The sequence below is a fragment of the Phocoena phocoena genome, chromosome 16, assembly GCF_963924675.1.
Source record: "Phocoena phocoena chromosome 16, mPhoPho1.1, whole genome shotgun sequence".
NCBI lineage: Eukaryota > Metazoa > Chordata > Mammalia > Artiodactyla > Phocoenidae > Phocoena > Phocoena phocoena.
Window position 1 is genome coordinate 51,213,229 of NC_089234.1, and position 144,179 is coordinate 51,357,407.

Consider the following 144,179-nt stretch of genomic DNA (forward strand, 5'->3'; position numbering starts at 1 on the left):
TCCACATATAAGTGATATAATACAGTATTTGTCTTTCTCTGTTTGACTCATTTCACTTAGCATAATGCCTTCAGTTTCCACCCATGTGGTCACAAATGACAGAATTTCTTTCCTTCTCATGGCTGAATTATATTCCATTGTATATATACAGTCAGCTCTCCATATCCATGGATGTGGAACCCGTGGATATGGAAGGCCGACTATATTATACCATTTTATATAAGGGACTTGACCATCTGTGGATTTTGGTATCCATGGGTGTCCTGGAACCAATCCCGTGTGAATACCTAAGGACGACTGTATACTACATCTTCTTTTTCCATTCATCTGTTGATGAACACTTAGGTTGTTTCCATATCTTGGCTATTATGAACAATGCTGCAATAAACATGGGAATACAGCTATATTTTTGATATCCTGTTTTCATTTCCTTTGGATATATACCAGAATTGGAATTACTGGATAGTATGGTAGTTCTATTTTTAATTTTTTGAGGAACTTCCATAAGGTTTCCTGTAGTGGCTATTCCAATTTACATCCCCACCAACAGTGCACAAGTGTTCCCTTTTCTCTACCTCCTTGCTGACACTTGATAATGTTTGTCTTTTTGATGATAGCCATTCTAACAGGTGTGAGGTGATAGCTCACTGTGGTTTTGATTTGCATTTCCCTGATGATTAGTGATGTTGAGCATTTTTCATGTCCTGAAGGCCAGTTGAATCTCTTCTTCAGAGAAATGTCTACTCATTTCATTTGCCCATTTTAAAATTAGATAGTTTTTTTTTTGTTATTGAATTGTATGGGTTCTTTGTATATATTTTTTTTAATAAATTTATTTATTTATTTACTTATTTTTGGCTGTGTTGGGTCTTCATTGCTGCACACAGGCTTTCTCTTGTTGCAGCAAGTGGGGCTACTCTTCAATGCAGTGTGCATGCTTCTCATTGCAGTGGTTTCTCTTTTTGAGGAGCATGGGCTCTAGGCATGTGGGCTTCAGTAGTTGTGGCACATGGGCTCAGTAATTGTGGCTCATGGGTTCTAGAGCGCAGGCTCAGTAGTTGTGGCACATGGGCTTAGTTGCTCAGTGGCATGTGGGATCTTCCCAGACCAGGGATCGAACCCATGTCCCCTGCATTGGCAGGCGGATTCTTAACCACTGCGCCACCAAGGAAGTCCCTCTTTGTATATTTTGGATATTAACCCCTTGTCTAATACATGGTTTGGAAATATTTCTCCCATTCTGTCAGTTGCCGTTTCATTTTGTTGAGTGTTTATTTTGCTGTGCAGAATTTTCAAATTATTTTTGCTATTCTATGCCTTTGCCTTTCCATATAAATTTTATAATAATCTTTTTGATGTCCACAAAAAATCTTCCTTAGATTTTAAGAATTACGAAAAACCTTTATATCAGTGTGGGAAAGCTGAATTTTTACTGGGTTGTCTTCCAGCCCATGAATACAGTACATGATTTCTTAAATCAGTGTTTTTAGCTTTTCAGTATTCAAGTCCTGTTCATGCTTTGTTATACTTATGCCTAAGTATTTTTTGAGTGGTTATAAAATGGTATTGTAGTTTTAATTTCAGTATCCACATCTTCAATGCTAGTATATAGATATATAATTGATTTTTGTATGTTTATATTGTATCCTGAGACCTTGCTAAACTCACTTATTAGTTCTAGGAGATTTTTGGAGATTCCTTGGAATTTTCTACATAGGCAGTCATGCCTTCTGCAAGTAGTGACACTTTTATTCCTTTCTAATCTGCATTTCTGTTATTTCCTTTTCTTGTCTTATTTCAGTAGCTAGAATTTCTACCACTGTATTGCATATAAACAATGAAAGCTGACATCCCTTCCCTTTTCCCAACTTTAGAGGAAAAGTATTTTGTCTTTCACCATTTAGTATAATGTTAGCTTTAGGTCTTTTGTGTATGCTTAATCAACTTTAGGAATTTCCTCTCTAGTTTTCTGAGTGGCTTTTCTTTTTAAAGTTATGAATGGGTGTTTCATTATGGCAAATGACTTTCTGCACAGTTTAATATGATCATGTGATTTTTCTTCGTTAACATATTAATATGATTGATCATACTGGTTGATTTTTAAATATTAAACAAGCTTGCATCCCTGGGGAGAAAACTCAACTTGATCATAGAATTTGTGTATATATATATATATATATATATATATATATATATATATATATATATATTTTTTTTTTTTTTTTTTTTTTTTTTTTCCTGTAGTTTTCTTTGTTTTGAACAGCCTTTTTCTAGTTTTGTTATCAGGGTAATATTAGCTTTAAAAAATGAATTAGGATATGTTCATCCTCTTTTGTTTTATGAAAGATACTGTAGAAAAATTGGTGTTAATTCTTCTTTAGACATTTGGTAGAATTTGTAGATGAAACCATCTGGGCCTGGAGATTTCTTTTCCAGGTAACCATAAGTTTGTTTTCTATGTCTGTGAGTCTGGTTCTGTTTTATAAATAAGCTCATTTGTACTATGTTTTTAGATTCCACATATAAGTGATATCATGTACTATTTGTCTTTCTCTGTCTCACTTCATTTAGTATGATAATCTCTCGGTCCGCATTTTCATTTTCATTCAGTTCAATGTACTTTTTGTTTTCCCTTGAAATTTCTTTTTTGATTATTGAGATGTATGTTGTTTAGTTTCCAAATGTTTGCAGATTTTCCTGTTATTTTTTTGTTTTTAATTTCTAGTTTGGTTCCATTGTAATCAGAGAACATACTTTCTATGATTTCAGTTCTTTTAAATGTGTTAAGGTTTATTTTATGACCCAGGATGTGGTCTACCTTGGTATATGTCTAATGAGAAATTGAGAATAATGTGTATTTGAGTTTTCTGCTGTTGTTGGGTGGAGTGCTCTACAATGGATATTAGATTGTCATGGTTCCTGGGATGTTGAGTTCTTCTATATCTATGCTGATTTTTATCTAGTTGTTCTATTGACTGTTGAGAAAGGGGAGTTTTCCAACTCTACTTATGGATTCGTTATTTATCCTTTTAGTTTTATCTATATTTCTAAAATTTCCATTTGCTTCTTCTTTATACTATTTTTTTGCTAAGTTTTTTGTTTCTTTTCTGAGACTTTCTATTTTTAACTTTTTAAAAAAGTATGTGTTCATAATTTCTCACTGAAGCATTTTTATAATGGTTGCTGTAAAATATTTGTCAGGTAATTCTAAAATAGGTCATCTCATGGATAAAGAAGATGTGGCACATATATACAGTGGAATATTACTCAGCCATAAAAAGAAATGAAATTGAGTTATTTGTAGTGAGGTGGATGGACTTAGAGTCTGTCATACAGAGTGAAGTAAGTCAGAAAGAGAAAAACAAATACTGTATGCTAACACATATATATGGAATCTAAAAAAAAATAATAAAAGGTCATGAAGAACCTAGGGGCAAGATGGGAGTAAAGACACAGACCTACTAGAGAATGGACTTGAGGATACGGGGAGGGGGAGGGGTAAGCTGGGACAAAGTGAGAGTGGCATGGACATATATACACTACCAAATGTAAAATAGATAGCTAGTGGGAAGCAGCTGCATAGCACAGGGAGATCAGCTTGGTGCTTTGTGATCACCTAGAGGGGTGGGATGGGGGAGTGGGAGGGAGGGGGATGCAAGAGGTAAGAGATATAGGGATATATGTATATGAATAACTGATACAGTTTGTTATAAAGCAGAAACTAATACACCATTGTAAAGCAATTATACTCCAATAAAGATGTTAAAAAAATGAAATAAAATAGGTCATCTCACTGTTAGCATCTATTATGTTTTTTCATTCAATTTGTGATCTTCCTTGTTATTAGTTTGATGATGATCTTTTACTGGAAGTTAGAAATTTGGTGTGTTGCATTATAGGGCTCTGGATCTTATTTAAACTTTGTCTTTTAGCTGGCTGCTTATAAATGGCTTTATTGAAAAAGGAGGGGCCCCATTTTGTTACTGTTAGGTGGGGATAGAGGTCCAGGTTCCCCATTTGTCCTTTGTCAATACCTGAGCAGGGGGTCCTTAATAAAGCTGGGTGGGGCATAGAATACAGGGTCCCCACTAGTCTTCCAGTGATACCTCCTTGACTGCAGGTGCCTTGTTACTGGTCCCATTGTGGCCTCCTTCTGAGATCGAGTCTGAGGGCCATGTGGTTAGTCACGTAGTCTTATAGCTGGAAGGTGGTGAAAGTCCTTGCTCTCCATTTGGCCTCCTATGACACCATGCCAGCAGAGAAATTAAGGGGTGCCTCATGACTGATCATGGTGGTGGAAGTCCAGATTCCCCTCATGGTCTTCACTGACATCTCATTACAGATAGGGATCATGTTACCACTCATCAGGGTTGAAGGTATTCTCTTCTCATGTTTGTTTGACCTTACTCTGCTGGAGAAAAAGAGGTAGTGGACCTCATAACAGTCTCCAGAGGGCAGAAGTCTAGGCTCCTCACTTGACCTTTGCTGGCATGTATGGGGTGGGACCTCAGTTGTTTCTGTGGTGTTTGGCTGGAGTAAAACAGTTACTGCCTCAAAGTTTTCTATCTTGTCTTGGTCCTTTGGTAGAGAGAAGAGGCTGTTTATTTTTGGCCTGAGCCTGTGGGCATTTTCTGGTTTCTGGCTTCTTCAGACTCTAAGTATGGGATCTAAAGGACAAAAAGAAAACTCATCAACATATTGCTCCTAAGGTTCTGAAACGCCTAGTCAGTCTGCCTTCTGCTGTCCATTTTTCAGGATTGATGAGTTTGTTTCAGTCATATTTAGTGGAGGGAATAGGGAAAAATATGTTTATTCCATCTTCCCAGAAGTGCAACTTCCCTGTTTGTTTTTAATTAATAGGTTAATGCAAAGGATTCTGATTTAATCTTTTATCCTACCCTTCTTATTTTTTTAAGAGCCACATTGACCCAGAGGTTACAGAGTTTCCAGCTAATACATTAAACTGTATTTAGTAACAGATGTTGGCCCCTGCCTTTTCCTCAGAGACCCTGTTAATTTCAGGGAAGAACAGGTGATTTTGGAGATCTTTCTGCACAAGTTCTGAAAGTTAAACACAGCTCAGAATGGTGTGCTCGTGAAGCTAAACTGAGCTGAGTTGGATTTCATTTTGGGAAAGTGATATAGGATACCTGATCTTTCATTTGGTATTTTCAAAAGAAACCCATCATGGACTACAAGGGATGCAAATGCAGAAGTGTGTTCTCAAGGAAGAGCCTGTATCTTTTCCCTCTCTGAATGTGCATGAGCCATGTACAACTTCTGTCACAGTGGCTGCTAATTAACCGGTACTTTAAAAATCTTTTATATTGGATGAGATTTCCCTGTTAGACAGGTTGTTAGGTATTATTCTGTAACCAAAAACCGTGTTTTATGGTATAATATTCCAATCTGAGTGAATGGGATTCTTATTTTTGTTTCACCATAGATTATTTCTTTCAGTTTTTGCTGATGTTTAATTTAACCTCAGAATTCTTAGTGAATATTTGTTTTTAACATCTTTATTGGAGTATAACTGCATTACAATGGTGTGTTAGTTTCTGCTTTATAACAAAGTGAATCAGCTATACATATATCCCCATATTTCCTCCCTGTTGTGTCTCCCTCCCATCTTCCCTATCCCACCCCTCTAGGTGGTCACAGAGCACAAAGCTGATCTCCCTGTGCCATGCAGCTTCTTCCCACTAGCTATCTATTTTACATTTGGTAGTGTATATATGTCCATGCCACTCTCTCACTTCGTCCCAGCTTACCCTTCCGGCTCCCCATGTCCTCAGATCCATTCTCAACGTCTGTGTCTTTATTCCTGTCCTGCTCCTAGGTTCTTCAGAACCTTTCTTTTTTTTTATTTTAGATCCCATATATAGGTGTTAGCATGCGGTATTTCTTTTTCCCTTTCTGACTTATTTCACTCTGTATGACAGACTCTAAGTCCATCCACCTCACTACAAATAACTCAATTTCGTTTCCTTTTATGGCTGAGTAATATTGCATTGTACATATGTGCCACATCTTCTTTACCCATTCACCTGTTAGTGGACACTTAGGTTGCTTCGATGTCCTGGCTATTGAAAATAGTGCTGCAATGAACATTGTGGTACATGACTCTTTTTGAATTATGGTTTTCTCAGGGTATATGTCCAGTAGTGGGATTGCTGGGTCAAATGATAGTTCTTTTTGGAGTTTTTTAATGAACCTCCATACTGTTCTGCGTAGTGACTTTATCAATTTACATTCCCACCAGCAGAACAAGAGGGTTCCCTTTTCTCCACCCCCTCTCCAGCATTTATTGTTTCTAGATTTTTTTGATGAGGGCCATTCTCACTGGTGTGAGGTGATACCTCATTGTAGATTTGATTTGTATTTCTCTAATGATTAGTGATGTTGAACATTCTTTCATGTGTTTGTTGGCAATCTGTATATCTTCTTTGGAGAAATGTCTATTTAGGTCTTCTGCCCATTTTTGGATTGGGTTGTTTATTTTTTGATATTGAGCTGCATGAGCTGCTTGTAAATTTTGGAGATTAATCCTCTGTCAGTTGCTGCATTTGCAAATATTTTCTCCCATTCTGAGGGTTGTCTTTTCGTCTTGTTTATGGTTTCCTTTGCTGTGCAAAAGCTTTGAAGTTTCATTGAGTCCCATTTTTTAATTTTTGTTTTTATTTCCATTTCTCTAGGAGGTGGGTCAAAAAGGATTTTGCTGTGATTTATGTCGCAGAGTGCTCTGCCTATGTTTTCCTCTAAGAGTTTTATAGTGTCTGGCCTTACATTTAGGTCTTTAATCCATTCTGAGTTTATTTTTGTGTAGGGTGTTAGGGAGTGTTCTAATTTTATTCTTTTACATGTAGCTGTCCAGTTTTTCCAGCACCACTTATTGAAGAGGCTGTCTTTTCTCCTTTGTATATTCTTGCCTCCTTTATCAAAAATAAGGTGACCATAGGTGTGAGGGTTTATCTCTGGACTTTCTATCCTGTTCCATTGATCTGTATTTCTGTTTTTGTGCCAGTACCATACTGTCTTGATTACTGTAGCTTTGTAGTGTAGTCTGAAGTCCAGGAGCCTTATTCCTCCAGCTGTTTTTCTTTCTAAAGATTGCTTTGGGTATTTGGGATCTTTTGTGTGTCCATAGAAACTGTGAAATTTTTGGTTCTATTTCTGTGAAAAATGCCCTTGGAAGTTTGATAGGGATTGCATTGAATCTGTAGATTGCTTTGAGTAGTATAGTCATTTTCAGAATGTCGACTCTTCCAATCCAAGAACATGGTATATCTCTCCATCTGTTTGTATTGTCTTTAATTTCTTTCATCAGTGTCTTATAATTTTTTGCATATAGGTTTTTTGTCTTCTTAGGTAGGTTTATTCCTAGGTATTTTATTCTTTTTGTTGCAATGGTAAATGGGAGTGTTTCCTTAATTTCTCTGTCAGATTTTTCACCATTAGTGTATAGGAATGGAAGAGATTTCTGTGCATTAATTTTGTATCCTGCTACTTTACCAAATTCATTGGTTAGCTTTAGTAGTTTTCTGGTAGCATCTTTAGGATTCTCTATGCATAGTATCGTGTTGTCTTCAAACAGTGACAGCTTTACCTCTTTTCTGATTTGAATTCCTTTTATTTATTTCTCTTTGATTGCTGTGGCTAAAACTTCCAAAAATATGTTGAATACTAGTGGTGAGAGTGGACAACCTTGTTTTGTTCCTGATCTTAGAGGAAATGGTTTCAGTTTTTCACCATTGAGAACAATGTTGATTGTGAGTTTGTCATATATGGCCTTTATTATGTTGAGGTAAGTTCTCTCTATGCCTACTTTCTGGAGGGTTTTTTTCATAAATTGGTGTTGCGTTTTGTCAAAATCTTTTTTTGCATCTATTGAGATGATTTTATGTTTTTTCTCCTTCGGTGTATCACATAGAATCCTTGCATTCCTGGGAAAAACCCCACTTGATCATGGTGTATGATCCTCTTAATGTGCTGTTGGATTCTGCTTGCTAGTATTTTGTTGAGGAATTTTGCATCTATGATCATCAGTGATATTGGCCTGTAGTTTTCTATTTTTGTGACATCTTTGGTTTTGGTGTCAGGGTGATGGTGGCCTCATAGAATGAGTTTGGCAGTGTCCTCCCTCTGCTATGTTTTGGAAGAATTTGAGAAGGCTAGATGTTAGCTCTTTTCTAAATGTTTAATAGAATTCACCTGTGAAGCCATCTAGTCCTGGGCTTTTGTTTGCTGGAAGTTTTTAAATCACAGTCTCAATTTTTGTTTGCTGGAAGTTTTTTAATCACAGTCTCAATTTCACTGCTTGTTATTGGTCTGTTTATATTTTCTGTTTCTTCATAGTTCAGTCTCAGTAGGTTGTGCTTTTCTAAGAGTTTGTTCATTTCTTCCAGGTTGTCCATTTTATTGGCATATAGTTTCTTATAGTAATCTCTCATGTTCCTTTGTATTTCTGCAGTGTCAATTGTTGCTTTTCCTTTTTCATTTCTAATTCTGTTGATTTGAGTCTTCTCCCTTTTTTTTTGATGAATCTGGCTAATGGTTTATCAATTTTGTTTATCTTCTCAAAGAACCAGCTTTTAGTTTTATTGATATTAGCTCTTGTTTCCTTCATTTCTTTTTCATTTATTTCTGATCTGATTTTTATGATTTCTTTCCTTCTGCTAACTTTGGGGTTTTCTTGTTCTTCTTTCTCTAAGTGCTTTAGGTGTAAGGTTAAGTTGTTTATTTGAGATTTTTCTTGTTTCTTGAGGTAGGAATGTATTGCTATAAACTTCCCTCTTAGAACTGCTTTTGCTATATCCAGTAGGATTTGGGTCGTCATGTTTTCATTGTCATTTTTTTCTAGTTATTTTTTGATTTCCTGTTTGATTTCTTCAGTCATTCTTGGTTATTTTTTAGTTTATTGTTTAGCCTCCATGTATTTGTTGTGTTTATAAGTTATTTTCCTGTATTTCCTGTATTTGATATCTAGTCTCATACCGTTGTGTTCAGAAAAGTTACTTGATATGATTTCAGTTTTTTTAAATTTACCAAGCCTTGACTTGTGACCCAGGATATGATCTATACTGGAGAATATTCCATGAGCACTTGAGAAGAAAGTGTATTGTGTTTTTTTTGGATGGAATGTCCTATAAGTATCAATTAAGTTCATCTTGTTTAATGTATCATTTAAATTCCTTATTGGGATTCCCTTGTATGTTATTTGTTGTTTTTCCCTTGCTGCTTAATATTTTTTCTTTGTATTTAATTTTGGATAGTTTGATTAATTTGTGTCATGGCGTGTTTCTCCTTGGATTTATCCTGTATGCGACTCTCTGCACTTCCTGGACTTGACTATTTTCTTTCCCATATATAGGGAAGTTTTCAGCTATAATATCTTCAAATATTTTCTCAGTCCCTTTCTTTTTCTCTTCTTCTTCTGCGGCCCCTATAATTCGATTGTTTGTGCATTTAATGTTGTCCCAGAGGTCTGTGAGACTGTCCTCAATTCTTTTCATTCTTTTTTCTTTATTCTGCTTTGTGGTAGTTATTCCCACTATTTTATCTTCCAGGTCACTTATCCCTTCTTCTGCCTCAGTTATTATGCTATTGATTCCTTCTGGAGAATTTTTAACTTCGTTTATTTTGTTATTCATCATTGTTTGTTTGCTCTTTAGTTCTTCTAGGTCCTTGTTAACGTTTATTGTATTTCTCCATTCTGTTTCCAAGATTATGGATTGTCTTTACTGTCATTACTCTGAATTCTTTTTCAGGTAGACTGCCTATTTCCTCTTCATTTGTTTAGTCTGGTGGATTTTATCTTGCTCCTTCATCTGCTATGTGTTTCTCTGTGTTTTCATTTTCCTTAACTTACTGTGTTTGGGGTCTCCTTTTGCTGGCTGCTGGCTCATAGTTCCTGTTGTTTTTGGCATCTGCCTCCAGTGGCTAAGGTTGGTTCAGTGGGTTGTGTAGGCTTCCTGGTGGAGGCGACTGGTGTCTGTGTTCTGATGGATGAGGTTGGATCCTGTCTTTCTGGTGGGCAGGACCGCATACAGTGGTGCATTTTAGGGTGTCTGTGACCTTATTATGATTTTAGGCATCCTGTCTGCTAATGGGTGACGTTGTGTTGTTAGTTGCTAGTTGTTTGGCATAGGGTGTCCAGCACTGTATCTTGCTGGTCGTTGAGTCAAGCTGGGTCTTAGTGTTGAGATAGAGATCTCTGGGAGAGCTTTCACTGTTTGATATTACATAGAGCTGGGAGATCTCTGGTGAACCAGTGTCCTGAACTCGCCTCTCCCACCTCAAAGGCACAGGCCTGACATGTGGCCAGAGCACCAAGACCGTTTCAGCCACATAGCTGCTGAGCCCTGAGTTTGCTGCCTCTCCCATCTCTGGAGGTGCTGGGTCCATTCCTCTCAGAGCCTCTGCAGTTTATGCCTGAGGAGATTTCAGGCTTTACTTGAGCATCCTTAGTGAATATTTTAATGAAACTTTTAGGTAGATTTTATTCATCTATACATTTTATGAATTTATACTTTAATAAAGAAGAATGTAAGAATAGTATTAAAATCAAATGGCAACCTGCCACTCAAAAATAAATATGAGTCTCACTAGCTGTTGATTTAAAGCCATCTGTATGAAGCATTAAAAATAGTTAATGACACCCACATGTGCCACCAATGAACACTGAATTAATTGACTGTTAGTAACATGCAACTCTGCTGCTGCCTGATTCTTCCTTTGCTACTGTTACTGAGTCCAAGCGCCTACTGCTGGCTGCAGGTGAGGCTAATAAATTGAGAGACGAGTTGTTTGGGAAGGAATCATGACTTTATTTGGAAAGCCAGCAGTCTGAGAAGATGGTCCACTAGTGTCCCAAAGAACCATCTTATGTGAGTTAGAATTCAGGCTTCTTTTATACTGAAAGGGGTGGGGGTATGGCTGGTTTTTGCAAACTTCTTGCTATTGGAATCCTTTAATTCTTGCAGCTGTCAGTGGAAGTCTGTTTACAGTGCTTTTATAAACCTCCAAAAAGATAGATGTTTTTCTGTGTTCTGCAACTTTTTGTCTCTATATGAACGGAAAAGTGTTGTACCTTTAAAGGTCAGAGCCTTGAGAATGGGCTATTCTTTATATTTCAGGCTATAGGCAACGTTCTTTGACAAAGGTGCAGAACCAGCTAGACTAAGCACAGGCAACAGAACACAAGGGTTAGAGCTAAAGGAATAGATCCAGTATGGAGTCAGGTTTGTTATTCTCTGTTACACTACCAGGAGTCTCTTGTTTGTCTGTCTAGATCCCAAAGAAAGGTCATTCCTTTAGAACCCTAAGATGACCCTCTCTAAAATGCACAGGGTTTGTTTTCTTAACGATCTGGAGTTGACCTCAAATATCATAATTATGATGCTCATTAGCTATTTTTGAATATATATGTCAAATGAAGTACATACTAGTTACATGAACTGTAGTAAAAACAAAAATTAACAGGACTTAAAAAAATACCCAGTTTCCTACCATCACAGAAAAATAACTGATGGCATTATTTTTTTAGATCTTTTTAATATATTTCTTTTGTTTTTATGCAGATGGTAATAATAGTACAGAAATCATTTTAAGTATTATTTTTCTTAATACCTCATTGAATCCACTATGTTACTACATGATCTTCATATATATTTTGATTATGAAAAATTTTAAGATTGTTGGAAAAATTAGTGATAATGTAACCGCAAACATGACAAGATGTAGAATTAATGTAAGATTTTAAAATAATATTTGCTCTAGATAATTGTTAACCATTGAAGATAAAATAAAAATAGTCCTTATTAAAGAATAGTTTTTGGAAGTATAGCTTTGGAAGTATAATGAGGAAACACACAGAAAAGTGCATAAAACGTAAGTGTAAAATTTAGCAAATAAACTGTAAACTGGGTATTTTCTTAATAGAGTCTTTGGAAGATCAGATGTTTTAAGTTTGATGAAGTATGATTTATCAATATATTTCTTTTATGTCACGCTTTTTTTTGTGACCTACAAAATCTTTTGTCTACTTTCAAGTAGCAAAAATTTTCCTCCTATGTCTTATTTTGGAAGTTTCAGAGATGTAGCTTTTACATTTTGACCTTGAAACTGTTTAGGATTAAATTTTGTTATACCATGAGATAAAGTTCATTTTTTTCTCCATGTGTATATCCAATTGTTGCTGCACTATTTGTTGAAAAGTTTGTTTTTTACCCATTGAATTACCTTGGTGCCCTTTTAAAAAGTCAAGCAACTGTATATATGAGTTTATTCCCAGACCCTCTCTTCTGTAACATGAATCTTATCATTATGCCAATACCACATTGTCTCAACTATTTATTGTAACTTATACACATTTTGATATATTACTCTTTGATGTTCAAAGCATAATTTAACTTAAATGTGTTATTTCTTATTTGAACCATGATTATATAGGTGAGTTTTACTTAATTACAATTATTTGAGGTTTCTCCAGATATCTCTTTGTAACTTATTTCCAATTTAATTCTGTTGTCAGAATTAACATCCTCTGTTGTCAAAAAACATCCTCTGTGTAATTTCAATTTTGGGAAATTAATTAAGACTCAGTTTAGAGGTTAGCATATGGTCTAACTTGGTGAATGTTCCTCATACAATTGAAAAGAAAGTGTATTCCTCTCTTGTTGGGCAGGCGTACTAAATATCAATTAGATATCTGAGAGTCCTCTATGTATCTATTGGTTTTATGATTACTTCTATCAATTACTGAGAGAGGAGTGTTGAAATCTTCAGCTATAATTGTGAGTTTGTCTATTTTTCCTATCACTTCTATCAGGTTTTCACCTCATGTGTTTTAAAAGTCTATTTTGGGGCTTTAAAATTGGCATTTAAGAATTTTATGTCTCTGGACACCTTTGTCATTATGAAATAACACTCTTTATTCCTGATGATAATTCTCATTCTGTAGGCTACTTTGCCTGATATTAATACAGTAAGTCCCACTTTCTTATAATTAGTGTTTGCATGTTATTTACTTTTCATCCATTTGCTTTTAGCCTATTTGAGCTTTATATTTAAAGCCAATTTTATATCCACAGTATATGGTGGACATTTTGCTTTTTAGCCAAGTTGGCGATATCTGCCATTTAACTGGAGGGTTTTTAACTATTCATATTAAATGTAAAACCAGTATATTTGAGTTTAAATCTATGTTCTTACCATTTCTTTTGTATTTTTTATTTTTTAACGTCATTTTTATTCTCTCTATGCTTTCTTTTAATCAATTATTTTTGAATTCCACTTTATTCCCACTGGTTAGCAGACACAGATGGCCTTAGCACAGAGAAAAACATCAGACACTCAGGAATAATGCAAGGAGCTCAATATAGTCCATTGATCAACCATCACCCTAAAGTCCACCTGTACTTTTTTACTAGCTCACCCCATTACTTAAAAGCCCTCTCATCTTTTGTTTCAGTGTGGTTTAGTTGAATCTATTTCCCCAACTGCAGTAATTTGAATAATGTCTTCTTTGCCTGTTTAACCTTGTCCAGTGCAATATTTACCTTGAGCCTAATCACAGTTTTCACAGCTAACAGCGAGAATCACCTGTCTTCAATTCATACTATTATCATCATTAGCCAAAGGCCCTTTCAGAGCTAGAAACCTGATATTTTCATTTTTTATTACAAAATCCTTTAATGAATAGTTAGTGCCTTCAAGATAAAATGGAAACTCCCTGGTATGGTAAATAAGATATTTCAACAAACACACACACACACACACACACACACACACACACACACACACATTTTAAAACTGAAGACTACTTTTTAGTATAATGTTGCATTTTTTTCCCCACATGCAACCTAACTTTTACAAGTTACTTGTAGATGCAAGAATATACTGTTGGGCTTCTGTTTGTGTCCGTGAATTTGTGATGGAAATGATAATAAGTAACATTGGCTTATATGGAATGAATTAGATGAGAAAGAACAAGAGATGGGACTAAAACAAAGAAAGATCCAGGATAGAAATAAAAGTCATTAGGTTACAAATTTAGTAAAAGAGATTTCTTTCATCACCTAGCCCAAGACTGGCATCTGCAGCCCTGCAGCCAGAATTTCTCCCTCATTGCAGTTAAAAGGAATTCTTATAGTTTGCAGTGTCAGTGTGCTCTCTCAAATTTCAACTGAGATAATTTTTTGGGAAATGACCTATAACTTTTAAAATGATTGCAGTGTTAGACATCGCTTTGAGTTAAAAAGGACAAGATTATCCTTTTATGTTTGGGATACGTAAGCAAACTGAACACTGATTCAAAACTAAATTTAGAAGGAAAAAAATAATTAGTAAAAACCTTACAGGTGAAACCATGAATCTTTCTCTTACTTTTGGGATGTTTGGTGATTATTATTTTCTTTTTCCATGGAAAACATAGAAATGAAAAGATATTATCTCTGAATATTTATTATTGTGAAAATATATAAAGATTAAAAGTGTTATGCATACATATTTTAAGAATATATAAATGTAATAAATCTTTTGGTTGCATCAGGGATGTGTCTGTGTTAAACTGCTGTGTGAGGATAAGCATGTCCATACTGCAGAAATTTGTGTGCTCTGGTCAGTGTAGCTTCTTATTGTCCTGAATACTGAAATTGTTGCCCAAATAATGCATAATTTTCAGTGAGGTCTGTGTTCTTATGGTGTAGAACTTGCTTCCTGTCCATGGTTAAGACTATCTGCAGGAGAAAAGATTAGAAGAAAAGACACTGGAGTCCTTGAAAGATTACTGTGAAAAAGAAACTTGGAAATAGTGTAGACTCGTTACTAGGGACTTCCGGTAGGAGAAAGCCATCGTTCTAGGTATAGATCATGTATCAGTTTCCTAGGGCTTTTATAACAAAGTACCACAAACTGGATGGCTTATAAAAACAGAAAATTATTTTCTCATAGTTCTATAAGCCAGAAGTCTGAAATCAAGGTGTCAGCAAAATTGGTTCCTTCTGAGAGTTCTGAGGAGACTCTGTTCCATGCCTCTCTCCTAGTTCTGGTGATGGTTGGCAATCCTTGGTGTGTAGATACATCACTCCAGTCTCTGCATCCATCTTCACATGGCATTCTCCTTGTGTTTCAAACAACCATCTTCCCTCTGTGTCTTGCTCCTCTTCTCACAAAGGTACCAATTATATTCGATTAAGGGCCCATCCTACTCCAGTATGAACTCAGTTATGATGAGTTCCATAAGATCGTACAGAAAAACCCGAACGAACTTTTTGGCCAACTGAATAATTACATCTGTAACAATCCTGTTTCCAAATAAAGTCACTTTCTTAAGTACTAGGGGTTAGGATTCTAACATATCTTTTGGGGGAGGATACAATTCAACCCATAACAAATTCCCTTCCCAAAGAACTTATGTACTCTAAAGAAACTGTAGTATAAGAGAAATCTTCCCTTTGTTGCTAAGATCCCCAAAACTCTGCTGAAGGAATCCCTCTTCAAAAGCTGATTACAGGAGCAGAGTCTTTTCCCTGTTGATTTTCGATGGAGATAAGCACCAGTTGATGGTCTTGAGAGACTGTTGATGAGGTAAACACTTCCGTTAGAAATGAGAGAGGGGACAATTTTCCATGGGAACAACTTGCTAGAATAATGATAGCAATAAGTGGAGCAAAAGAGCACCGGAAGGAATAATTGAGAAGAGAGCCATACTATACCTTTTATTTGTTGTCTTTAATGAAGATCTTACTTCTTTAATGAAGATCCTATTCTTCTCTATGTTTTTAAAGTTTTATTTTAAGTCACCTTTTCTTAATTGTCTATCTTTGATGGCTGTTTTTTAATCTTCTTATCTTTTTGTTTTTTGCCTCCCTCTTGCTAAAGACATCCCCAGGGCCAAGAAAAAATATTGGCACAATATTGGCTCAGTAAATGGATACATTATGTATTTGTCAAAGGTTTTTGTTAATCATTGTTGAAAGATAACTAATAAACCTGGATATTTTCCCTTTGATACGTGATGAGTGAATTGCCTCTGTTTATACGGTTCGTTTGGGCGATGGTCAACTCCCCTTTACATATCTAGAGAAGGTCAATTAACCCATTAATGAAATTCTTTCTTCTGCATCTAAGCAAATTTTAATTTTCATAATATGCAGTTCTGTTGAATCGAGGAGAGATTTCTGCTACCTCTTGTGCTTAGTTCTCTGGCTTTCTGAATCCACTTTAAACACATAAAAAGTAAAACTTTTTGCAGGATCTGAGGTTCGTTCTGTCTATACTATTTTGCCACACAGTAATGATAGAGACTGTGTATCGAAGTATTCATTTTGCCGCTCCCAGCCCCCACTGCTCCGGTTAATTTGTTTTCGGATTTCATGGTCTCCACATGGATGTGTATAAAGAGATACTCAGAGATGCTTGGGGAGAAGAGCACATTGTCCACCTCACAGAGGAACAGCCTTACAGCAGAGTTACAGCCGCTATGTTTTCTGTTCAGCGGGATCTTGCATTTGTGAGCATGTGGAATTGTGGAGAAAGGATGAAACCTCTCACCTTCTTGCAGACAAGGCCAATTCTTTCCTATGGCACTGCACAGATAGGCTACAGATGGAATTCCTCAGTGGTAATCCATTGTCGTTCAGTTAATGAAAATGCCTTAATTTCTAGAAACACATGGATAACTTCGTATTTTTCTGTTTTCATCACCATTATATGTGAAGTAGGGAAAGGCTGCATCAGGAATTTCCAGCCAGTTGCATTTTTTTCCTTAATTATTTTTTGCCATGAGTAAAAAGTGCTTTAATCCTTTGGGAATATAAAGCAGTAAGTATATGTAATACAGAGAAAAAATAATTTAAGCACTTGGAGGAAGATAAAATTTCTCAAGGGAAATAATCAATTCCATTAAATTGAATTCAAAACAGTTGTCCCAAGAAGATATTTAAATCCAGTGTGTTGTGAATTACTTTTAGAAGCATAGAGTTAAAAAGAAACTTAAATCCTTAAATCTAGAGAAAGATAAGATTTCCAGGGAGCAGAAGGAGAAGGAGACCAAGCAGTCATGAGGAAAAACCGTTTCGCCAGAATAAGCTGCTTTATTAAAGGAGGCAGATTTTGGCAACACTTTCAAAGTATTTTGACAAAACGTAAGGTGAACGAATTCACATAGGTGTCGTTACAGTGACAGAAAAAAAAAGTAGCTTCTGAATCAGAAAAATAAAACGATTTACCCTTGCTAAAGACTCCAGAAATAATTCAGTATTTTCTAATAAAAATTATTATAAAGTCACCGGACTGAGAGAAAATATCATTTTTATTTATTTACATTGTCAACACCACACTCCTCATGGCCTCGTTGGACAATTTTATTTGAATAAATTTGTTCCCAGTGAAACTGTCAAGAACCCAGCTCAAAGCTCAGGGTTTTGACATCTGAGTTTCTCCTCTTATTGTAACTTGACATTCTAAAACAATAGACAAGTGATCTTAGTGTGAAGGAGACTTTTAAATATTTGCATATTGCTCCATATTTTTAAATGTGTAGAAATTTACATGAAGCATAAAAAAGAGATTAGTAGGAAATGGGTAGACTTATATGAAGCCTAATTATTATATTAACAAAAAGAGAGAAATTATGTCTTGGAAATTTTGACATCTATCCCTGAGTCAAATCTCTCCAGACATACTTGTAAGATTCCTTTGTTACCAGAAAAGACAAAATAAAGAACCCAATATATTTCCTATTCTGATTACCTACCAGAAGACTAAAGGCAAAATTTTGCAATAATGTATTTATTCTATCTTTAACTACTTCTCAGATCCTTTTAATATATTTCACTTCTCTGTATTTAGTATGTATTGTTCATTTCCATGTGCATTCATTTTTACAAGAAAATGATTATTAAAAAAGTAGTGTCAAGAACCTCACAGTAACTGATGTTTAACTACACACCTTTCTAATTTTTTCAGGTCCTAATAATTATTTTTTAAAACCTTATAATCATTTAGGCCTTTAGAGATTAGACAGTGCATTCAAGCATATCATCTAAAAAAAAAACTCACAGTAACCATGTGAGGCAAATATTATCTGTCTCCATTTACAAATAAGGTAAGTCATTTGAACAAGGAGGCACAGCTTATAATTGACAGAAACTAGATGTTAAATCTAATTATCTAAATTCATACTTTCTAAACTAGATTATTACCCTTCCAGTTGCCTTACTTTTCTTCTTTCTTTCTTCTCATTTATTACCATCTAAGGCTTTGACCAATGTCATAACTGTTTGGGAAGATGATGAAAAAGTGAGAAAAAGCTACTAGAAAAGTGAGATATAGATTGCCAACCTAAGCTGAGACAGGTCTAGGCTAGATCTTGCGGCAGGAACAGCTAGACCAGTTGCGACAACCTGTGGTTTGGTTCAGAATGAAAACACAACACCAAAAGAAAACCATGATGCTGGATTCCAACAAACAGCAAAGATGATGGAAAAATAGGAGATTACTCTGCCGGTCATGAGAATGAAGGCAAACTCCATCACCCATTTGCTGTAGTTCACAGGGTGTTAATTTGAATTGAGTGGACAATGCTTTGGCCACATCTGTTGCCTTTATGATGCCCACCTCTCCTCCATCCCTCACACATGAAATATTTTCTATTTCATGTTAACAGGGTAATTCAGGAATCACCACTTGAAAATAGGAAAGCTGGGATCTTTATCAGCATGTAACTTCTCTGTTTCCTCTAAAACATGAATTTAGCATGTCAGTGGTTGTGGGCAGATGAAAAAATGTAAACATGGAGAAGTGGTCAAGCTTCGAGAAATCTCAAAAATAGTTTTTACTGTAGTAAAACCAAAGTGACATCGCAAGGTGCCTATTGTGCTGCCAGTGACCATGGAGAAGGAATCAGGAATGAAATGTCTCTGATCCCCTGTCTACCCAACCAAGGGTAAAACTGCATCAGCAAAGCTTCTCAGAGCCTCAGGTCCCCCATCCATCAGATGGAGAGCATACTGGTCCTTCTCAGGCACCTCACAGGACAGCTATGGATATTCAGTCAGATAATGCATTCTTTTGCTTATTCAAATAATAATAAAAACAAAACGACAAACAAAAAGCACTATTTCTACTCTCTCAGGCTTTGTGCTGAAAACTAACAGTAAAACAACAAAAAAGACAGGGGCCTTTTCAGTCTGATCCCCTTTAAATCATCAATGATAGATATTTATAGTGAAACTACAATGAAAAACAAGGAAATATTAAACACACAATTAGGACTAGAGATTAAATTTGGGGATAAGGGAGATATATTCTCGCAGTGAGAGGTTTTCAGGAGCTTTAAAATGTTCCTAATGTTTTGTCCTCTAGCTTAGAGGACAACTGAGTAGTTGAATGTTCACTTTATCATTCTGTATACCATCTAGATTTATATGCAATTTATTTATAGGTAAGAAATCTGAATTTCTTAATTTAGATAATCTCCTTTAAAAAGACATGAGACTTTCATCAAAGAGTGCCTAAGATGCTTGGAAATAAAGGCATAGAAACCAACAATGATAAATATGAAACATATACTTGCGAGTTTGTGTTGATAAAGGAGGTTGGGGCTGGGGTTTTCAGAAGAAATAGAAGAGGAAGTATGCAACAGAAAACACAGAGAGAAAAGGAGGTTATGAACGAGAATTTCACCATTTGATATGTTTGGGGCAGCTACAATTTGGGAGCATAAAAGCAAGCTGTTGAAGACAAAATGCCTAGGAGAAACATTTGAGGAAACTAAAGAATAGAGAGGGAAATGAATGAGTTCATGAAACTGCTTGATATACTGCTGAATACAAGGTTTTGGACAAGTCACTATGCCTCTGGGATTCAGTTTTCTCACCTGTAGAATCAAAGAGCCCACAGAAGGGTGGGAAGATCAGATGATTCTCCCAGCCGTCAAGCTGAGCTTGCTCAGATGCTGTCCTCAGGACTTAGAAGAAGAAAGAAATCCTTAAAGTTCCTGCCACATCTTTTTCAACCAGCTAGACCTGGGTGCTAAGGGCATTGTTTGACAAATAATTAAAAGGGAGGGATGAGAAGAATGTACACCCTGGTACAGCCACTTCCTTGAGCTCTCACACCGTTTAACAGTTTATTTGGGCAACAACGCTTTACTGTCAAGAGTTATTGCTGCATAATTCTAAGGAAGATCACACACAGTATGTAATTTTTTAGTAGCTTTAGCATTAATATTTTATTAAATTTATCTGAAGGGTAGCTTAGCATGGCAAAACCCTTATCCAGTAATTAATGACCTGCTGGGTATGGCAGGGATGAGCCATATGGTGAGGTAAAAGGGGTATGGAGGAGGGGAGAGGTTGGGAATTTACATTCACAGAGGGCCTATTTTCCTACGAAAACACAGACATATAGAGCTTGCAAGCTTTGAAGGAGTGGAGGAACAGGAGAAAACAAAATCATGAATGTGCCATGCAGAAGAGTAGTCGGGGTGATTTGGATGTAAGGAAAGCAAGACAAGACATGAGCAGAAGAGGAGTAAAATGTATGACTGTATGCTGTGCTTTAAGCACTTATGCTATGTTAAAGATAAGAATGGCGACGGCAGCTGATTCAATTGAAACTTACTATGTAACAGACACGAGGATTAATACTTTTCATATATTATTCATTATACGCTTATAATGATACTTTGACGTAAGTGCTGATATATATCATTATCTTAAAGATGATAAAATATAATTTACCAAGATTAAGTGATTTACAGTCACACAGCTGGTGAATAGGAATGAAAAGCTTTGAACCCAAGTAGCTTTCAAAAGCTCATCCTTATATGTTACCCTGTGTTGTTAGTTTCTTCTCTCTTAACTCACTGGTTTCACTATTGAAGTCTATGATTGGTCAGAGCGGTAGCTGACCACTGAAGCAGTGAGGCTGCTTTCCCTCTGTAAAGTGTGTCACTTACTCATTTTAAATTTTCTTCAACTAGGGAGATGGGAAAATGTGAACTATGCCAGAGAGGCAACATTTAAATTAATTCCAAGCCTAAGCTGTAAGCCAGGTCAAATAATCACCTAGCACGCTATTGTTCACTTCAAATTTGTGCCGAGGAGAGCTATACGGTGAGCTCCACGTGACAACATAACACAAATATTTTACCTGTAATACAGAAACAGCCCAAAATCCCAGCAAAATTAAAGTGTAAAACGGAAGTCCATCCCCTATCCAGAAAATTAAAATCCAAAAAAATTTACAGTTCAAAAATCTCCTCCCCAACTTTTTACTCAGCTCTGTCTCAGTATGTAAGTATAATATCTTGGTGGAACCTAGTGTCCTTCAGTAACTTCAGCCTGAATGTGTTTTTCCCTGCATCTATTATGGCCAGTATAGTACTTCCAAAGATAGAGTAATTTAACCCTAAATTACACATGTATCCCACTTCCAAATTTCCATATATCTGAAGACCACATCAGAACATCAGGGTCACAGGCATACAATTTAGAAATCCAAGTAATTTCTTAGTCTCTAAGTAGTTTACTCCTAGCAAAATAATGTTACTAGCACCTAGTACATGTAATCTAAACATTCCCTGCCATTTTCAGGATGAGTTGGAAAGTGTTCCTTCCTGTTTCATACTTTGGAAGGGTGTGAGGAAGACTGGTGTTAATTCTTCTCGAAATAATTCTTCTCTAATAGTAGAATTCTACAGTGAAGCCATCTGGCTTGTCTTTGTCAGAAGGTTTTGATTACTGCTTAAATCTCTTCACTAGTTATAGATCTGTTGGGAATTTTTATTTCTTCATGATCCAGTCTTGGTCAATTGTATGTTTCTAAGAATGTATCCATTTCTTTCACATTAACCAATTTGTTGGGGGTATAATTGTTCATAGTAGTCTCATAATCTTTTTTTTTTTTCTGTGACATCAGTTGTAATGTCTCTTTCATTTCTAATTTTGACTATTTGAATATCCTCTCTCTTTTTTTTTTAGTCTAGGTAAAATTTTGTTAATTTTATCTTTTCAAAAAACAAACTACTGATTTTGCTGATTTTTTCTCTCAGTTTTCTATTATCTATTTCATTAGCTGTGTTTTAATTATTTTCTTCCTTCTGCTAACTTTGGTTTTACTTTGTTTTTCTTGTTTACTTCTTTGAAGTGTAAAGTTAGGTAATTGATTTGAGATCTTTGTGGTTTTTTAATGTAAGCATTTACTGCTATAAACTACTTTTACTGCTTTTGCTGTAGCTCGTAAGTTTTTTTATGCTGTGTTTTTGTTTTCATTTGTCTTGAGATAATTTTCTAAATTCCCTTGTAAATTCTTCTATGACTCATTGGTTATTTAAGAATGAATTGTTTAATTGCCACACATTTGTGGGGTTTCCTTCTGCTATTAATTTCTAGTTTCATTCCATTATAGCCAGAAAATATACTTTGCTTGATTTCAATCTTCTGAAATTTGTAAAGACTTAATTTGTGGCTCAACATGTGATCTATCTTGGAGAATATTCCATGTGCATTTGAGAAGAATGTATGCTCTGCTATTGTTGGGTGGAGTGTTCTTTATATGTCTGTTAGTTCAAACTGGTCTATAGTGTTTTGCAAGTACTATGTTTGCTTATTGATCTTCAGTCTAGTTGTACTATCCATACCTGAAAGTAGGGCACTAAAGTTCCCTACTATTATTGTGTTGCTGTTTCTCACTTTAGTTATTTTTAATGTTTGCTTTATATATTTGAGTTCTCTAATATTAGTTATATATATTTCATAGATACACCTTCCTGGTGAACTGACCTTTATGGAATTATATGTCCTTCTTTGTCTCCTGTGACAGTTTTTGTCATATTCTATCTTGTCTGATATAAATATAGCCAATCTTGCTCTCTTAATTTCCTGTTTGCCTGAAATGTATTTTTCCATCTTTTTACCTTTAGCCAGTGTGCCCTTAGATCTAAGGCAAGTCTCTTAGACAGCATATAGCTGGATCTTGTTTTTTTTTAATCTATTTAGCCAATCTATGTCTTTTAATTGGTACATTTAATCCATTTACATTTAAGAAAATTAGTGATAGGAAAGGATTTACTATTGCCATTTTATTAATTGTTTTCTTTATATCTTGTTGCTTTTTTGTTCATTCTTTTTCCCTTTCCTGTCTTCTTTTGTCTTTTGTTGATCTTTTATAGTGACATGTTTTGATTCCCATCTCTTTCCCTTTGTGTAAATTCTATAGATATTTTCTCTGTGGTTCCCAAAGCAATTACATAAAATATCTTAAAGTTATAACAATCTATTTTAAGCTGATAGCAACTTAAATTTTGTTCATGTATTGTTTTCTGATTTTATTTACTTGTCTATTTTTGCTCTGTTTTAGTTCATTGAGCATCCTTATGACAGTAATTTTGAACTCTTTTTCTGACAATTCATGTAGTCTCTGTTCTTTTATAGTCAGTTTCTAAAGATGTAATTTGTTTCTTTAAAAGGGCCATGTTTCCCTGTTCCTGTGTGTGTCTTATTATTTTTTGGGTTGGGATTTCAGCATTTGAAGAATCATCTAACTCTTCCAGAATTTGTGGTCTAGTTTCACATAGGGAGGACTTTTTCATTTAGAACAGCGAGAGATTTTGGAGACCTCTCAAGCCTTTCTCAGATATGCATCCTTTGTCAGCACTTGGATTCAGGCAAGACAGAGACTGTTTCATCAGGCAGCACCCCTAAAAGTCAGGATGTTGGTTATATGTTGTACTCCTTTTCTTCCCCAGGGGGAGACTGAGAGTTGGAATTTCCTCCAAATCACCCTCTACCATGCTGGGCTCTGGCAAGAGAAAGTATCAGAAATTATCCTACCTAGTTTCAGTGTGATTGGCTTTGGGCTCACTTGGAGTGCAGGAAACTTATAATTATTCTGCCATCTTGCTGACCTCCCTTCTATTTGAATTAAGATCTTTTTTTTTTTTTTTAACATGCATTAGGCCTCACTCTTTATGCTGTAAAGATCTATGAATTTTGAAAAACGGATTTTGTCATGTATTCACCACTGCAGTACCACAGAGAAGAGTTTCATGGTTAGTTTCATGGTTAGTTTCTGCTTCTAAAAAGTGTCTTGTGTTAACCTATTCTACCCTCCCCACTCCCTAAACTTGTGGCAATCACTGATCTATTTTACATCTCTGTAGTTTTACCTTCCCCAAAATGTCATATAATCGAATCATATGGTATACAATCTTCTCATTCTGGCTTCTTACATTTAGTGATATGTATTTGAGTCATCTATGTATTTGAGTAGTTTGATGGCTTTTTCTTCTACTTCACTGAATAGTTTTCACAGTATGGATGGATGGATTACACTTTGGTTATCCATTTACCTCTTGAAGGACGCCTTGGCAGCTCCTTTTCTTCCCTGTCCTCTAGTTCTTTCTCTGGATGCAGCATTCTCAGTCTGCTTTTTTGAATCCTCTTCCCTGTTGACCGTGGCTTTTATTTATTTATTTTTCCTTAGGTGAGACAGAAAGGGTGGAGGTGGCTGAAGTGGAACAGAGTTCCCTTACTCAAACTGAAAAAAGATTTCAGAATTGCCCTCTGGTTCAAATTAATTAAACTTCTGTCTAGCGCCCTTCTGGAAACTAAGCCTTTGATAGAAGGAATGGTCTGGGTGGGAATTTATAATGGCTACTCTTCCCATACCATTTCAGGTTCATGTGGGGAGTTTTCTTGGATCCTACCTGTGAGAACCTGGTGATAATCCTGAAGGAAAGCACTTGACAGTGTGAGGAGCCCCGTATGACTCTGGTGCCCAGCAGCTTCTTACTCTCATTCTAGTCCTCACTCAGTCTCCACCACTTCAAAAGTACTAATAGAAGTTGTTCCTATTTGTTTATGGCATCAGGTAGGTGAATCTCAGGTACTGTAACTCTCTGGATGTGCTTGACTCTTTAGATTTTGGGGTAATGGTTTGCCCTGTGATGTCTTTTCTCTGACATTTCTTAAAAAATAATTGAGTTTTCTCTTTTCTCTGACAGTTCTTTAAAAAAATAATTGATTTTCACTTTGTCTTGCTATTTCTTATTGTAAGGTTAGGGGTAACAACTTCTACACTTTTTATGGGAGCTGAAATCAGAAATAACTTCTTCATCTTTTAAATTCCTTGTGCTTTTAAATTTTGCCACCACAGTAGCAATGCAAAAAAATAATAATGTTTATTACTTATTTTTCTGCTACAGTGATCTGACTTACTCTGGAAATATATAGTAGCTCTCTAAGGCCCAGACAAGGATAGATAAAAGGGGTTGGGTGGGTGTTGCTCGGGAAATATAGGAAGACATTGGCATAGACCTTTTCTGGCCTAACAAAGAGTTTGTGCTCTCCACGTGGTACATAATCCAAAGTATGGCTACTTCTATGAGTATAGAATTACTCCTAAATTCTTGGAAGAATCTTCTTTCTCTCACGTACACATACATACACACACACTCAAGGAAGGAAATTTCTAAACTTGATCTCTTCTTGCCTCCTTTTGACAGGTTGCCCTGATCCTAGCCGTGGCCCGTGTCTACTGACATAAATTTTATTCTAAAATCACTTTTTAACTTTTTTTCAGTCATGACATTTAACTCATTTTGGAATTATAAATAAGATTAAATCAAGACATGGTATTTTTCTAGGACAAAGATATAAGGAAATAAATGTTAGCTCATTGTCCTTAGACCAATCTCAGTATCATTACCTTTCAGATTGGAGAACATCAAGGAAATGGGTTGATTGAATGCACTCTTGGGAACAGCTGGAGCCTAGATATTATTTAATAGCCAAGTCCAGGCATGCCCAAGATGACGCCTCCATCGCCAGCCTTCACAGTAAACCCCTCAGAAATGGCCTGGGCTCATTGCCAGAGTCTCCAGTAACAATTAAGTTTTAGGACTGTCTAACAGCTTCAAGAGGATAATATAGAGGATGTTTCTCAGGCTTAGTTAAACCCTCATTTCTTAAAGGTGGTTCTATGAAGGATAATAATAAATTGCCATAGTGATTTGGGGGAGAAATGGGAAGCATGCTGCATGTTCAAAGTCAAAGTGTCTTTGCCATCAAGCTCCATATTCTATGCTTCTCTTGGCATCTTTCTGTCAATCATCATCCCACAAAGACATTTCTGCAGTGGGTTAAATTAATTAAGAAATAATGATCCTGGCAGTGCAGTGGATGGGGAAGGGAGGTGGAAAATGTGGCCTGGGATCTAGAAGACTTATTCTGTTCTAACCAGTCTACCACTGGTTCTTATGAGCTCTCTCCTTAATAATCCTCAACATTTATCAATTTTCACCCTAAAAAAATTATATATCGTTATTTATCTCCTTCTGAGCTCTGCTACCATTTTGTCTCTCTCCTAATCTTCTCCAGATAGTTTATTGCTCAAAGTAGAAGGCTATAAGCATCTATTCCTTTGCTTTATCCTTTCTCGTTGTATAAAAATAAACACAGTTTCTTTGTAAGTGCTCAAGGCATTATGACTTGACCAGTTTTCTCCCAATGACTTTCTGTATGATAACGTACACCTGTGTTGGTCTCTGAGCCTCAGGGTTATGTGTTTTTTATGAAGGAAATTGCTTGACATTTTCCTAAACTTCGGGGTCATCTCCTCACTAAAGCATTTTCCCTGTTTCATACCAGGAGGAACATGCCAGTGGGTAGTGTGAGTGCCATGATTGATATGCTTAACCATGAGGAGCTGCCCCTGTGGTTGGTGTGGGTGAGTATGAGTCTGGAAGACTTGTTACTCTCTAGAAGGGGGCTGAGGGTAGGTGATTTTACTGATAAGAGGATTGAACTAGAGCCTGTGGGCAAACCTGTGATAGGGCGTTATCTTAGTCTGTTCAGGCTGCTATAACAAAAATACCATAGACTGGGTGAGATGTATTTCCAATAGGTCTGGAAGCTTGGGAAGTCCAAGATCAAGGCAGATTCAGTGTCTGGTGAGGTCTCACTACCTGGTTCATAGATTGCCATCTTCTCTTTGTATCCTTATGTGGAGGAAGGGGCAGGGCATCTCTCTGGGGTCTCTTTTAAAAGGGTACATTTCCCATTTATGAGGGTGGAGCCTGCAGGACCAACTCAACTTCGGAAGGACCTATCGTCAGATATTATCACAGTGGGAGTTAGGGTTCAACATGTAAATTTTGGGGAGATACAAACATTCAGTCCATAATAGGCATTAAGTGTGAGAGTAGACAGAATTGGACTGAGAGGTGTGGACAGAGCCAAAATGTCAGGAATCCACTAAAACATTGACCCAGGCTTTCTAGATACCTGCCTTACCACCATAAAGCTGATGATTTTTTCAGCAGTTTAAATGGTGGTAAGAATAGATGATTACTATATTGGAATATTAATGTGGTATCCCAATAGGCTACACTTAAAAAAAATTCTAAGTGTCAGCAGAGAGGGCACTACTGCAGATTACTGGAGTATAATGGTATTTGGGCACTCTGCAGACATTTTATTCGTTGAGTGGATTGTAAAATTCTGAAAGTTATTCAGGAAGCAGTATTCTTTCCCCACAAAATGGAATGATTCATTTCTTATCAACCACAGGATCTAGGAAAAATATGTACAAGGCAATTCACTTAGCTCTAAGCAATGAACATATGTGTGCAGGTGCATACATATAGAAGTGGTAAAAAATGTAGGTTTACTTTTCTGAATCATTTTCCCAGTTCCTGTAGATAAATGAACTTGGCACATACAATTAGTCAAAATATCTTTGGCAACATGTTTTATTAAACGCTCACAAAAATCACAAGATGTGTCAGAATTAAAGCTCAAAATGATAATGTCACAAAGTCAGTAACTCACAGAGTGGGTATTTCATTATTGATCAAAGTGTGGTTTAATCAGAATTACTCATTTTATAGACTGAGAGTAACACAGAAACCAAATCTTGCCACAGCAACAGGGGCTGAATAGACAGTAAGGAGACTACATCCAAGTCATGATGCTGAAAAAATACACTAAGGCTGGGGATATCAAGCCTGTTGCACAAGGAGGGGTGGTATTATCAGAGCACAGTTCATGAAGGCAATCATCATTAAGGTACCCACGATGAATAAATGGGTTTTGCAACAGATGGGAGGATTATATTGATGGGAAACCCAGGGCAAGTGTGATATACAAATCCAAGAAATTATAATCAAGGACAGAGCTACAGGTTCTTAATGTGGGATAGGAATGTATAAAACTGATCCAGTCGAATGAAATTACTGTAGTATTAGAAAGGTTTATAAAAATTATATTACAGAACAGAAAACAAAGCTGAAGTCTAAATACTTAAATAAAGGACCTAGTTCTAGTTTGGGCTGGAGTAGTATGCTAGTCCTGAGAAGGTAGGTTAAGCTCTAGTAATAAAGAATATCCCAAATCTCATTGGCTTAGAAATACTTATTTCTTGTTCATAACATACTTCATTGAAAGTTGGCTGGGACCCCTGATCTGTGTTATCATCATTGCCTTCTTTTGGGGACCTAGGCTAACAGAGCAGTCATTTTCTAAAACATTTTTAATAATAAGGAAGATGGAAAAAACTACATGGTATAAGCATTAAAATCTCTTCCAAGAAGTGAAATATATCATTTCTTTTTAAATTTCATTAGTCAAAGCACCCTGAGTTAAACAGAGTGGGAGAAGTATAATTATCATACAGGAAGTAGAATAGGAGAAATGTGAAAAATGATAGAGTCTGTTACAACTGGTTATTATGTAAGTTGATTACAAGCCATACACTGTGGGAACTAGTCAAAACTGGACTCTCCATGTATTTTTTTGACGAAGATAAGCTTCAACCTAGAAAATGGGAAAGATGAACTTCTGTTGTAAGTCAGGTATCCTCTCCAGATTTGTGTGTTGGTACAAGTTGATGTGTACCTGTTTGGGGGGATGATGTTTGTGTGTGTGTGTGTGTGTGTGTGTGTGTGTGTGTGTGTGTGTGTGAATGGAGGATAAAAATGGGATAAAAAGGAATATAAAAGGTTATATAGATCAAGTGGATAAGACAAAAGCATAAAATGGGGCTAAATGATAAAACCAAGGAAGAAGAATTCCAACTTGACTATCTGGGGCTTAGAATCTGTTCTCCTAAGAAAAAGAAAGGGAGAAGGAAATTGGAACAATAGGGAGGGTCTTCTATCTGAGAAAGATGTTACACCAAATCTTTAATTTCTGCAACAGCCCTCCAAGATGAATGTATATATTTAATATGGACACAGCCCATTCTGTAGATGGAGAAACTTGAATCTCACTGAAGACTACAAAGTTGTAGGTCAAGGATTTTAAGCTCACCACAAGTTATTTTTTTCCAGCCCATTAATATGATGACTCCTTATTTCAACCACCTATGCAGCTCACAAACATTTCCCACACAGTGTGGGATGAATATAAAGTTATAGCAACAAAGAATACTGATCCAATAGGAATCTCTGCCTTGAAAGAACTAAAAACTAAAATTCCTAAACCACTCTGTTAACCAGACATTAAATTTTAGATGAGGTCTTAAGGCTCAGATTGTAACATGCTGCTTTTGTCAAGCTTTTACTTTTGCCGTGGGAAGACTCCCAGGCTTAGGAAAGGGGCTTGTTGAAAGAACACTTTTACATAGAGGCTATTTCTCCTTGACTGGTCAGCATCGTGTGGGATTTTTCTTCCTTTGGAAGAGATATTTAAAGGTGCCTATTACTTGACCTCTACCAGGTAGGCTGCCTTGCAGCTGGCCGTCCTGTGTAAATTTATCCAGACACCTGAGCTCAGCTTTCATCTAAGCACACAGATGAGAGTTGCAGCAGGCTCCCCATCCTTGCTCATTTGGTATTCCAGAGGAGAAGCTCAAGTCCTGTACCTTGTTAAAGGAAGAAACCAACTGCTAAAAGACCTTGGATGTGAATCATGGCATTCTCCCTCAGCTTATTAAAGCCATGTCTATTCCTCTTTGGCCTCTGATACTGTTTTGGTGCTGTCAGGGAGATTTTTGAGTGGTGAATGAACAGTCAAATATTTTGCAGTTTATTAGCTCCGTGTGGACATGGCCATTTGTCAAGAGAGCCAGCCAACAGCCATCTCAGACAATGCTCTCTCTTAAAAGATTAAGCAGAATTAGTGATATGGACAATTCTGGCAATGGAAGAAAAAAATATTTTGTTTTCCGGTAGACTTTACCTGAAACACCACAACACCAATAATTCTACAGGCACAATGCACTAAGTATATACAAAGTTTAAATTTTTTAATTAACAAATGCTGAATAGAGATGCATTATCTGTTGTTTAAAGCGTTCATGAAGCTGAGCAAATAAAGGCCATTACATTGGATAGTGAACAAACTATCAGAAACAAAAAAAGTTTTAAAGAGCTCCTTAAGTGTTCAGAACTACTGACACATATTCTTGTCAAGTAAAATATACATTCCAACACTTAAGTTAATTCATACTTCACTAACATTAACATGCCATCCATTAGAGTCAATAATTTATTTGGATACTTTCCATGCAATAATTTTAGTTAACTTAGTACTATAGTTGGAAATATATTACACATACTGTCTTATTTTTATATTCATAGTTAAACCATACTGTATCACAGGTTCTTAAAAAAAAGATTCTAAAAAGAAGTCTGGGGCTTCACTGGTGGCGCAGTGGTTGAGAGTCCACCTGCCAATACAGGGCACACGGGTTCGTGCCCCGGTCCGGGAAGATCCCACATGCCGCGGAGTGGCTGGACCCGTGAGCCATGGCCGCTGAGCCAGTGCGTCCGGAGCCTGTGGTCCGCAACGGGAGAGGCCACAACAGTGAGAGGCCCACGTACTGCAAAAAAAAAAAGAAAAAAAGAACTCTGCTGACAGATGATAAATTTACCAATATGAAAATAAGATTAACACAGGTCATTCCATTTGAAGATTCAGAAAACTACTTTTCAAATTTCGTTTGAATGACAGTGTTCATTATGTTGCTCTGCACAGTTACTTCTGCTTGGAAAAAAATCTTTCTTTAGAATTAATGATTCTACAGGCACAATGCACTAAGTATATACAAAGTTTAAATATTTTTATTAACAAATGCTGAAGAGAGATGCATTATCTGTTGGTTTAAGCGTTCATGAAGCTGCGCAAGTAAAGGCATTACACTGGATAGTGAACAAACAACACTTTTTCTAGTTTTCTAAGATTGGCAAAGAAAAGAAGCATATGCCATGCATCTCATATCTTTGAATTATTAATTTCAATTAATTTGTCAGAGAGCTGGAATAAATCATAGGAAAGTTATCTTTATTTCTGTAATTTTAGACTTTTTTCACTGAATGTTCATTGCTATTAAATATCTTTTAAAATATTGTGTAAATACAACATTTTTATGAAGAGAAATACATATTAATGTTTATATATGTGAACATTGAAAATCCTAACAAGCATAAAGTGAAATATAAAATAATGTATTTATGTGTAATGAAATCGCAGCTATTTTTGTGGGTATATTTTCTTTTTTGTATGTTCATTTTTCTACAGTGTATAGTATTTTTGGTTTTTCCTCCTCAAGCTTTATTGAAATACAATTTATGTACAGTAGAATTCACTAACTTTAATCATATGGTTAGATAAATTTGGATAATTTATTTATACTTTTTTTTTTTTTTTTTTGGGTACCTGGGCCTCTCCCGTTGTGGAGCACAGGCTCTGGACGCGCAGGCTCAGCGGCCATGGCTCATGGGCCTAGTCGCTCCGCGGCATGTGGGATCTTCCCGGACCGGGGCACGAACCCGTGTCCCCTGCATCGGCAGGTGGACTCTCAACCACTGTGCCACCAGAGAAGCCCTATACTTATTTTTTATTTAATGTTTTATTCTTATTCTAATTTCTTAAGGTAACACCTCAGGTCACTAAATTTAACTTTTTGTAATATACACATTTCAAACTAAAACTTTCCCTATATATACTGCTTTAGCAGCACTCCAGAAATTTGGACATGGTATATATTCATTTTAAAACATTTTAGTTACTCTTATTACTTCTTTTTTAACTTGTGGATCATTCAGAAGAATGTTGTTTAATATCTACTTATTCAAAGGTTTTGGTTATGGCAATTGGTTATTTCAAATTAATTCCACTATATTCAGAGAATATGCTTTTTAAAATGTATTTTTATTCATCTTATATATCAGTATATAGATTATCATTGTAAAATTACCATATGCCTTGAATGTGTATTCAGATGTAGTTGGGTGTAGTGTTCTTTAAATATCAGTTATTTTAGTGAGTTTGATAGGGATGTTCTGATCTTCTTTTTTTTTTTTTGCTTTAGTTTTTATGTCTCATTTTATCAATTGCTGAGATGATGTTAAAAGATTCATAATACTATGGGGTTGTCTAATTTTTTAATTAATTTTGTCAGTTTTGCTTCATATAGTTTGAAACTCTGTCATTAGGAACATTCACATGGTTTATCCATTAATTTCTAACATAATTAATGATTTGGTTGAGTCATCTATCATTTTATTTCTTATTTTCTCCTATAATTTTATTTTTGCTTTCTGATTTTTTTTAAATTATTTGAATATATGTTGATATTCAATTTTAATTTTCCCATTGGCTCTTTATTTGTCTTTTGTGTTATATTTTTGTAGTTACTGTAGGGATTACAACATACATCCTTAATTTTTCACAATTCATTACAGTTAATATTGATTTACTTTACATAAAATAATAAAAATTCCAGCTTTATACATATAGTTGTTTTACATGTTTCATCTATATCACATATATGATAAAGTCCATAAGACAATATAATAATTTTTGTTTTAATTATTTGAATTATATGAAAATTAAGAATAAAAATAATGTTATTTTGCATTTATTCAAATATTTTCCATTTCCAGTGCTTTTTATTCCTCTCTGAGAATCCAAATTTCTATTAAGTATCATTTGCCTTCAATCTGAAGAAATTCTTTAAATAGTTTACAATGTATATCTCCTGGCAGTAAATTTTCTTTAAACTGAAAATGTCTCCATATCAACTTCATTCTGTAAGGATATTTATACTGTACATAGACTGCCAGATTAACCCTTTTTGGGAACACTTTAAAGGTGTTATTTCATTCTCTCTTCTTTCCTCCATAGTTTCTGAGAAATCAGCTCTTAATAAATCATTGTTCTCTCTCATGTAATGTATTGTTTCTCTAGGTGATTTTTATATTTAGCTTTCAAAATATGACTACATTGTGGCTTATGTCTTGGTGTGGCTTCTGTGTGTTTTTTTCTAATTGGCTAGTTTCTGTCTTTTATCAAATTTGGGAATTTTTCAGCCATTATTTTCCAAATATTTTTACACACTATTTTTTCTCTACCTTCTTTCTGGAACTCCAGTTGCTCATATTTTCAACAATTTGATATCATCTAAAAGGTACTTAAGGTTCTGTTCCCCTTCAAAATCTTTTTTTCTTAGAGCTATTGACATTAAATATTTTCTATTGACCTATCAAGTTTCCTTATTCTTGCCTATGCCACTTATATTTCGCTATTATTGTAGATACTGCCTTGATCAGTTCTAGAATACCAATTTATTTCTTTTAAAAATAATTTCTATTTCTCTGATGACATTCCCTATCTCTTTATTCATTGAATGTGTGTTTTGTTTCTCTTCATTGAGGATAGTTGGAATAGTGACTTTAAAAGTCTTGGCTGCTAGTTCCAACATTTTGGTTATCTCAGGGTCAATCTCAGTTGATTTTCTTTGATCTTGAAAATATGTTTCAATTTCCTAGGTCTTTGTATATTGGGCTATTTTCTTATTGTATCCTGAGCTTAGAGAACTTGAATTTTGTGATTTTTGTCCTAAGAGAATGGCAAATTTTGTTTCTTGGTCAACAGATCTGATTTTAATTCAGAATTTTTGTTTTTATCCAAGTTGCTTTGAGTTGCCTGCATGTTTGTGGTTCCAAGATATATGTAGATAGAATTAGGACATCCTTTGTCTCTTTGCCTTCCGGATTTCTCCTACTTCTTAGAGGTCGTGAATAGCCAGGGCCAGAAGACTGTGGTTTTTCCAGTGACATCCTTGTTGCTTCCTATACCATGCTGAATGCTTTGGCTCAAATCTAAAAGCCACGACATGAAATCAATTCGTTTAATACCTCTCCTCCGAGTGTGTATACCCCGCAAGATTCTGTCTACTTCTGTTCCCTCTTCAGTGCCTTCAGGTACCTGCTGTTTGTATTATGTTCAGATTTTATAATGATTTGCTGTGTGTGAGTCAGTCTGGTGAGATCTTAGTACTTCCATACTATAGGAACCAGAATTACATTTTAATTTTTAAAAATGCTTTTTTAACGTTTGATTTTCAGCACTGCCACAAAGAAACCCATGTTCAGTATGAACTGTGTAACATTATCAGAAACCTGACATCATCATCATTTGGATTTTTTTCCCCTATATCCATTTAATATAATAGTAATAATATACCAGTATTATATTTGTGTATTTTTATTTTAGTCACATCTACTAATTATGCTCTTTATGTTAGCTGATACTTTATTGTATTTTGATCATTTCTTTAATAATTCTGATGGTTCCTCCCAAAGGATCCCATATAATTTATAGATTGGATTGTTGTTCTAAATTCTTAACATTTTTTCTCTTCCCGCAAATTTTTGTCCTGTTCCTTTACTTTATGGAAAAATACCTCAAGAATGTCTTGCATGTCACTTATTCAAGTTTCAAATATGCTATTTATATAATTTACTATCCTCAATATAAATTTTACTTCTTTTAAAATTTCCTTGTCATTCTTATTTTTTTTCATTTTATTTTTTAAAATTCCCAACCTTTTTTCATATGGTGTTTTAAAATATTATTACAGAATATCAAAACATTTTCTAAAATTACTTGGAGTTACTAAAGTAGAAAATTGGAGTGATATTAACTGAATCTTGAGGATAAGCTAAATATATTTTATGATACCATATTTTTATTTCATATTATTTTATATACAAACAGATATGTATGTAATATATACACTTGTGTGCATATATATGTATGTGTGTTGATATATGTGTGTTAATGTACATATGTATACATGTATGCATATATATGTATGTGTATATATGTATGAACACTGATTAAATGATGAGTATCAATCAGACTTAGTATTTATCAAGGCCTGTGTTGTAATGTGGCGTATGGTTTGACCATAGTGGACAAAATCCTTCTCATAGATGCAATTGAGCAGTAGGTTAATGAACAAAGTTCCTGGCGAATTCCCAGTTCCTAGAGAACTGTCATTTGTTTCATCTTTGTTTGACAGAAGTGGGATATTTTCCTTCTTCACTGAGTGGTTTTCTAATATTTTGAACAGATGAACTGCATGAAAACTGTAATCCCAAAATAAATTAGTCCTTAGTCTCTGTCTAATGCCTAATCAGTTCATGGATTGTGAGGTTTGTACATTTAAGGCTACATGTTTTCCTATTGCCAGGCTTGAGAATCCACAACCCTTTCATATTTCAGTCTTGGAGGACTCATTTTAAGAGAAGTAGAGATTTCCTTAAAAGCTCTCAGAGACCCTGGAGAACAGAATCGGCCCAAGACTAACAAGGAAATTAAATCCTGTGATTCCCAGGATTTGCTACTTAGGCTGGGCTATGGGCTATATTCTTTGCAGCCAAACTGGTTTTGACCGGGTGACATCTTTATAGTTAGAAAATCTGATGAATGGTTACATTTAATGTAGATGAGACACATATACTAACCACGTTCCAAATATCCAGACTTGTGAGCTATAATGGGGAATGGAAAGTTTTTACTCCAACCAGAAAAAAAAAATACCGTGATACACTCTAGAATTAGAAAATTACTAAGATTTATATTGCCACTTATAAGGAATTTATTTTCTATTCTTAACAGAAATATTATCATGTATTTGCTGACTTAGAAAAAATACTAAACAAAAGGGAATATCCATGTAATGGCTTTCATATACTCCTTGAAAAATATATAAGCTATAAAGTCAAAGTTATTTCTGTGATAAGAACACAAGGAGCAAATTTGGTTTTCTTCTTTTTGAAATTATTTATTTGTTTTAGATAAAATCTAATTTTCTCTAAAAGGAAAACTTACAGGAAGAGAAAAAAAAGTTAAGAATTTAGAACAACCATCCAATCTATAAATTGTATGGGATCCTTATTATTTAAGAAATACATCTCCGAAGGCTATAGCTGTCATAGATAGTGATTCCTCTAATGGGTCTGGGCAAAGTAAATTAAAAACCTTCTGGGAAGTATTCAGCATTCTAGAAGCCATGAAGAACATTCATTACTCATGAGAAGTACTCAAAATATCAATATTAACAGGAGTTTGGAAGAAGTTGATTCCAACCCCCATGGATAGCTGAGAGGTTCAAGATTTCAGTGAAAAAAGTAACTGCAGATATAGTAGAAATAGCAAGGGAAATAAATTTAGAAGTGGAGCCTGAAGCTGTGACTGAATTGCTGCAATCTTGTGATAAAACTTTTAACGGATGAGGAGTTGCTTCTTACAGATAAGCAGAGAAAATGTTTTCTTTAGATGGAATCTACTCCTGGTGAAGATGCTGTGTGGATTGTTAAAATGACAACAAATGATTTAGAATATTACATAAATTAAGTTGGTAAAGCGGCGGAAGGGTTTGAGATCATTGACTTCAATTTTGAAAGAAGTTCCACTTTGGATAAAATGCTATCGAACAGCATTGCATGATACAGAGAAATCATTCTTAAAAGGAAGAGTCAATTGATGTGGCAGACTTCATTGTTGTCTCATTTTAAGAAATTGCCCCAGCCATGCCAACCTTAAGCCTCCACCATGGCTATCATTCACCAGCCATCGACATCTGAGGCAAGATCCTCTAAGAGCAAAAAGATTATGCCTTGTTGAAGGCTCAGATGATGGTTAGCGTTTTTTAGAAATAAAGTATTTTTTAAATTAAGGTATGTACAGTTTTTAGACATAATGCTGTTGCACACTTAAAAGACTACAGTGTAGTGTAAACATAGCTTTTATAAGCACTGGGAAACCACAAGATTTGTGTGACTCACTTTATTGCAGTATTTGCTTTATTGCAGTGGTCTGGAACAGAACCCTCAATATCCCTGAGGTATGCCATAGTTTGGGGGTTTATACTTAGGTCTGTGATTAATTTTGAATTTTAATTGTATAAGATAAGGGAGATATGATGAGGTTTATTGATTTTTTTTCTTTTCTTATGTACATTAAGTTGTCCCAGCACCATTTGTTGAAAAGACTATACTTTTTCCATTGTATTGACTTTGCTACCTTGTCAAAAGTTAATTTGCCATATTTGTGAGATTTTGGGGGGGACTTTTCTTCTGTTTCATTATCTTTTCTCCAATACAACCCAGTCTTGATTACTGCTGCTTATATTTTCTTGAAATCAGGTAGTATGAGTCCCATCCTTAGCCCAAGCAGTATAAAGGAATACTGGGATAAGTGCTTAAGTATTCTTTTAGGCTGCTGGGGAGGAACTATGTTCTTCAATGTTAACAGATGGTATTGAGGATTAGACCAAAGTTTCAGGTTGTAATAACTGCACACTTACTTATTCAGCTCAATTCTCTGTTCATGTGACCTTGGACAGCCTCACTGGAGTGGCTTTTCTTGAAATTAGAGATTGATAGATGTTTTTAACACTTGAGGAGCCAGATCTTTTATACATATATCAAGAATAGTCATAATGATAATAATAATATTTTGCATTGTTTGTTGTGGAGCTATATAGTTTACAGAGTTCTTTCATTTGTATTATCACATCCAATTAAAATTAAAAAGCCTGCAGGATAGTACTATTTTCCCTATTTTAGAATAAGGAAGCTAATACTGAATTATTTATCAAAGATACATGTAGAAAATAACACCTTTATCATTTTGATGTCCATGGATTAAGAAAAAAATAAGGCAATAGCCAATTCAGTAGGAAATGACTTATGAGCAACACTTAGTATCATCAAAATGGATGCTTGCCTAAGGGTTAACTGAAAGAGGTACCTGTGACCAATCCAAAACTCTAGGTTGATACAAACAACAAGTGGGTGGAAGTGGGTAGCGCTGTATATGGCAACATAATTAGAGCTAATGAGATAAAATTCAGGGAATTATGGAGGAGGTCAAAGTTAACTCAATTGTGAAGTTAGTAGCAATTAACAATAGAGCTACCTTTTCTGCTGAGTTTTAGGAAAAACATCTTTTGTGAGTGAGAATAATTAGTTTATGGGGTTAATTTCCAGTAGTTGCTTGAGAGAGTGTTCCAGAAAAATGCTGTTTCTGAAGAAATGTAGCCAGCAGGGAGACACACCTGCATATGTGCGCACACACACATAGCCTACTTTAGGTGAGTTTTAAAAACTGTTTTTAAATACATGCTATGTCCTGGAAACTGTCCATTAAGCTGAAAGATAATGATTTGTTTTTCCTTTCAATTTAGTCCTTTAAAATTTGGTAATGATAGTAAAACTTTATACTATATACACAATTAACATTTTCCTTCTCTGTGTATTTTTGTTAAATGTCACAGTGCTAAATTAAAATATTTTCTTAAAATAGTCTATAAACCATTGAAAAAGTAGCAATAAAAACTATGCCAACTTTACAAGCTGGCTCTTCACTTTTTCCCTAATTAAAAAATTGAACGTAAATTTTGAATTTCAAAGTCAGTTCATTTCCAACATTGACTCAATTTTATATAAATTTTAAATTACAAGTGATCACATTTTGGACAATTATGAAAAATTCTCTAGGAATAATATGAGAAAAACACAACCTACTTCTGATCCATTTGAACATTAAATAGTGTTTTTGTAAAGTCTGCTGGGCAAAGCCTCTACTGGGCAAATCCTGTGTTATTTGCACACAGGAATTCATAGGGTCTATGAGAATACTAGAGTAGCTTTTTCAAGCTGTATTTGTTTCTCATGCACAGTATCAAGTCTTGCAATAGGAATAAAGGTGGAAAAACTCAAGTATAGTAAAAATATTGTTTATATATAGATAAATATATATAATTTCTTTCTTTGTGTTTTCATGTACAATCTCTTGCTAACACGGGGGAAACAAGACTGAGGATGTTGATGATTTAATGAACATCCTTCCTCCTGTTAGAAATATAATTCAGAATCTCTCTAAATATAAGGTCAGTAGTTTATGTCCAGATGTGCATTATCACACACCTCTCCGTACACTAATTGTTCAAGATTAGAGCGCGTGGCTGGGATATGCCCCATCAGGGCTGCCAAAGGGGACACTATACGTTTGACAGGTACAGAGGTAAGAGTGGGCTCAAAGGAACATTACCATTTACTAGTCTGACAATGATTTATGATGAAAGTGGGGTGTGGTTAAACAATAGTTGAAGAGCCCGGAAAATGAAGGCAGTAGATTAGGAGTTGGGAGTTTGGTATTCTTGCTGGGGGGTACTCTGGTCCAAGAAACCTCGGGAGCGTGAGCAGCACGGGGAACCTGGAGAGCTGAGATCAAACGGGATCTGGATGGTTAGGTGCTAACTCTACTGACCCTTCTTACACTCTGAACAGTCATTTTACGTGAGCCCCAAGGACATCAGCTCTGTTGCTATTGCCTGTACATCCAGAAAAATAGGAGTGATGGACTGTGAGTGAAACATCAAATTACTGCCTCTCTCTGGTCCTTGGCTTTGTATCAATACACTAGTGTCAGTAAAACCCACTCAGCCTCCCTCAGCAAGGACCTGCTAGTGTGAGACAAGAACCCACATTTTGTATGGCAGGCTCATTGGATGAGAGGAGCAGTTATTTAAATAATTGAAAGGACAATACTGAATTACATTTTTCCCGTGGATCGTGAGATTTGTTTTATTTGCTACCTTTCAAATGGATTAACATAAAACTCCCCAGGTTTAAAAAATAAAGAAAAAATAAATAAATACCCAGATAGGGTATTTTTATGTTTACGTTTTTATTTTTATGCTTGTAAGTATTTCAGTGAAAACTTAGTGCAAGTCTGAACCCATCTTTTGGACATTTTCTATGTATTTTCTTCATTGCAATGAAGAAATGCTAATGTATTTTCTTCATTGCAGGTCCACCTAATCATCTCGTGAAAGCGGTTTCTCTATGGAAAGCTTTGTTTTGCTTCCTAAAACACATGCTTATCCCCTAGGGGATGCGTTATAGTCATTGTGGATGCGCTATTTAGTATGTGGATTTCTCTGTTTCTGTCTTACAAAAAACTTGTCTGTGTGCCCTTTCATACTGACTGTGTGTAGGATTAGGCGTCTTTATGTCCTTGTGCAGTAGTCTGAAGAATTGTTTTTCCCCCCAGCATAAACAAAAAATACCCTATCCAGAAGAATAAACACAATTGAAGCAAATGGAAGATTCATTTAGGCCTATAGAACATAAAAAATTGGAAAATGATAGGAGGCATGTTGATATTTTTCCCTTCTATGGCTGGGGCAAAAATGCACAACATTTCCCTTCGTGAACACCATTATGAACAGTATTTAAATGATCATGAATCCCAATGGAGAGGGAAATTTGTAAGTGTCCCTGTCACAGCTCATGTTAGGGATTATGTAACATTATATTCTATGTGTTAGGTTTTTGTTTTCGTTTTTGCCTGTTCACGTTCCTTTGTCTCAATAACAGTCCCCTGCTTTTTTCCTTGGGATGTGGGAGCCAGGTGATGGAGGAGGCAGATGCCATTATCCAGGTTCATGGATTGCTGGACCAGCATGTCAGCCATAGGGTTTCCTCATTTTCTGTCTGTCTGGGTCAGGGACTGAAGGACCTCATCCTGCTTGAGCCTGCAGGGACTCCTTTGTGGAGGTTGAGAGGTCTGTTGAAAAGCTCTCAGTGGTGGCTCTTGTTTGTTACCAGAAGCCAAATCAGAGAGCAGCCACTGCCGCCAGTACAACAAAGAGAAAGCCCTTGTGATTCCCTCTGACAGTTGCTTAGTGATTGCCCCAAGCTGTTGGACTATGACTCAGCTGCTTTTCCAAAGTGTGACTGCACAGTCTTCTGATTTGGGGTAACTAGGGAGAGAGGCAGGTTCCTTTGTCAAGTGCAGGCACAATAAAGTTTCCACACACCAAGTATCCACACCTTATAGGTGAAAATTTCTGTTGTGATTGACAATGTATGTACAGGCATGTGGTTATCCTAATATGATGAGTTCAACTCAGGAATACCAAGCACCTGGGGGATTGGGTGGGTATGTATTCAGAGACAACAAGTGAAGATAGCAATGCTGAGTCAGTAAATTGTGTTTATTTACTGCTTTCAGAGAAGCTTCTCAGTCATCTGCTCTGCAAATCAGCTGAGAAGTAGAAGTGGTTCAAGATCAGAAATGGAAAATTAGCCAATAGCAAAACAGGCCACTTGGACTTTGAAACAAATAGACACAGGAATCACCTTTAGGGTAGAGGAGGAAACTGTTAAAGGAAATCACAAATTACTCAATCTGAAGAGCCAAAAATTGACTTTATCCCAACTTCTAGCTGCAGGGATTGAGAAACTCAGTGCAAAAAAAATGTGGATATCCCTTAAATAGAATGATGTGCTGGGTTATTTGGGATTGGGAGAGGGTGAAATTTGTCACTATAGTTAAAAGGGGTTCTGGTTATACTCTAGTCAAAAAAGCTGATTGGGTAAACTTGACAGTCTGTCCAAAGGGATCTGTGGATGGTGGGGATTCTGTTTGTGATTTTGAAGTTTCCAGTTTACAAGTGGGTTACATCCTGCAGAACAGAGTGGAATTTACAGGTTTTTCCCAGATGTGGATCATGTGACTTAAAAAAAATTTTTTTTTTAATTATCAGAGCTAACTAAATATCATTAGCCTGAAGAGTTGATGCTGCCACAAGTTCACACACGTTTTAGTTAACCTGGACCAAATCTGGTTTATAATAATAGGTGAAGAAGATGATTTTTATCTTAAATAAACCTGAAGTTGAATCTAGCCTATCAAAACTGGCTAGTAAATACATTTCATTCAACTGTATAAGGTCACAGATAAAGTGGAAAGGGCTCTTGCAGGATTTTGAAGGGTCTAGTACTTTATAGAAGAAAGTATGAGTGATCAGAAAGGTTTAGGTGTATTTTGTTGATCTTTTCATTTGGGTTGTTACGATGACTGATTTGTTTTTGGCATTTAATGGAAAGCATTTAGAGATGCAAGCACCCAATGACTTTGGATCAGCCCTACACAATTAATTTTCCCACCTCAAATGCCCATAGTGCCCCCACTGAGAAATACCAGCAGGCTCAAGAAAACCCCAAGGGCCAAAAAAGTGTCTGAAATACCTCATCTGATCAGATCATAATAACAGAGTGTGGCCCAAAGACCAGGACAAGAAATCATTGGCCCCAGAAAATAAAATATCATCTTTATCTAGGGCTTCAGGGGCCCAGACTTAAGGAAAAGAAAGGAACATCTAGTGAGCATACATTGGGTGAATTTTCCACATTGAATAGTTCCATCTGTTCAACAACCTTATGAGAAAAGGGAGATTGCCCCCTTTTACAGACAAGAAAACTAAAGACAGAAAAGAGAATAGCTTGCCCAAGGGCACAGAGCTAATAAGTAGCAGATCCCAGGATGAGAGCGCAAGACCTAGGGGCGGACATTAGAAACCTCTCCACCCCTTTCAACCAGGGCAACCTCACGTAACATAAGGCACTTCTAAGTGAGTTTCATTTAAAGAAATGAAAAGGGAGCCTCAGAGCTAAGAAGTTATCATTGGACCATGTTTTCTTGACTGTGTAAACTAGCTATGAAGTAGAGTTGTTTTTCTAATGGGAATGTGATAAAAGTATTTGAACAATTTATATTCTTGCCAGGGGATCTTGTTACCATGAAATTATTTTTGCGATTCTGTCTTTATGATAAGCCAAGGTCTTTTTATTCTCCTCTTCTGTTCGTTTGTTTATGTTGGTCTACACTGAATACTAAGAGAATGGTGTTGTTTTTATGCCGATCCTATAGACATAGTTACTGAAGAATTAGAAATGATTAGCCTCACAGCCATCTGAAAATGTACTGTTAAATAGTAAGAACTAATTCTGAAAGCTGGAAACTCTTATGAAAAGCCTGTTACTGCAGCAAATGGAGTATGTTCCTCAGGGCTTTGTAGGGAAATAAATGAAATAAAGTGAATATAAACTATATTACCATTCCTTAAAGTACTTTTAACTACTTCGTGTAGTCTAGTACTTCAGAGATACTTGCCAACGTTATGGCCTCCCCCACATGTCTCATTCATTTGTTTCTCTTATTAGAATCTAGTAAACAGATCACTGAAGAACATCAGAGAGCACTAAGTTAAGGATCTACCTTATTCGATGTTTTGCACTAAATATAATATGACATTCACTTCTTTATCAGAATGGATGTTGAGCCGTTAATTTGTATTGATATAACCTTTAGAATGACTCCGATCTTGCAGTTTTAATGCATTCTAATCTTTCACCATATATATCTTTAAAATGTTTCCATCTGCATTATTCCTTCCATGTGCAAATTCCATCTCTGTACAGTTTGATGATTGCATAGTGCCATTATTAATCATGAGGCAATCTTGATGATGACTGAAATTCCCACCTACCATTTGTTTAGAAATGCAGGAAGAATGGTGTATTTTTATGGTTGATCATAATATCCTAGAAGGAAGTCACATCTTATATGGGGCTAGTGTGGACAGTCTTCAAGCTCCCCTTTAGTTTTGAGAGACTAATTTTTTATTTCAAGCTTTGAAGGGAACTGTAATGTGTAAATGATAAAAGTTTACCATGTATTAAGATCCATGTATTGAGACATAATGATAAGCTATAAATGATTAATAGTTTATCTCTACTCATTGATCCTCCAGCGAGGGTTTTGAAGCCTCTATTGGAGAATATGCAGGCAGTGGATATGCGGTTAACTTCAGGACCTCATTTTTGTTGGTCATAGCTTCCAAGCCTCAATGTCAAACCCCAAAAGTGTTGCTGTAATAGTGGAAGACTTTTCTCTGCCACTGATTTTGAGGCACTGAGGGCTTGACTGGGCATCTCTATACAAGAAACTCAGCTACCATTCTCTCACCTGGGAAATACTGTATCTGCTGCTGCTTAGGTACGTCTTTCACATGTGGATAAACCTACCTATTGAGCTCAGAATTTTCTACAATACCTTTTCAATTTTAGTTGGTAAGTGATAAATCCATATTTCTAAGTCTGACCCTTAGGCTTGGGAATTTATTTAGTATTTAGTTGCCTAACTAAATGTCAGTATCCTCTTGAGTGGTTATTTTGTAATTTTTGTATTGTGTAATGGTAAAGTGTAATTCCTTTATCACTTAGAAGTTGATTCTTTAATGTGGTCACTTTGCATTTAGATGTCTTATGTTTAAGCTCAATGTTTACTGAGGAGCATTTAGCACTAAACAGTTTTTGTTTTCAAAGTTTACTGAATATCTGAACTATGTTACCCTGTAATATGGTATCTATAGCACAAGTAACAGTTGAAGTTATATTGATTTTAAGTCCCCATCATAAATGTCTGTAGTCTTCTACTCTTTTGAACAGTGACTTGTGACATAAGGTTAATAATATGAAGGGATTTTGGTCTTTCATTTCCTTTTTTCTTTTGTGGTAAGTTATTGACACTCCAGATATTAACTTTCTGGAACTCTGAACACCCTCCTCTATGCCTCAGAGACTCTGTCTCCTCGAATCTATTGTTTCTCTAGTTTTTCATTCAATCCAACCTTCTCTTAGCCTATAGCTATTTACTTTCTTCTCTATCTGGTAATTTATTTGGAAAGCTATTAAGAATTGAAGTGCATTATTTTATGGTGTTACCTGTCTTTATTCTTTTAGTAACTTCTCAGGTCAACTCTTACCGGTGAAAGAGGCATAAGTTTCTTCTATAAAACAAAAATTGAGTTATACTTATCCATCATACGTGTAAAAACCACAATTCTATGTATTTTCTGGAACTGAAAAGTACAGAAACAGACAAGCCAAACAGAATGTTGGGAAATAAACAAATAAAATAATAGCAACAATAACAACATGCAAGGAAAGTAGAAACACAGAAATTTAAAAGGACCTAGGCCAGGAAAGTGTTTTCCCCTGCATTATACGTCTTTGTGTGTGTGTGATGACAGCTTACACATAATGGCTGCTAAGTGAATGCTATTCCCCTTCCTGAGCTGATTCCAAGTTACAGGAGAAACAAAAAGAGTAAGTGTTACTGGATCTTATTTCCACCCTATCTTTATTCAATCCATTTGAAGCAGACTTAGAATTAATAATCCACAAGTCCATGGAGTTAGAATAGGAAATCCTAAAATTCTTCCAAATCTACCATCATAGTTCAAAGGAAATCTACCTGTCACCTGAGGTCTACAACTCATGTCATTCTGATAATTTATAAACACTGCCTTACATTCTTTTCTCTAAATAGAGATATAATTCACACACCAAAAAATTCACCATTTTAAAGTGTATAATTCAGTGGTTTTTAATATATTCACAGAGTTGTGCAACCGTCATAACTATCTAATTCCAGAACATTTTCAGCAACCGAGAAAGAATCCACATACCTGTTAGCAGCCACTCCTTATCCCCCCTCACCCTGACACCTACTAATATATTTATTATCTCCATTGGCTTACCTACCCTGGGTATTTCATACAAATGGAATCATGTATGTGGTCTTTGAGACTAGAGTCTTTCACTTAGCATGTTGTAGCATGGATCGATAACACAGTTCCTTTTTTATGGCAGAATTATATTCCATTGTGTAGATATACTACATTTTGTTCATCCATTGATGGACATTTGTGTTGTTTCCATCTTTTGGTCATTATGAGTGTATTATGCTCTGAAAATTCATAGACAAGTTTTGTTAGATAAATATTTTCAATAATCTAGACTATATGGTAACTTTGTGTTTAACTTTTTGTGGAACTAAGTATTTTCCACAATGCGGTACCATTTTAGATTCCCACTATCAGTGTGTGAAAGTTTCAGTTTCTCCAAATCCTCCTCAACATTTGATCTTCACTTTTTTATTATAGCCACTAAAATGAGTGTGAAAGTGTATTTCACTGCAGTTTTGAATTCTGTTTCTCTCCTGGCTAATCAAGTTGAGCATCTTACCATGTGATGACTGGCCATTTGAATATCTTCTTTGGAGAAATGTCTATTCAAATTCTTTGCCCATTTTTATAATTGGATTGTCTTTTTGTTGTGTTGTAAGTGTTCTTTATTTATTCTGCAAATACTTTCTCTCATTATGTGGACTGTCTTCAATTTCTTGATAGTGTCCTTGATACACACAAGTTTTTAATTTTAATGAATTCTAATTTGTCTATTTTGTCTTTTGGTTAGTTGTGGTTTAAGATATCCCCACCTAATCTCAGGTCAAAAATATTTACCTCTATGATATCTTCTAAGATCTTTTGAGACTTATTTCTTATATATTGGTCTTTGATCCATTTTGAGTAATTTTTGTATGGCATGAGGTTGGTGTTCATCTTTTTGGAATGTGTATATCCTGTTGTCTCATTTTTGAAAAGACTATTTTTTTTCCCATTGAATGGTTTTTGGCACCATTGTTGAAAATCAATTAGCATAATTCTTTGGGTTTATTTCTGGGCTGTTATTTCCATTGCATTGATTTATATGTCCATCCTTATTCCAGTACCACATGTCTTTTTTGGAGGGAAAAATTTAACTCATAACAAGTCCCTCTAGTGAGCTCTTATTTTCAGTTATTGTTCTTTTCAACTCCAGAATTTCTATTTTTTTCTTCTTCCTCCTCCTTGTTCCCTTTTCCTTCTTCTCCTTCTTCCCCTTCTCCCTCTCCTCCTCCTCCTTTAATTTCTCTCACTTCACTGCTTTCTCTATTTGGTGAGACATCATTCTCATACTTTTCATTAGTTCTTTAAATATCATTTCCTTTAGCTGTTTGAACATATCTAAATACCCGAGTAACTCTTTGTCTAATAAGTGCAGTGTCTGGGCTTTCCATAGGGAAAGTTTTATTGATTTTTTTTTTTTGTCTGGTTTATGGGCAATACTTTCTCATTTTCTTGCATGTCTCATTTTTGTTGTTGTTATTGAAAAAACAAAGCAAATGGAAAATTTAAATAACATAATTGCAACTCTAAACATCAGATATTCCTCCTCCCCAGGGTGTTATACTTGCTTGCTGTAGTTGATGTTGTTACCTTTAACACCTTTTATTAACGAATTCTTTAAAATCTGTATTTGTCAGGTATGGCCACTGAAGTCTGTGTTTGGTTAGCTTAGTGTTCAGCTAATGATTGGAGAGAGATTTCCTTAAACCTGTAGCACTCACAAGTCTTTCTCTTTGCCAAGAGGTCCTGTATGCATGTTGGGGCACAGCTGCAGCATGGCAGTTGGAAACTTCATTAGTTCTTACTTCCCACTCATGCAGAGCCTCATGGTTAACCTGACTGAGAGTGTAAGGCTTTTGCACGGTTGCTGCTGAGCTGGGGAGTGGAGGATGTGACCAGATAAAGTGGTGCAAAGATCACTGTTCTTACTGAGATTCAGCTCTTTTTCTTGCATAAATGCTCCCCCAGTTGCTGCAAACCTTTGGTCAATTTCCAGAGTTCTGAAAAAGTTGATTCTAATAATTTGGGGAGTACATTTTCAGGGGTTCTCATTATGCCATTTTCTGTGATAGCACTCTCTGATGTGCTTGGGCTCTCAGGTTCATTTCAGGTTTATTCTTTCTGAATCTACAGAGACCCTCAATGTTTTCTAGTGCTGTTCCCCTCGGTCTTGTCTCTACCAACACAGAGGTGGCTTTCATTCGACTTCTTTTCCAGTGCACATATGCACACACATCACTCATGCCAGCTGTTGCAGATTTGGTTTCCCAGGAAGAAAATCCTGCGATAGAGATTAACATACAGGATGTTGATTTAGGAATGCCCCTGAGTTCCATACCTGTGGAGAGGAGGGAAAGGATGCAGGCTTGGACAGAGGTAGAAGATGAGCTGTAATGTACTTAAAAAAAAAAAATTATTTATTTTCATACAATTTTAAAGGTTATTTTCCATTGTACTCTTAACAAAGTCCTCAGCACAACCCATAGGAAGCTCTGTAGCTGTGATGTCCTTTCAGAATTATTCTGAATTAGGTCAAGTGGGCTGGGACTTTGTACCCTCGCATTGAATAGTCACAGATGCAAACTTCCCATGACTTTGGACAAGGCATCCGCAAAGTCCCTTTTGCCATGTAAGGTAACATATTACAGCTTCTGGAGATCAGGGTGCAGGAATTTTAGGGTTGCATTGTCTTACCTATAACACAGTCTACCAATACACCTTTTGTGAGTTGCATATTTATGAATACGTAAATTTCCCATTTTTCTATTGGCTGGACAGTCTCTCTCTTACTGATTACAGGAGATTTTTTTATTCAGAGGTCCCCATTGTTATACAAACTAAATCCATTACTAAAATATGTCATGTGAAATTTTTGAAAGTAAACTATATTTCATTATGTAAGTGAGAAAAAGAGTAATGCACTGTGACACTATTAAAAAGTTTTCCCAGATACCACCAAACACTTCAACACATTCACTTGACAATTCGTGAAACACACATGCACAACATAAAATATTTAGAAAGTAATCACCTAATTATTCGATAACAAATGAAGTCATTAATGTACACTTTTGCGTGGTGTTACAAATGCACTGAAAAATATCAAGTATGAATTATATTTTTCTTCTATAGTGCAAAAACCAAATACTGTAAGTTAACGATGAAATATTATTTTAAAGAGACATAAAAATGCCAATAATATTTAGCAAGAAAAGTCATAAAATTTTAACTCCCCTACTGAAGAGCTGCCTGAATGGAGTTTGGTAGTTAGTGGAAGGAGACAGGTACAATAGATACCTGCTCTTTCATGCTTGGTAGAAGTCTGGAATTGTGAACAGGTGAAAGAGTGAGTAAAACAGAATGTAGGTAATGTTCCTCCTTGTCTGCACCTGCAACTAGGGAAGTGGCAGACTTCCTCTTCTTGTCACTCAAGAGTCTGGAAGTGGATGGCTATGAATCACTGGGTGATATCACCCTCCACCATAATCTCATTAATTCTGGACTTGGATCAACTCTAAATTATATGTAATCGTTTGCAGGTGTTATGGCCTCACTAATTTATCAGTGGCGCTATAGATTTTTTTATTTCATTTTTTTCTTCTAACATTTTTATTTTAGTGTAGCATATACAAATCATAAGTTTACCGCTAATGAATTGGCAAAAAATAAATGCAGTTGTGTTATCATCAATCAGGTGTAGAAAGAGAATATTACCATACTTCAGAGGCCCCTCTAAGACCCTAATTACTAGCCCCCCTCCTAAAGTATCCACTCCCTTAGCTTCTTCCACATTAATTATTCTTTATTCCATATTAATTATTTCTGTCACTTTATTTTTGTCATTAATTATATATGTGTATGTATATATTAATTATATAATTAATTATACATTAATTATATATGTGTATGTATATCTATTATATATTATATCTATCTATATATATATATATATATACAGAGAGAGAGAGAATCAAACACTACATATTATCTTATATGTATTCTAGTTATGTATTGCTGCTAACATATCACCTCAAAACTTAGTGGCTTACAGTAAGAATTCCCAATGAAATGGAAAACTCCAGGGGTAAAAAGCAAAGAGGACGTAGAAAACCAGAGCAGTACAGGAACAGGCAACCTAACTGGCAGTGTGGAGCTGGGGAGATTGTTGCCAACATCAGTAATCATGGTGCTGAGATTTGAACAGTCTCATGTGGATGAGGGAGGGACTTTTATAAAGAGAAGAGTTGGAATTGAATTTAACTAAGGCATTACTTGCAAATTTTGAAGAATGTAGATGGTTTGTGGTGGATGCCATAATTACTTGGAATTCAGGGTGGACAGGTAGGGAGACAGGGGAAGCCATGGCATTCACAATGTGTCTGCTTCTCCACTCTAGATCGGAACATCCTGCAGTTCTCCATGCTGTGGTAAGAGCTTACATTTCCTGAGTCCTTGCTGTGTGTCAGGCACTGTTCTAAGAACTACACGTGTTAGATCACTGACATTTACTATAATTAATTGAGGAAAGCACTATTATTATTTCTACTTTACGGATGATGAGTCAGGGCACAAAATGGTGAAGTCATTTGGCTAAGGCCACGTACATAAGAAGATGTGAATCCAGCATTCAAACTGGAGCAGTATAACTCCAGTATAGTTTTTTCCATTTGTTATTTTTGAGAAATTTCAAATACATAGGAAAGCTGAGAGGATCATACAGTGAACATCCATATACCTAGGGGGAGTTGTTTTGTGTAATTTTGCTGAATAATGTGTTTCAGACATAATGACATTTCACCTCTAAATAAGAGGGTATTCTCCTGCATAAATGATGATGCCAGGATTATAACTAAGAATTTAAGACTATATCACATCAGCTAATATCTAGAACATACCCAGATTTTCCCAATTGCCCTCAAAAGTGTATCTTTTATAGCTGTTCTTTAAAGATCAAGATTCAGTCAAGGTTCACAAATTACCTGAGACTTGTATGTCTCCTTAGAACAAGTTCTCCGTCTTTTTTCTTTTCTCACAATATTGACTTTTTGAAGCATTCGGGCTAGTTGCTTTGAATTTCCCACATTCTGAATTGGTCTCATTTTCTCATGGTGCTGTATAAATGGCTCTTCTATAAAGCCTGGTTTTATCTACTATGTTACTTTTCCTCTTCTTTAGGCCCTGAGAACTGAGTCACTTACCAAGGAGGCATTTATTTAAACATCAGCGTTGCTTCTTTATCCATGAATAGAATAGGTAATATTTTAAAATGTAAGATCATCTTTGGTAATCGTCACAGTGACTGACACCAGGGCCTGATTTTATTGAGTATGTTAGAAACTTTTAAAGGACAAGTTCGGCCATTGGCTGGCCTCTGAATCCTTCCCAATGACCATATGGGTGGTAGATAGTTCTGCTGCTGTGTATAGTGAAAATGAAGTAATGTCCAAGTGCCTGCCTACTGTTACACTTGGTTCTACATGTGTGAGTCTGTTTCTGTGTGGGCATATGGGATGTGTGTGTGTGTGTGTGTGTGTGTGTGTGTGTGTGTGTGTGTGGCTGCATGCACTCACCTGCACACACTCATCAACTCCTCACAAAAACCTTGTATTGTCGGTATTATCATCCCATCTTATATAGATGCTCAAAACCATTATTTGCAAAAGATTTCCTCATTCTAAAGCCTATGAGATTTCCAAAATTCAAAATAGTAAGAGATTTCACCTCATGCCGATTTTGATTGGCTATTAGTGGCTGTATAGAGTACAGTCTTGAGGATTCTGAGGACACACCTTATCCCAGTGAGAAAAAGTGCCATGGAAAATATTCAGTATCAACCATGAGTCCCCAGGAAGATAGATGCTAGTACATATGAAAAATATTTGAGAATGTCACCTGACCCCCAATGAGCAAGCAAAGTCTAGCAGGTTCCTATCTAAGAACACCATTTCTTTCCTCCTCCGAAGACAGTCCTGGGTCCTCTAAGATTTTATCAATACAAGGTATCCAGGGGTTGAGGCCCTAACTCTTCCAGGTAACACGCATGTTGAAGGGCTGGGGTGACATCTGAAGTTGGTGAGGGGGAATTAAATGAGGTTCATAATAGCTCCTTAAAGTAGACAAGAGGTTATTATTTACACCTGACTAGAAATAATTGCTATGTAATGGTCCCATAATGGATCCTCCAAAAGATTCTACACGAGAGAGCAGTTAATGTAAAACAGCTTCATGGGTCATTTAGATGAAATTCACATTTTTTTGCGAGTGAGAAGTGCTGAATAGATGCTTTCTTTTGAATTCTTCTTAGAGAGCTCCAGACCCATGGAAAGAGTGGAAAGAAAAGCAACTTTGCAGGATGCCTTCTCCAGGCTTCATTTACCCACTGTACTGAAGGCATTGTGACACAGTAGAGTTATTCCCTTAGAAACAAATGATAATTAGGAATGGAAGCAGATGATTTGATTGCGTTATTAAGTCTGAGGTAAGTAGAGACATAATTTGATTCCCTTTAATTTGGCTATTACATAAGAAGTCACCAACAAAGCGATAGATGCCAGTATGAAAGGGTGTGGGGAAAGCTGAAAATTCACTCTTCATCCTTTTTCAAATCCTGCTGCTCTCTGCCTTTTCCCAACCCAAGGCATCATTTTGGCACTGAAACTATCATGAAGGCTTTTGTTCAGGTGTCTCTCTGCAACTTCCTAATATGGTATTTCACCAATTACCTAACCTGAACTCAATAGTCTAACCCAGTGAGGCAGGGAAGCTCATTTCATCCTGATTTTATATTTGTAGTTGACATTTAGTGAGGTTAAATGATTGGGCCATTATTACCTGAATTTGAAGGGACAGAACAGTAATTAAAAGTTTTTTCCCCTCTACATTATGCTAAGTGTAGACGTCAATGTGAAAAAAACACATTATAAAGAAATGTTGGGTAACCCAATGGAATGTATTATCATATAGTTCCAAAGGCTTTTGCCCCTTTTCACTTCATTTTTTTTCATAAATGCACACTCATTCCCTCAACCACAAACAGGAACATTCTCTTTGACTATAGCAGGTCCTAGGGATCCAGGAATTCTTTATCTCATTAAGGCTATTATCATCTGTTACACCCTTTGGTGTATGGGCACCCTCCCATCACCAAAATGACCTTGAAAACAAATGTACAGTTAAAAAATTTTTTTCTCCAGCTAAAGGTGACATTTTTAAATTGTATGTAAGAATCACTTGAGGAACTTAAGACAACAGGTTCCTAGAGTCTGCTCCCAGAAAATGAAACTCTGTTGGTCTTCATCTAGGACTCAGAAATATGCATCTTTTACAAGTACCATGGCAGAATATAATTCAAGTTATTTTCAAAACTCAGAAATGCTGCAGTTAGAGGGACAATAGAAATTGCTAATGGGAAAGTTATAAATGCACTTAATCTTTCAAAACTTTGTAGCTAGTGTCTTTCATCTATGTCCTTGTGTCTCTTTTCATAAGTTTCTTCCTCACAAGTATATTCCGAAGAGATCTCTCTAACATCTGTAATCTGGTACCAACATAGGACAGGCCATAAAGATGTGACTAGTAGTTACCGTATTGGACAGAACAGTTCTAGAATCCCAGAATGTGCTTGTCCATATACCACTAGGCTTTCTTCCTTTATTGGATGACCCTCTCTGAGACATTATAGCTCAAATGGGTACTTTAGTACCAGTTGGAAGTTCACTTCCTTCTTCAATTACTGAATAATATTTGAGCTTCAGTATTGCCATCTGTAGTATGATACCATAAACCTTATTTGGCAGAGATTTTCAGAATATCACTTGAGATAAGACTTTGTAAAAAATAGCCTTCATTTTACAGCAGTATTAGGTTTACAGAAAAATTGAGCAGGCAGTACAGAGTTCCCATGTACTCTCTCTCCCAATTACTTACTCCCCCAGTTTTCCCTATTACTGTCATCTCCATTAGTGCATTACATTTGTTACAATGATGAACCAATAATAATACATTATTATTAACTAAAGTCCATACTTTACATTAAAATTCATTTTTTGTGTTGTATATTTCTATGGGTTTTGACAAATACATAATGTCACACATTCACTAGTACAGTATCATACAGAGGTTTTACTGCCCTAAAAATCTGTGCTCTGCCTATACATCTGTCGTGGACCCACCCAACCCTTGGTGACCACTGATCTTTCATTATCTCTATAGTTTGTCTTTTCCAGAATGTCTTATAGTTAGAATTATACAGAATGCAACATTTTCAGACTGCCTTCTTTCATTTAGTAATATGCATTTAAGATTTAAGATTTCACGGGTTGATAGCTGATTTATTTTGGCTGTGTCAGGTCTTAGTTGAGGCACGCCGTCTCTTCATTGGGGCGCGCGGGCTTCTCTCTGGTTGTGGCGGTGGGTTTTCTCTTCTCTAGCTGTGGTGCCCAGGCTCCAGGGCACGTGGGCTCTGCAGTTGTGGCTCACAGGCTCTCTAGTTGAGATGTGCGAGCTCAGGAGCTGTAGGAGGCGGGCTTAGTTGCCCCGCGGCATGTGGGATCTTAGTTCCCTGACCAGGGATCGAACCTGAGTCCCCTGCATTGTAAGGCAGATTCTTTACCACTGGACCACCAGGGAAGTCCTGCTCATTTATTTTTATTGTTAAATAATATCACGTTGTGTGGATGCACCTCATTTTGTTTATGAATTCAGCTAGTGAAGGACATCTTTGTTGCTTCTAGTTCTTGGCAATTATGAATGAAACTGCTATAAATATTCAGGTAAGGTTTTGGTGTGGATGTAAGTTTTCAATTCATATGGGCAATACCTAGGAGAATGATTACTAGATCATGTAGTAAGCCCATGTGTAGCTTTGTAAAAACTGCCAAAATGTCTTCCAAGATGACTGTGCCATTTCACATTCCCATTGGCAACGAATTACAGTTCCTGTCGTTCTACATCCTTTACAACGTTTGGTGTTGTCAGTTTTGAATTTCCACCAGTCTAATACGTATATAGTGGTATCTCGTTGTTTTAATTTGCAATTCCCTAATGACATATTGTGTCTAGAATCTTTTCGTATGCTTATTTTCCATCTGTATATCTTCCTTGGTGAGGTGTACAGATTTTTTGCCCATTTTTTATTGGGTGGTTTGTATTCTCATTGTTGAGTTTGGTTAAGTCTTTTATCAGTATGTGTCTTGTAAATTTTTTTACCACTCTGTGGTTTGTCTTTTGTTTCCCTGAGGTGAGTTTTGTGTAAAGTAGAGTTTTTTAATTTTAATGAAGTCCAGCTTGTCAATTGTTTCTCTCATGGATTATGTTTTGGTGTTGTATTTAAAAACTCATTGCCAATCCCAAGGTCACCCAGATATTCTCTTATGTTATCTTCTAAAAGGTTTGTGTTTTACATTTAGGTCTGTGATCAAGTTGGAGTTAATTTTTGTAAAACGTGTAAGTTTTGTGTCTGGGTTCATTTATTTGCATGTGGATGTTCAGTTGTTCCAGCACTATTTGTTGAAAAACTATCCTTTCTCTGTTGAATTGCCTTTGCGTCTTTGTCAAAGATCAGTTGATTATATTTCTGTGTGTCTATTTCTGGGCTGTCTATTCTGTTCCATTGATCTATTTGACTGCTCTTTAACCATTGTGACACTGCCTTGATTACTATAGCTTCAGTAAGTCTTGGAATTGAATAACATTAGTCCTTTGACTTCGTTCTTCAGTATTTTATTGGCTACTCTTGGTCTTTTGCCTTTAAATATAAACTTGAGAATAAGTTTGGCAATATCCACCAAATAATTTGCTGGGATTTTGATTGGGATTGAGTTATATTTATAGACCAAGTTGGGAGGAACTGACATCTTAACAATATTGAGTCTTCCTATCTACGAACATGGACTGTCTCTGCGCTTATTTAGATCTCCTTTGATTTGTAAAATTTAGAGTATTATTGTTTTCATATAGATCCTGTACATATTTTGTTAGATCTATACTTAAGTATTTAATTTTGGGTACTGATATAAATGGTGTTGTGTTTTTACTTTCAAATTCCAATTGTTCATTGCTGGCATATAGGAGAGCAATTGATGTTTGTATAGTAACATGTATCCTGCAAACTTGCTATAATCACATATTAGTTTCCGGAGCATTTTTCTTTTTCTTTGGGATTTTCTACATGGGAAATTATGCCATCTGTGAACAAGGAAAGTTTTATTTCTTCTTTCCCAATCTTTATGCTTTTCCTTTCCTGTCTTTTCTTACTGTACTAGTTAGGACTTTCAGCATGATGTTGGATAGCGCTCATTAGAGAGTACATCCTTGTCTTGCTCCTGATCTTAGGGGTATAGCATCTAATTCCTTGTCATTAAGTATATTACCTGTAGGGTTTTGTATATATTCCTTATCAATTTAAGGAGGTCTCCCTCTATTCCTACTTTGCTGAGAGTTTTTATCGTGAATGAGTGTTGGATTTTGTCAAATGCTTTCTCAGCATTTATTGATATAATCACGTTTAGCCTGTTGATATGATGGATTACAGAGAATGATTTTCAAATGCTAATGAAAGGGTATTTTAAATGTAGTTTCACACACAATGCAACATTTGAAGACCAGGCTTTTTATGTACATTCCCTTGAACAAAAATCTTACCAGATACAAAGAGTAAATAGGGAGGGTACTTGGGAAGGAGAGAAAGCCGGAGGGGAATCGGCTGCTGTTCCCATTGCATGCTCTGTTCTAGGAGCATTCCTTGCTTTATGTTAAACCAAGAAAAACTTGTTTTACATATGCCAGTATAGTTATCTTTAGTCATCTAAGATTCCCTTAAGAAAGAAGAGAGGAGAAGAAAGACCTCATATTGTATCATTTGGTTTATTAGACTTTTATCCCCCTTTCCTTTAGAATCGGAATATCAAGCTTGGTTCCAGAATTTTAGAATTTTAGATTTTACAACTGAAGAAAATCAAAGGGTTTACTTTTTTTTTTTTTCAAATTTGACCAACTGAGGTTTTGCTTTGCTGGGTTTTAGGACAAATTGTGGAGGGCAACTTAAGATGCAAGAAGAAGATATCACAGCTCTTGAATTGTCTACAACTTTAGAAGAGTAGGGCCTCAGATGGTTAACTGTATCATCCTTATACTTTATACTCCAAACTAGTAGTGTGGGTCATGCAGACCACATTCAAAATTAAAGGTGGTCTTTCCTAAGAAAAACAGTTTGGTAATGTAATTGTATTGTATTTGTGATCTCACAAATATGCTTTAAACTGTGCTAAGAACTGTGAGATATAAATGGACAGGAAACTAAGATTGCCATCATCATGAAGCTGGCAGTCTATTTGGGGAGACAAAATTAAATGGGAATTACCCAGACAGGAACTAAGCTTTATATGAGCTTTATACCATCCAGTTGCACAACAGGTGTTACAGAAAATAAACATCTAAAAGAGTCAGGAAAGTGAAACCAGAGTAGGCTAGAGAAGAGAAGGAAGACTCTAGGAGAAATGGGGATTTGATTTGCGCTTGAAGGAAGAGTAGAATTTTAGGCAGGTGGAAAAGGTATTCCAAAAGCTTTTGAAGAAAAAGACAGCACAGAGGTGATTTGTGACTTTCCTATGCCGCTTCTAAAGCATCCCTCTTCCTACCTCATAAATAGCTTTGCTTCTTTGTGGCTCACATCTCTGACTGTGTCAGTCTCTTCATCTGTTAGGTATGAACAGATGAAGAGACTGACACATCTGAATCAATCACCTGATTGTTCCCTCTTATTTTTTTTTACACATGATCACATAGCTCACAGCTTCCTCTCAGTCCTAACCATTATCCTCATCAGAATGAATTCCAAGTACAGATGCACAGTCATTCTAGAAATCTGGAACTTTGTTGCAGGACTGTCAGCAATATCCTCCTTTTTCAGCCTATCTCAGCCAGAGAGCCTGTGATCATATCCTTCTAAGCTGGAGTCTCTGCCCTAAAAGCCCCGCCTTCTAGCTCCCTTGCTGCAGCGCTTCCTTTAAACACCTCTTTTTTTTTTTTTTTAACATCTTTATTGGGGTATAATTGCTTTACAATAGTGTGTTAGTTTCTGCTTTATAACAAAGTGAATCAGCTATACATATACATATGCTCCCATGTGTCTTCCCTCTTGCGTCTCCCTCCCTCCCACTCTCCCCATCCCACCCCTCCAGGCTGTCCCAAAGCCCCGAGCTAATATCCCTGTGCCTTGCGGCTGCTTCCCCCTAGCTATCTACCTCACTACTGGGCATATACCCTGAGAAAACCCAAATTCAAAAAGAGTCATGTACCAAAATGTTCATTGCAGCTCTATTTACAATAGCCCGGAGATGGAAAGAACCTAAGCGCCCATCATCGGACGAATGGATAAAGAAGATGTGGCACATATACACAATGGAATATTACTCAGCCTTAAAAAGAAATGAAATTGAGTTATTTGTAATGAGATGGATAGACCTAGAGTCTGTCATACAGAGTGAAGTAAGTCAGAAAGAAAAAGACAAATACTGTATGCTAACACATATATATGGAATTTAAGGAAAAAAAATGTCATGAAGAACCTAGGGATAAGACAGGAATAGAGGCGCAGACCTACTGGAGAACGGACTTGAGGATATGGGGAGGGGGAAGGGTGAGTTTTGACAGGGCGAGAGAGAGTCATGGACATATACACACTAATAAACACCTCTTTAATTTCATAACTACCACTCCTTTCACTGCTCCACTTTCCACAGGACTGCTCATCGGTTCGCTCACACGGCTTGGATTCCATGGCTCAGCATCACAATCATACTCTTACAGGTCCTTGGCTAGCCACTGTTTTCCCTTGCTTCGTCACAGGGAAACACAAAACTTGGCTAAAATTGACACAAAACTAAAGAGATTTCTAATCACCAAAAATGTACAATTACGTTGCCTTTGGTATGCATGCAAAAGTTGGGGCGGGGTGTGTGGCGGGGGGAGTCAGACCAAACTGCTCGGAGTAATAGTGCCAGCTAAGTTTGCTCAAGAAGGAGAGTTGAACTAACATTTTGTGATGTCTACTATGTGCCAGGCATATTACGTATGAAGTTTAATTCTCGAAAGTATCCAGTGAGATAGGTGTTATGCCCATAACACCTTAAGGCTCAGACAGGTCAAGAAATTGCCCAGAGATACATGGTAAACAGAGACACAGTTCCTGAGAAATGTTAGTTTCCTCTGCTTTGCTGTTTTCTGTAATTACAGAAGTCTCTTCCTTAAGAGAGTCTTCTGGCATCTTGACAGTGAAGCTTATCTCATAAAAAAATTCTTATATTCAGTGTAAATAGCACTCTTTTGACCTTGGCTGTCTCATCTGTTTCATAATTCTAGATGTTAACTTACATTTCATTGTGTGTATGTCTGAAATAATATTAGATTTTGGGGGTGAATATTAGAAGTTGCCATAAAAGAGACTTGTGTGTTAAAGTAGCATGTCCAAACTCTAAGAGATTGTCATGTGGGTGTTTAATAAGTAATATTTGAAGCTACAATAGAATCCAAAGTGCACTTTGAATATATATATGATATATTTATATATATACATATGTATGTGTGTGTGTGTGTGTGTGTGTGTATATATATATCAGAACACCACTTGCATCCCCTTTAGATATTCTCTCCAATTCTCTCTATAGAACAGCTCAATGCTGTGCTACCCTGTCTCTGAATCTTATATCCAGGTCCTGTGCCTGCTGCTTTCTGAAGTTCCATAGAAAGAAACTCAAAGCTGGCTCTCTAGGTCACTGCCAGTCAACAAACTTCTGGATGATAGTGGAAAGACAGCCATCATTTCTGTTGCTTCAAAGAATTCACGTGCTTTAGTGCCGTGTGTATATAAAAAGCTGTGGCAGCTGATTGGTTTGTGGATTTGTGATGCCAATTTTGTGAGGTTAGGCAAGCGCAATGCTGGTATACCACGGTTTCCACCAATAGAGTGACCCCAGTACGCCCATGGGTGAGGAGAGACATGGCTATTACACAGAGCAACTTGGTCATGAAATTCCTTATTTATGACCACATTCAGAAAGCCATGAAACTTTCCCACTTACTGTCATATTTTAATTCACTGCCACACTTGTGAGCACGCATATAAATCAGGGTACATCTTTAAAAGATAAATCTCACACCAAATCCAGGGTGAACTAATGCATCCTTTTTTATGGAATCTATGTGACCTGACTATAAAGAGCATTTTTGATGAATCAGAACTAAGGTTTTAATAAAGAAACAGAAGATGGGCTAACCACAAAATTAAAACTCCCAACCATCTCAGAGTAATAAAGTCATAAATATAAAAGTGCTCAAAATATCTCATTTGCATCTTTGAATAACGTCCCTGTTTAACAAGGACAGGGCACTGCCCGGACCAGCAGAGGGCAGTTTCCCATGTATGTTGTCGTTTCCTGGTTCAGTCTTATCGCAGTTTCTTCGTCAGTCTTTCGCTGCGTAATAGAGCAGGGCCCTGTGGTAATTAATTGCCATCGGCTGTGTGTTTTTACCAGTGATTTTTACACCCAGTTGCTCAGCTGCAATATCGTATCAGCCTCATTTCAACACATGCTGGAGAACAAAAATGTGCCTTTGGATTCCTAACCAAGTTTGGTCAATTTAAGGACTCTTTTTTGCAGAAACAATGTCAATTTATCCTGTGACTGTGGTATAGCCTCCCTATTAGTAGTTAAAATTTTATGGCTTTCTGAACAAGGCAGATTGAGGTTTAAAATCAGACTCTGCTGCCTGGTGGCTCTGTGACCTTATATTTGTTATGCTAATCACTCTGGTTACTTAAACTGGGCCTATTGTTTTATTTTTTTTATTTATTTATTTTTTTAAACATCTTTATTGGGGTATAATTGCTTTACAATGGTGTGTTAGTTTCTGCTTTATAACAAAGTGAATCAGCTATACATATACATATGTTCCCATATGTCTTCCCTCTTGCGTCTCCCTCCCTCCCACTCTCCCCATCCCACCCTTCCAGGGCCTATTGTTTTAATAGTAAAATGTAAATAATGATAGTATATAGTCCAAAGCGATACTGAGGTTTAAACATCTTAAGAATCAATGAAATATGTACTTGAAGTTTTTCAGCTTACTTATGTAAGTTACACATGGACTTAGAACATAGCCTCCCAATAAATTGACCTCAGGAGTTTCTGAGCTCCATTAGCCACAAGCTACACTAACTACCTCCAGGCAAACAATTGAATCAATACACCCATCTGTTTGGTGATTGTAAACATAGCAAAGGATTGATAACAAATGCACTTTGTGGTTCATGAAATGTTTTCATGCGCATTATTTTATTCATTCTTCATGGCCTTTTTTTTTTTTGCGGTACGCGGGCCTCTCACTGTTGTGGCCTCTCCCGTTGCAGAGCACAGGCTCGGGACGCGCATGCTCAGCGGCCATGGCTCACGGGCCCAGCCGCTCCGCGGCATGTGGGATCTTCCCGGACGGGGGCACGAACCCGTGTCCCCTGCATCGGCAGGCGGACTCTCAACCACTGCGCCACCAGGGAAGCCCTTCATGGCCATTCTTTAGCGAGGCAGGACAGTTATTAGGATCTTACTTTACAGTGAGGTACTCGAGCTTCAGAAGGTTAAGCAATTTGTTTCAACGTGGCAATGACAGATACAGAGCTTGAACTTAATTCACTCCAGTCCGTGCTATTTGTAACACGCGATCTGGTTCCTCTGAAGAGTGACAGCATTTCCCTCTCTCAGAGTCTGCCTCTACATTTGTAACCAACAGAATTAAGACAAATTGCTCCCAAGTTTCCTTTTAGCTCTGACATCCCAAGAGATCGGAGGACAATTTCCATGAAAGGGATGGTACTAACATCAGTAGAGAATTATCATGATATTTGTACTAGGCTTGGAGGATGAGGCTTCAAGGCTTAGAAATACTGAAGAAACTTCTTGGAGCGGAGAGAGGTAAAGAAAAGAAGATAGTGAGGCTCCATTAGTCCCTGAGTCAGTTAATCATTAGATTTTTTTAAAAGTCAACTGTTTCTCCTCTTCAATACCCATTAAACATCACCTATCATCATTCTAAATACCACCCCCTGAGACAGAACACCATAATTCTGCCTATCAAATTTCCTTCTAAACCAATAAATTATAATACAGCAAACTAACTTCTCTCCCTCACTGCCATCCAAACACCACCCTAAAACCAAACCAAGTAACTCCAAATAGGAGTAGCAGCCATAATAGCTGTAGTGATAGTAATAAACATGCGTTGTTTTCTGTGTGCCAGAACTGTCCTTTGAGCTTTTAAAGGCGCAATTTCATATAATCTTTTTGATCTAATGAGGTGGGTACTTTTATTATCCATTTTATACAGCTGAGTCATTTGCCTCATCATCACTCCTGTAGCATTTCTTGTCCAGGCTACTCTCATTTATTTCCTAGTTACTTCACTAGTCTTTTTTTTTTTTTCTCTGCCCTTACTTACCAACCCATCAGTCTATACAGCATCTGAACTGATCTTTTCAAACATAGATTTAATCATGCCATTCTCATGTTTAAATCCTTCATGAGCATTTCATTGCACTTATAAGATGCCTTAAAAAGCATTTCTGGCTGCAACCTACCTTTTTAATTTTATCTCATCTCATTTCATGCCTCTTCCTTCTTCTGTCATGAGGCTTTACCCATATTGAATTCTCTTCTGTAACTTGGCTGGATCAAGAATTGTCCCAGTCCATGGTCTTTTTCCATGGGGTTCCCTGACTGGAAAACCTTCCTTCCTATTTTTTTCCTTTGTCATTCCAATGCATATCTCCAAATTCATGTCATTTCTTCAAAGAGGCTTTTCTGGATTACCTAGTCTCAAGCAGATACACTTAATTCTTTGGTGCGAAGAATTACCCTGCTTTTTCATTATACTTATTATAATAGTTACATACTTATACGCATTTTTACTATTGTGGGTTTTTTTCAAGAAGGTAGGGCCCATGTCTATTTGTTTACCACTTCATATCCAAAATTTTGCACAGTTTCTTGCACACGGTAGGAATAAAATAGCAAAGTCACGGACTCAACATTTTCATCCTTATTAAACATCCTTATTCCCTTTGCCTCAATTTCTTCCTCCAAAAACGCAGGCCATTTAAACAACCTATTCATTAGATGAAAACAAAAATTATAGAACACATGAAGCCATAATTTAAACAAACAAAAAATAACAACAAAAAACTGCTCAGGGATAATAAAAGAACAAGCAGGGATTAAATGAATGACTCCCATCTTTATTATGTCAGATTTTCACCCTCATTTTTTAAAAAATACTACGAGTCCACCTGAAGGTAGCATTCCAGGTATTCTGGATCTAACTAATAAAAAAATTATAGAAATATTACTAGAGGAGATGAGCCAGTATCTACCCAAGAATTAGGAAGGTACTCAGGGATAAAATTGAGAAACTACTGGCCCGGCATTTAATTGGAAAGGCCATATGATGTAAGTCATAAAATTATAATTATATGGATGAGGTGAATGGTAACTAGTTCACCCAATCCCAGAATAATAGAACTAGTAGGCACTCTTCCTAACCCACAGCTTTGAAACTTGAAAGAATTACACATTACACTTAAGGGAAATAAAGTGAAATATTTTAAGATAGAGACACATTTTAGAGAATTTATATTAATTCATGAATATCACTATGATGGTATGTTAAGAGGAATGAGGCCATTGGGGAATCCATGATTTAGCTTTTTAACCAGAGGCCCTGGAGCAAAGGCATGCTTGTCTTCAAGCCATCCCTTCATGTGACAGGTTAAACACATACTTGATACAATGTGTTAATTACCTACGAGTATACAGTATTTTAGTCCACATTTTGGTGTCAAATACCTTTTCTTTCTTTAATAGAATCATGGAGCTGACTCTCATTTAAGTATGGCAGACCTACCACTTACTAGGTGACTGCAGGACTGAGTGGTCCTCTGGAGGACTTTTTTTCCAATCACCTCTGCCCTTCAGTCTGTCTGAGCTGTCATCCTAAGAAGATGGTTTCATATTCTTTGCCCCAGTGACCACCCACTAGACCTGTTCTTCCAAGGGCTTTGTTCTTACCTTAAATCATTTTTTCAATTGATTATGCGTAAATACTTACTGAATACCTATTATAAACATGCTAGCTGCTGGGGAAATGGAAAAGAAAGGGGCATCATACCACCTCTTGCAATGCATGCAAAAGAAAGAAAAATTAATGAGTCATTGCTGTACAATGCATGAAATGCTACAAGAAACACTTGCAAGAAACAGGAAAACTGAAGATGAAATGTCTCATAGAGAACATGACATTTGAGTTAAATTTTAACGACCTAAGTTCATAAGGCAACAGTTTCGAGGTGGAGAGAAAACATTTATGGAAGGGAAGAGAGATGTGCTAGAATATAATATGCTCAAGAAAATGAAATTCATTTAAAGGGGAAATGTCTAAAGAGGTAGGCATCAACTTAAGGAGGAGTCAAACTCTGTCCTGGAGGAATAGAGACTGGAGCCAATGAGAGAAAAGGGCTTCACTAGATTTTGAGAGCGAGAAAGAGACGATGCAAGCTTGCTGCTTTCCAGCTTGTTTGGCTAGATGGATTATGGTGGCATACTCTGAGATGGAAAGTGCTGGAGGTGGATCAGTTGAGGGTGTGTGTATTTGTATGTGTGTATAATGGAGAGGGAGAAGGTATAAGGTGACAGGTTCACCTTTGGGCATATTACTTTTGGGATACCTTGGGTCCTTTAGGCAGAGATGTATAGCAGGCAACTTGACACACAGTCATCAGATGAAGACAAGTTTTGGCTGGAGATAATGACTTAAAAGTCACTATGTGAGAATGTACAGAAAGAACACATAATGGAAAGACAAAGCTGTGTTATTTAATCAGAAGTTGCAAAACAGTATAATTTTCTTAGAGGAAAGTTATTGAATTCTGCTATAATGGCCTCAACTTAGCAAATGGAAATGTGAGCCCATAGCAGGTCTTCATTCAATGAATGAGCACATAACCACTTGCCAGACACCATGAAAGACATGAAGCATACATATACAGAAGTTATGAAAGTTATTTTTTAAGCAAAAATATGCCTCACAAAACTACAAAGTATGTTGATTTCTAATTGCCATGTGCTAAAATCCAGGAGAAATAAGCTTCCAGTTCTGATGTAGCAACATTAGAAGGGGATATGTAAGCAAGTATGACATTACGTCTTTGGAAAAGCTGAACCACTATGGAGCAGTTTTTGCTTCTAATAATGGGTGGGGCAAGATGGAAGGGTGAAAACACTATAAGACCAGGACTGCTCATTAACAGGACTATTGTCTTATATATCCAGCTGGTTTGAAATACACATTAATATCTGCTTCAACAGCTTGTCTTGTGGAAGCAATTGAGCCAGGAGCACAGCAGCTGGCAATCAGTGGTCTAAAAGTAGTCACTATATTGCATTCACAACAAGGGCAGGTGTCTGGTATTTGGGAATTTTCTTCCTTGGAACCGTGGATAGACCAGACTAGGGGAAGTTGGCCACTTCTTTCTCTGTTCACAGTTTCTTGTTAGATAGAGATATAATAGTGAAGTAGACAGAGAGAAGTTAAATAGACAGCTAATCAGACACATAGACACCTGCTCAACACACAGGAGTCACCTGTCAAGGAAGATGATAATGCTACTGCCCTCTATCCCCCTCGCCCTGCTGCCAATCTTTTAGCCACCTCTGAAGCCACCTGGGAATTTTAATACCTAAAGTTCTTTATACCTAAGCATATGCAAAACTATTGGATTTTTCTTTGACTATACTAAAAATAATTTGAGAAAAAATAAGCTTGGGCAAGTCAGAAGCATTTTGATGAAAGTACAAGGAAGGATTTCAGAGTTATCTGGCCAAAGATTCATTAAAATAGACCCATAAGAGCCCCTCAATTTTTGAAAGTTTTGAGTATAGTATGGAAATAGAAGATTAGGGATGTAACCAAAGACTTTAAATTCTAATTGCTTGAAAAATAATTAAAGTGGATTTTTATATATTTTATTATGCTTGGACTTTAGTCATATTTCTAGGTCTCTTAACCATTTTTTGAGTTAAGGTGTGTTTGTAACAGAGTCCTATGCTTATTTCCTCAGTAAATATCAAAGCCCTCTCATGTCCTTTTTTTCTTATTAACTCTATTGAAGTTAAGCTGTAAAGAACATGGTACCAACTAACTATTAAGGGATTGAAATTTTAAAGTACAGGCAACATTTAGAAAATGACAGTATAGCTTCTGCACACATAGCTTAACACTTTAGAGAAAATAGGCATAGTCCTACTGTCTGTTTCGAAGGAAGAAAAATAAATTTAACATTATTATCTACTGTATTTTGGTAAATACCATTAAAACAGTAACACTGGGAATCAGGAGACCTATCTTCTCACACTGTTTTTTTTATAACTATCTCTGTGATCTGGATAAGCTACACCCTCTTTGGGTCTCATTTTCCTCATCTCTGAAATGGGATAATTAGACTCATTCCTTCATCTCTGATAGTCTGAGTCTATGAAATAGTTGGATTCAAAGGTAACTGAACAAATCTTGGTAGGAGAGTGTGGTATCATCTTAGGCTCAGGCAAATCCAGCCCCAGTTGCTACAAAGAATGATGAGATAGTCGGGGTCCAAGAGCTTTTCTACACTTGGATGCAGGGATATGCTCTTTGTAGTTTGGAACTCTCGGAAGCCAGGAGTTGTCAGCTTTTCCTGATTCAAGTAAGCGGATGCTCTTCTTCAGGCCACCCTCGGTTATCTGCACCCTGAAACCAGCGGGAGCAAAGATTTCAATCAGATCCACATGCGAACTTGGTGCCACTGGGCATTATATGATTAAGTCTCTAAATAACACTCCAGCCAAAATCTAATCAGAGAGCCTGAATTGCAATTGTCAGTGCATCCACTGGCTATCTGTGTGCTGAATAAATAGTGCACTTCCTGTGACACAAGCTTGCCAAGATACTCCTAATCTTTTTTCTAGCATGAGGGCTCCCAATCAGAAACCATGTCCTGGGAGATTGTTGCGAGCTCCTTTACACACCATTTCACACACCTGTTTTTGTCTCCATGAATTTGCAATGACTTTTCCTCTAGGCTTAGACTGATTAGAGCATTCTTCTTTCCCCTCCAGTTGTTACAAAGGCCGTTCTAATACAAATCAGCTCAAATGCCAGAACAGGTCAAATCTTTAGCTTTTAGCCTCCCCAGTGAGCCTAGTTTAAGTTTAAAAAGGAGGCTTTAAGCCTTGCTGTATAATTCTGTCTTTTGGTCTCTGAGAAAGAAACCAGGTGAGTTAGTAATGATCGCAGCAGAGAATTCATTAAGCTGCCCTAATTGAGGGCTGAAGTGTGGGGGGGAAGTAAGGCCCCCAAATTTGACCTGATTGATCCTGGAGACTGCAGTGGGAGGACAACTAACACTCTGTGAAACATCTAAGAACTAAAGGCTTAAACATTTTATTTTACCCTCATGGCATCTCTTTAAGATAAGAATTGTTATCACCATTTTACAGATGGCTCAGAAACGTTAAGTAATCTGCCCAGGGTCACGTATGTACAAGAGCAATGATTAGAATGCAGACCTTTTTTTAGGCTGGTGTTCCTTTTTTCTGTTTCCTAGCCTGCTGGGGAGAAAACCCAGGCTTAGGGAAGTATAAAGCAACATGAAGAATGGTTTTGGAAATCAGTTTCCTCTGGTAACAAAAAGCTGACTAAAGCCTGCTGTCATGGGGTTGGAGGGCAGAAGCATGGAGAGGGAGTGAAGCTGAATCTGGCCTCTGTTCCCCAACATGGAATTAAATCTCAGAGATGGAGTTTTGGGTGAAGTAGAAAAGAATAGCTTTATTGCTTTGCCAGGCAAAAGAGGCCACAACAGGCTAATGCCCTCAAAACTGGAGAAGATGTCCCAACTTGGAGGGGGTAGTGAAGAGTTTCATAGTAATGGTTCGAAGAGGGCGTGATCAGCTCGTGTCCATTCTTCTGGCTGCTTGGTGGTGAGGTAAGTGGGAGTCAGCATCATCAACCTTCTGGTTCCAACTGGTGGCCTGAGGTCTACGTGCTGGTAGGCAGCATACATTTAACTTCTCCCACCTGGTGGGGGTTTCTGTATCTGCAAAACAGCTTAAAGATATTGTTATGTATATCCCTTGAGCGAACCAGGGCCCTGCCCCAAGGCTGCACTATTGTTTCTTTTGACTGTTCCTCTTGTCTCTGCATCCCCCTCCCTTCCCTAAGTAGCAACTGTTTGAACCTGCTCATTGGAACTCATGGAAGGTCCTGGAGGATGAATGAAACCTATTTCCTGTAATCAAGAAGTGGGGGACACAGAAAGGCTTTTGTGCTCAGGAGCCCCACAGGGTCCTGCTGGGTTGCAGGAGCAGAGAGTGAGTCTGAATGAATTACAGGTAGGGAGGGCAGGTTAGGAGGGAAAGCAGCCAGGGTTCAGGCTTTGTGGAAAGTTAGCTGGGGATTCAGGGGTATTCATTGAGAAAGCTCCACTTATACTTTCTCTTACTAGCAATTAAACCCTCCAAAGCCAGCCATCCTGATGTTCCAATGTACTGGTCTCACACGCCCTGCACTAGAGTCAAGCAGCGTGACAACATGTGCCTCTTCCCTGAAATTCACATGCCTGAGATGCCCCAGGGTCTGGAGATCTGTCTCTTCCCACCTGCCATACTCCTTCATCAAGGCCCAGATCAAATATCTGTGGCCTTCTCTGAGTCCCCAAGGTGAAAATGGAATCTTCTCCTACTGAGTTGCCTTAGCACATTTATCAAGTCCCAAGCACTTGGCAGTTTTTGTACAAGCCTTGTGTTCCCTGCTAGATTCTCAGATTCCTAAAGGTTGGGGCAAGAGATATGGCAGAAAAAGCACATATTTGAGGTTTGATAATCTTCTATTTTCTCCTCTCAATCTCCTTCATAGAGATGATGCTCAGAAAATATGTATGAAGTAAAGGAATTTATTCCCACCATTATGCTTGCTTTTTCTTTTAATTTCCTTGGTAGAAACCACTGATCATCCATTGAGTAAGTTTTTATTTACTAAGCACCAACTATGTAGATAATTCTGTGATGGATCAGGTCGTAGAAGGCTTTTACTGTCATGCTAAAACACTGAGTGTTAGTCTTATTTCAGGAGATATATGAATAGGTATGATGCAAGGAAGTGACATGATCAGAGTTATTTTTCAGAAAGATACTTTTTGATGCAATATTAAAGATAGAATGGAGGAAGGTGAACCAGACGGTAGGGAGAACAGAAGTATGTTGGCAACATTCCAGGCATGAGATGATAATGGCTTAAATTAGTCTTTATGATGGAGAGGAAAAGGTCCAATGGAATAACAGACTGTGAATATCTGTTCATAGACCTTTACAGCCCAGGCTTCACCACCTGATCACTTACAGATGATTCTTAGTATCTGGCTATTCCTTCATTTCAAATCCATGGGATTTGACTTTTCTTCTCTGTGGATTTGACTTTTCTTCTCTGTAGATTTGCCAAATATAGGAAAAATCAAAAACTTGTTACTAAAAGAAAATAAACATATATTACTTTAAAGTAATAGATAATTTAAATCATTAAGCAGAAATGAGTTCCAAAATGTGAAGGTCTCAGAACACTCTCATGAAATTGCCAAGAACCATGGGCCATATGGTAATTCCATATTTAGCTCTCTGAAGAACTGCCAAATTCTTTTCCACAGCTGACCTAGCATGTTAGATTCCCATTGGCAATGTACAAGTGTTCCAATTTCTGTACATCCTCACCAACACTTGTTGTTTTTTATTTTTTTAAATTATGGGTATCTTAGTAGGTATGAAGTGATATCTCTTTGTGGTTTTGATTTGCATCTTCCTAAAAACTATTGATGTTTAGTATCATTTCTTGTGATTATTGTGCATTTTTATATCTTCTTTGGATAAAGGCCCTTTTATATATTATATTCCCCAAACATAGATTTATATTTAGTTTTATGCACTTGTGTGAAAAATAAAAACTGGAGTTAGAAAAAATACAGTGATATTGGCTTTTATATTGCCCATGTATTTACCTTTACTGTCAATTTGTATTTCTTCATCTGGCTTCAGATTACTATCTAGTGTCCTTTCTTTAGAATCTGAAGGACTCCCTTTAGGATTTCCTATAGGGCAGGTTAATAAACACCCTCAGGGTTTGTTTGTTTGTTTGTTTGCCTAGAATATTTTAATTTCTCCTTCATTTTTGAAGGATAAATTTTCCAGATATAGAATTATTTCTTGACAGTTTTTTTCTTTCAACATATTATGTCATCATACTGCCTTCCTGCCTCCATGGTTTCTGATGAAATTTGCTGTTAACCTTACTGAGGATCTCTTGTGCTTGATAAGTTGCTTCTTTTTCCCTTGCTGCTTTTAAGATTCTTTCTTGTCTTTGGCTTTAGCTACTTTGATTATAATGTATCTTTATATGAATCTCTGAGTTTATTATATTAGAATTCATTGAATTTCTTGGATTTGTAGATCTATGTATGTCATTTTCATATCTGTATTAATTTTAGAATTAGCTAACCAAATGCTACAATAAAACGTTGTTATAAATATGGCATGAAATTACATAATGCCAATAGACTAATTTGGGGACAATCAATATCTTACAATATTGACTTCCAAGCAGGATATCTTTTCATTACTTAGTTCTTTATTATTTCTCAGTAGTATTTGTAGCTTTCAGTACACTGCAACTACATATCTTCACATATCTTGTGTTAAATACATTTCTTAGTTTAGATTGTTGGTGATATAAAGAGAATGAAATTTTTAGTTTGATTTTCCATTTCTTCACAGATAATATATAAGCACAGATATTTACTTTTGTAAATGAACCTTGAGTTCTCTGACATTATTAAATTCACTTATTCAAATAATTGTTTTGTCAATGTCTTAGGTTTCTCTATATAAAAAATCATGTTGCCTGCCCAAAAAGAAAATTTTACATCTTTCCATTTCGTGCCATAAAGTCTTTTCTTAGCTTCTTTTTTCATATCTCTTTTGTCATCTATGTCTTTGCTGATATTTTATCTAGTTGTTCTATCAGTGGAAAGAGAGAAGTGTTACATCTTCAAAAATGATGACAGAATTGCCAATTTTTAATCACTTTAATTTTTGATTCATGTGATATAAAAGATATAATTTTTTATGTCATCTTCTTGAGTTGACCATTTTATCATTATGAAATATTCCTCATCATTTAAATGTGCATTGACATCACAAGAACAAAAAAGTCAGAGAATTAAAATTTGTAGTAAAGTCTCCAGGTAAATGATGCATTTTTCTTTATCTTCTGTTGATTTATTTTCCCAAGTTTTCTTTTGGCTGAGATTCTGTGACTACAGAAATCCATTTACTGTAGCAAATGGATAGCTGAATGTGTCATGCTAAGCAACCAAAATAGAAGGCTTTGCATGTGCATGGATGTGTAGGTGTACATAGGCAGATCCTTTGAAATAGACCTTGAGAGATGCTATGATAGACTCTAAAGAATGTGATGATTGATAAGACGTAGGTGGGAGAGGAAAATTTGGGAATGATGCCTAGACATCTTGTTTGGACATCTTAGTGGATAGTTATGTCTTTCAGCAAAATAAAAAATACAGAAGCAGCAGCAGGTCTGAGAGTGCAAAATAATGACTACAGCTTTGGACAAGTTAAGTTTAAAGTGTCTGAGGAGTATCAAGGTGATGTCCAGTAGACAGCTGGATATATGGTCTAGTGCTCAGGAGGGAGGTGTGGGCTGGAAAAGAGATTTGGAAGTCATCAGTGTCCTGTCAAGGGCTTGTCAAGTGGAAACTCAAGTGAAAGCCCCAAGATTCATTTGATACCCAACAGACAAAATAAAATACCAGGAAATTCTTTGTGCAAATTGTGCATTTCTCTCTGAGAAACCACATTCCGATGGTGAAAAACTTTAGTGTTTTAAAGTTGCAGTCCCCCTGTGAAGTGCAGTTTTTGATACGTGATAATACTGTCTCTGTCCCTCTGCCATAAAATCTGTATTTGACCAGGTAAAGCAAAAATGGAAAAAATAAAAAGAAAATAGTACACAATATTTTAACTTAATAAAACCAGCTTAGCTGTTTTATCCTGGACTCTGTAATTATTGACATAACTTTTAAGTAAAGGGAGTTATGAAGAACATTGGGAAGAGGAAGATTATAAACGTGTGTGTGTGTGTCTGTATGGTTTTTTATTGTGGTAAAATACAAATAACAGATAATTTACCATTTTATTCATTCTGAAGTGTACATTCAGGGTATTAATTATATTCACAGTGTGCAACCAACCTCATTATGGGAAATAACTGCTAAATGGGTAGAGGGTTTCAGGTACGGAGACCAGTAGTTGAAATACACTGATACGTATTAAATGTCCTATTTTGTGATGTGACACACACACGTACACATACATAATTTGGTTTTATCATCACAAGCCTATAGTTTTGATATTATTATCTCATTTTATAGAGCGTGAAATTAAGCCTCGAGAAGTGTCTTAAACACAAGGGCAGATCTCACTCTTGGAAATGAGGGATTAGATCTCAAGCCTCTCCACTCCCACTTTACCTTGCTCTTTTTCAAGACAAACTTTTGCCTAAAACACATTCACTGTTATCTAGCTCCAGAACTTCTTTTTCTTCCTAAATGGAAACCCTGTACCCATTTAGCAGTCACTTCCCGTAATGAGGTTGATTGCACACTGTGAATATAATTAATGCCCTGAATGTACACTTCAGGCTTCAGGTACAGAGTTAGACATTAACTGCCCAGCAGTTTTCCCCTGGCAGTGACCTCCCCTTGAGAGTTGGGCATTACCCCAGCGAAGTGAAAACAGTGGAATAAAAACAAGCAGTGAAACGAATGGCAAAGCTTTACTGTTCTTTCATGGCATAAGTTCAAGTTCATATGTAACACAGTATATATACAGAAGTAGACTTTGAAATGTGGTGAAGAGATTTAGGAGAATCTAAAAGACATCCACAGAATTCAGGAAGAAGTTGCTGAGGAAGTGCATGATTTAATCAGTAAGCAAATAATGAGGTTATAGTTGAAAAGTCAGAAGCAGGATGAGGCACCATATTGAGGAATTAGGAGAAAGATGAAAGATAGGGGGTGTGGAAGGCAAAAAAGGAAAGAGAGTAGGAGGGAGAAGATATTGATTTAGTCAGATTTAGTCATTCAACAAGTCTTCTTTTTGTAGGGAAAGCTGCTAAGTCATGTTTATCCAAAAGCCAGTGAAACAAGGTGGAAGGTCCAGCTAATCAGGAGAGTGGCTTGATTTGTCAATTTCCTGGAGACAGAGCTTTAAAAAAGGAGGGTCCTGGAAGCTTGAGGGGGAGGGTGTGACTGCATTTCAGAGATAAAGGGAGAAAGATGTCACCTATTGACCACAATGGTGTCATTAGAACTCTGCTCATCAATGCTTAGAACTAAGAGTAGATATTAAATTAAGTCAGAAAATCAACTTTTTGATTCATTGTTTATTCACCCATGTGTTCACTTGCTCATGCATTTATTTGTTTAATCAACAAATAAAATTTGAAAATCTATTACATGCATGGTCAAAGATATTCCAAAGGTTTTCTGTTAGGTATTGGGTGATAGGAAGAAGGAAAGACAAAATTTTAGTGTGAGAGCAAGGGCCTGACCTAAATATAAGAAATTCAAGAATTTGAATCCATTTTCAGATGTACCTGAATGTGAAGACGGTAGGCTCACGTGAGCTTCCTCAAGTGTGCTGTTCCTACCCAGTTAGAACTCCCTTTAAAAAAGCATCAGTTACAAAGCCTGGTTATAAGCTCTTTGAAACTTAAATCATATTTCCTCAAAAACTCAATATCATGCATGGCACATTCTAATGTTTTCTCCATAAATATCTCATTAATCCCCAATGTGGCAGGGAATAAAATTACCAGGGTATTAAGGTATGCAGTGAACCTTCCCGTGATATCCTGAGAGTTCTGATTCAGAAATATGGCCTTAATTGGATTATAGCGTAGTTGCATTTAACTGTGGAAATTCAACTAAACAACACCAAGGAAAAAGTTAGAGTGGGGCAGAAATAAAAAAGGAACATTTTAAATAGCAAATGTTCCCATATGACAGTTTCTTCAAAGAGATGACGTCAAAGGATACACATGAGATGGTGGCTTAAGGCTGTGGTGCCTTCAGTGTGTCTCATCCCCACGCACCTACCTTTCATAATGTGAATGTCTCCCACTGCTAAAAGTGATCCCTGAGTTAAAGATACACAGGGGGCTTTTTGAGTTGGGAAAGTTCTGTGTATGGAAGACAGAGCCACTGTTGCATCTCCTAGGAGCTTCATGCATCTTTAAGGTTTATCTCTTGGAAATTTTTGGCTTCCTCTCCAATTATAATGGGTTTTCCAATAAGAAAATCTCTGTTTCTCCCTGAAAACTCCCACTTTCCTCCTTGATGACCCAAATTTCCTGACTCTCATATCTGTATTTTTAGTACAACCAAAATTCTATGGCAATTCTGAGTGGTCCTGTGTGTTCTCCTTTTCTCAGTGACAGAAGCCAGGGGCAGTACTGTTCAGTTCTTTCCTATGTGCTTTCTTTGACCATATGTGTCCAAACTGATATTATCTCAAATACTAGAGATTTGACATTAGCACTGCATCTACATTGTGAGTTTAATAGATATCTGAGAACTAGATGAACTTTACAGTTCATAATAAGTTGCATCCTTTCTACAAGTAAATGTATTTTTCCTCAGGAATCGATTGTCTCAGTGGCAGGGTCCACTTGTAAAGGCCTCTGTATCAAAAGCAGACTCCGGCTCAGTCACTGAATCTGTTTGCTCATAATGGCAGCAAAAGTATAGGGATTAGAAGTGAAAGTACAGCCACTGCAAATGATTGTTGGAGAAAGGTCTTTATTTTGGATAGAATGCGGTGGGAAAAGCTTTTTGACCCCTGGTGGAAGAAAAACAGTACCCATCAATAGACCTGGCATATAGCCTGTAGTCAGCAGATACTGCACTGGAGGACAGTGGGCCAGAGTAAAGTGGGAAATCCCGAGAGTGAAGAAGCCCACATATTTCTTGATGTGGATTAGTATATTTATTTGAATTTAAGTTAAAATCTATAATAGTGTTATTATTTTATGAACAACAAAGGAAGATAAAGTATAGTCAACTTCCAACACAATACTTTCTGACATAGAAATTTAATTTATTTTTTAAATATAAATTTATTTATTTATTTTTTCGCTTTTGGCTGTGTTGTGTCTTAATTGCTGTGAGAGGGCTTTCTCTAGTTGCGGCGAGCAGGGGCTACTCTTTGTTGCAGTGCGTGGGATTCTCATTGCGGTGGCTTCTCTTGTTTGGAGCACAGGCTCTAGGCACGTAGGCTTCAGTAGCTGTGGCCTGTGGGCTCAGTAGTTGTGCCTTATGGGCTCTGGAGTGCAGGCTCAGTAGTTGTGGCGCACGGGCTTAGCTGCTCCACGGCATGTGGGATCTTCCTGGACCAGGGCTGGAACCCGGTTCCCTGGCATTGGCAGGCGGATTCTTAACCACTGCACCACCAGGGAAGCCCTAGAAATTTTATTTTAGATGTATTTAGATATAGAGTTCTAATATATATCATGCTGCTCTATTCTTTGAATATACGATATCGTCTGTTTCACTGCTTAGTCATAGTGTATTATTTTTGAGGACATTTTAAAAGGCAACTAAACTCAACGCATCTAGTATTAGCAATGTAAATAATACATAGAGCCATAATACAATGGATGGCTATGGCCAAGCCTGCACATTTCAGGCAATAACACCCTACCTCCCAAGTAGCTCCTGGCCTGCTGCCTGGATGGTGCATATTGAAAGAGTCCATTGATTTGAAGGGATATCAGACTTCAGGAATTTGTACTATGTGAAAAAAAAACATGAATCTTAGAACTTTTGAAATGGCAAAGATGAAGTAAAACAACCTCTCTGCTTTTATTGTGATGAACTTAATAAATTTAAGTGTAGCTGTACTCCAGTCAAATGATGTGCAGATATGTGGGACAAGAATTAATTCTGAAGAAATTGATTCAAACATGTCGAAATTTGTCACCATGACAGGAAAATCATTATTCCAAGGGATTTGCTGTCTGTACCTGGTAACAGATACCAAGCTTTGCATTAGAGAAAAAATACAGAGATGCAGTGAAATCTTGAGCATCTAGAGGACATTCTGCCTTCTATAACGCGGATGGCTAACATTTGCATAGAGAGAGTGCATTGTATGTGCCAGGCTTTGTCATGCACTATTTCTGCTAAACTTCATAGCAATCTTATGAGTTAAGAATCACTGTTAGCACATTTTATTGGTGAGGAACAGAGGTGCAGAAAGGCTAAATAACTCACTTCGTTAGCTAGTAAACAGAGGGTCACAATTCAAAATGCAAACCTGAAGCATTTCTCACTCTGCTGTGCTGTCTCCTGGCAAGTTAGCCTGGGCTAGCAGCTTTCTCTTTACCTGCCAGATGTTCATAAATTAGGCATTTGTGAGTTGGGAAAACACTCCACAACTTTGGCTTTCTATCACAAGCAATTACGATTCTCTACTGGCTTCAGTGTGAAACCAGTGAATGCAGGTGCCCTCGGCATCAGAATATTCAAGAGTGAGTGGTGCGAGGCACTTGTTCGTTTTTCTTCATATACTCTTCCTCGAAGTTTTTAGTTGATGGGATTTAAAAATTATTTTTCAACTATAAAACTAATAGAGTTAACTGTTAAAATGCTAGTCAGTATAAAAGTATACAATGTAAAAACAAAAGTGTTTCCCTCTCTTTTTGCCCACTACAAGGGTAAATCACTGTCAACACTTTGCTCTGTGTCTTATATGATGATTTTTAGATTCATATACAAATAAGGTGTAGGGTTTATAAAAATTATACCAAATTATTCATGTTGTTATGAAATGTGCCTTTTTACTCACCAATATAACATCAAAACAAAAATTATTGGTTCATGTATTGCAAAGAAGGATTAAATAATTAAACTATAGTATCAGAAGGTGGAGCTGGGCCTCAATATTTCCTGAAATCAAAATTTTGTACACTCTTCTCTAAACTCAGATTCTTGCATATTGTCAGCTGGATTGTCTCTCTCATTGCAAAGCTAATAATTTCTACAGGAAGGGGAATGAGGCTACCAGAAAATTCCCAGGTTCCCTTTTTTATTTCCACTTCAAAAAAAATCTATGGCATGACTTTAACTGATTCAGCTTGGGTTAGGTATCCATCTCTGGCTCAATCAACTGTATGTAAAAGTCCGGGGAATTATGACTGTCACATCCTTGTTCAATTACCCAAGTCTGGAACATTGGGTAATTGTTGGCCTACAGACAGAGAAATTAAAATATGCCAATTTCCATCTTAAACCACATTGTTGGGAGCAGGAACTGGGTGTGGTTTCAGTAATGGTCTCTCCACATCTCTAAACAAATATCACAAGGATAAAAGTTATCTGGATGAGCAAAATGATAGGAATCCATTAAGCAAAGTATGAATGTACCGTGGATAATTTGTCATCTCTCTATGGATGGACATTCATCTTAGCTCATGTTCTTCATCATTATAAATATTTTTCATTATTATAAATAATGCTGCTGTGATCACCCCTGCACACATATCTTTGTGTCCATATAAGCATTTCCATATGTGTCCATATAAGTATAATAGATTTATAAAAATGGAACTGTAAGTTAAAAGCACATGCATGTTTTAATTTCATAGATGCTGTGAAATCCCCACTGAAAGATATTTACACCAGTTTACACTACCACCAATGGTGATTGTTTGTGTACCTAGCAAATCCTCTAAAAACTATTGGATACAATTAACTAGAGGGAAATTAAGCACTTTCTTATGTGGATTATAAATCTGCCACTTCAAGATAAATATTGAAATTCCTAGGCTCTATTTTTATATAACTTCAAGTTATGTATTTCTGAGAGTGAATTGACAGTGAGTATGAATCTCAGTACTAAACTTTAGAAAATTCAGGGTTTATTTTCACCAAGAGAGGAAAAGCTATTTAATCTCAAGACTGAGAAAACACTCTACCTCATCATGGAATATGCTAGTGGAAGAGATGCGTTTGATTACCTAGTAGCTCATGGCACATGAAAGGAAAAGAGGCTTGAAGAAAATTCCACCAGATAGTATCTGTTGTGCAGTGCTGCCAACAGAAGTGGGTTGTTTATAGAGACTGAAAGGCAGAAAACCTGCTCTTGGATGCTGACATGGACATCAAGATTGTAGACTCTGGTTTCAGCAACAAATTCACCTTTGGCAACCAGCTACGTAACTTCTGTGGCAGGAATTTTGCTGCCCCAGAACTACTCCAGGGAAAAATTTAAGATAGACCCGTGTGGGAGGTGTGGAGGCTGAGAGTCGTCCTATACGCAGGGGTCATCTGATCCCTGCCTTCTTATCTCAAGAAGCCATGGGAGAAGTTACTGAGTGAAATATACCATATTCCCTTCTACTTGTCCATGGAGTGTGAAAACCTGCTCAAGAAATTTCTCATTCTCAGTTCCACCAAGAGAAGCACTCCCAGCAAGAGAGGCACTTTTGATCAAATTATGAAAGATTCATGGATAAATTTGGGTCATAACGATGAACTAAAGCCTTATGTGGAACCGCTCTCTGACTACAAAGACCCCCCAGAGTTGATGGTGTCAATAGGTTACACACAAGAAGAGATCAAGTACTCACTGATGGGCCAGAAGTTCGAGGTGATGGCCGCCCATCAGCTCCTGGGACACAAGAGCATAGAATTGGAGGGCTGTACTATCGCCCTGAGGCCCCAGCCTTTACCTAATCTGATCAACAGCAGCAGTCCTTTCCCATCTCACAAGGTACAGAATAGTCTCTGTCAACCCCAACCAGTGGGGTGTCAGCAAGAATGCTGGTCCTGCCATTTCCATCTCTAATTCTCAGAATACTCAGAGTAGCAGTGTAGAAAATCAGCAGCCTTCAGATGGCCAGGAACCAGAACAAAATGCTAGCAGCACAGTCAACTTGCCTGCCACCTCTCTGATGGTCTTGGCAAAGAAGAAAATAACTCCTGTTCCCTACGCAGAGTGACCTCTCCACCAGCCGAAATCAAAACAGGAATTCCCCATTTTTGGAGAGGGCCAGCTTCCACCAGAAAGAAAAGAGCCTGACCAGGCTAGGTTCTGGGGCCTCCACCAGCTTCTGCATCTGCTGCAATTGACCCAGCCTTTGCCCTGCCTGCACTAGAAACCCATGACAGCCTTGGTACAGCCCAGCCAAGCCTCTGGGTGCTGCCTCACAGACAGCAATGGCGAGGTGCCTCGGCACTGCCCCGTCACCGTGTCCCTGTGGCTTCCCACAGTGGTGGAGCCCCAGACAGGAAATTCCTTCCAAGCTGAACAGCTCTGACATATACACAACCAGCAGAATTTGCCCTGTGGGGAGACCCGAGCCTCTCCCTCTGGCAACAGTCAGGGCCAGAAGAACTAGTGGAGACTCAAACTTCACCTGGTGGGCAGCAGAAGCAATGATAAAAGAATTTCAAGAGGCTAAGTGGTGCCCACTCTACTTTACATGGAGTATGAAGTATCACAAGCACATGGAGTCTGCTGGGAGATGTGCAAGGTCCTGTATGCAAACAGCTGCCAGTGTGAGCTAAACAAAAAAAAAATATTGGGCTGGCCAAAAAGTTCGTTCGCGTGTTCGTAACATCTTACGGACAAACCCGAACGAACTTTTTGGCCAGCCCAGTACTTGCTGCTGTACATGCATAGTTCCCAGGGCCAAAAGGACTACATGCAGTGGAAGATGGTGGTGTGCAAAGTGCCACTGAGGTCTCTCAATATGTTTGACTTAAGTGGATATCAAGCATTTCCATGGCCTTTAGAAACGTTGCCTCTAACATCACCATGGAGTTTAAGCTTGAAAAGGCTGCCACGACCCACCAGAGAGATAAGAGGAGAAGTAGGCTGGCTATAGCTGCTCTGCCCCCCGTGTGGACTAGTGTATTTCCCCCTCTGGCACTTCTCCTCTTCCTGTGACTTTCTCTGTCTTTTCTTCCATTTTTGCAGGGGAGAGGAGATTGGTCTACTGAAATAAAGACAAACCATCCAAATGGAAACACAACACACATCTCTCTCTCTCTCTCTCTCTCTCCCTCTCCCCCCCCCCCCCCCGCTATTAACTCATAATGTCTATTAGCATTTCTTTGAGCTGACTAAAGTAAACCGTTCTTTATAATAATAGACTACATCTTACATAGTAAATACATTCACATCATGCCCTCTAGAGCAAAAGGGAAGCATAAGATATAAAATCTCTGGATCAGATGGTTAAAACTGTAATCATTTAAAATCAAGGATGGCATGAGAAAACAGGAAAGCACTGAGCTACTTCTGCAAAGAAAAATAAATTTCTTTTCTCTGGGATAAATATAAGCCAAGAAAGCTTAGCCAGATGACCTCATGAGTATAAATGTTTTCCAGGCAAAGTTATAAAGTGCTAAGATGAACACATCTAACCTGTTGCAATAAAGCTATTTAGTAATAAGAGCCCCTGGATTCCATAGCTCTAGGATGGATTAAATATTTTATCTTCTAAAGAACAGTAATCAGCTGGGGAGAGTGAAGGAATTGGCTTTATTTGATATTTGATTTACTTTCCCTGCCATTTCCATGGGTCACCTTTTGGTGCTGACTTTCAATTCAGCGGCTGTTGTAGCACCAGAATCCTGGATTATGAAAAGAGTGGTTTCATTTAGGAGAAGTGAATATTCTAGCAGCTGTGAATTCAGGATTTAAAAATCATTCTAACTTGCTGAAAATGAACAGTCCCAGCATAGAGTCAAGTGAGAAGCAAATGGCAGAAATACCTGTATGAGTCCATTCACTGGGTGTGTAGTGTGTTTCTTGTCTATGGCTTACCTTGTTATTTGCTTGTTTTTTTCCCCATTTTCACCTCCCCAGATGCCCCTAACCACTGCATCTCCATCTCTCCTTCTGAAGACCAGCTGATTCCTTCATTCTCTTCATTCATTCAATAAAATATTGCTCATCTATGAAGATACAATATTTAAAATAATTTTCATAGTAGGCATGCATAAACAAATATACTGTACTAAGTGCTATTTTAGGGTACCTACTGATGGCTGTTGGAACAAAGAAAATAATAAACTAACCGTGAGTGGAATGATTAGAAGATGAGCAGAGATATGAATTGCAAACGTACAAGGAATCACATTTTAGGTAAAAAGAGCTGTAGTAAAATCACAGAGTCTCAGATGTTCTCTGAAGTAGGTAATAATTGGTTATGACATAGGGATGACACAGGGTATGACATGTGGCAAAGTGGTAGGAGATGACACAGAAAGGTAAGTTGAGATCAGATTCTGAAGAACCCTGAAGGTGAATCATCAATGACAGTGATTAGATGAGGGGTGTATTCTAGGATGATAACTCCATTTTCAGGATAGAGAATTTGCATTAAAAATCCCAGTTTCTAGATTTTTCCACAACATGCAGAAAACAGTATATGAGACCACAGATTTTGATAATACATGCCAGTTACCAAGGTTGTTGCTTTTAAGAGAGATACATTTTTAGCGAAATTCCTAGTGAGTACAATTCTCCCCACTGTAAGTAGGCTATAGGAAAATGAGGTCACTTCTTCATATCTTAAAGTTAAAGCAAGAGGTAATGTGAGTAGGGAGGCTCTGAGTGTCTGACTCTCTTTTGATCTTCTATGATGATACTCAGCAGTAGATGAAGTTCCTGAATTAAAATCAATACTCAGTGGAAAGTAACTGCTTATAGGAGGCATAATTTAGAGTGTCAGCCTAATCCCAGTCCCTTCCTTGGTGAACTTCCCCTCTCACAGTCTCTGTATATTTGATACAATGAGGAAATTATCCCCAAACCCTGGTCCCAAGTGATTGGACAGATCATAGGCACATGATCTAAGGGCAGTCAGGCCCTTAAACTGGCCTAGTACACTTATTGCCTGACTTGGTAAGATTCTCTACCTTGCACCCAAACCATGATCTGTGAACAAGCATCTTTGGCATCACCAGGTAATTAATTAGAAATGCAAAATCTCAGGCTCTATCCAATACCTCCTGAATCAATCTGCATTTTACCAAGATTCCCAGATGATCCATATTCATATTAAATTTTAAGTAGCACAGCTCTAGACCAGCAGGTCTAGAGAATTTAATTTAAGAAATATTAAAAACATGTGAGTGATTAGCAGACTGGAAAGAAACAGACATGCAAGTATAACTGTGTTCTTGTTCATGGCTAGTTACTTCAACAGAAACCCTGTGACTCCTTTTGCTACTGAGGTGCCTGTAGAGCTACCCCATGTCTAGACGCTCCTACCAGTTACAGGTGTTCAAGTTCCTCCTGCAGTGTTTCTGTTCTTAAATGTCCAAGAGAGTCACATCTTTCATGTGGGTATTTGTAATTAAATTCCTTCCTCTTGGAACCAGTTTGAGATTTTGTTTCCTACAGCAAAAGTTGCCAAAAATCAAACACTTCTTATAGTAGCAATCACTGAGGAGTTAATGAGAGCAAACCTCTGATTCAATTGAGTAATTCTAGTAAGAGCAACAATTTCTCTTGTGCAAAAAATTGGCAGCAATTCATTTCCCCAGCCAGACCTGGTCAATGAAGAAGAAGCATATCACTCTCATTTAAGACTTGCATTAATCTCCTTAGTCTAGCATGATGACATTCCTTGTACAGAAAAGGATCATTTACTCAACCTGAAAGAAGGAAAGAAGCCATGTCAAGAGAAAATTGTCCTCCCTTTTCACAGGCAGGATTGGCAATTTTTTTCTGATGCTTCTCTAGGGTGAAGAGGGGGTTCGATGTAGACATTCCAATTTTAAATTCAGGAGGTTTGGCTTTTTCCCAAGACCTTTGCCAGGAGAGACTGTCTCTCTTTTTTTTTTTTTCTTGTGTAAATTTTTTTTAAAGTATAGTTGATTTACAGCATGATATTAGCTTTGGGTGTTCAACATAGTAACTCAGTATTTTTATAGATTATACTCCATTTAACGTTATTACAAAATAATGATTATATAAATCAGACAGAGAGAGACGAATACAGTTATGTTATCACTTATATGTGGAATCTAAAAAATAAAACAATCGAATGTATATAGCAAAACAGAAACAAACTCACAGATATAGAAAACAAACTGATCTCAGAGGGGCAGCTGTGAGTGGTGGCGTGAAGCAAGGTCTTAATTCCCTGTGCAGGAATGGAACCTGGGTAGCCTGGATGAAAACTAGGATTCCTAGCCACCACACCCCCTGGCTCTCGTCCCCAGTGAAAAATGCATTTCTCACGGAGGCAAAACTGTAAAAACAGGTACAAAGTTTATTATCAGAGACATAGCACAACAAGTGGGAGAGCACACAGAGAAACAGTTTGTTTAGTTAAGATGGAGGCAAGGCAGAGATGCACACCTGGAGAGAAAGGCTGTGGGCGTCCTCCCTAATGAGGAGGAGGGCAGTAAAGAGGCCGTTAAGTCACTTATATAGGGCAGTTCTTCCGGGTCTTTGTTTACCTTTGGCCAATAATCTGGTTTCTTTTTCCGCACCTGCCCTGCCCTAGGACCCTCCCCAACATGCGTGGGCAACTTTTTTCCAAGCTGGATTACAGCCCAGAGGCCTATGGGACGGCCTTAGCATCACATATTATGGGGTGGTGCCCCCTCCTTTTGACCGCCAAGGAGCCTTTCTGCGCATGTGCAATGTTTCCCTTGCCCCAAGGATGGGAAATGTATGACCTCTTGATCTTTTAACAGGGTTTAGTCCCACTCTGTCCCTGCCATAAGAATGTCCAATGTCTGGTTATTTACCCTATTTCTGTTGCTGGTTTTTATATCGAGGTGCAGATCTCGAAATATAGACAAGTGTCCAGTCATAAATATGTAATCCTGGAGCCCGCTTGTCTCTTGCTTCAGGAAATATAAATAGGGGACTGGTAATGAATGTCTGGCCTGGAGCCCATCTTCTCACCCCAGGAAGTGTGAACAGGAGGCCAGTTGTGAATGCCTAGCTTGGAGCCCATCTATCTCCTGCCTCAGAATGAGTGGATATCAGTTGGGAGAAGGATGGGGGGTGGGGTGCAAGATAAGTGTACAGAATTAAGAGATATAAACTACTATGTATAGAACAGAAAGAGTATATTGTACAGCACAGGGAATTATAGCCATTATTTGGAGAACCTGTCTCTTTACTGGCATTTCCTCCTTTGTTTTCATAAACTCCTTTAAGGAAAATCCTATCCATCAGGAACGTTCTGTCCTGCCTCATTGCAAGATATATGACCTTGAGCAAGTTGTTTAGTTTTTTGCTTCTTCATTTCTTTATTTATAAAAGGGGGACATAAAAACCCAGTCATTTTATATATATTATTCATTGTATAGAAAATAATATAAATATATATATATGTATGTGTGTGTGTGTGTATATATATATATAAAATCATACTTGGGTATCCACCCTCCATATCTGCAGATTCAACCAACTGTGGATACAAGGGCCAAATGTATATGTAATTTTCAATGTCAGTTATATAAATGCAAGATATTCTTAAAATGTTCCGTGATGTCTTAGTACTTTTCCAATATGATTTAGCAGTGGAATTTTTTGTTCAAAAATTATTACATATTGAATAAACATAAGATCTGGTGGTTTGGTTGAATTAGCTTTGTGGTGATGAAGGTAGTGATCTGAGGAATTGACTCTTCAAACATTGTAACTGAATGTAGGGTTTCATAAAGCATAGTGTGAAAATCAGATTTCTATATAATTTGAGTCATCATATATTCATCTCAACAATTATTTATAGAGTGCCTGAATTCTATATCAGGAATATGGCCAAAATACAAAGATCTCAGTTCACCTGGGAAAGAGATAAAAAAAATATATTACATGGTATGTGTTGACAGTTGATTTTGGAGTATTATTGAAGCACAAATCTCTCATCAGTTACCTCTGCCTAATAAAAGTGGAGTAAAACTTCACTTGCCTAATGGTGGTTGGGAAGAAGAGAAATGAGGTTATATTTGACCCAGACCTTTCAGAATTTGTAGAAAATTTTGTGTTAAATAAGTGTGAAAAGAGTGCTCCAAGCAAGGGAAAACAAAGGTAGGTAAAGCCACAGTGCTATGAGTGAGTGGCTTCAAAAACATCACATAGTCTGATAAGATTGGAGTTTGGTTTATGAGATAGAGCAAGACAGTGGTGGAGAAAAGCTAAAAAGGGTTGGGACCAAGTTGTGAAGAGTTTTGACTTTCATGAAGTTCTGTCTTTTTGGCAATAATTGTTTAATAAAAGAAAACAAAAATGACTAAATGTCTATTTTGGAAAAACCTCTCTGGCAACCATGTCAAAAAGAGTTTTCTGGATCATTTTTTTTTTGTTCCTGCAGGTCCACAAGCCATCTTGTCATCCTGTTTTCTATTTTCCAGGAATCTGACCTGCATAGATTGCATCAGTGTGCTGCCATGACCTCTAGCTTCTGGTAAGGATCCATCAATGGGAGACACCCACAGGAGACTAGAGAGGGGTGGAAGAGAGGGCTGATAGGCAATTCTTTAGCTTCCAGCGTTCTCCCTTCTGGGTAACCACTGGTGAACCGCATCTCTGTGCCAAAGGCCACAGTTCCTGCTGTGTGGCTTTCTTCAGTTTATGGTAGTCATTTCTTCCTTTTCCTTCTTTCCTATTTATTTATCAGGATGGACTCAAACATTTTATTTTTTCCAGTGGGGTTATAATCTGCTACTATCATATTCATTTTCAAGTCAGATTGTCAGAATCTTGGCTGTTGAGGGTCCTTCAAGCCCTCGAGCCTTCATGTCCTCTTGACACGTCCCACCATTCTTTGAGTATTTTCTTACTTTGAGGCTCAACACAACATTCAAAACTCTTCTTGTACTTTTAGTGCCTCAGCCCTGGAATCAGCCATTTCTCCATGGAGGTCTAGTTCCTCCTAGTGGTTCAAGGTATGCTCATTGCTGTTTTGGTGCTTCTAGGTCTCTCAGCAGGCAGACTTATGGAAGGTCTATCAATTTATATTGATAACTCCAAATTTAATCCAATACCATAGAATTCTGGTGTTCTCATTTCCATATAATTCCCTTCTCCAACCCTCAGAAATCTGGTTGCCGCTATCCTTAGTATATGTTTATGTATTTGTCCAATTCTAGAATACATAGAAATTAGTTTCAGAATTATTAATTCATATTACTGAGAAAAGGAAACCTCCTCAGGTTTAGGAAATGTTGTCAGTAGGTCTCTGCTGTCATGAGCCCTGGGATATTGCACCATTTCTTCTTAGTTTCCCTTAAACTCCATTACACCTCTGCTAACAGGCTTTTTATTAGACACTCTTTAAGTATCTAATTTGACTCTGTCATCTGCTCTCTACTGGGACAATAACTGATAAAATGTGCTCGAGAATGACTACTTATAAGGGGTTTAGAATATGTAGAAAGAGACAATCTGCCCTAGCTTTTATCAATATTCAGGCACTGAGCACTTTGTGTCAGCACCAGTGGATTTTATCCAGTGCCTGGCATTATCATGAATAAAACTGTAGTGAGCCATGCAAGAAGAACTTTATATTACGAGATGTATGCAGACAGAAATTTAGGGAAAAACATATACCCTTTATACACTTTAGAAAATTAAACACCTAATGTTTTAGTTATTTCCACTCTGATTAATAACGTTCTATTATTTTTGCATCTCCACTTGTATCTGATCTGGGCATGGTTCCTCCATAGCTACCTTTCCATTGGCAAAACTCATGAAGAAGCACAGGACATTACTGAAAAAAGCCATGTAGCAGTGTGTCACAAAGACATTCTTGGCTAATGTAGTGTTGCGATTTATAATAGGATATGTATATTTGTTCTTCATCCTTATTTCAGGCACAAAGCACAAAGCCCTTAGATGTCCTGTGAAAAGAGCAATAAACTTATCTTTTGTTAATTTAATGAGGTGACTTTGCAAAGCAACTAAGGATGGAGGCAGGTTGCCAGTGGAGCCAACCATGTGCTTAGAGTGTTGGAACTTTAAGTTCCACCCTACTCCCACCCCCACCTTTTGAGAGGGGAGAGGGGCTGGAGTTGAGTTCAGTCACCAATGGCCCATGATTTAATCAATCGTTGCTATGTAATAAACCCCAAATGGCAGGCTTCTGAGAACTTCAGTGTTGGTGGACACATGGTGGTACAGGGAGAGAGGCCCTCGGAGAAGTTCTGCACCCTTTCCTTATACCTTGATGTATAAGTATCTTCATCTGGCTGTTGAGTCATTATTCTTTAACACCCTTTGTAATAAACTAGTAATCTAGTGAGTAAACTGGTTTTCTGAGTTCTGTGAGCTGCTCTAGCAAATTAATGAAACCCAAGAAGGGGGCTGTAGGAAATTCTGGTTTATAGCCAGTTGGTCAGAAGTGCAGGTAGGGCAACCTAGACTTATGATTAGTGTCTGAAGTGGAGGGCAGTCTTGTGGAACTGAGTCCTTAGACTCTGAAATCTGATGCTATCTCTGTACATAGTATGAGAATTGAGTGGAGTTGCAGGATGTAGTGCTGGTGTCAGAGACTTGCTTGGAGATGTGGGAAAAAAGAATCCCACACGTTGGTATTCGCTACGGAATTGTAACTTTAAAATTTAAACTTTCTCTAGTAATAACTGGAATATGTACATTATTTGTCTTGAGTGTTCATACATCTCAGAGAAGAAGAGAAATAAAAGTTGGCATCCTAAGGCTGAAATAAAGTTAGCTAGTTGGGTAATGAAAGTTTGTATTAACTATGTGACATGATTTTTCATACATGTCACTTTACAATAATTAGCAATAATATATTGATCATGGTACTGGGAAACATGGAATTCCTGAGCCCTGTGGCTAAGAATTTAAAGTGGTAAATGCTTTCTTAAGGGAAATGTGTTTTTTTTTAATATACTGGATTTGTCATAGACTGCTTATACTATTTGATTCAGAAACAAACTCTTATCTAATTTATTCTTTAAAATATCATGAAAGGGCTTCCCTGGTGGTGCAGTGGTTGAGAGCCTGCCTGCTGATGCGGGGGACACGGGTTCGTGCCCCGGTCCGGGAAGATGCCACATGCCGCGGAGCGGCTGGGCCCATGAGCCATGGCCGCTGAGCCTGTGTGTCCGGGGCCTGTGCTTCTCAATGAGAGAGGCCACAACAGTGAGAGGCCCGTGTACCGCAAAAAAAAAAAAATCATGAAAAATGACCAAAAAGAGTTGTGATACCATTTTCATCTCAACATTATTTTTAGTAATTAAATCTTGAAAACTTTTGAAAATATTCAACATTGATATATTTCCTAAATCTATTTTGATGAAGCTTTTATAAAATTATATTTTGGTTCAATAAATAATGGTGGACAATTAAATGCAATACATTAAAATTAAAAAAAAACAGGACATGAAATCAAAATTTAACTATTAACTCATATTAAGAATTATGGGGGGAACCTTCAAGATGGTGGAGGAGTAAGAGGTGGAGATCACCTCCCTCCCCACAAATACATCAAAAATACATCCACATGTGGAACAACTCCTACAGAACACCTACTGAATGCTGGCAGAAGACCTCAGGCTTCCCAAAAGGCAAGAAACACCCCACATACCTGGGTAGGGCAAAAGAAAATAGAAAAAACAGAGACAAAAGAATAGGGATGGGACCTGCCCCTCTGGTAGGGAGCTGTGAAGGAGGAAAGGCTTCCAAACACTAGGAAGCCCATTCACTGGTGGAGATGGGGAATGGGTTGGGGGAAGCTTCAGAGCCACGGAGGAGAGTGCAGCAACAGGGTGCAGAGGGCAAAGTGGAGAGATTCCCACACAGAGGATCAGTGCCGACCAGCACTGACCAGCCTGATAGGCTTCTCTGCTCACCCGCCGGGGCGGGTAGGGGCTGGGAGCTGAGGCTCAGGCTTCAGAGGTCAGATCCCAGGGAGAGGAAGGGCGTTGGCTGCGTGAACATAGCCTGAAGGGGGCTAGTGTGCCACAGCTAGCTGGGAGGGAGTCTGGGGAAAAGTCTGGACCTGCATAAGAGGCAAGAGATCATTGTTTCAGGGTGCTGAAGGAGAGGGAATTCAGAGCACCACCTAAACGAGCTCCAGAGATGGGCGAGAGCTGCAGCTGTCAGCGCAGACACTAGAGACAGGCATGAGACACTAAGGCTGCTGCTACAGCCAACAAGAAGCCTGTGTGCAAGCACAGGTCACTAACCACACCTCCCCTCCCGGGAGCCTGTGCAGCCTGCCACTGCCAAGGTTCCGTGATCCAGGGACAACTTCCCCTTGAGAACACATACCATGCCTCAGGCTGTTGCAGAGACACTGGTCTCTGCCACCTCAGGCTTGCCCTGCATTCCATACCCATCCCTCCGCCGTTCCTGAGTGAGCCAGAGCCCCCTAATCAGCTGGTACTTTAACCCTGTCCTGTCTGGGTGGGAAAAAGATGCCCTCAGGTGACCTACAATCAGAGGCAGGGCCAAATCCAAAGGTGAACAGCAGAAGCTATGCAAACAAAGAAGAGAAAGGGAAATTTCTCCGTGCAGCCTGAGGAGCCACAGATTAAATCTCCACAACCAACTTGATGTACCCTGCATTAGTAGAATACCTGAATAGACAACCAATCTTCCCCAAATTGAGGAGGTGGACTTTGGGAGCAACTGTAGACTTGGGGTTTGTTTTCTGCATCTAATGTGTTTCGGGTTTTATGTTTATCTTAGTTGAGCATTTAGAGGTTATTATCATTGGTATATTTGTTTATTGATTTGGTTGCTCTCTTCCTTTTTTATATATATATTTTTTCCTTTTTCTCTTTTTGTGAGTGTGTATGTGTATGCTTCTTCGTGTAATTTTCTTTGTATAGCTTTGCTTTTACAATTTGTCCTAGGGTTCCCTCTGCCTGTTTTTTGTTTGTTTGCTTTAGTATAGTTTTTAGCACCTTATCATTGATGGATTATTATTATTACTTTTTGCTTTGGTTGCTCTCTTCTTTTTTTATTACTTTTTACTTTTTAATAATATATTTTCATTTTAAGAACTTTTCTTTTCTTTCCTTCCTTTCTATCTATCTATCTTTCTTTCCTTCCTTTTTCTTTCTTTCTTTTTGATTCTCCCTCTTCTTCTGAATCATGTGGCTGAGAGGGTCTTGGTGCTCCGGCCAAGTGTCAGGCCTGAGCCTCTGAGGTGGGAGAGCCGAGTTCAGGACATTGGTCCACCAGAGAACTCCCAGCCCCACATAATATCAAATGGTGAAAGATTTCCCACAGATCTCCATCTCAATGCTAAGACCCAACTCCACTCAACAACCAGCAAGCTACAGTGCTGGCCACCCTATGCCAAACAGATACCAAGACAGGAACACAACCCCACCCATTAGCAGAGAGTCTGACTAAAATCATAATAAGGTCACAGAAGCCCCCAAACACAGCACTGGACACAGTCCTGCCCACCAGAAAGACAAGATCCAGCCTCATCCACCAGAAAACAGGCACCAGTCCCCTCCACCAGGAAGCCTACAAAACCCACTGAACCAACTTTACTGACTTGGGGCAGACACCAAAAACAACAGGAACTATGAACCTGCAGCCTGCAAAAAGGAGACCCCAAACACAGTAAGTTAAGCAAAATGAGAAGAAAGAGAAATACACAGCAGATGAAGGAACAACACAAAAACCCACCAGACCAAACAAATGAAGAGGAAATAGGTAGTCTACCTGAAAAAGAATTAAGACTAATGATAGTAAAGATGATCCGAAATCTTGGAAATAGAATGGAGAAAATACAAGAAATGTTTAACAAAGACCTAGAAGAACTAAAGAGCAAACAAATAATGATGAACAACACAATAAATAAAATTAAAAATACTCTAGATCGAATCAATAGCACAATAACTGAGGCAGAAGAACGGATAAGTGACCTGGAAGATAAAATAGTGGAAATTACTACTGCAGAGCAGAATAAAGAAAAAAGAATGAAAAGAATTGAGGACAGTCTCACAGAACGCTGGGATATTAAATGCACCAACATTCAAATTATAAGGGTCCTAGAAGAAGAAGAGAAAAAAAAGGGACTGAGAAAATATTTGAAGAGATTATAGTTGAAAACTTCCCTAATATGGGAAAGGAAATAATCAATGAAGTCCAGGAAGTGCAGAGAGTCCCATAAAGGATAAATCCATGGAGAAACACTCCAAGACACATATTAATCAAACTATCAAAAATTAAATACAAAGAACAAATATTAAAAGCAGCAAGGGAAAAGCAAGAAATAGCATACAAGGGAATCCCCATAAGGTTAACAGCTGATCTTTCAGCAGAACTTCTGCAAGCCAGAAGTAAGTGGCAGGACGTACTCAAAGTGATGAAAGGGAAAAACCTACAACCAAGGTTACTCTACCCAGCAAGGATCTCATTCAGATTTGATGGAGAAATTAAAACCTTTACCGACAAGCAAAAGCTAAGAGTATTCAGCACCACCAAACCAGCTTTACAACAAATGCTAAGTGAACTTCTCTAGGGAGGAAACATAAGAGGAGGAAAAGACCTACAATAACAAACCCAAAACAATTAAGAAAATCGTAATAAGGACATACATATCTATAACGACCTTAAATGTAAATGGATTAAATGCTCCAACCAAAAGACATAGACTGGCTGAATGGATACAAAAACAAGACCCATATATGCTTCCTAAAAGAGACCCACTTCAGACCTATGGACACATACAGCCTGAACGTGAGGGAATGGAAAAATATATTCCATGCAAATGGAAAGCAAAAGAAAGCTGGAGTAGCAATTCTCATCTCAGACAAAATAGACTTTAAAGTAAACACTATTAGAAGACAAAAAGAAGGATACTACATAATGATCAAGGGATCAATCCAAGAAGAAGATAGAAAATTGTAAATATTTATGCACCTAACATAGGAGCACTTCAATACATAAGGCAAATGCTAACAGCCAAAAAAAAGGGAAATCAACAGTAACACAATCATAGTAGGGGACTTTAACACCCCACTTTCACCAATGGACAGATCATCCAAAATGAGAGTAAATAAGGAAACACAAGCTTTAAATGACATATTAAACAAGATGGACTTAATTGATATTTATAGGACATTCCATATAAAAACAACAGAATACACATTTTTCTCAAGTGCTCATGGAACATTCTCCAGGATAGATCATATCTTGGGTCACAACTCAAGCCTTGGTAAATTTAAGAAAATTGAAACTGTATCAAGTATCTTTTCCAACCACAACACTATGAGACTAGATATTAGTAACCAGAAGAAAATCTGTAAAAAATACAAACACATAGAGGTTAAACATTACGCTGTGAAGTATAACCAAGAGATCACTGAAGAAATCAAAAAATGCCTAGAAACAAATTACAATGAAAACATGATGACCCAAAACCCATGGGATGCAGAAAAGGAGTTCTAAGAGGGAAGTTTATAGCAATAGAATCCTACCTCAATAAAGAAGAAATATCTCAAATAAACAACCTAGCCTTACACCTAAAGTAATTAGAGAAAGAAGAACAAAAAAACCAAAGTTAGCAGAAGGAAAGAAATCATAAAGATCAAATAAGAAATAAATGAAAAAGAAATGAAGGAAACGACATCAAAGATCAATAAAATTAAAGCTGGATCTTTGAGAAGATAAATAAAATTGATATACCATTAGCCAGACTCATCAAGAAAACAAGGGAGAAGACTCAAATCAACAGAATTAGAAATGAAAAAGGAGAAGTAACAGCTGACACAGCAGGAATACAAAGGATCATGAGAGATTACTACAAGCAACTGTATGCCAATAAAATGGACAACCTGGAAGAAATGGTCAAATTCTTAGAAAAGCACAACCTTCCAAGACTAAACCAGGAAGAAATAGAAAATATGAAAGACAAATCACAAACAATGAAATTGAAACTGGGATTAAAAATCTTCCAACAAACAAAAACACAGAACTGGATGGCATCACAGGGGAACTCTATCAAACATTTAGAGAAGAGCTAACACCTATTTTTCTCAAACTCTTCCACAATAAAGCAGAGGGAGGAACACTCCCAAACTCATTCTATGAGGCCAACATCACCCTGATACCAAAACCAGGCAAAGATGTCACACAAAAAAGAAAATTACAGGCAGATATCACTGATGAACATAGATGCAAAAATTCTCAACAAAATACTAGCAAACAGAATCCAACAGCACATTAAAAGGATCATACACCATGCTCAAATTGGGTTTATCACAGGATGTAAGGATTCTTCAATATACACAAATCAATCAGTGTGATACACCATATGAACAAATTGAAGGATAAAAACCATATGAACATCTCAATAGGTGCAGAAAATGCTTTTGACAAAATTCAACACGGATTTATGATAAAAACCCTCCAGAAAGTGAGCATAGAGGGAACTTAACTCAACATAATAAAGGCCATATATGACAAACCCACAGCCAACATTGTTCTCAATGGTGAAAAACTGAAAGCATTTCCACTAAAATCAGGAAAAAGACAAGGTTGCCCACTCTTACCACTATTATTCAACATAGTTTTGGAAGTTTTAGCCACAGCAGTCAGAGAAGAAAAAGAAATAAAAGGATTCCAAATCGGAAAAGAAGAAGTAAAACTGTCACTGTTTGTAGATGACATGATACTACACATAGAGAATCCTAAAGGTGCTACCAGAAAACTACTAGAGCTAATCAATGAATTTGGTAAAGTAGCAGGATACAAAATTAATGCACAGAAATCTGTTGCATTCCTATACACTAGTGATGAAAAATCTGAAAGAAGAATTAAGGAAAAACTCCCATTTACCGTTGCAACAAAAAGAATAAAATATGTAGGAATAAACCTACCTAGAGAGACAAAAGACCTGTATGCAGAAAACTATGACACTGATGAAAGAAATTAAAGATAGTACAAACAAATGGAGAGACATACCATGTTCTTGGATTGGAAGTATCAATATTATGAAAATTACTCTACTACCCAAAGCAATCTACAGATTCAATGCAATCCCTATCACACTTCCAATGGAATTTTTCACAGAACTAGAACAAAAAATTCACAATTTTTATGGAAACACAAAAGACCCCAAATAGCCAAAGCAATCTTGTGAGTGAAAAATGGAGTGGTAGGAATGAGCCTCCCAGTCTTCAGACTATACTGCAAAGCTACAGTAATCAAGACAGTATGGTACTGGCACAAAAACAGAAATATAGATCAATGGAACAGGATAGAAAGCCCAGAGATATACCCACACACATATGGTCACTTTATCTTTGATAAGGAGCCAAGAGTTTGCAATGGAGAAAAGACAGCCTCTTCAATAAGTGGTGCTGGGCAAACTGGACAGCTACAAATAAAAGAATGAAAGTAGAACACTCCCTAACACCATACATAAAACTAAATTCATAATGGATTAAAGACTCAAATCTAAGATCCGACAGTATAAAACTCTTAGAGGAAAATACAGGCAGAACACTCTATGACATAAATCACAGCAAGATCCTTTTTGACCCACCTCCTAGTGAAAGGGAAATAAAATATAAATAAGCAAATGGGACCTAATGAAACTTAAAAGCTTTTGCACAACAAAGGAAACCATAAACAAGACCAAAAGACAACTCTCAGAATGGGAGAAAATATTTGCAAACAAAGCAACTGACAAAGGATTTATCTCCAAAATATACAAGCAGCTCATGCAACTCAATATTGAAAAACAAACAACCCAATCCAAAAATGGGCAGAAGACCTAAATAGACATTTCTCCAGAGAAGATATACAGATTGCCAACAAACACATGAAAGGATGCTCAACATCACTAATCATTAGAGAAATGCAAATCAAAACTACAATGGGGTATCGCCTCACACCAGTCAGAATGGCCATCATCAAAAACTCTACAAACAATAAATGCTGAAGAGTGTGTGGTAAAAAGGGAACCCTCTTCCACTGTTGGTAGGAATGTTAATTGATAACAGCCACTATGGAGAACAGTATGGAGGTTCCTTTAAAAACTACAAATAGAACTACCATATGACCCAGCAATCCCACTACTGGGCATATACCCTGAGAAAACCAGAATTCCAAAAGAGTCATGTATCACAATGTTCATTTCAGCTGTATTTATAATAGCCAGGACATGGAATCAACCTAAATGTCCATCAACAAATGAATGAATAAAGGAATTGTGGCACATATATATAATGGAATATTACTTAGCCATAAAAAGAAACGAAATTTGAGTTATTTGTAATGAGGTGGATGGACCTAGAGACTGTCATACAGAGTGAAGTAAGTCAGAAAGTGAAAAACAAATACTGTATGCTAACACATATATATGGAATCTTAAAAAAAAAAAAAGGTTCTGAAGAACTTAGGGGTAGGGCAGGAATAAAGATGCAGATGCAGAGAATGAACTTGAGGACATGGGCATGGAGAAGTTTAAGCTGGGATGAAGTAATAGAGTGTCATGGATATATGTACACTACCAAATGTAAAATAGATAGCTAGTGGGAAGCAGTCGTATAGAACAGGAAGATCAGCTCGGTGCTTTGTGACCACCTAGAGGGGTGGGATAGGGATTGTGGGAGGGAGATGCAAGAGGGAGGATATAATGGGATATATGTATATGTATAGCTGATTCATTTTGTTATACAGCAGATACTAACACACCATTGTAAAGCAATTATACTCCAATAAAGATGTGAATTTAAAAAAAAATTATGCACTCAATCCATTAGAGTTTGTAAAAGTAATGTTATCATATGTAAGTGAAAGAAAATAAATTGGTCAATTTGAGAGGATGCTAGTGAAGTTATTTTTTTTTAAACAGTTAAATTAATGGGAAAGTATATAATATTTGTTTACTTTTTTATTAAAAATATACCAGTAGGTAAATAGGAATTGGGGGGAAGATTTTATTTATAGAAGCACTCTAGGTAATACATGAAGAAAAGAATATTAACACTGGCTTATTTTGCCACACTCAATGAATTATTAGTGGACATAAACATTGTTTTCCAATGCTTGCTGTTATCACAAAAAGAGAGATAACTAGACCTTATGTATGCCTTGATGGAAGAATACAGCACTACCTGTAAATATGAGGTATTTTTACTCTCTCAAAAATATCAAAACTGAGTCAAGTTAAACCTCTAGGCCCAACTATTTATTTAGAGGAAACAAAGATGCAGAGAAACATATTAAATAACACTTTGATGATATAAGCAGTTTACAATCACTACAGAGGTTTTTAAAAATTTCAAGAGAATGAATAGTATTGGAGAGGAGATGTATAGATTAAATGAGATTTAAGAACTCTATTACCCAGTTGAAAAATGTCATTTTTGTTATTTAGATCCTGAACCAAATTAAAAAATTATGGACTCAGAAAGATCATCAATGTTATGGCCTCTTAAAATTTTAACCAACAAATTTATTGAGTTTTCTTACTGGTTTTCTTTTGTAAGAATTTTTTGACTGATTCTCTCGAATTTCCTAGATGTATATTCATAGCATCTTTGGTAATGAAAAATTTCCTTTATCTTTTTCAGTATGTATACTTTTCAATTTTTACATTTTTCAGCTTTATATGGTGATTGATTCCTGATCAGTGTGAAATGTTAGTGAAGAGTATAACCGTTCTTGTTTGTTCTTCATAACTTGTTTTTGGCTTGAGAGATTATGTCATTTACAATTCTTTTAATTTTTAATTTTTTAATTGAGGTATATAGTTTTGGGTGTACAACACAATGATTCATTACTTATTTATATTGCAAAGTGACCACTCTAATAAATCTAGTTAACATCCGACACCCTACATAGTTACCAAAAGAAATTTTTTTTCTTGTTATGAGGACTTTTAACATCTACTCTCTTATCAATTGTAATATGCAATACAGTATTATTAACTATGATTTTTAATAATATTTAATATTTTAAAAATAATACTTAATATACTAATTTTAGTAATACCCTTTTTTCTGTTTTTGCAAGAGGTTTACTCTTAGAGTGATGACTTTCATGAAATGACTTTTTTCCCAAATATTATAAATTGATTCAAACACTTTAAGTAACACATATAAACCATAAAAATTATCATCATCATAACAGAAACAAATAACCAAGTATAATTGGTTACCCAATTAAGAAATAGAAAATTATCTTCAAAGCCCAGTCAGATGCATTTTCATCACCTATAAGGTGTATTTTTTGTTTTGCATTGTTTTCTGATTATAGATTTTGTCTAGCTGTTAAAAGTAATTTTTTAAATACTGCAAAATATGAAGAATGAAATTAACAACCAATTTCACCACCTAGCAATGAGCACCCTTAACCTTTTGTACACTTCGAATGTTTAGTATATAGTACATATGATTATGTGTTTAGAAAATATAATCATACTCTTTTCACTTGAAATTTTAAAAATATAAATTTTTTGTTATTATAAACATTATTATTGAATGTTAGATCTCTATGAGCATCTCTGATTATTTCCTTATATAAGGTTTTTGATGGTGAAAGTAGTGGATTAACGAGTACAAACATGTTTTAGTTATTAAGTATTCCTAAATAGCTTTTCAGAAAGGTGAAACCAGCTACATTTCAACAGCGTTATATTTTGCAATTCACTGTATGCTAATTTCTTACATATAATAACACACTAACTTTTTGTTCAGAATTCATATATTTAATGGTTTTTTAAATAATTTGAAACATTCACACTGTTTCCTTAGGCAATAGACAAATTATTTTTATTTGTGTTTCTTTTCTTTTAAGTTTGTTCTTCATTTTTATTCAACATTTTACAAATTCACAATTAATAAATGTTGGCATTTTCTTATTAAAAATAAAGGGGTACAGACCAAAGTGAAAAATCAAAGTCTTTGTGTTTTCAAGTTCTACATGAAATGGTGCGTTTTCTTTTTTTAATAAATCTTTATTGTCGTATGATTGCTTCACAATGCTGTGTTAGTTTCTGTTGTATAACAAAGTGAATCAGCCATATGCATACATATGTCCCCATATCCCCTCCCTGTTGAGTCTTCCTCCCATCCTCCCTATCCCACCCCTCTAGGTCCTCGCAAAGCACCAAGCTGATCTCCCTGTGCTATGCTGCTGCTTCCCACCAGCTAACTATTTTACATTTGGTAATGTTCATATGTCGATGCTACTCTCACTTCACCCCAGCTTCCCCCTCCCACCCCATGTCCTCAAGTCCATTCCCTATGTCTACGTCTTTATTCCTGCCCTGCAACTAGGTTCATCAGTATCATTTTTTATTTTTTTTAGATTCTATATATATGCATTAGCGTACGGTATTCGTTTTTCTCTTTCTGACTTGCTTCACTCTATATGACAGACTCTAGGTCTATCCACCTCATTACAAATAACTCAGTTTCGTTTCTTTTTATGGCTGAGTAATACTCCATTGCATATATGTGTCACATCTTCTTTATCCATTCATCTGTCGGACATTTAGGTAGGCTCTATATCCTGGTTATTGTAAGTAGTGCTGCAATGAACATTGTGGAGCATGTCTCTTTTTGAATTATGGTTTTGTCAGGGTATATGCCTAGTAGTGGGATTGCTGGGTCATATGGTAGTTCTATTTTTAGTATTTTAAGGAACCTCCATACTGTTTTCCATAGAGGTTGTATCAATTTACATTCCCACCAACACTGCAGGAAGGTTCCCTTTTCACCACACCCTTTCCAGCATGAAATGGTGCACTCCTGATGCTATGTTGGTAGTAATGTTTGACTGAGATATATTTTAGGTCAGACTTTACAAAGTTAACTGGAATTTTACAGGTGACATCAAACCAGGTGTACTGTACTCCCACAATATCTGTAACTATACATCATACTTGTCTATGTTAAAAATTCCATTCCACCACTTTTTCCATAAGTCTGACATGTTGAGAACCACAGAACAAAGGTAAAATGACAGATAGTTATTAAATGTCTGGCTGCTGTAGCATTAATGGGCTTAGAATCTTGCATTTCTAGTTTTCAGCTGCCAGTTCCCAAGCAAGTGATTTTGCTGATAAAGGATCGCTTTAACAGGGAAGAAGGGAGAAGGGCAACATGATTTGGAAAATTGTACAGGTTTAATGGAGGGTATTTTTAGAGCCAAAAAGAGAAATGCCTTCAGTTTTTTTAAGCTTCTCTTAAGTTGATTCCAGGATACCAACACTGCCTTCCTTATCAAATGTAAGCCCGAGGAGGTCAAGAAAAACAGCCCACCCAGTGAGGCAGACAGGCTTTCAAAGAATTGAAAGTCTAAGATGATTTTGGCAAGGGAATTTGGATAGGATACGGGTAAAATGATTCTTTGAGAGATTCTTTTGACCTCACAATTTTAATATTTTATTGTATTTATTTTTTCTTTTTTGACCTACTTCCTAGGCACTCTATAGTTCAAAAACTCAAAGTACATTGTAGGCTCCATGTGGAAAAAGAGGTTGGGAAAAGTTAATTTAACATTTTTAGCAGAGCCCATATCTGGAGATTGTCCATGCACACAGGGATTTGGAGTCTTACTTCACCATGAACATGCTCTGCCATGAGTGTTCCACCATGGCCCATTAGACTTCAGCAAGATAATGCCTATCTGACTCAATCAGTCCTCTTGACACACACCTGAGCTCAAGTCTCTAACTGTTCGGCCGGGCTTTCAGCCAGTTTTCTGTGTCTTTTCTGTGACTGCATTGCACAATCTCTATTCCTTTTCTACGAATCATTTCTCTTTCCCACAGATAATCCAAACCTAAATTCACATTTTAAATAATTATTCACAGCAGTTGTTGGGTTTGGCTTAACATGAGTGATTGATTTTTTTTTAAGTCTCTTGGACACACACAAGGATTATATGCTTAAATAATTAATACGAAGAATTATGAGCACAGCACTCTGTGGCTCCTGTGTTGCTCTGACTGCTGTTTTCTCCCTGGGTGCACACGCAGCTGTACCCTTCTTTGGCCCGTGCAGGAGTGTGTGCAACTCCCTGCCATTTGTGGACCTCTGGTACCTCCTGTGCAAGGACCACAGGATTTCTCTTTTCCCATGAGGGTTAGCCTGACTTTTCACCTCGATGCTTCTATCTCCCACCACCTCCCTGCGGTTATGTAATTTCATTCAAGAACCCACATTAAATAGAACAATAGGCAGGAAAGGATTTTACCTTCAATCACCTTTTGTTTTGTACTGCATCATAAACCTTCTCTAGATCGATAGATAGATAGACAGACAGATATCTTGGGTGTGGAGATAAAAGGGAAGATGTAAAGGAATCTAAGCACTACGTAGGCATTTGGGTAGATGAGTCATAAAAATGAGTAATCAAACCTCTTCCCTTTCTTGGCATGTAGTTTAATTCCATTTACTTCATGTATTTAGATAATTTTATAGAAAGAATTTTAAAAGACTTTGACAACAAGACTCAGCAATAATCGGGACTTTTTTAGATGATTTGACTGAAGCCAATATACCCAACATATGCAGAATATCTTTATTTTTGAAGATTTGTTAGTAACACACTGAAATTTTATTTTCAACACACAGCAGTTGGGCAGCAGTAGAATTGGATGTGGTTGCAGTAGAATTGGATGTGTCTATTCTATAGAATCTCTTCCCTAGGAACTTCTAGCTGAGCTGCTGCTGTTTCAGCAATGTTTTTCAGCACACAGAGTTGCATTTTAAAAGGATTTAAATGCTAAACCTAACCAACAGTCTTTGAAAAATTCTATTTTGCCATTAGTTTACTTAATAAGGATCCACAGTACACTACTTTAGGAGACAAATACAAAACAGTAGGAACAACATAGCCTGAGTCTTTCTAGAATCTAGAGAATCATTTTAGATACTCTTGAGAATGAAAGAAGCAAATAGATTTGGAGCCAATGAGATGTAATGGAAGGTGCCAGGAGATCTAGGTTTATGTCCTCCTCTATATTTTATCTGTTCGATCAGAGATTAAATACATGTTGGCATTGTTTAAACACTAAATTTCTGTATAAATACAGATTACTTATATTATTCCTAAATCCTAAGATACTTAGGAACGAGTTCCATCCTCCATAAAATAAGAATAGGGTGTAAGCTTTTTCTCCCAATATTGTGGAAAGTTTACAATAGTGTACCTACATGTATTTAATCCAGAATTCTCTGATCCAGAATATGAAATAGGGATTCCATTATCTACATTTTAAAAATGAATGAAATCGTAGAGACTTTAAACTTAAACAAGACACATAACCAATATTATGAGATGCTACTTTAAAATAATGTATTGAGGGGCTTCCCTGGTGGCACAGTGGTTGAGAGTCCGCCTGCCGATGCAGAGGACACGGGTTCGTGCCCCCGTCCGGGAGGATCTCACATGCTGCGGAGCGGCTGGGTCCGTGAGCCGTGGCCGCTGAGCCTGCGCGTTCGGAGCCTGTGCTCCGCGGCGGGACAGGCCACAACAGTGAGAGGCCCGCATACAGCAAAAAAAAAAAAAAAAAAATGTATTGAGCTCCCTGTTAGAAGAAACCTGAACTATATGGAATATCTTTCTCCCTCCCTCCCTGATCCTCACTCAAGCAATTAATAAAGTAATAGCAACAAGCTTTCATTAATTGCTTACTATAGGTTAAGTGCTATTAAAATGCTTTCTTGCATTATATCATTTTTTTAAAAAAAGCCTGCATATGCCAGAAGCATCAAAATGTTTTTGCCTCAAGTAGTGCTGTTGGCGCAATATGATATGATGGGATAGACCCAGGGCTCAGGTATTTCCTCCTCTGAACAAAGCAGCAGAGATTGGGGAAGTAAGTAGAGAGCATCCTAAAAGAACAATATTAATACGAAGGGTAAGGAGCAAAGATAAGCGTGACTTCAATGCAGTAGATCGAGAGAACTCCACATTGAACAGCCTAATTCCATGAAATACTAATAAAAATACATAATATCAAGACAGAAATTACTTCTAAAATTCCATGTATTCATTCATTAGTTCAACAGATATTTGTTAAGGTTTCTGAACCTTACATCTGCATTAGGTTCTTTTGTGAATTCTTTGGGTACAGAACTGAAAAAAATATTACTTACATAGAAGATGTATTTTAATCAAGATTAGAATTAAGTGCAAATAATATTAGAAAACTAAGTACATTTGAAATATGTGACAACATTTTCTCAGGAAAAAGTAGAAAACTTGGCAAGGTAATAGCCATGAAAAAATGTCTTTAATGGGTGTTATGTACTTAATTTCACATGTTTTAACAAAGTTGTGTCATCAATGTGCCTGGTGGTAAATATTCCATAATTTCTGAGTATCTTTGTGACTTACTGTGATAAAGCTAAAATAAAAAATATATTTTATGTTTATAAGAGGAAATAGATACACACAGACACTTAGATAAATAGTATTGTTTAGTAAACCTTTATAAATTTAATAATTTTTCAAAAATTATTGGGGTATAGTTGATTTACAATGTTGTGTTACTTTCTGCTGTACAGCAAAGTGAGTCAGGTATACATATACATATATCTAATCTTTTTTAGATTCTTTTCCCATATAGGTCATCACAGTGTATTGAGTAGAGTTCCCTGTGCTATACAGGGAATAGTTATATATTAGTTATCTACTTTATATATAGTACTGTATATATGTCGATCCCAATCTCCCATTTATCCCTCTCCCCCTTCCCCCCAGTAACCATAAGATTGTTTCCTACATCTGTGACTCTATTACTGTTTTGTAAATCAGTTCATTTGTACCATTTTTTAGATTCCACATATAACGGATATTGTACGATATTTGTCCTCTATCTGACTTAACCTCCCTCAGTATGACAATCTCTAGGTCCATCCATGTTGCTGCAAATGGCATTATTTCGTTATTTTTTACAGCTGAGTAATATTCCATTGTATATATGTATCACATCTTCTTTATGCATTCCTCTGTTGATGGACATTTAGGTTGCTTCCATGTCCTGGCTGTTGTAAATAGTGCTGCAATGAACATTGGGATGCATGTATCTTTTTGATTTATGGTTTTCTCTGGATATATGCCCAGGAGTAGGATTACTGGATCACATGGTAGCTCTGTTTTTAGTTTTTTAAGGAACCTCCATACTATTCTCCATACTGGCTGTACCAATTTATGTTCCCACCAACAGTGTAGGAGGGTCCCCTTTTCTTCACACCCTCTCCAGCATTTATTATTTATAGATTTTTTTTTTATGAAGGCCATTCTGACGAGTATGCAGAGATAATTCATTGTAGTTTTGATTTGAATTTCTCTGATAATTAGTGATGTTGAGCATCTTTTCATGTGTTTTTTGGCCACCTGTATGTCTTCTTTGGAGAAATGTCTGTTTAGATATTTTGCCCATTTTTTGATTTGTTTGTTTGTTTGTTATTGAGCTGTATGAGCTCTTTGTATATTTTGGAGATTAATCCCTTATCAAACGCTTCATTTGCAAATATTTCCTCCCATTCTGTGGGTTGTGTTTTTGTTCTGGTTCTGGTTTCCTTTGCTGTGCAAAAGCTTTTGAGTTTAATTAAGTCCCATTTGTTTATTTTTGTTTTTATTTTCATTACTCTAGGAGGTGGGTCAAAAATGATCTTGCTGTGATTTATGTCAGAGAGTGTTCTGCCTATGTATTCTTCCAAGAGATTTTTAGTATCCGACCTTACATTTAGATCTTTAATTCACTTTGAGTTTATTTTTGTGTATGGTGTTAAGGAGTGTTCTAATTTCATTCTTTTACATATAGCCATCCAATTTTCCCAATATCACTTATTGAAGAGACTGTCTTTTCTCCATTGTATATTCTTGACTCTTTTGTCATAGATTAGTTGACCATAGTTGAGTGTGGGTTTATCTCTGGACTTTCTATCCTGTTCCTTTGATCTGTATTTCTGTTTTTGTGCCAGTACCATGCTGTTTTGATGACTGTAGCTTTGTAGTATAGTTTGAAGTCAAGGAGCCTGATTCCTCCAGCTCTGTTTTTCTTTCTCAAGATTGCTTTGGCTCTTCGGAGTCTTCTGTGTTTCCATGCAAGTTGTAAAAATTTTTTGTTTTAATTCTATGAAAAATTCCATTGGTAAATAAATTTAATAATTTTAAATAACATTATTCTTTAAAAAATATAATTTAGCAATCTGTAAGGACATTTTAATAATATTAAAATCACCCAGTAATTTATTTGTAAATTTTAAACCACAGTAAATTACAGGTATTATCCATGGTATCCACTAAAGAAATTGATTCATGTTGGCTTTTTTATTTTTGTAGCTTAATTTTTTTAATTAAATAAATAGAATATGCAGATAAATCTGAAGCTTCCTTATTCTTTTTAGTTCCTCTTTTCCTTAAAAGCAAACACTGGGGCTTCCCTGGTGGCGCAGTGGTTGAGAGCCCGCCTGCCAATGCAGGGGACATGGGTTCGTGCCCTGGCCCGGGAAGATCCCACATGCTGCGGAGTAGCTAGACCCATGAGCCGTGGCCGCTGAGCCTGCGCGTCCAGAGCCTGTGCTCCGCAACGGGAGAGGCCACAACAGTGAGAGGCCCGCATACCGCAAAAAAAAAAAAAAAAAAAAAAAATATATATATATATATATATATAGCTATAGTTTAAAACTTGGACCAAAATTATACAAAACAAGTACGCAACAGTGTTTGCTTATATATATATATATTTTTTTTAAATATATATATATTTCAAAAATATATTAAAAAATATGTATATATCTCCAATCTTGGCCTTCTTTAATTATGTTGATTTATTATTGTAACAAAGGTAACTAGCAGTTAGGTCAAATACAAATACCATTGATGGTCATTTTCACTGTCATATAGCAAGAATTATTAGTAAGTACTATCTTTTTTTTTTTTTTTTTTTTTATGCGTTACGCGGGCCTCTCACTGTTGTGGCCTCTCCCGTTGCGGAGGACAGGCTCCGGACGCGCAGGCTCAGCGGCCATGACTCATGGGCCCAGCTGCTCCGCAGCATGTGGGATCTTCCCGGACCGGGGCACGAACCCATGTCCCCTGCATCGGCAGGCGGACTCTCAACCACTGCGCCACCAGGGAAGCCCCCTAGAGTTTTCCATTGTTTTTTTTTGGTTTTGTTTTTGTTTTTTGCGGTACACGGGCCTTTCACTGTTGTGGCCTCTCCCATTGCGGAGCACAGGCTCCGGACGCGCAGGCTCAGCGGCCATGGCTCACGGGCCCAGCTGCTCCGCAGCATGTGGGATCTTCCCAGACCGGGGCACGAACCCGTGTTCCCTGCATCGGCAGGTGGACTCTCAACCACTGTGCCACCAGGGAAGCAGTAAGTACTATCTTTATGAAACAAATTTCTCAAAATAGATCTTAATTAAAAAATAAACAGCTTTATTGAGATATAATTTACCTGCCATAAAGTTCACTCATTTAAAGTGATTTTTAATGCTTTTGAATATATTCACAGAGTAGTGTAACCATCGCCATAATCATTTTAGATCATTTTTACCTGGTACCCATTAATAAACATTTTAATTTGTTTAAATTAAACAAGCTTTTGCTTTCCCACCCACACAATTCCCACTCAGCTCTCAGCAACCACTAATGTACTTTCTGTTTCTACAAATTTGTCTGTTCTAGACATTTCATATAAATAGTATCGCAAATGCATGGTATTTTGTGACTGGCTTCTTTCCCCTATCGTAACACTTACTGTTTTTGCTATTCATCCATGTCGTAGCATGTATTAGGACTTCATTCTCTGTTATTAGCAAATAAATTTCATTATTGGACATGCCACATGTTGTGTATTAATTAATTCATCCATTGATGGACATTTGTGTATGAGTTTTTATGTGGAGATATATCTTCATTTCTCTTGAGTGGAGACTTAGGAGTGGAATTGGTAGGTCATATGGTAACTCTACGTTTAACATTTTGAGGAATGGCTAAATTATTTTCCAAAGGGCTGCACCATTTTATATTCCCACCAACAGTGTATAAGGGTTGTAATTTCTCCCAATCCTTGTCAAAACTTGCTATTGTCCGTCTTTTTGATTATAACCATCCTACTGTTTGTGATATGGTATCTTATTTTGTTTTTTCTCCAGTGACGCCTCATACTCAGTCATATTGGGTATCTACTCATGTGCTTATTTGTTATTTTAAAATCTTCTTTGTAGAAATGCCTATTGAAATCCTTTGCCCATTTTTAAATTGATTACTGGCCTTTTAAAAACTATTGTTATAATATTTTTTAAAAATAAATATATTATGGATATAATTACCTCATTAGATATATGATTTACAAATAATTTCCCCATTCTGTGGGTTGTCTTTTTCCCTTGTTGATGGTATTCTTTGAAACACAAATATATTCAATTTTGATTAAGTCAAATTTTCAATCTTATAACTTATGCTTTTGGTGTTATAACTAAGATATTATCTAATGAATGGTTGTGATTTACTCTTGTATTTTCTTCTGAAAGTTTTATAGCTTTACTCATACATTTAGGTTCATGATGCACTTTGAGTCAATTTTTGTGTATGGTATGAGAGAGGGGACCAAATTAATTATTTTGTGTGTGAACATTTATTTGTCCCATACAATAATTTTTTTTGTATCTTAACATCCTCTTCTCCTTCTGTGGTTATCATATTTATTTCCCTTAAATCTTAATGAAGAGAATGACATCAGTATTTTCTGGTATTGTACCATTCTTCTACTTCTGTTATGAATTTAACTTGATCATAATATTTTATTTTAATACACTACTCAATTTCATTTGTTAATATTTTATCTAGAATTTTTCATCTCATTCTGTTATAATTAAAATATCCATTTATTTTACAATCCTTAAATTTTTCTGACATCAGTTTTACCACCTTATGAAATGAACTGGACAATTTGCTAAATTTTCTACTGTTGAGCAATTTTATTTATTAAATACAATGAAATATTATCTTAATGTAATGGCATCCCTCTGTGTGTGTGTGTGTGTGTGTGTGTGTGTGTGTGTGCATGCATCCACATGCACATTGGCTTTTCATTCACAGTATTTTCTTTATTTCAATCCTGTTTCTTCTGTCTTACTATGTTTCTTTATTTTCAGTCTTTTTCCACAAACCAGTTTTTAGTTTTGTGTGTCACTTCTATCTTTTACAAATTTTTATGATTTAAAAAAATTTTTCATTACAAGTCCACTCTTTTCCATATTATTTTCTTTCTACATTTTGAAGTGGGGAAAAGGTAGGTAAGGAATGTAACTCTTTTTTGATTTACTTAGTTGATTCTTTCAAATGCTATATACTACTTCATTTTTTCTTACTCTTAACTTAATGCTGCAATTTTTATGTATTACTTCAGCTGCAAGCCACGTGGTTTTAGCATATATTACTTTTGTTACTCTTTAGAATGGAACCTTTATAACTTCTGTTACACTTTCTTCTTAAACCATGGGATAATTAAGGTATCCTTTATTTTCTCACTATGTAGAGTTTAGATTGTTATTTAATTGAAGGTTTCTAACTTATTTTATTGTAATAAAAAATGTAGTGGGATAGTGTTGATTCTTTGAAATTGGTTAGATTTCATTGATAGCCTGATATTTGGTCATTTTCTTTCTGAAATGTTACATTTGTCTTTGAAAAATGAATTTATCCTTTATTTTAATATTGCTAATTGTCTAATTTTATTTAATTTCACTTTGCAAATCTCCAGCCATAGCTTCTGCAGCTTCAAAATGTGTAAATCTAAGAGGCATTCTGTCTTCAGCTTACAGTGTTTGCCTTAATTCTGAGATTCTTCTTCATTTATAATGCTTGGGCAATTCCACCTTTTAATTCTTAATACTGCTATGTATACCAAGACACATTGTTATATTTGTCGAGAAGTATTATATGTTTAGAGAGAGAAGGTTGAATAATCAGCTCATCTTTTTTTCAAATTTACCAGGAGTCCATAAGAGTAATTTTTAAAGTTTTCAAAATAGGATAATTTTTTAAAAACTGTCCAGTCCAAATAGTAAACAGACAAAAATTGCTTATAACTTTGAATAAGAAAGATTCCAATATTTCAAAAGACAATTCATTTTAAGGAACTAAAATACCACTTTAAAAAAGGTAAAGGTAATACAAAATAGACAATTATAACATATTTCTCATTATTTTAGAGGTTAAATGTTAATATAAAAGTGAGCCAAAGATTTTTATAATAAAACAGCAAAACACTATAAGGTAGTGTTTATCCAATAAATAGAAAATACATGGATGGTTGAAGTTAGAAGTCTGGTAATATCTAAAAATATTTTAATGAATCTCAAACGTGTTTATCCAGTTTTACAATGAAGAAATATTTAACGAAATGCAAAGTAAAATATCTGTGCTGCTAGTAATACTAAGACTAGAATGATACTTCTTTAAGAGGATGTCACTTTTAAACCATAATAATAATAAAAACAACAGTCATAAATACTATAATCATCATTTTAATGCTTGAAACATTCCCATTAAATCAGGTCTATAACAATGTCATATGTAAACCACTCTTTAAGAGTTTTCTGGAAATTGTAAGCAATCCAATTTTCAAAGTATGAGAAAATGGAAGCATATAATTGGAAAAGGCTGGGAAATTAATCATTATTTGCAGATCATATGACTCTACCATGGAAACCTAAGAGCTTAAACTGACAAAAATTATTAATTACAATAAGAAATTTAAGTAAGGTGTGAATAAAGAACACAAAACAACTATCTTTCTATGTATAGCAGCAATCAGTGGTAACACTTAAGTAAATAAGAATAAATTCTAAAAGAAAATTATAGCAACTATATGAAGAAAACGAATTACTGACTCACACACAATAAAAAGATGTAAATTTAGAAAACATAATTTAAGATATATATATTCTCATAAAACTTATCTATGAAAACTATATCAGGTTTCTTTTCAAGAAATAAACAGGTTTAAAATTCATTTTGAAAGATAAACGCTCTAGAATTCTCATATTTCAAAGAAATAATATAATAATAAAGTATGAGCTGTTCTTACAGATACCAAGCCCTGTTAGGATTTTCTGGTCTTGTATACTTTCAGCACATTGATTGTCACCCTTAAACTGTACTTCTAGGGGCCAGATTCACACTCTCCTATAAGAGTGGTCTAACTAACACCATGATCCATTTCGCAGAGGTATTATTTTTTATCAACTCTGGCAGTACCAACATCTTTGTACAGTTGTGTTGGTGCAATTATTAGGATAATTTATTTGCCTTCTTGCACTATTTTTAAAAACCTAGTGAAGAACAAAAATTTATATCTCAAAAACTTAACCTTGTTTAGATGATGATGAATATCACTGGATTTGGAAAAAAATGATCTTTGTCCTTGGTCTTACACCCAGAGGATTGAGCTTGATGTACCATTTTTAATAAAGATTAAAATTCAAGAACAGATTTCTGGAATGGAACATTGCATATATATACTGAACCCTTTAAGTTAGAGTAAAGCTGTGTCTGGTACCTCTCTCACTTCTTATGTCTTTTCACTTGCTTATCTTCTTCATTACAATATAACCTCACTGAGGATAGGGACTTTATTTATTCCATGCTCCTAGAACAATGCCAGACACATGATATGTACCTACTTAATACATGCAGGGAAAGGGGAAGAAGAACCTACTTCTTATGTATCTCACATGGCACCGTGGGAGGCTAGGAAACTGGTGATGGTGTGAAGATGCAGTCAGAAGGGAGAGGCTAATGTGTGGGCAAGAAGAAGGTGTGCTGAAGCCCTGGGCTGTGCAAGTGGAATTTCAGCTCTTTCTGTCTCATTTCCTTTCCCAAGATAAAGGTCAGAAAAGCAGTGCCTACAGAAAAACCCACAAATTGGTTAAGGGACTACTCACTAGCATAGAGCATCACAATTTGAAGGCAATGACTAGAACCAGTTCTGGAGCTGTTGTAACGAAGTACAAAATCCAGTATCCATTGCTGTGAACACTGGTGGTGGCCACACTTAAGCACCAGGGGAGCATACCCTGCCCATGGAGCACATCTCAGCACGCGACAGCTGTGGTCTCGTGATTCCTGCTGTCAGTGTACTTTTGTGCGTTCACCCTCGAGTTCTGCTAATACTGGGAAAGGGTAAGAAGCGAAAGCCAGCACTTTACCTGGCTGAAAGAGTGGAGTGTAGAAAGTTTTAGTTTTTTATGAACCCCTTGTACCTCCCAACTCCTCTAAGCTGGGAAAACACCTGTTATGCCTCCCTTGAGCTGGCCAATTTTTTTCTGCTTTACAAGTGGAAATACAATTCCCTTTAGGCTTCGGAGTCTACATGTATAGGGGAATTTCCTGCTTGTTTTTCTCTTCTCAGTTTCCATTTCAAAATGTCTCAGCAAGTTTTTCTGTAAGCAAGCTGTATATAAATGAATGTGTAGGAGCCTTCACTACATATTAGAGTCCAGGGTATTGTGATACACATCTGGGAAGGATGTAGAGGAAATCCTCTAGGATGAAGGCAAGAGCAGGCTAAGGCAGGCTCTGAAGATTAAGAGCTGCAAGTATGTCATTATCACACTCTGGCTGACCCTGCTGAGCCCCATTCAAAAACTGAATATACATTTAAATTGGTAGAAAGGCTTTCCTACTAGGAAGAGATTTCAGGCTGGAGGGGTGCAGTTTCTGACTGGGCTTGTTTATCTTGTTATGCATCAGCAGGATGGCTGCAACAGTTCTTCCTCCTGTCCCACCATTCTTGTTAACAATTTGAGGGGAAGCATCTTTATATTATCTCCTTTTAAAATGTTAGTATAATAAGCCAATGAAAAGAAATTGATTTATAGAATATTAAAGTGGAATGAAAACTACAGTATTTAAATTTTTTATTTTTATACTATGTGGTATAACACTTTACAAGTAATTCTGGTAATTTCAAAAAGGAAGGAAAATTATTGCTACCCTATCGCCTGTATCCAACTTTTCTTGGTGAATTTTATTACCTGGTTATACTCTATTGATTTTTTTAATCATAAATGTAAGCATAATTTCTATATAACTATGTTGTTGAGATTTAAGAGTCCTTTGCATATTTTGGGTAACAGTCCTTCACCAGAAGTGTCTTTTGAAAATATGTTCTCCCAGTTTGTGGCTTGTCTTCTCGTTCTCTTGATATTGTCTTTCCCAGAGCAGAAATTTTAATTGTAATGAAGCTGAGCCTCTCAATTATTTCTTTCATGGATTATGTCTTTAGTGTTATATCTAAAAAGGCATCACCATACCCAAGGTCATCTAGGTTTTCTCCTATACTATCGTCTAGGGGTTTTATTGTTTACATTTAGGTCTATGATCCAATTTGGGTCATTTTTATGAAGGGTGTATGTCTGTCTAGATTCATTTTTTGTATGTGGATGTCCAGTTAGTCCAGCACTATTTGTTGAAGAGTCCATCTTTGCTCCATTGCATTGTCTTTGCTCCTTTGGTCAAAGATCAGTTGACTGAATTTATGGGGGGGTCTGTTTCTGGGATCTCTATTCTGTTCCATTGGTCTGTCTTTCCTTTCCCCAGTACCACACTGTCTTCATTGCTGTAGCTATACAATAAGTCTTGAAGTCAGGCAGTGGAACTGCCTCCAGTACCTTGTTCAGTAGGGTGGCCCTGGGACAATGGTCTGCTTCTGGGTCCACAGTCAGGTACTCAGTTGGCCCACAGTGTGTCTATTACCAGGTGGGTGGCTGGTGTGGCTCCCACCAAGTCTCAGTGAGGTTCTGCCACATCATTGAATGGGTCTCTGGGTGAGCAAAACTGGTCCTGGACCATGGCTGAGAGGAGATAGAATCAAGCCCCCAGGGATGTTTCAAGTTCCATAGACACATTTGAAGTCTGCAGGCCTGGTTTTAGAGGCATAGATGGATGTGTCTCTGGCCAGATCCCAAAGGAGGCTAGACTGGTCCATGACCATGGCTGGAGGGGTTGGAACTGAGTATAGAGGGGTGTGTGTGTGTGTGTGTGTGTGTGTGTGTGTGTGTGTGTGTGTGTGTAAAATATATGTATATATCTGATATATACATAAGCATACATAATCTAATATACTGTTGGTATTATTTTAAATAAACTGCTATCAGATCATTAATTAGAAGAAAAATAAAAGTTTTTTATTTTATCTTATTTCTTCTTCAGTACTCTTCCATTCTTTGTGTAGATACAAATTTCTGACCTATATTATCTGCCTTCTTCCTAAAGAACTTCCTTTAATAGGTCTTGCAAAACAGGTCTACTGGCAACAAATTCCCTCACTTTTTGTTTTTCTGAGAAAGTCTTTATTTTTCCTTCACTTTTTAAGGGTAACTTTGTGGGGTATAGAATTCTAGGTTGGTGAGTTTTCTCTTTGAACATTTTAAATATTTCCCTCCCCTCTCTTCTTGATTGAATGGTTTCTGATGAGAAGTCAGATATAATTCTTATCTTCCTTTATAGGAAGGTGTTTTTTTCCTTTGCCTTCCTTCAGAGTTTTCCCTTTATCTTTGATTTTCTGTAGTTTGAAAACTGCATGCCTAGGTATAGATTTTTGGGGGCATATTTCTTGCTTAGTTCTCTGAGCTTCCTGGATTTGTGGTTTGGTACCTGGCATTAACTTGATAAAATTCTTAGTCATTATTGTTTCAAATATTTTTTCTCTTTCTTCCAAAACAACCATTTAATAAATGTGTATTCAATATTGGCTCCTACTTATGTGCTGTGTTAAGAATAAAGATAGAAAGATGAACCAATGCTATATCATCCTTGTCTTCAATGGACTTTCATCTTAATGGGGCATACAGAAAAAGCATCAGTAAACACAGTATGCTAAAACTATAATAGAGAAGTACATAGACACAGGACAGGCACCTCCTACACATAGGAACTCTCCCAATAAGCTTCCAAGAAAATAATAAAATTTGAGGTGGGCCTTGGCAGACAGATACAAATTTAACCATGTGCATATGCTAGGAAAGGGTCTTCCATTCAGGGAAAAAAGTGTATTCTAAAGGGACGGATGTTAGTGTGGGTGGCAAGGGGATGGGACAATGATAGAGTGATTGGAACAAAAGTTAGTCTGGGAAGTGAGGGTTAATAGATAAGTAGATGAACTCTTGCCACAGTGTGGAATGGGGTAGCAGGAAGTGGACATAAGCTTTCAGGTTTTGGGTAGGAGTGTTGATATTTGACCCCTAAAATTAGTTGTGAACTTTTCCTTTCCCAGATGTTTTCCTACATTAATCTACTACCATTTCAACACATATATGAGATTCTTACCTACTCAGTTAATCTTGGTGGAAAGCAGCCAGAATTATTAGCTTTTCACTTCTTGTGACCCACTTAGCCAAATACCTTGAACACATTCACTTCTCCCTGTCTCTGAAGTCACTTCCCAAATCCAATTACTGTGTCTCTAACCTAATCTACATTGTTATCATCCTTTCTCCCTATTTCCATTCTTCTTGTCCTTTAATAAAATTCCTACACAAAAACCACAGTCAAATCTCTTATAAATGTCAAATGAAAAGTGTTTCCTCTACCACTTTGACTGTTTATAATATCTTAATTCGTGTAGAATAGAACTCATACTCATTTAAATCAATAATCTTGTATGCTGTGGCTCATGCTTAATTTCGTGACACTGTTCCCCAAGTTTATCGTGCTGCAGTCACAGTGAGTTGGTTTCAGTTTTCCTGCATGCGTTTATCCCTATCTTTCCGTATTCTTCATAAGACCAGCTCCTTTTTATCCTTCAAGTCTCATTTAAATCTCATACTCTTGGAGTCTTCTTCAAACATGTTATATAAAACAGATTGCTTTGATTTATTTTTAAACTTATTTATTTATCCTCACTTGTTGTAAACTAAAATACAGATGCAGAAAACTGCTATAGAATGCATGTGCAGTTATTTGATTATTATGAGGCTAACATCTTTATTAGGACTTGACCAATCAGGTAAAAGAATATTGTCAGCCATACTAGAAGCCCCTCAAAATGCCTTGTTCTCAGCAATACCTCTCATATTCCCCATAAACAAATATTCTCCTAAGTTTTAGTAATCACTTCCTTGCATTGCTTTAGTTTCATCATACAAGGGTGCCTCCCTAAATCCTATGCTTTGGCCTCAACCATTTGTCTCTGTTTTGTTTTGTTTTGATATATCTTTCCAATGGATTTTGATTTATAGGTTTTACTTCTGTCATTTTTCCTTATGTTTTATTTTTTAATTGAAGTGTAATTTACATAAAATAAAACACAGTTTGTAAATGTACATTTCAATAAGTTGTTTCAAATCTGTGCATCCCTGTAACCATCATCTCAAAAAATTCCCTCATCCCTTTTTTCTGTCAATCCCATCTCCCAGAGGCAACCATTGTTCTGATCTTTATCACCATAGTTTTTCCTTGTTCTTGAATGTCATATAAAGAGAATTATGCAGTGTGTACTCTTAAGTTTCAAAGTTCTTTCACTCAACATAACGCTGTTTCATGTATTAGTCATTTGTTTTCTTTCATGGCTAAATAGTATTCCATTCTATAAACATACTATATTATTTTTAATCCATTCTCTTGTTCATGGACACATCAAAAGATTTCGACTTTGAGAAGATATCAATAAAATGTGGACATTCTTATACACGTCTTTTCATGAATGTGTTTTCTTTTGTGGAAATTCCTAAAAGTGAAATTGTTGGATTGTATAGTAAGCATACGTTAAACTTTATAAGAAACCAACTGTATTTCAAAATGTTTGTACCATTTTACATTCCAACCAGTAATCCACGAGCATATCAGTTGCTTCACAAATTTGCCAACAATTGGAATGGAATAGCCATTCTAGTGGGTATGTGTGGTATCACATTGTGGTTTGTTTTACGTTTATTTGATTACTAATTCTCTGAACATCTTACCATGTGCCTTTTGGAGAACATTATTTGTGAAGTGTCTGTTCAGGGTTTCCCCTATTTTAATTGGATACTGGATTATTTTGTCTATTCTTATGTTACAGAAGTGCTTTATACACAGACACATACATGTTCACACACAGACACACAGACCTCACAAGCATACACATCTGTCAGCCGGTATGATGGTGGATGTATGTATTGAGAATATTTTCTCCAAGTCTGTGTCTTGTTTTTTTATTTTCTTACTGGTGTCTTTTGAAGAGACTATTTAATTTTAATGATGTTTAATTCATTGACTTTTTATTTGATGTTTAGTACTTTTTGTACTAAACATCCAAGAAATTGTTACCCACTCCGGGTTCGCAAAAATATTCACCAATGTTTTTATTTAGAATTTTCATTGTTTCAGCTTTTATGTTTATTTATATTGTAAGTCTCACATTAATTATTGTGTATAGTATGATGTACAGGTCAATTTATTTTCATACGAATGTCTAGTAGTTTCAGTGCCATTAAAAAAACCCAAAACTATCCTTTCCTCATTGAACTACTTTGGAAGCTTTGTCAAAAAATATCAATCGACCTTATATGTGCAAATTTATTTCTCTAATGTGTTAGCCTATGTTTTTTTAACCCTTAACCCAATATACTCTGTGTTGAGTCCTCTGAGTTTCTTCTTTTCCAAATCTTTTTTCACTTTGCTAAGGCCTTTGAATTTCCATGTAAATTTTAGAGTTATCTTGTCAATTTAATAAAAGCCTGCTGGAGTTTTGATTGGAATTGTCTTGAATTTTAGATCACTATTTCTCAATCTTTTTAAAAATTGTTTTGCCCTTCCCCCCACCAACTTCAAGGAGAAAAAGTAAATTCTATTTAAATCCTCTCAAGCAAGCTACATTAAATAATAAAGAATAAGATTCTATCAAGTAGGGTTGATCCTTGGAAATGACAGGCCATTGTAATATCTGAGGATTTTTTGGAACAAATTTTCATCCTTTCTAAGGGGTGATGTCCCTGCTGAGAACATATGCTTTAGATCAATGTGGGGAGAACCTTAACAATGTTTAGTCTCCCATTCTATTAGCTTGCTATCTCTTTCCATTTATTTAGGTCCTCTTTAATTTCTCTGGCAATGTTTTCTAGTTTTCATTGTACAGCTATTTCACCTTTTTTGGTTAAATTAATTTCTAAACAAGAATTTTGGTTTCCTTGTGCCTTCAAAAAGTAGTATTTTCATTGTATTTTTAATCATCTATTGTTAATATATAGAAATACCATTAATCTTACTACATTCCATGGTAACTTTTGTCATTTCAGTAATAATTCTGGTAATAGAATTTATTCCTTTTTGACAGATTCCTCCCTTAGGATTTTAAACCTAAACCATCAAGTGGTCAGCAAATAAAGGCAACATCCTTGTGCTTTATTTCTGTTTTCTTCTAGTAACACCTTCCTGAGGGGAGGTTTATACAAATTTAAGTGAGGAAATACCTTATAAAGTGAAAAGTAATAGGTGTAAGTATTTTTGTTATTTTTCCTTTTCAGTGTCCTCTCAATATCAACTAGCACCTACTGCAATCAGCCAGTGTGCCCATTCTTGTCTTTTTCCTCTCTCGGAGCAGTGTGTCTGCCAGAACGGATGGACTGATTTCCGGGATTAACAAAGGTAGGATCACAAAGCTTTACCTTCATTAGAGGGCAGCTGAGAAAAGGGGAGCCTTCCAAGCTGGCCTCCAAAAGAGAATACAACAGCAGGATTTGGCCAATTACTACAAGTTTGTATAAAACAGTGTTTTCTTTCAGGCTACCTCCCTGGAGTATAAGTCTACTATTGTGGTTCATAGCCAGTTTCTCTCGGTGCTGGCTGACTTTGATATCCCAGGAGGCATGTGAGAAACTGCAGTCCTGGCTGAATTAAGGTCAGGAGAAATGGAAAAATGCAATTACAGTGGAGACACGTTCTATTCTATCATCTTGTTTTTGTGTATGGCTATGTTCGCTTCAATATTGTGCAAACTTGATAATTAGTTCCTTGAAGATTTCTGGTACTGACTTGAATTAAATTGAGGAAAACGCTTTCATCAAACATAGTCAGATCTGGATATAGAGGAGCAAATATGTAATACAATGGGAATAAAGAAAAACAGAGGTAAATGCACATGAGACTGGAAATAGAATGGGCTTGTAAAAGAGAGTATAAAAAAGGAAAAAAAGAGCTGAAAGGAAGTTCCAAAACATATCTTGAAAATCTATCACATAGCATATATTTTTTTTTTCTTGCCTTTTCATAAGCTTTTCTTTTTCTTACTGTTGAGTTGTAAGAGTTCTTTACAGACATACTTCATGTTATTGTGCTTTACAGATAGTGCATTTTTTACAAATTGCAAGTCTGTGGCAATTCTGCATTGAACAGATCTGTCAGTGCCATTTTTCCAACAGCATTTACCCACTTCATGCCCGCCTGTCACATTTCAGTTATTTCTCACAGTATTTCAGACTTTTTCATTATTGTTATGTTTATTAAGGTGATACGTGATCATTGATCTTTGATGATACTACCATAACTCACTGAAGGCTCAATGATGGTTAGCAGTTTTTAGCAATAAAGTATGTTTTTTAGTTTCTTTTTTTAACATCTTTTTTTTTAATTTAATTTATTTTTTTATACAGCAGGTTCTTATTAGACATCAATTTTATACACATCAGTGTATACATGTCAATCCCAATCGCCCAATCCATCACACCACCACCACCCACCCACCGCCACTTTCCCCCTTTGCTGTCCATACGTTTGTTTTCTACATCTGTCTCAATTTCTGCCCTGCAAAGCAGTTCATCTGTACCATTTTTCTAGGTTCCACATATATGTGTTAATATACGATATTTGTTTTTCTGACTTACTTCACTCTGTATGACAGTCTCTAGATCCATCCACGTCCCAACAAATGACCCAATTTTGTTCCTTTTTATGGCTGAGTAATATTCCATTGTGTATATGTACCAACTGTCCTTATCCATTTGTCTGTCGATAGGCATTTAGATTGCTTCCCTGACCTGACTATTGTAAATAGTGCTGCAGTGAACATTGGGGTGCATGTGTCTTTTTTTTTTTAAGGAGAAACTTTCATTTATTTTCCAGACATATAGCATTCTTTAAACATTTTTTGTGCAAACTACTTATACTATAAAATAAATCACAGAGATATAATGTACAACACAGGGAATATAGTCAATAATATAATAATTTGGTGTGATGTGTAATCTAGAAAAATATTGAATCACTATGTAATACACCTGAAACTAGTATTATATTGTAAGTCAACTATGCTTCAATTAAAAAAATTTAATTTCTCTTGTAAAACGTAACATAGATAAATAAAAATGAACAAACCTTGAAGTGGAGGTGGATTTAATCTCAAACCAACATTAAGTACCACCACTTAAATCAAGAAATACAAAATTGCCAAACTCTGTACTCTCCCCCATGCTCCCTCTTCCTTACTACTCCTCTCTGTTCCAAAGTTAAAAAATATCATGACTTTTATTGTCACTACATCTATGCTTTTCTGTAGAGTTTGCCACCCATGCATGAATTTTCACACATTATAGTATTGTCCTGCCTGTTTGTGAACTTCATATAAATAGAATAATCGAATATGAATTCTCTTGTGCTGACTTCCTTTTTTTTAATATATATCTTTATTGGAGTATAATTGCTTTACAATGGTGTGTTAGTTTCTGCTTCATAACAAAGTGAATCAGTTATACATATACATATGTTCCCATATCTCTTCCCTCTTGCGTCTCCCACCCTCCCACCCTCCCTATTCAACCCTTCTCGGTGCTCACAAAGCACCGAGCTGATCTCCCTGTGCTATGCGGCTGCTTCCCACTAGCTATCTATTTTATGTTAGGTACTGTATATATGTCCGTGCCACTCTCTCACTTTGTCACAGCTTACCCTTCCCCCTCCCCATATCCTCAAGTCCATTCTCTAGTAGGTCTGTGTCTTTACTCCTGTCTTACCACTAGGTTCTTCATGATATTTTTTTTTCTTAAATTCCATATATATGTGTTAGCATACAGTATTTGTCTTTCTCTTTCTTACTTCACTCTGTACAACAGACTGTAGGTCTATCTACCTCATTATAAATAGCTCAATTTCATTTCTTTTTATGGCTGAGTAATATTACATTGTATATATGTGCCACATCTTCTTTATCCATTGATCCGATGATGGACACTTAGGTTGCTTCCATCTCCTGGCTATTTGTAAATAGACCTGCAATGAACATTTTGGTACATGACTCTTTTTGAATTATGGTTTTCTCAGGGTATATGCCCAGTAGTGGGATTGCTGGGTCATATGGTAGTTCTATTTGTAGCTTTTTAAGGAACCTCCGTACTGTTCTCCATAGTGGCTGTACCAATTCACATTCCCACCAGCAGTGCAGCAGGGTTCCCTTTTCTCCACACTCTCTCCAGGATGTATTGTTTCTAGATTTTTTGATGATGGCCATTCTGACTTGTGTGAGATGATATCTCATTGTAGTTTTGATTTGCATTTCTCTAATAGTTAATGATGCTGACCATTCTTTCATGTATTTGATGGCAGTCTGTATATCTTCTTTGGAGAAATGTCTATTTAGGTCTTCTGCCCATTTTTGGATGGGGTTGTTTGTTTTTTTGATATTGAGCTGCATGAGCTGCTTATAAATTTTGGAGATTAATCATTTGTCAGTTGCCTCATTTGCAAATATTTTCTCCCATTCAGAGTGTTGTCTTTTGGTCTTGTTTATGGTTTCCTTTGCTGTGCAAAAGCTTTGAAGTTTCATTAGGTCCCATTTGTTTATTTTTGTTTTTACTTCCATTTCTCTAGGAGGTGGATCAAAAAGGATCTTGCTGTGATTTATGTCATAGAGTGTTCTCCCTTTCTTCTAAGAGTTTGATAGTTTCTAGCCTTACATTTAGGTCTTTAATCCATTTTGAGCTTATTTTTGTGTATGGTGTTAGGGACTGATCTAACCTCATACTTTTACATGTATCTGTCCAGTTTTCCCAGCACCACTCATTGAAGAGGCTGTCCTTTCTCCACTGTATATTCCTGCCTCCTTTATCAAACATTAGGTGACCATATGTGCGTGGGTTTATCTCTGGGCTTTCTATCCTGTTCCATTGATCTATCTTTCTGCTTTTGTGCCAGTACCATACTGTCTTGATTACTGTAGCTTTGTAGTATAATCTGAAGTCAGGGAGCCTGATTCCTCCAGCTCCATTTTTCGTTCTCAAGATTGCTTTGGCTATTCGGGGTCTTTTCTGTTACAATATAAATTGTGAATTTTTTTGTTTTAGTTCTGTGAAAAATGACAGGGATTGCATTGAATCTGTAGCTTGCTTTGGGTAGTGTAGTCGTTTTCACAATGTTGATTCTTCCAGTCCAAGAACATGGTATGTATCTCCATCTATTTGTATCATCTTTAATTTCTTTCATCAGTGTCTTATACTTTTCTGCATACAGGTCTTTGTTCTCCTTAGGTAGGTTTATTCCTAGATATTTTATTCTTTTTGTTGCAGTGGTAAATGCGAGCGTTTTCTTGATTTCCCTTTCAGATTTTTCATCATTAGTGTATAGGAATGACAGAGATTTATGTGCATTAATTTTGTATCCTGTTACTTTACCAAATTCATTGATTAGCTCTAGTAGTTTTCTGGTAGCACCTTTAGGATTCTCTATTTATAGTATCATGTCATCTGCAAACAGTGACCGCTCTACTTCTTATTTTCCGATTTGGATTCCTTTTATTTCCTTTTCTTCTCTGATTGCTGTGGCTAAAACTTCCAAAACTATGTTGAATAAGAGTGGTGAGAGTGGACAACCTTGTCTTGTTCCTGATCTTAGTGGAAATGCTTTCAGTTTTTCACCATTGAGGACGATGTTGGCTGTGGGTTTGTCATATATGGCCTTTATTATGTTGAGGAAACTTCCCTCTCTGCCTACTTTTTGGAGGGTTTTTATCATAAATTGGTATTGAATTTTGTCGAAAGCTTTCTCTGCAGCTATTGAAATGACCATATGGTTTTTCTCCTTCAATTTAATATGGTTTATCACATTGATTGATTTGTGTATATTGAAGAATCCTTGCATTCCTGGGATAAACCCCACTTGATCATGGTGTATGATCCGTTTAATGTGCTGTTGGATTCTGTTTGCTACTATTTTGTTGAGGATTTTTGCCTCTATGTTCATCAGTGATATTGGCCTGTAGTTTTCTTTCTTTGTGACATCCTTGTCTGGTTTTGATATCAGGGTGATGGTGGACTCATAGAATGAGTTTGGGAGTGTTCCTCCCTCTGCTATATTTTGGAAGAGTTTGAGAAGATTAGGTGTTAGCTCTTCTCTAAATGTTTGATAGAATTCGCCTGTGAAGCCATCTGGTCCTGGGCTTTTGTTTGTTGGGAGATTTTTAATCACAGTTTCAATTTCAGTGCTTGTGATTGCTCTGTTCATATTTTCTATTTCTTCCTGATTCAGTCTTGGTATGTTGTGCATTTCTAAGAATTTGTCCATTTCTTCCAGGTTGTCCATTTTATTGGCATAGAATTGCTTGTAGTAACCTCTCATGATCTTTTGTATTTCTGCAGTATCATTTGTTACTTCTCCTTTTTTATTTCTAATTCTGTTGCTTTGAGTCTTCTCCCTTTTTTTCTTCATGAGTCTGGCTAATGGTTTATCAATTTTGTTTATCTTCTCAAAGAACCAGCTTTTAGTTTTATTGATCTTTGCTATCATTTCCTTCATTTCTTTTTCATTTATTTCTGATCTGACCTTTATGATTTCTTTCCTTCTGCTAACTTTGGAGTTTCTTTATTCTTCTTTCTCTAATTGCTTTAGGTGCAAGGTTAGGTTGTTTATGCAAGATGCTTCCTGTTTCTTAAGGTAGGATTGTATTGCTATAAACTTCCCCCTTAGAACTGCTTTTGCTGCATCCCATAGGTTTTGGGTCGTCATGTCTCCATTGTCATTTGTTTCTAGGTATTTTTTGATTTCCTCTTTGATTTCTTCAGTGATCACTTCGTTATTAAGTAGTGTATTGTCTAGCCTCCATGTGTTTGTATTTTTTACAGATCTTTTCCTGTAATTGATACCTAGTCTCATAGCGTTGTGGTCAGAAAAGATACTTGATACAATTTCAATTTTCTTAAATTTACCAAGGCTTGATTTGTGATCCAAGATATGATCTACCTTGGAGAATGTTCCATGAGCACTTGAGAAAAATGTGTATTGTGTTATTTTTGGATGGAATTTCCTATAAATATCAATTAAGTCAAGATCATCTTGTTTAATGTATCATTTAAAGCTTGTGTTTCCTTATTTACTTTCATTTTGCATGATCTGTCCATTGGTGAAAGTGGGGTGTTAAAGTCCCCTACTATGAATGAGTTACTGTTGATTTTCCCTCTTATGGCTGTTAGTATATGCCTTATATACTGAGGTGCTCCTATGTTGGGTGCATAAATATTTACAATTGTTATAACTTCTTCCTGGATCGATCCCCTGATCGTTATGTAGTGTCTGTCTTTATCTCTTGTAATAATCTTTGTTTTAAAGTCTTTTATATATTTTTTTTTGTTATGAGAATTGCTACTCCAGCTTTCTTTTGGTTTTCATTTACATAGAATATCTTTTTCCATCCCCTCACTTTCAGTCTGTATGTGTTTCTAGGTCCGAAGTGGGTCTCTTGTGGACAGCAAATATATGGGTCTTGTTTTTGTGTCCATTCAGCCAATCTGTGTCTTTTGGTAGGAGCATTTAGTCCATTTACATTTAAGGTAAATATCGATATGTATGTTCCTATTACCATTTTCTTAATTGTTTTGGATTTGTTATTGTAGGTCTTTTCCTTCTCTTGTGTTTCCTCCCTAGGGAAGCTCGTTTAGCATTTGTTGTAAAGCTGGTTTGGTGGTGCTGAACTCTCTCAGCTTTTGCTTGTCTGTAAAGGTTTTAATTTGTCCATCAAATCTGAATGAGATCCTTGCTGGGTAGAGTAATCTTGGTTGTAGGTTTTTCTCCTTCATCACTTTAAATATGTCCTGCCAGTCCCTTCTGGCTTGCAGAGTTTCTGCTTAAAGATCAGCTGTTAACCTTATGGGGATTCCCTGTGTGTTATTTGTTGTTTTTCCCTTGCTGCTTTTAATATGTTTTCTTTGTATTTAATTTTTGACAGTTTTATTAATATGTGTCTTGGCGTGTTTCTTCTTGGATTTTTCCTGTATGGGATATGCTTCCTGGACTTGATTAACTATTTCCTTTCCCATTTTAAGGATGTTTTCAACTATAATCTCTTCAAATATTTTCTCAGTCCCTTTCTTTTTCTCTTCTTCTTCTGGAACCCCTATATTTCGAATGTTGCTGTGTTTAATGTTGTCCCAGAGGTCTCTGAGACTGTCCTCAGGTCTTTTCATTCTTTTTTCTTTATTCTTCTCTGCAGTAGTTATTTCCACTTTTTTTTATCTTCCAGGTCATTTATCCGTTCTTCTGCCTCAGTTATTCTGCTATTGATCCCATCTAGAGTATTTTTAATTTCATTTATTGTGTTGTTCATTGTTGCTTGTTTCATCTTTAGTTCTTCTAGGTCCTTGTTAAATGTTTCTTGCATTTTCCTATTCTGTTTCCAAGATTTTGGATCATCTTTACTATCATTATTCTGCATTCTTTTTCAGGTAGACTGCCTCTTCATTTGTTAGGTCTGGTGGATTTTTATCTTGCTCCTTCATCTGCTGTGTGTTTTTCTGTCTTCTCATTTTGCTTATCTCACTGTGTTTGGGGTCTCCTTTTTGCAGGCTGCAGGTTTGTAGTTCCCGTTGCTTTTAGTGTCTGTCCCCAGTGGCTAAAATTGGTTCGGTGGGTTGTGTAGGCTTCCTGGTGGAGGGGACTAGTGCCTGTGTTCTGGTGGATTAGGCTGGATCTTGTCTCTCTGGTGGGCAGGTCCACGTCTGGTGGTGTGTTTTGGGGTGTCTGTGGACTTCCTCTGATTTTAGGCAGCCTCTCTGCTAATGGGTGGGGTTGTGTTCCTGTCTTGCTAGTTGTTTGGCATAGGTTGTCCAGCACTGTAGCTTGCTGGTCGTTGAGTGAAGCTGTGTGTTGGTGTGGAGTTGGAGATCTCTGGGAGATTTTCACCGTTTGATATTCCATGGAGCTGGGAGGTCTCTTATGGACCAGTGTCCTGAAGTTGGCTCTCCCACCTCAGAGGCACAGCAATGACTCCTGGCTGTAGCACCAAGAGCCTTTCATCCACACGGCTCAGAATAAAAGGGAGAAGAAGTAGAACGAAAGAAAGAAAGAAGATAAAAGAAAATAAAGTAAGGTAAAATAAAATAAAGTTATTAAAATAAAAAAAGTTATTAAGAAAAAATTTTTTTAAAAAATTTAATAAAAAATAAATAAATGGACAGATAGAACCCTAGGACAACTCGTGAAAGGAAAGCTATACAGACAAAATCTCACACAGAAGCATACACATAGACACTCACAAAAAACACGAAAAGGGGAAAAAATAATATATCTTGCTCTCTAAGTCCACCTCCTCAATTTGGTATGGTTCATTGTCTATTCATGTATTCTGCAGATGCAGGGTACATCAAGTTGATTGTGGAGATTTAATCCGCTGCTCCTGAGGCTGCTGGGAGAGATTTCCCTTTCTCTTCTTTGTTCGCACTGCTCCCAGGGTTCAGCTTTTGATTTGGCCCTGCCTATGTGTGTAGGTTGCCAAAGGGCGTCTGTTGTTTGCTCAGACAGGACGGGGTTAAAGGAGCCGCTGATTTGGGGGCTCCGGCTCACTCAGGCCGGGGGGAGGGAGGGGCACGGATTGCGGGGCCAGCCTGCAGAGGCAGAGGCCGGTGTGACGTTGCAACAGCCTGAGGCGCGCCTTGCGTTCTCCCGGGGGAGTTGTCCCTGGATCCCGGGACGCTGGCAGTGGCGGGCTGCACAGGCTCCCCAGAAGGGAGGTGTGGAAAGCGATCCGTGATCGCACACATTCTTCGTGTTGGTGGCAGCAGCAGCCTTAGCGTCTTCTGCCCGTCTCTGGGGTCCGCGCTGTTAGCCGTGGCTTGCGCCCGTCTCTGGAGCTCCTTTAAGCAGCGCTCTTAATCCCCTCTCTTTGCGCACCAGGAAACAAAGAGGGAAGAAAACGTCTCTTGCCTCCTCGGCAGGTCCAGACTTTTTCCCAGACTCCTTCCCGGCTAGCCGTGGTGCACTAACCCCTTCAGGCTGTGTTCACACCGCCAGTCCTCTCCCTGCACTCCCGACCGAAGCCCGAGCCTCAGCTCCCAGCCCCGCCCACCCTGGCGGGTGAGCAGACAAGCCTTTCGGGCTGGTGAGTGCTGGTTAGCACCAATCCTCTGTGCGGAAATCTCTCTGCTTTTCCCTCTGCACCCCTGTTGCTGCGCTCTCCTCCGCCACGCCGAAGCTCCCCCACTCCGCCACCCGCAGTCTCTGCCCACGAAGGGGCTTCTAGTGTGTGGAAACCTTTCTTCCTTAACAACTCCCTCCCACTGGTGCAGGTCCCGTTCTTATTCTTTCGTCTTTATTTTTTCTTTTGGTCTACCCAGGTACGTGGGGGAGTTTCTTGCCTTTTGGGAGGTCTGAGGTCTTCTGCCAGCATTCAGTAGGTGTTCTGTAGGAGTTGTTCCACGTGTAGATGTATTTCTGATGTATCTGTGGGGAGGAAGGTGATCTCCACGTCTTACTCTTTTGCCATCTTCCCCCTCTCTCCGCATGTGTCTTTTTGAATTATGGTTTTCTCTGGGTATATGCCCAGTATTGGGATTGCTGGATCATATAGTAATTGTATTTTTTTGTTTTTTAAGGAACCTCCATACTGTTCTCCATAGTGCCTGTATCAATTTACATTCCCACCAACAGTGCAAGAGGGGTCCCTTTTCTCCACACCCTCTCCAACATTTGTTGTTTGCAGATTTTCTGATGATGCCCATTCTAACTGATGTGAGGTGATACCTCACTGTAGTTTTGACTTACATTCTGTAATTATTAGTGATGTTGAGCAGCTTTTCATCTGCTTCTTGGCCATCTGTATGTCTTCTTTGGAGAAATGTCTATTTAGGTCTTCTGCCCAATTTTGGATTGGGTTGTTTTTTTTTTAATTTTGAGCTGCATGAGCTGTTTATATATTTTGAAGATTAATCCTTTGTCTGTTGATTCATTTGCAAATATTTTCTCCCATTCTGAGGGTTGTCTTTTCGTCTTGTTTATGGTTTCCTTTGCTGTGCAAAGGCTTTGAAGTTTCTTTTGTTTCCATTTGTTTATTTTTGTTTTTATTTCTATTACTCTAGGAGGTGGATAAAAAAAGATCTTGCTGTGATTTATGTCAGAGAGTGTTCTTCCTATGTTTTCCTCTAAGAGTTTTATAGTGTCCTGTCTTACATTTAGGTCTCTAATCCATTTTGAGTTTATATTTGTGTATGGTGTTAGGGAGTGTTCTAATTTCATTCTTTTATGTGTAGCTGTCCAGTTTTCCCAGCACTACTAATTGAAGAGACTGTCTTTTCTCCATTGTATACCCTTGCCTCCTTTGTCATAGATTAGTTGACCATAGGTGTGTGGGTTTTGACCATAGGTGCGTGGATTTATCCCTGGGCTTTCTATCCCATTCCATTGATCTATATTTCTGTTTTTGTGCCAGTACCATATTGTCTTGATTACTGTAGCTTTGTAGTATAGTCTGAAGTCAGGGAGTCTGATTCCTCCAGCTCCGTTTTTCCCTCAAGACTGCTTTGGCTATTTGAGGCCTTTTGTTTCTGCATACAAATTGTGAAATTTTTTGTTCTAGTTCTGTGAAAAATGCCAGTGTTAGTTTGATAGGGATTGTATTGAATCTGTAGATTGCTTTGGGTAGTGTAGTCATTTTCACAATGTTGATTCTTCCAATCCAAGAACATGATATATCTCTCCATTTGTTTGTACCATCATTAATTTCTTTCATCAATGTCTTATACTTTTCTGCATACAGGTCTTTGGTCTCCTTAGGTAGGTTTATTCTTAGGTATTTTTTCTTTTCGTTGCAGTGGTAAATGGTAGTGTTTCCTTAATTCCTCTGTCAGATTTTTCATCATTAGTATACAGGAATGCCAGAGATTTCTGTGCATTAATTTTGTGTCTGCTACTTTACCAAATTCATTGATTAGCTCTAGTAGTTTTCTGGTTGTATCTTTAGGATTCTCTCTGTATAGTATCATGTCATCTGCAAACAGTGGCAGTTTTACTTCTTCTTTTCCAATTTGGATTCCTTTTATTTCTTTTTCTTCTCTGATTAATGTGGCTAAAACTTCCAAGACGTTGTTGAATAATAGTAGTGAGAGTGGACAACCTTGACTTGTTCCTGATCTTAGAGGAAAAGGTTTCAATTTTTCACCAATGAGAACATTGTTGGCTGTGGGTTTGTCTTATATGGCTTTTATTATGTTGAGGTAGGTTCCCGTTATGCCCACTTTCTGGAGAGCTTTTATCATAAATGGGTGTTAAATTTTGTCAAAATCTTTTTATTCATCATTGAGATGATCATATGGTTTTTATTCTTTAATTTGTTAATGTGGTGTATCACATTCATTGATTTGTGTATATTGAAGAATCCTTGCCTCCCTGGGATAAATCCCACTTGATCATGGTGTCTGATCCTTTCAAGGTGTTGTTGCGTTCTGCTTGCTAGTACATTGTTGAGGATATTTACATCTATATTCATCAGTGATATTGGTGTGTAATTTTCTTTTTTTGCAGTAGTTTTCTCTGGTTTTGGTATCTGTTTGATGGTGGCCTCATAGAATGAGTTTGGGAATGTTCCTTCCTCTGCAATTTTTTGGAAGAGTTTCAGAAGGATGGGTGTTAGCTCTCTTCTAAATGTTTGATAGAATTCACCTGTGAAGCCATCTGGTCCTGGACTTTTGTTTGTTGGAAGATTTTTAATCACAGTTTCAATTTCATTACTTGTGATTGGTCTCTTCATATTTTCTATTTCTTTCTGGTTCGGTCTTGGAAGGTTATACCTTTCTATGAATTTGTCCATTTCTTCCAGATTGTCCATTTTATTGGCATAAAGTTGCTTGTAATAGTCTCTTAGGATGCTTTATATTTCTGTGATGTCAGTTGTAACTTCTCCTTTTTCATTTCTAATTTTGTTGATTTGAGTCCTCTCCCTCCTTTTCTCGATGAGTCTGGCTAATGGTTTATCAATTTTGTTTATCTTCTCAAAGAACCAGCTTTTAGTTTTATTGATCTTCGCTATTGTTTTCTTTGTTTCTGTTACTCATTTTGATTGATCATATTAACTGATACATTTGGTTTTTAGTATTTTTTAAAAATTATTCTCTATTTTAGGAATCTACAGTCTACAACCTGTGGCCCAAGTGTGGTCCAGCACCTGTTTTTATATGAGCTAGAGTGTAGTTACTTTTTTAAATGGAGAAAGAAAGGAAAAAGAAAAATATGTGAGAGTGACCATATGTGGCACACAGAGCTTCAAATATGTACTGTTCTTTTCAAAAAAAGCTTGCTGACCCCTGCTCTGTTTTATTTCAAAACACAGTTTTTAGCACATGCTGTCACAACCCTACTCATGTTCTGTGTATGCTTATCCAATTGCTGGTACATGTGCCTCTTGACTTAGGGAGTGGTGGTTCCATTCCATGTGCAATGGCCATTCATTCCTTGACACCTATGAAGAGGCCATAGGTGCCAAAGAACGAATGCCCCCTGGCAGCAGTCTTCACTAGTGGATAAACATCCACCCTCTTGCCCCTCAAGTGGGAGAGAGAGCTCTAAGGCACGTGTTCTAAGCTAGCTCACAGTGCCCAAAGGGATGAAGCTCTGGTTGACAGGGTAGTGGCACGCTTGATACTACATACTTTATGGCCTCCTTCTGTCCCCTGTCCTGCTTCCTGATTCCCTTTCAGTATTTGCTGGTATTCTCTCCCAAACAAACTACTTACATTCCATTCATGTGCTGTTGCCTAAAATAGTCTTTGGAATGTTATCTTCTATTTTTTCTGCTTCCTTGAATTTTACCCAGTTCCTTAATTTCATACATAATGCATTCCTGAAAACATGTACAAGTTAAATATGTATACTTTCAGAAGATAGACTTACACTTTATAAGTTCTTAGATAGCCAAATATATCATTTAAAACTTTCTCCTGACAGTAACCTTTAGTCACTAATTTCAAAGGCATATTTTAGATACCTTATAACTAAGTTTTAAACTTATTTTCCTTCACAATTTCTCACACAGTTGACTGTGCTCATCCCATGACTAACTCAGCTAACGATTCATCTCTTTAGATACCCTTAATCATGTTTACCTCTGAGTTTTATCCTGTATATTATATTTGTACTGCCTATGACAAGTAATTTCATTTTCTTCTCTTTCCATGTTTTTAATTAAAATAATCAGATCCAAATGAAATTAAGATAACTGGAAATATACTATTCAGATAAAGACAGTTGTGCTGCTGCTAAAATATGTGTTTGGCGAACTAGCAATTTCACCTTGAAATATTTCAATGTTGCTATTCATCAGAAGAAGAACGAAAACCATAATTGACTTGAGAAAGGTATTTCAGAGCGAACAATGCATTTTTCGAAAGAATGCCATACATACAAGTTAATTTTTTTTTTTTTTTTTAAATCAAGAACCCCCTGCTAGCTTTTTTCTCTGTTTCTTCCAGGAGCTCCTACAGCTTTGTGTTGCAGGAGCTTTTTTAAATTCTAGTGGTTTTTCTTGCTCTGCTTATTCTTGCAGAAGGAGACATTTATTTACCTTGTGTTTATTTAGCTTGGTGGTTCCCAACCATGACTGTACAGTGGAATCAAGGGTGCTTTAAAGACAGTACGGAGGCCTGGGTCTCCCCTCCTGAGATTCTGATTTAATTAGACTGCGATATGGCCTGGCCATTGGGAATTGTGAAAGCATCCTGGATGATTTTAATTCACAGACAGAATCAGCTAGGAGTTTAGGCAGATTCTATTGAACTTTGATATGTTCTTGTTTGAATCATGTTACGAGAGGAAGAATGATTCCGTACATAAATTCACAATATAATCCCAATAGGGGGCTCTGTTTCTCTTCTGACGAGTTTCTTTTCCTTGTGTTTTATTTGAAAGATGCAAGTTGTATGTTCCTGGCTCTTTGCAGAGTGTGGCCAAGTGCTCACCTACTGTCACTCTGTCTTCCAGGAGGATGCACCTGTACCACCAGCTCATTGCTTGGCACTCCTACTCTGAGCACCAGGAAACCAGAGACTTTCTGTTGCCACTGCTGTAGCATAAGCATTGAGCCCAAGTCTAGAGAGATTCTAAACAGTTGTTGCTTTAAGGACCTCCCCTCCTCAAGTCTACCATCACTTTGCCCTCTCATGGCCCCCTTGTTTTTCAGGCATCTCTTCTAGACAGCAGAATATAAGGGTTTTACTGGGCTCACATCCACTTAATTCTTTGATTGTCTAAGGCAGACGTGGTTCCAGAATTTTCCTTTTGGAGAAATTTAAGGCATTCCACTGGAAGGGCACTAGAGCTCTTTTTTTGTGTCTTCTTGTGTACAGCAAGCATGGTGTCGTCATCAGTCTCAAGTGTTTGTTTGGCGTTGCTTAAGAGAGGCTGGTGGAGACTGTCATTATGACTTTAGGGAAAATTGCAGAACTTTCTTCAATTTAATCTGATTACACTCTCCTAGTCAACATTTTTGAAATTTTGGTACATGGCTGTCAAGATTCCCTCATTGCTAATGCCAATGAAGGTTCTCTTTAACTCCTATCTTGTTCACTTCAGTGGCGATCTAGGAGTCAGGAGATAACTGTGGCTGCTCTCTTACATTCTAAGGAAAATGTGATTAGGGACTTTTGATTGAGCAGTTCGGGTGGACAGAGTACTCTAGTGGGATATGGTACATTGTCAATGAAGCCAGCAGACATGGGTTCATCCCAAGAGGATGGTCTGTTCTAAGATCAGAGGAGCTGCCAACAGTGGCAGCCTTGCCATGTAGGTACATAACACATACGTGTATAATATGTAGTGTCAGAGATGGAACTTCCACTCCTAACCCCTGCCACTGTGTCTTCCAAATTATTTCACGTAGCGTACACTACCTTTTCTGTCATTATTGGGCATCTGCCTGAGCAAGTCGGGCCAATCATAATAATTCACCTGATAGGCATAGTTCTTTGGTTTGCGGATGATCTAAGCGGGACCAATCAGAAACTTCCCGAGGACATTTGCAGAGAGGCAGAGCTTCCATCCCAGTCTCTCTAGTGATGAAGCTTGAAAATGTGAGACAGAGGAGTCATCAGTAGCCATATTGCCTGCTCTGTGGATGAATACAATTTACAACTGATGCTGTCAATCAAAGAGAAGGGATGAGACTCAGAGAAGGTACTGAGTATGTCAAGTTTCTGAGACCCAACCACCCAGTTGTATCCAGATTTCCATCTCTTGTGTAGCCAGTCAATTCCCTTTCACCTGAAATGCTTTGAGCTGGGTCTCTGTCACTTCTAAACCAAAGAGTTCTGAGTAATAACAGCACTCAAAGTGTAATCAGAGGATCTGAGTTTGAGACCTGCCTCTGACCTTGGGAATTTATATTATAGGCCTTCCGGCAAAATGACAATACCAGCACATTATAGATAAGATGAGAAAATTCTTGCCTTGGTGTCTGGTATGTAATTATAGACTAGAATAGCACTCAGAAATTAGTTACCTTCCTCTTTCCGTTCCCACTTCTCTCCAACCACCAGCTAAAAGAACAACAGAGTGAGATCCCAGATACCCAGCAAAGTCCCTGTTCTTACTTTCAATCCTCTAAAAAAGGCTCTGCTGTGTATGTTTTAGTTTGGGATCCAGTATGGTTTCACCTGAATCAAGTCCTACACTGTTAAAGAAAAATATAAAAGCAAGTCTTTTTGATAATTTTCCTTGCCTGAGAATCCATATATTTCCCTCTTTCTGAATAACTTCATACCTTTTCTTAATGTCTGTGATAATGTACAGATCTACCAGCACTTAACCTGCTCCTTGTGGCTCATGTTCAGAACTAAACGCTCATGTTCAGGAAGTAAACGCTGGCAAAGTCTTAAAACACCCACAGAAGTCAGACAATGCAACCGTCAACAGGAAAATAAAAGAACATTTCATGTTATTCAATTTCAACAATATCTGTAAACATCTTGAGGAAGCCAAAGTCTTCTATTGATCAGTTTAATATGTCATTCTACTCCAGAGGAAAATGGTAATAAAATGAATGTCGTTAAGTGTTCAGAGACCACATCACAATATGCTATGTGTGACAGGTCTCTCTGTACTCAGAATGTTCCACATTTACAAATAAAAATCATCTTGTCCGCTTCCTAAAATTGTTCCCTGGTATAAAATTATATCTGTGTAATTTTATATTTCAAACTCTTATCTTGTTCTCATTTGTGCATTTTCCTCCTGCTTCTACTTTGGTGAGGGTAATATATTTATATCCTCACTTGGAGTTCAGAGACAGCAGAGAGAATGAGATAAACACACCAGGGGCCTGACAAGGCCATGGAATACCTCACTCTGTTCCTGTATACTGCCTTCTATTACAGAAATGCACTTGTCCTTGGAAAAGTATCTGTTTATTTCCTACTTTTGAATAGCTCACTGTCTTTATGCCACTCTACTGCCGAAGTTCCATCAGATAAAAAATAGAAACTAAGCCAGGAAAAACAACAGACAGGCTTTGGTGTCTCAGAAACCATGTACACTTGTCAATTAACACGGAGTATCATTTCTTTGCATACGAATATAAACACCTGGCATTTAAAATCTGCTTTTAGCCACTGATATTTAGAAGAAAGATTATGAGCTCTGTGGTCAGTAGATAACTAGTTCCAGTCCAATTTCTGTTGACTAATTATATTTCTCCAATGAAAAGTAATTTATCCTTCTGAGTAGTATGTCTCCACGTTTTGTAAAATGGGAAGAATAATTACACGTGACCAATAAGTGGTTTAAGGTAGAAATGAGATACGGCATGTGAAATAATATCTAAAGCATTTTTGCAAATACCATATTTTAGAGTCAAATCAACCCAAGTAAACTTCCCAGAAGGGTCATTGATGTTGTCTTCTGGAAGAATAGGTCTCACAAGGCAAGTGTCAAATTGCTTCTTCTTTGCGGGAGGAGGGGGAAGTTAAACCACATAATTAGCCATCCATATTTTTTTTAACCACTCAAAGTCTCACTTTCCACTGACATTTGAATGACCTAAGAACACTTCTGAATTGCTAATGGAAGAGAGGCACAGAGGTGACTACAGTAAAAACACCTGCAGGGGGCTGTGACAGAACTGTTACTCATAATGACCCCAGAATCAGGAATCAATGCCCCATGTATCAGTCAAATGGAATTCTTACTTGGTATGCGGTTAACTGAGGGAGCTCTTGAGACTCTTAAGTAACTATTTTAGAATTGATCGCATGCAGGCTTGACAGTTTGCACCATGGGACTTTAGAAAGCCAGAGTGATGCTTCTAAGATCCAGCACTAAACATGGTATTTATCTGTTCTGCATGCTGCAATGGCTCCCCACGTAGGGCTTAATCCTTCCATACGATACCCCAAATCTTTTCCATCTGACTTCATTCTCTCTCCTCTCATGCCACTGTTCCCACACGGTAGGCTGGCCTCTCCAAGTTTCTATGCATGTCATACCCTCATTGGTGTGTGTAAACGGAGGCTTTTTTTGTCCCATGGAACTGTATTATCAGTATCTCTAAAGGGCACTTCCTACTGCCCTTTCCCAGTAGGAAGTGAATAAGTGCTGCTGAAGCAGTCTGTAAGAACTATATATTCTATTTCAATGTGAAAAGAGCAATCTCCCGAGACAGCAGAGACTAGATGGACCACCTTTTTGCTTTTCTTCTGCTGTGTGGCTGTCAGGAAGGTCATCTGGGCTGCTCTAGCTTTCAGTGGAAAGGAATCTACCTTACATGCCACCAGGCAGTTGTCAATGAATTCATGATCCTTTCTTAACTCGTGATTTTCGTTATCCTCATGCTGCGAAAGCCAGGGATTTGGTTGTTTAACAATTTCATACCAAACAAAGCCAGACAGTCATTTATAAAACATGTAAGTCTCTGAGAGTGGCAGAATATGGTTTAGAAAAACATAAATCTTGGATAAATATTTTAAAGCACGTCATACCTTTTAAAAGACATTAACTCACAGTAGACTCCTTGGAAGGCTCCTTTTTAGCCATGAAAAAATGTCAAAAATACTATACACTGAATCAATATTTCACAGAATAAATAAACATAGTCCATTATGAATAGAAAGAGCCCATCAGTAAATTTGGAAACGCTTATAGAAAAGGATTATTGCTTAGACTTAAAAGGATGTGGTTATCTTACATTTTTGACAGAAATATTTGGCCTGGGGTAGAGACGGGCCTCAGGCTAGAGAGTAGAGTTAGGCTGCATTTGCCTCAGAGGGCTGCTGGTGTCCTGGAAAGATCAACTCCAAACCCGAAATATGTGAACATTTCTTAACTTTATGGAATATAACAGGACACCAGCACCGTCCACACCACATCCTTTGATTTGTTTCAAGATATTTCTCTCCAGGAGAGAATTTGAATCTATAACTGAAGCTGAGATTTATAGAAATATATCTGGTGGGCCTTTTTCACCAGTGAGAATTAATATATAAAAATTGCAACAAAGCTTTAATTTTTAAATGGTTTAATGCCCTTCTGTTTGATTAGCAATAAACGCAATCTTTCTCTGTACCCTGCTCTCTCATTTTCCCCCCTCCGCTGGTGGTAGAACAGATGTTCACCTTTGTAGGGGTCGCAGATGTCCTCATATCTACCTTGGGTGGGGATCTCTCTATTCCTCTGGTACCTGAGGTTCTGCTCACCCTTTGCCCTGTTGGAGGCTACACCTGGGGTGCCAGGCTGTCGTTTTTTCAGCTACTGATTTCCTACTCCATCCTTTCTGGCCAGCAAAATAGTTGTTTGTTTGCTATCCATCTTTCCAGGTATTGTTGGAATAAGCAACATTTAGGAGTTTCCTATCAGAGAGTTTCAGAGAGTATCAGAGAGTATCAGAGAGCACACAGAGCTTACAGGCATTAGGGAGAAGGGATGATAATGGTGGGACTTGGTGATGGTCTGGGCTGGGCAGAGAATAGTCAGAAGAGCTTCCTAGTCATCTGAGAGCTCTGCAGTTTAGGGTGTTAAGAGCAGAAGCCTAAGAATCAAGTGTCCTAATTTTAATCCTAATTAACTAGCTCTATGACTTTGGGTAAATTATTGAATCTCTCTTCTCCTCAAATGTAAAATGTGAATAATGAAACTTCCTGCCTGATGGCCTAATTGAGAAGCACTTAGCCTTATAATTGGTGTAAGGTAAGCACCCTCGGAAAGTCTCTTGATATATAGCCTTCTAATGTCAAGCACAGTAATGATGGCGTACCTCCATTTTTATCCATTGAGGTGTAATTTACATATAACATTATATTAGTTTTGGGGATACAACATAATAATTCAATATTTGTATATATTGGAAAATGATCATCACCAAAAGTCTAGTTACCATCTGTCACCATACATGGAAACAATTTATTTTCTTATGATGAGAGTTACACCTCCATTTTTAATTATTAATCCATCAGCAACCTATATTTGATGAACTTTTCTCTTTTATAATGGGCCAAACATTGCCTTTCATTAACTTCATCCCTGAATTCTGCCATCAGTTGCTGTGGTAAGTGAGAGTTTGCTCTTTTGCATGTATTGGTTTTTAAAATATCTGAAGGCAACTATCCTTCCCCCATGAGCTTTCATCATTTCGGGGTAAAATGACCCACTCTTTCAAAAGAAAAATACCAAGTCCTAAAGCCATTTTGTCCTCCTTCTTGTCTATACACATTCTAGTTTATCAGTACCTTATTAAAGTGTATCACCCAGAATATTCCAAGTGTGATTAAAAATATGCAGTGCAATTGAACTTCTGCTGGTGCAATGTAATATCCTATTGGCCTTCTCACCACTGCTGGCACACTGGTGGTGCAAAGTGAGTTTTAAATTACCTAAATCTCTAGAGTTTTTCACATTCCTGTATATCCAATTGTTATTTTCAAGTTACACACTGGATTTATACTCACCTTGGCTAAATTGAATTTATCAGATTCAGCTATTTCAAACTACTGAGAAATTATGGATCCCTGATTCGATCATTCAGTGTTACACAGTTCTCCCTCCTTTGTGTCATCCTCAAAAATTATAGGCATGCCATGTATCTTTATGTCATTTATAAAAATGTTGTCTCTAACTTCCAGTTAAATCTGATGAATTAAACAGAATTATCTCTGCTCCTTTCTCTTTTTTTTAATTGAAGTATAGTTGATTCACAATATTAATTTCTGCTGTATAATAAAGTGATTCAGTTATATATATCTTTTATATTCTTTCCATTATGGTTTATCTCAGGATATTGATTATAGTTCCCTGTGCTATACAGTAGGACCATGTTCTTTATCCATTCCATACATAAATAGTTTGAATCTGCTAACCCCAAACTCCCAGTCCATACCTCCCCCTCCCCCCTCCCCCTTGGCAACAACAAGTGTGTTCTCTATGTCTGTCTGTTTATGTCTCGTAGATAGGTTCATTTGTGTCATATTTTAGATTCCACATATAAGTGATATCATATCCTATTTGTCTATCTCTTCCTGACTCACTTCATACATAGTATGATTAGTTCTATCCATGTTGCTGCAAATGGCATTATTTCATTATTTTTTGTGGCTGAGTAATATTCCATTGTATATATGAACCACACCTTGTTTATCCATTCATCTGTTGATGGACATTGAGGTTGCTTCCCTGTCTTGGCTACTGTGAAGAGTAATGCTGTGAACATGGGGGTGCATGTATCTTTTTGGATTATAGTTTTGTCCAGATATATGCCCAGGAGTGGGATTGCTTTTTTCTGAAAGTCTGTTTAAATGACAGATAAGAGGGAGAAACTTAACTACTTGCAGAGATGGCTGCCAACAAGAAATAACCCTATTCCTGTGTAGAATCTTAGAGAGGCTCTGGAACTGGAGGCACCAGATGCTCTGAGAAGCTGGGTTCAGATTTGGAGCTGGGGAATTGTGTGAATTCTACAAAAGGATCATTTTGACTTTCAGTTCCTCTTCCTCATCTCATCCATCTCAGTGGTTTCCCCTCTACTGACTTTGTGGTATTGAAGCCATTTTGCCCTCCTCCTCCATATTCACTCCAGTTTATAAATAACTTGTTAGAGTAAATGACCCAGAAAATTCCAATTCCAAATCAAATAAGTGTTCCAACAAACACTTTTTTTTTTTTCTTTTAAGAAATTGAATCAGTTAAGTCCTGGATTTGAGACTACCAATGGAGATTAAGGGTGGAGGTGAGGTGATATACTGAAAGCAAAATGATGCAGTTAAAACTATCAGAGTGAATCATGAAAACATCCCCCCAGAATAATTTCTTGCTCAGATTCAGAAAGTTACATCAAGATTTCTATCTCCAGGCAGAAGATTGGGAGCTTCTTCTTCTTTTGTGGTAGCACTGACTACCACAAAAGAAAAGGTTTAGAGACACTGAAACGTGAAGCATCCATTACGCTTTCCAAGGCCTCACTCAGATATGAATGAATAGCCAAGAAACAACAAATATATAAATAAATCTACAACATGAAAGACAGTTTCTATCATATCTATTTATATTATTCCTAAAGCAATGATGAAATATATCAAATCCATGAGACAAGAAAATATAGAATACTAAAAAAGGAGGAAAATAGTAAGAAAGAGTTCTTCCAAATTAATATATGTATGCAAATTTTTAACGCAATAGAAAGATTGAAAGGTAGGAAAAAACCTCATGTAAATTAGAGCAAAAAGGCAAACTATGTCCCGTAAATAACTAACAGGAGTTCCACAAAGAGGAGAAAAAGGGTGGGTGGGGGGATTAAATAAAGAATAATACTGGAAATTTTCCCATTAGTAAAGAATTCAAGATTATAAAAACCCCAAATTGTCCAGCTCAGTAAATGTAAAAATAACACCCCAAAGCCTATGTTCATGGTATTTCAGCACCCTGGCTCTGAAGAGAAGTCCTCAAGAAATGCCAGAGTGGGAAAGAAAAGGCAGGCTTCTCAGCGGACTTGGAAGCTGCATGGCATTGGATGTCTCTATGTTCTAATTTCCTAGAAAGCTGAAAGTGAGAAAATGATGATGTAATACCCTCAAAATTCAAGGTAAAAACTATATCCAACCTAGAATTAAAATTTTTACAAGACTGATGATGAAAATATGAACATAGTCTTTCTTTCCGAAAGAATTACCAGAGGATATAGTCTTGCCAAAGGAAGAAAAAAACCAAGAAAATGAAAGCATTGTAATTGACTGACCTAGGCCAGCTCTGACTCAAGCTATGAGTGGGGCTTTACTCAGTGAGGGGAGAACAGGCTGAAGTGCGAGATAACCAGGGGAAGGTCTCGTTCTTGAACACCACAGTACAGGAAGAAAAACCTCTTCATACCAACGAGTTTTAAGCTTCTATTCAAGTCAGATCCACTAGCATTCTGTTAACCCAATGGTTCTCAACACCTTCAATTTCATCCCCTGCCCAGGGGACATTTTACAAAATTTGGAGACATTTTTGGTTGCAACTTGTAGGGAGACAGGGGCACAACTGGCATCTAGTGGGTAGAGACTATGGATACTGCTAAACATCAGTGCTTCACAACAAAGAATTATCCAGCCCCAGATTAAACTTAAGGCTGACACCAAGGAACCCTGTGCTAACCTAATCAAGTCCCACGGACAAGCCCAATGTCAAGTGGTTAGGAAAGACCCACCAGGAGGTTAGGGCAAGTGTCTAAATATATAATACTGCTGCAAAGGGAGTGAAGAATCAGATGGATAATTTGATCTGACTCATTAGTGTACAAAAATTGAAAATTCCTTTCAAAGAATGTGGACAACTCTTTCATGGGAAATGGGTATTGCGTTTATTTCCTAGAAAGGAAACTAGGGATTGTTATTGAATTTCTTTGATTCTAAGATGCGTACTTCTTTTTCACATTCAAACATCTCTTACTATTGATGGTATATAGATTTAATGAAACACATTAAATGCTTGTTATGTACGTGGCCTAAGATAGGCAGTAAATTCAGAAGAACTCTTAGAGATATAAATAATTACGTTTTGCAGATATAAGTGAGGATGAGAACCCCACTCACATGCTAGGTGGACAACATTGAAGTCATAACACCTCTATTTGTGTTTCTCACCTACCTGCAAAATGAGGATACCGTTTTGATATTGCTAACTTGTACATTATATGGAATAACACATGCAGAGTAACTCACAGTGCCCACACAGAAAGCATGCATGATAAAGTACCACAAATATATCTCACATGGTGTTAGACTCCTGGCAACTACCACCTAAATTCAGTGGTCTGATATTTTTGTTTTCTTACAGGGCTCGGGCTTAACACACATATTCCTTAACATGTATAAAAACAGCAAGTTAATCAGTGCAGCTCTTTTGGGGGTTCAGAAATACATTTATAAGGTAATGTTGAAGTCAGCATTTGTAAAGAGGAGGTAAAACAAATCTTGTGAAATATTTAAAGAAGATAAATGAGTAACACTTTAGCTGGCGTCAATATTTATTCCTCTAGATCAAAACTTACATCAACCTTCCCATTAAAATTTACTCTGAGCACCTTATGTATTAGTTAATATGAAAATGCAGTTTTTCCTTATACTCTAAATTGTCATGAATATAAATACATATTATTATGAATAGATAGACCTTGGAAATTGACTGCATTTATAAAGGGGGGAAATCACATAGCAATAACTTTCTATTACTATGACTGTGTAGGGAAGAAATCCTATGTTACTGTGGTACGAAAACAAAAATATGTTTAGCAATGAAAGGTAAGTCATAGGTGGGAGTCCTGGGAGAGCTGCCTGCTCCTTTGACTGATGTTCCAACCATATCTTATGCTTGCATCTTCTCAAGCAGATCAAATTCATTTCTAACACATTTTTGCTTCTGAGTTGACATTTTAAGATTGACTGTGGCTTGGATCGTCTTGCTTTCCAAATAGATCTGGGAGTGTGTAGCTGCATACCAATGAGGACTTACAATTCATTTCAAATAAAGCTCAAGGCCACTGCAGTAAAAGTCCAGGGCTATCACAGAAAGTGACTACTTCCTGATAGGATATGCTCTATGTCAATTTGCCTATATTTTGTGTTTCTCTACTGTTAGGTACCACATACAGTCTTGGCATTGTGGGGAGTTAGAGAAAGTGGTTGGCACAATTTTGTGATGATTTTAATTCAGCCTCAAATTACTGAGGATAAGATTTTTGGTTGATTTACCTTTGTATTATTAGAACCCCTATGGTTTGTTTTCTTAACAATGAGGACTCTAATGACTGAATGACATACCCAGAAATACTCGTTCTGGGCTTTCTTCCAAATTGTAAAGAAGACGGCAATGTCATGGCTGCCTTATTTTGACCGTGTAATCCTAGTCAAGGTCTCAGGTTAGATTCAGAGATGGTGGCATTGAATGGGGAGAAAGAACCATAAATTAAGAGATGAAAACTGGTTTTAGTCTTGATTTTCTACAACTCCGGACTGTCACTCAACTTCTTTGGATTTCCTAGGCTGGGTTGATGCAGTGACTCTCCATCTTGGCTGTATATCCTAATCACCGTAGAATTCTGTAAAATATGCTAATGGCTGCCTTACTCCCACATTATTTGGTGGGAATCTCTTTAGGAGAAACCTGAGTATCCATATTTTTTAAACATCCCCCAGATATTCCAGTGGACGCCAGGATTAATCCCACTCCTCTGGCTGATTCCCAAGAGCTTTTCCACACTACTTACTGCAGGTGGGGCACTTGCTATCCATTCACCTTTTATTCCTTTCCACCAGATTTTTACTTTACCCTCCACTTGCTTTCTTTTTCCTTCTTATATGACTGACTTACCAACCCCTACCCTAAAATTGTGAGCTCATTTTCATGATGTGTGGCAACATAAACTCGTACTACTGGTAAAATCAGGCAAAAGTTTTAAATCAATATTTTCCTCATACGAAGACACAGTGCTGAGTTTCCTTCAGGTTCCAGAGCTGAAATCAGTCCTGGAAAAAAAAAAACAACATAGTTACATGGCACATGGGGTGGGAATAGACATGGCTCGCATTTGTTCTTTTTCTGAGTCTTCTGATGGAAGAATTTCTTTGGGAAAAAAAGGTAACTACTTGACAGAACAGTTACTTCCTGTTGAAAATTATTCCTTGTAGCTTTAAAAATACAATTCTTCCTTGTATCTTTAAAAATAAATTAGTTTGGTTCTACTGTGTTGTTTATGAACTGTGCCTGTGAAGACCACCGGCCCCACATACAAGGGATTTCTCAATTTCTCCTACTAAAGAAATCCTGGAGCATATACCGTTTTATATTCTGATGGTGAGAGTCTGAGTTGACAGTCTAGATTAATGCAGCCTTCAGCATCCAAATCAGGAGATTAGCAAATTGTAGGGAAGCTGTGATTGGTGGATACAACATTGCTATCTGATGTGCTCAAATTGACACCTGGTGGATAGAATTTTTTTCTATGTCATTGCTTATAAAATTCTTGTAGATAAAAACTCTAATAAAGAGCTCGCTTTGTTATTTATTTTGACTTGACTTTACCAAATGCACTGCAATCAATCATCATCTACTTCATTTCTCTCTTTATAGCCTAGAATGAATAACCTTAAATTAATCAACTGATTACAAATTCCTTAATTCTATGCATTACATTTCTCATTCTTTGCAGTTCTTTTAACTAAAACTGGGAATTAGGCCCATGGGGCTATGCTGTCAGTACTGGCTAGGTATTTAGTAGTGACAGACTTACATTGTTTCCATACCTCTGGGAAGTTTCCAGGAAGGACAAAATTACATTCATTAAATATCTGAATTACTTGGAAGGAGAATAGAATTCTGTCTGGTCATGCCCTTGAGAAGTGTACATTTTTATTGTCTCAGTCTCCCTCCAGTGGTTCTTTGGGGAATCAGGAAAAATCCAGTAAGTCAACCCCTTCTCTTGGTTAAATAATCACCCAGAGCATCTTTCATTCATTCTTTTTTTTTTTTCAACAAATATCTATGAGTGCTGACTGTGTGTCAGACACTGTCACAGGCAGGCCCTAGGTATGAGAAATTAACTAAACAAAGACTCTGCTTCCGGGATTCAGCTAATAGAGAAAGGTCAAGTGACACTAAGTACTATGGAAGAAAATAAAGAGGGTAATGGACAGAGAGGGAGGGAGAAAGTGCTGTGTCATATATCCAGTAGTCAGGGAATTTCTCTCTAGTACAGTAACATTTGAGCAGTACATGAAAGAAACAAAGAAATCAATCAAGCTGATATCTAGGGAAAAGTTTTCAAGGCAGCAGTAACATAGTGTGCAGAGGCTCTCAGGCCACAGAGTTCTTGGTCTGTTTGGGGAACAGCAAGAAATCTGGTGTGGCTGGAACAGAATGATGAAAAAACAGGGTTGCAGAAAGGTCAGATGCTCAAGAAGGATCAGGTCATTAGGGCTCCGTAGGTCATGATAAGGACTTTGCTGTTTATTCTGAGAGAGATTGTTGAACTCCCTCATTCTTATTTTTGAAGGATCAGTCTGGCTTCTGTGAAGAGAATAAGCTTTTCAGGCAGTCTTTGGGGCAGAGAGACCAGTTCAGAGGCTTCTTACATGGTTCAGGTGAGCAATGGTGATGGGTTGGCTTAGGGAAGTATGACTGAGGTGGTATTAGGTGGTCAGATTCTGGACTCATTTTGAAGATAGACCTGAGAAATTAGATGATGGATCTAGTGTGGCATGAGAAAAGAGAAAGAAATCAAGAACACTCTCAGTTTTGTTCTACAGATCATTGTCTTGGGTTCTCTTATAGAACTATCTCAGGTTTGAGAGGGAGAGAAAACAGGATTCAAAATCTTCTGTAAACTCTGGATGATTTTCTTAAATGTTATGAGCCTCAGTTTCTCCAAAGGTACTTTACTAATAACTATATCTAACACATTAGTTTAAATTAAGTAATAACCATAACTGTATTAAAATCTATATTTACATCTTAATCTTCACAGCAACACTATGAGAGGAGTGATGTTATCCCAGTCATACGGATGAGGGAACTAAAACATGAAGAGATTACAGAATTTGTTCAAGGTCATACAGAGCTAGATCTAGAATTTGAAATCAGGTCTGTTTGATACCAGAACCCAAGTCCCCACACAGTTCATTGACAACCATAAAAATAATAGTAATCATACTAATACAATAACTAACATTGTGTACAGCATGCGATGTCTTCTGTTTATTTCCTCACATACATTATTCCTTTTAATGCTTGCAACTCCGTACCAGGTCCATGTATTATCTTTCTCTTACAGATGAGGACGTAGAGGTTTGTAATGCTCATCTATACCACATAGCCAATCAGATAGCACACCTGGAAGACTGGCTTAAAACTCAGATCAACACTACACAGAGCTCTCTGCTCAACTAATGCCAAGATGCTTCTCTACCTCAAGGATTTAGTGTGCATTCCTTCCGTAGATGTGGGGAAAGGGGGAGTGGCAGGAAAGCTGAATGTGGAGATTCTTATAAAAACCCCTAAATCTCTGAGGAACAGCAGGCACCTGCCCACATAAGATGCCAGAGCAATAAGCAGGGACTGGCCACTTCAACTCTCTGGCACATTTCTCTGAGGTTAATACTGCAAGATGTTAATCTGCTTCTTCCTCCAAAACCAGAATTTATTTCATTTTTCATTGCTTAATTTTTCAGAAATGATAGGTATTTATCAGACAGAACACTTTTGCAATTCGTAAGTACTCTCCTTTCACCAGCAAATCCAATAGTTTCATGTTGTCAGGAAAAAAGAGCTCAAGTAAAAACCGGGTCATTGTTGGAATTTTTCTTTTCCTTGGTGGAATGAAAATAAAAAAAAAAAGAAGAAAAAGAAAGAAAAGAAAAAAAATCATCAACTATTTCAAAGATAAAATCTAACTGCATTTGGAGGATAATAAAGAAGAGAAATGTAATTTATTATAAAACAACATTAATAGATTGGTTTCCATTTGTTTTAACCTCAGTTGTTATGAAGTCCCAATATAAATCCAGCTGAATGTTTTTTCAGGGACCTTGTAGTTTTTTTTTTACCACCATTTGGTCAAAATCTCAAAGGAATTAAATCAGTTCTTGAGTATGAAGTATATATGATATTAAATTGTGAATT

General features: G+C 37.0%; 1 pseudogene; it reads left to right on the plus strand.

The window, feature by feature from the left end:
- Positions 1-25,819: 25,819 nt before the first annotated feature.
- Positions 25,820-79,820, plus strand: LOC136136039 (serine/threonine-protein kinase MARK2-like; annotated as a pseudogene).
- The last annotated feature ends 64,359 nt before the right edge of the window (positions 79,821-144,179 follow it).